Source organism: Salmo salar, chromosome 13 (genome assembly GCF_965601325.2).
Source record: "Salmo salar chromosome 13, fSalSal1, whole genome shotgun sequence".
In the NCBI taxonomy this organism is placed as follows: Eukaryota; Metazoa; Chordata; class Actinopteri; order Salmoniformes; family Salmonidae; genus Salmo; species Salmo salar.
Genome location: NC_138303.1, coordinates 24251334 through 24392500, shown reverse-complemented (window position 1 = coordinate 24392500; position 141167 = coordinate 24251334). Strand labels below are relative to the sequence as shown.

The 141167-nt window shown below is 45.1% G+C and overlaps 5 protein-coding genes and 1 pseudogene across 11 annotated transcripts in view; all 6 read left to right on the top strand.

The window, feature by feature from the left end:
- brpf1 (bromodomain and PHD finger containing, 1) overlaps positions 1-9856 on the top strand; it is a 15479-nt gene extending 5623 nt beyond the window's left edge. Inside the window, exons 5-16 of one of the 3 annotated variants that reach the window (XM_014134811.3) lie at positions 636-1153; positions 1247-1445; positions 1831-1962; positions 2102-2230; positions 2325-2706; positions 2854-3156; positions 3335-3604; positions 4032-4179; positions 4307-4440; positions 6013-6128; positions 6303-6457; positions 6964-9856. In XM_014134811.3, the coding sequence (XP_013990286.1) occupies positions 636-1153; positions 1247-1445; positions 1831-1962; positions 2102-2230; positions 2325-2706; positions 2854-3156; positions 3335-3604; positions 4032-4179; positions 4307-4440; positions 6013-6128; positions 6303-6457; positions 6964-7147 (2670 nt within the window). In that variant the 3' untranslated portion in view covers positions 7148-9856. Of the gene's footprint in view, positions 1-635; positions 1154-1246; positions 1488-1830; positions 1963-2101; positions 2231-2324; positions 2707-2853; positions 3157-3334; positions 3605-4031; positions 4180-4306; positions 4441-6012; positions 6129-6302; positions 6458-6963 lie in introns of all 3 variants that reach the window. The other 2 variants (XM_014134810.3, XM_014134808.3) reach the window with 2 other exon arrangements.
- A 14846-nt stretch (positions 9857-24702) lies between these two features.
- LOC106566619 (interleukin-17 receptor E) lies at positions 24703-40332 on the top strand. Of its 3 annotated transcripts, none has more exons than XM_014134812.3 (18): positions 24703-24932; positions 25795-25928; positions 26140-26155; positions 26322-26438; positions 26663-26760; positions 26873-26956; positions 27109-27223; positions 27323-27507; positions 29499-29567; positions 29736-29802; positions 34012-34208; positions 34288-34335; positions 36272-36317; positions 36477-36628; positions 36927-36995; positions 37102-37153; positions 37360-37467; positions 38318-40332. In XM_014134812.3, exons 2-18 carry the CDS (start codon positions 25812-25814, stop codon positions 39289-39291), a joined length of 2514 nt encoding a protein of 837 aa, XP_013990287.1. In that variant the 5' UTR covers positions 24703-24932; positions 25795-25811; the 3' UTR covers positions 39292-40332. The 3 variants fall into 3 exon arrangements, with proteins under 3 accessions (XP_013990287.1, XP_045549008.1, XP_013990288.1); XM_045693052.2 differs by lacking the exon at positions 24703-24932 and adding an exon at positions 25041-25655; XM_014134813.3 differs by lacking the exon at positions 24703-24932 and having other exon boundaries at positions 25047-25928; positions 27332-27507.
- A 1759-nt stretch (positions 40333-42091) lies between these two features.
- Positions 42092-65792, top strand: LOC106566621 (interleukin-17 receptor C). The gene is given in 18 exon segments (XM_045693049.2): positions 42092-42359; positions 42564-42970; positions 50066-50090; positions 50545-50673; positions 51112-51222; positions 51396-51502; positions 51650-51758; positions 53557-53598; positions 55168-55307; positions 55429-55485; positions 55625-55682; positions 55784-56022; positions 56112-56174; positions 56302-56353; positions 56796-56891; positions 60043-60081; positions 60354-61130; positions 61133-65792. Coding segments are annotated over 17 exon segments (2193 nt in total). The 5' UTR covers positions 42092-42359; positions 42564-42853; the 3' UTR covers positions 61165-65792.
- Positions 65793-66208: 416 nt separating this feature from the next.
- On the top strand, positions 66209-78899 carry creld1b (CRELD disulfide isomerase 1b). The gene is made up of 11 exons (XM_014134819.3): positions 66209-66413; positions 74084-74226; positions 74409-74491; positions 74959-75069; positions 75234-75325; positions 75411-75590; positions 75714-75809; positions 76302-76385; positions 76496-76591; positions 76771-76911; positions 76995-78899. The coding sequence occupies exons 2-11, from the start codon at positions 74110-74112 to the stop codon at positions 77213-77215; spliced, it is 1221 nt and encodes a 406-aa protein (XP_013990294.1). The 5' UTR covers positions 66209-66413; positions 74084-74109; the 3' UTR covers positions 77216-78899.
- A 20219-nt stretch (positions 78900-99118) lies between these two features.
- Positions 99119-133654, top strand: ift122 (intraflagellar transport 122 homolog (Chlamydomonas)). Of its 3 annotated transcripts, XM_014134821.3 has the most exons (30): positions 99119-99303; positions 99668-99734; positions 99841-99925; positions 100019-100097; positions 100260-100336; positions 100454-100520; positions 100607-100753; positions 101021-101290; positions 101547-101622; positions 102983-103174; positions 103665-103803; positions 104262-104464; positions 107207-107344; positions 107491-107655; positions 107847-108044; positions 108157-108297; positions 108518-108571; positions 110877-111038; positions 113816-113982; positions 114446-114617; positions 117322-117424; positions 123525-123665; positions 123778-123899; positions 125172-125272; positions 129120-129285; positions 129402-129513; positions 129592-129720; positions 132167-132243; positions 132352-132516; positions 133137-133654. In XM_014134821.3, exons 1-30 carry the CDS (start codon positions 99245-99247, stop codon positions 133221-133223), a joined length of 3861 nt encoding a protein of 1286 aa, XP_013990296.1. In that variant the 5' UTR covers positions 99119-99244; the 3' UTR covers positions 133224-133654. The 3 variants fall into 3 exon arrangements, with proteins under 3 accessions (XP_013990296.1, XP_013990298.1, XP_013990297.1); XM_014134823.3 differs by lacking the exon at positions 101021-101290 and having other exon boundaries at positions 99121-99303; positions 123778-123875; XM_014134822.3 differs by lacking the exon at positions 101021-101290 and having other exon boundaries at positions 99121-99303.
- A 1056-nt stretch (positions 133655-134710) lies between these two features.
- Positions 134711-140708, top strand: LOC106566680 (rhodopsin-like; annotated as a pseudogene).
- Positions 140709-141167: the final 459 nt, after the last annotated feature.

Below are 141167 nucleotides of genomic sequence, written 5' to 3'. Positions count from 1 at the left end.
GTGTGAGGGTAGGGGTGTGTGAGTGTGTGTGTGAGGGTAGGGGTGTGTGAGTGTGTGTGTGAGGGTAGGGGTGTGTGAGGGTAGGGGTGTGTGTGTGTGTGTGTGTAGGTGTGTGTGTGTGTGTGTGTGTGTGTGTGTGTGTGTGTGTGTGTGAGGGTAGGGGTGTGTGTGTGAGGTTAGGGGTGTGTGTGTGAGGGTAGGGGTGTGTGTGTGAGGGTAGGGGTGTGTGTGTGAGGGTAGGGGGGTGTGTGTGTGAGGGTAGGGGGGTGTGAGGGTAGGGGGGTGTGTGTGTGAGGGTAGGGGGGGTGTGTGTGTGAGGGTACGGGGTGTGTGTGTGAGGGTACGGGGTGTGTGTGTGAGGGTACGGGTGTGTGTGTGAGGGTAGGGGTGTGTGTGTGAGGGTAGGGGTGTGTGTGTGAGGGTAGGGGTGTGTGTGTGAGGGTAGGTGTGTGTGTGTGTGTGTGAGGGTAGGGGTGTGTGTGTGAGGGTAGGGGTGTGTGTGTGCATGCTGTGCTTGAATGTATTGACATAGTTTTGATGCTGTGCATGTCTCTAGTCTGTCCTGTTGTCAGTCCTGTTGCAATGAATGTGGCTGATCTCCTCACCCCTTTCTCCCTCTCCTTCTCTCTCCCCAGGTGTGTTTTGCCAACACAGTCTTCCTGGAGCCCATCGACAGCATCGAGCACATCCCCCCGGCGCGCTGGAAGCTCACCTGCTACATCTGCAAGCAGCGCGGCTCAGGGGCCTGCATTCAGTGCCACAAGGCCAACTGCTACACAGCCTTCCACGTGACCTGTGCCCAGCAGGCCGGCCTCTACATGAAGATGGAGCCCGTCAGGGAGACCAGCGCCAACGGCACCTCCTTCAGCGTCCGCAAGACCGCCTACTGCGACATCCACACCCCTCCCGGCTTAGCACGCCCCCTAGGAGGGGTGGGAGGGGCTAGCATGGGCTCCTCCCACAGTGAGGGCGAGCTGGAGGAGGACGATGAACCCAGTATAGGTCACGATGACGACACCAAGGGCTGGAGCTCAGAGCGGGCAAAGAGGGCCAAGGCCAAGTCCAGACTGAAGATGAAGAGAGCCAGGAAGATACTGGCTGAGAAGAGGAATGCAGCGCCCGTAGTGTCTGTGCCCTGTATACCCCCACACAGGTACTCACTTACTCACACATACTCACTGCAGACACAAAGGCATACCGATTCAGTCTCTTCAGTCCTACCATCTCCCTGTGTGTTCCTCCCCAGGCTCAGTAAGATCACCAGTAACCTGACAGTGCCCAGGAAGAGCCAGTTCATGCAGCGACTGCACAGTTACTGGACCCTGAAGAGGCAGAGCCGGAATGGTGTCCCTCTGCTGCGGCGGCTCCAGACCCACCTGCAGTCACAGCGCAACACGGAGCAGCTACAGCCACAGCCGCAGGCGCCACAGTCGCAGGTTCCCACGGTAACCACCACACAGTCTCTGTCTGGTGTTGTTATCACAGCGGTAGGGAGAATACTACTAGAAGCTCTGCATGTGTTTGGACTGAAGTGTGCCGGCTTTTCAGAGACAGAAGGAAAGAGTGTGCTCTGGTTGCATTGTCTCAGGCGATTGCCTTGTTTGATTCTGCTGTGATGTAGTGGCTGTGGTGCTGCTTCCTGATTTAACTATGTATGCAGGCTTACTGGTGTGTAACACTGCCAAACTAACCAGTTTGTGTGTGTTTATTGTGTGTGTGTGTGTGTGTGTGTGTGTGTGTGTGTGTGTGTGTGTGTGTGTGTGTGTGTGTGTGTGTGTGTGTGTGTGTGTGTGTGTGTGTGTGTGTGTGTGTGTGTGTGTGGGGCCCCAGAGGGACAGTGAGGAAAATAACTTGGCTCTGAAGGAGCAGCTGAAAGCATGGCAGAGACTGAGACATGACCTGGAGAGAGCCAGACTACTGGTGGAGCTCATTCGTAAGAGAGAGAAACTCAAGAGAGAGACGGTGAGACAGACGTGCACACTCCTCACATCCTTACTTCATGCACACGTTTGTATATTGGCACGTGAACACACACTTGACATCTGTCCGTTTGCACAGTGAGCAGGTGTGCGGACACACGTTGATCTGTCTGTGTGTTCAGATCAAGGTGCAGCAGATGGCGCTAGAGATGCAGCTGAGTCCCTTCCTGGTCCTGCTGAGGAACACCCTGGAACAGCTACAGGACAGAGACACCAGCAACTTCTTCACTGAGCCTGTCCCCCTGGCCGAGGTAACTCACACACACACACACTCTCACACCCCTTTGTGTTACCTCACACATACTGTGGCCGGTGGGGTTTAACCCCTAACCTCTCTCTCCTCAGGTGCCAGACTACCTGGACCACATCGAGAGGCCAATGGACTTCCAGACCATGTGGAACCTACTAGAGGCTCACCGCTACCTCAGCTTCGAAGCCTTTGAGGCAGACTTCGGCCTCATTGTCAACAATTGCCTCAAATACAACGCCAAGGACACAGTGTTCTACCGCGCTGCTCTGCGCCTCCGGGAGATGGGTGGGGCCGTGATCAGGACTGCCCGCAGACAGGCAGAGCGAATCGGCTTGGACTATGACACAGGTATGCACCTCCCTCGAGAGCCCAGCCCGGACAGCCAACGTGACAGAGAGAGAGACCGAGAGAGGGACAGGGACCAGGAACAAGAGAGGGACGGAGACGGAGATAGGCCGCTGTCTTCCAATGAGGATGGTGAGTGGCTTAGAGTCCTGTATTATCACCAGATGTTCTACTCCCGCCTTCTCCTTTTCTTAAAGTTGTACTCTTCCACATAAGTTATTATGTTGCTGTATAGCCGTGTGGGATTCTGTAGTTGTTAAATTTCTCTCTGTCCCTTAGACCTGCTCTTACCAGAGAACCGGCGGCGGCTGCCATTGGAGGAGCAGCTGTGTTTCCTTCAGGCGCGCTTTGATGAGGTCAGCTCAGGGAAGCACAGCATTGGTCGGTCGCGGCGTGCCAAAGCCCTGAGGAAAGAAATGACGGTCATCAAGAGGAAACTTGCCCACCAGAGAGAGGGAGGCTCGGGCATGGGGGGCAGGGACTCAGGGGGGGACAGGGGACCATCCCTCCCCCATCACCCCTCATCCACGGGACGCCACGACGAGGGGGAAGAGAGCAGCAGTCAGGAGATCAGTGGCAAGGGTGAGACTGAGGGGATATCTAAACTAAGCTCAGTGTACACGCTCCAGAATTTATTTACAAATTGATCTCACATAGGCTTAGCAATACTTATCATGTCTAACTCTCATTATGTTAGATTTATGAAATAACATTTTCAGTCTCTGTCTCCCTGCTTCTCCCTCCTCCTCTCTCTCTGCAGATTTAAGTGCATCGTCCTCGGCTCTAGCTCCAGAGGTGGGACGTCGTACCTCTGTCCTCTTCTCCAAGAAGAACCCCAAAATGGCCGGACCCCCCAAGAGGCCGGGCCGTCCCCCTAAGAACAGGGATGCGGGACACGGAGGGGCAGGGGTGAACCCCAGTCCAATAGGTCCCCCTCAGCTGGCCCTCTTGTCTCCCCCTCGGCAGAGGAAGCGACCCCACAGCAGCTCCAGCTCTGAGAGCGACAGTGATATCGACAACCTCCTCCCGAGTAAGACACACACACGCACAATCAAACCAATCACATACACAATCACACTAGGCCTGTACAACATTATTACATTGTCATTACTCTTATCTTTTAACGGTTACGACTCTTTAAGGTCAGTCTAGTAACTGTAATGACTCTCTAAGGTCAGTCTAGTAACTAACGGTTATGACTCTCTAAGGTCAGTCTAGTAACTAACGGTTATGACTCTCTAAGGTCAGTCTAGTAACTAACGGTTATGACTCTCTAAGGTCAGTCTAGTAACTAACGGTTATGACTCTCTAAGGTCAGTCTAGTAACTGTAACGGTTATGACTCTCTAAGGTCAGTCTAGTAACTAACGGTTATGACTCTCTAAGGTCAGTCTAGTAACTGTAACGACTCTCTAAGGTCAGTCTAGTAACTGTAACGGTTATGACGTTATCTGCTAGGCCTGCCCACTAACGGTTTTGGCGGGGCCAACCAGCCGGTGACGGAGAGTTTTCGGGTGTACAGGAACGAGAGGAGCCTTCCTCGATCCAGCTCTGACTCTGAATCCACCACCAGCAGCAGCAGTAGTGCTGCCTCTGACAGAACCAGGTAATCATAGACACACACTGTGGTATTTATACACAGCCACATAGTCAAACACAACTGCACTGTCTATGATGCACACATTTGGTTTAGGATGAATGAATGACTCTCTTTTTGTCTTTCTCTCTCTCAGTACCACTCCGTCTAAGCAGGGCCGGGGGAAGCAGTCGTTCTCTCGTTCAGCCTTCCAGGAGGACAGCAGTGAGGAGACATCAGGGACAGAGAACGACTCCTACTCTGTGGGAGGGTCACGCAGCGTCTCACACTGTGTGTACCACACATACACACACATACATGCATTGGCATGCATGCACTTATCTGTCTTCGTCAATCTCATCTATCGTGCCACCTCTACCTCTCATTTTCCCAAAGTGTGTGTGTTTAGGAGGTATACACAGTGCCTTCGGAAAGAATTCAGACCCCCTGACTTTTTCCACATTTTGTTAGGTTACAGCCTTATTCTAAAATTGTAAATAATTTTTTCCCTCATCAATTTACACACAATAACCCATAATGACGAAGCAAAAACAGGAATTGAAATATCACATTTGCATAAGTATTCAGACCCTTTACTCAGTACTTTATTGAAGCACCTTTGGCAGCGATTACAGCCTCGAGTATGATTCTGCAAGCTTGACACACCTGTATTTGAGGAGTTTCTCCCACTCTTCTCTGCAGATCCTTTCAAACTCTGTCAGGTTGGATGTGGAGTGTCGCTGCACAGCTATTTTCAGGTCTCTCCAGAGATGTTCGATCAGGTTCAAGTCCGGGCTCTGGCTGGCCCACTCACGGACATTCAGAGACTTGATCCGAAGCCACTCCTGCGTTGTCTTGGCTGTGTGCTTAGGTTCATTGTCCTGTTGGAAGGTGAACCTTCGCTCCAGTCTGAGGTCCTGAGCGCTTTGGGGCAGCATGATGCTGCCACCACCATGCTTCACCATAGGGATGGTGCCAGGTTTCCTCCAGACGTGACGCTTGGCATTCAGGCCAAAGAGTTCAATCTTGGTTTCATCAAACTAGAGAATCTTTTTATCATGGTCCGAGAGTCCTTTAGGTGCCTTTGGCAAACTCCAAGCGGGCTGTCATGTGACTTTTACTGAGGAGTGGCTACCGTCTGGCCACACTACCATAAAGGGAGGACTTGTGGAGTGCTGCAGAGATGGTTGTCCTTCTGGAAGTTTCTTCCATTTCCTCAGAGGAACTGAGCTCTGTCAGAGTGACCATCGGGTTCTTGGTCACCTCCCTGACTAAGGCCCTTCTCTCCCGATTGCTCAGTTTGGCCGGGTGGCCAGCTCTAGTAAGAGTCTTGGTGGTTCCAAACTTCTTCCATTTAAGAATGATGCAGGCCACTGTGTTCTTGGGAACCTTCAATGCTTCAGAAATGTTTTGGTACCCTTCCCCAGATATGTTCCTTCGACACAATCCTGTCTCGGAGCTCTACGTAAAATTCCTTCAACCTCTTGGCTTGGTTTTTGCTCTGCCGTGCACTGTGGGACCTTATATAGACAGGTGTGTGCCTTTCCAAATCATGTCAAATCAATTTAATTTACCACAGGTGGACTCCAATCAAGTTGTAGAAATCTCAACAATGATCAATGGAAACAGGATGCACCTGAGCTCAATTTCGAGTCTCATAGCAAAGGGTCTGAATACTTTTGTAAATAAGGTATTTCAGTTTATTATTTTTTAAATTAGCAAAAATGTCTAAACATGTTTTCGATTTGTCATAACGGGCTATTGTGTGTAGATTTTCAAATAAGGCTAATGTAACAAAATGTGGGAAAAGTCAAGGGATCTGCATAGTTTCCGTGATTCTGATGTATTGGGTGTTTCTCTCAGTAGGGTGGGGCCGGGGCCGATCAGGTTGTAGGACGCCATCAGATGACTACTCTTCCCTTGATGCTCTGGACCTTGTGTGGGCCAAGTGTAGAGGCTATCCTTCATACCCTGCTTTGGTAATCCAGCCATGGATGTACACACACAAACACACATATTAGGATAAACTATGGTTGAAATTTCCATTCGGCTACAAGTTGCTAGTATCTCATGCCAACCAATACCATGAAACTTAAAACTATTGTATTTACTTGTCCTGTACCCTCCCTCTAACCCTTCCCCTCCCCCTGTAGATCATAGATCCTAAAATGCCCAGTGAGGGGGTATTCCACAGAGGGGTTCCTATCCCCGTGCCCCCTCTGGAGGTCCTGAAGCTGGGGGAGCAGATGACCCAAGAGGCCCGGGAACACCTCTTCCTGGTACTCTTTTTCGACAACAAGAGAACCTGGTCAGTACACTGTCTGTCTCTCTCTCAGTCCTCTGTGTTTGTCTTTCTCTGCCCCTCGCTCTCTCTTCCCCCGCTCTCTTCTTTCTTTCCTCCCTCTCTCTCTCTTCTCTCTGTCTTTGTTCTCACTCATTTTCCCCCTTCTCTCTCCCATGTGAACCTCTGTCCCTCTCTGTAGCAGCAAACCTCATTCTGTAGTCAACAATGTGCAGCTCAGCAGCATTAAATCATTTCAAAAGGCTGTCTGCACGTAGTACAAGAGCAAAGGATGTTTTTTTTTACATAGAAATGCAAGAAAGCAAAAAAAAATATCCATCTCTCGCTAGCAGAAGTGGGTCAGGAGTGATTGAAGATGTCGCTTTGAGAGAGAACAAAGAGAGAAAATACACTTTGTTTTAGGTCACAACACACGACACAACACACAGCAGTTAGTGCTGCGGTGTGGGTGGATAATTATCTACCTGTGAGACAGTGTTTCTAACCCTGTGTGTGTGTGTGTGTGTCTGAAGGCAGTGGCTGCCGCGTTCTAAGCTGGTTCCTCTGGGGGTGGACCGGGAGCTGGACAAGGAGAAGATGCTGGAGGGAAGGAAGTCCAACATCCGCAAGTCAGTGCAGGTGGCCTACCACCGCGCCATGCAGCATCGTAACAAGGTCCAGGGAGACCCCAGCAGCGACACCAGCGACAGCGACTGAGCACTCGCACACATATGCACGGGCTGCACACTCACACAGATATGCCCAACACACAGACACACACGCACACGTCTTTGCTGGCCTCCCCAGGTATTGATAGGGTATTGGTTTCAGATCTGTGGGTTTTGATCTACCCTGTGGCCTTGGAGAGCCTAGCACTCAGCACAATATGCCAGTAATACCTATTGGAAAGCACATGCAACACTCTCTTTCCACACACACACACACACACACACACACACACACACACACACACACACACACACACACACACACACACACACACACGTTTTTGGCACACACAGTGGTATTTAATCTGAGATGTAAAATATGTATTTAAGAGAATTGAAACAAAAAGGGTATTAAGAAAAAAAAATATTCCCAGAATCATGATTGGGAATTGTCCTTGTATATGGTTGATATGAGTGTTTACCAGCGACTGAAGAACATGGGCTGCAGAAGGTCGCATCACACAGATATGCACACACACACACACATACATATATATGTATACATACACACACACACACAGTTGAAGTCGGAAGTTTACATACACTTAGGTTGGAGTCATTAAAACTTGTTATTCAACCACTACACACATTTCTTGTTAATTAACAAACTGTAGTTTTGGCAAGTCAGTTAGGACATCTACTTTGTGCATGACACAAGTAATTTTTCCAACAATTGTTTACAGACAGATTATTTCACTTATAATTCACTGTATCACAATTCCAGTGGGTCAGAAGTTTACATACACTAAGTTGACTGGGCCTTTTAAACAGCTTGGAAAATACCAGAAAATGATGTCATGGCTTTAGAAGCTTCTGATAGGCTAATTGACATCATTTGAGTCAATTGGAGGTGTACCTGTGGATGTATTCCAAGGCCTACCTTCAAACTCAGCACCTCTTTGCTTGATATCATGGGAAAATCAAAAGAAATCAGCCAAGACCTCAAAAGAATTGTAGACCTCCACAAGTCTGGTTCGTCCTTGGGAGCAATTTCCAAACGCCTGAAGGTACCACGTTCATCTGTACAAACAATAGTACGCAAGTATAAACACCATGGGACCCCGCAGCTGTCATACCGCTCAGGAAGGAGACGCATTCTGTCTCCTAGAGATGAACGTACTTTGGTGCTAAAAGTGCAAATCAATCCCAGAACAACAGCAAAGGACCTTGTGAAGATGCTGGAGTAAACAGGTACAAAAGTATCTATATCCACAGTAAAACGATTCCTATATCGACATAACCTGAAAGGCCGCTCAGCAAGGAAGAAGCCACTGCTCCAAAACCGCCATAAAAAAGCCAGACTACGGTTTGCAACTGCACATGGGGACAAAGATCGTACTTTTTGGAGAAATGTCCTCTGGTCTGATGAAACAAAAATAGAACTAACATAATGACCATCAATATGTTTGGAGGAAAAAGGGGGAGGCTTGCAAGCCGAAGAACACCATCCCAACCGTGAAGCACGGGGGGTGGCAGCATCCTGTTGTGGGGGTGCTTTGGTGCAGGAGGGAATGGTGCACTTCACAAAATAGATGGCATCGTGAGGTGGGAAAATCATGTGGAAATATTTAGGCAACATCTCAAGACATCAGTCAGGAAGTTACAGCTTGGTTGCAAATGGGTCTTCCAAATGGACAATGACCCCAAGCATACTTCCAAAGTTGTGGCAAAATGGCTTAAGGACAACAAAGTCAAGGTATTGGAGCGGCCATCACAAACCCTGACCTCAATCCTATAGAACATTTGTGGGCAGAACTGAAAAAGCGTGTGTTCTGAGCAAGGAGGCTTACAAACTTGTCTCAGTTACCCCAGCTCTTTCAGGAGGAATGGGCCAAAATTCACCCAACTTATTGTGGCAAGCTTGTGGAAGGCTACCTTAAATGTTTGACCCAAGTTAAGCAATTTTAAAGGCAATGCTACCAAATACTGAGTGTATGTGAACTTCTTACCCACTGAGAATGTGATGAAATAAATAAAAGCTGAAATAAATCATTCTCTCTACTATTATTCTGACATTTCACATTCTTAAAATAAAGTGGTGATCCTAACTGACCTAAGAAAGGGAATTTTTACTAGGATTAAATGTCAGGAATTGTGAAAAACTGAGTTTAAATGTATTTGGCAAAGGTGTATGTAAACTTCCGACTTCAACTGTACATTCAAACAGGGCAATGCATATGCACACACACACATCCACACACCCTATGGTGTGCACTTAAGGTTCCATAGTATCACTGGTCCAACACCCTCTCTACACAACTCCCTCTGCCCGCCCCCTCGGATCCCCGTGTTCAATCACGGCTTAGTGGAGCACGGGGTCAGCTGGCATGGCCAATCGACTGTAAGCAAAGCAACTTCCTCTGTTATTTATTCCGTACATTTACATTTTCCGTCTCTCAAGGACCTCCAGTCTTCTTCTCTCTACTAGTCTGACGGACTGTCTCCACAACATTGCATTGTGCAGTCGTTTCCTCTACTCTTCCGTATGTGTTTATTTTGTTTCTTTAGTTACGTCTCTTTTTGTTCTTGTCTGTTTGTACTATTCTGGCCGCTGGCGAATAATGAAGACTCATGTAAATGTGATGAGAAACACACGCCAGCCTCACTGTCTCTTCTAGTCTCGGGCCAATGGCTTTAGAACTTTTTATATATACAGATTACATAAAATAGAAGTTTAATAAAATAATTGAGTTTTGTACACCTTGGTCCTGATCAGCTCTCTTTTGCCTGTGTTTGTGCATCTGTGTTTTTCTGTGTATGTGTGTGTACAACATTGCTGCCTTTCCCTGTTAAATTCAAAGGTTCTCTCATTCAAAATATTTTTGCAGATATGATATCTAATCACACTGAATTACATGAGTACATACAGCAGGGCCTGGACTTTTTTACATTTACATTTAAGACATTTAGCAGACGCTCTTAATCCAGAGCGACTTTTGCGCAACCTTCATTACCCAGTTGTAAGAAGGAAGTTATGTGTAATACCCCTGTATGTTCTAAGGAAGCCCTGTTCTGCCTTTCAACCAGGATGAATCATGAGTAACTGTATTTTGTTACCACCGTAACTGGGAGAAAAGGCTCAATATCAGTATAACCTTATCTATATATTTCCCGTATATCTGACATTTTATCAGATATAAGGAGTAGACATGCTCCAGATACGCATGTTCCTAATTTCATATGGAGCTAGGATATTCTCCGTAATGGGACAGTTTTTACATGCATCCAATCCGGACCTCAGGAATCTTCTAGCTACCATATCAATCCAGGGATATACAGTTGAACTCGGAAGTTTGCATACACTTAGGTTGGAGTCATTAATACTTGTTATTCAACCACTCCACAAATTTCTTGTTAACAAACAATAGTTTTGGCAAGGTGGTTAGGACAACTACTTTGTGCATGACACGTCATTTTTCCAACAATTGTTTATAGACAGATTATTTCACAAATAATTCACTGTATCACAATTCCAGTTGGTCAGAAGTTTACATGCAGAAGTTGACTGTTCCTTTAAACAGATTGGAAAATTCCAGAAAATGATGTCATGGCTTCTGATAGGCTAATTGACATCATTTGAGTCAATTGGAGGTGTACCTATGGATGTATTTCGAGGCCTACCTTCAAACTCAGTGCCTCTTTGCTTGACATCATGGGAAAATCAAAAGAAATCAGCCAATATCTCAGAAAAACAATTGTAGACTTCCACAAGTCTGGTTCGTCCTTGGGAGCAATTTCCAAATACCTGAAGGTACCACATTCATCTGTACAAACAATAGTACGCAAGTATAAACACCATGGGACCACACAGCCGTCATACCGCTCAGGAAGGAGACGCGTTCTGTCTCCTAGAGATGAATGTACTTTGGTGTGAAAAGTGCAAACCAATCCCAGAACAACAGCAAAGGACCTTGTGAAAATGCTGGAGGAAACAAGTACAAAAGTATCTATATCCACAGTAAAACAAGTCCTATATTGACAAAACCTGAAAGGCCGCTCAGCAAGGAAGAAGCCGCTGCTCTAAATCCGTCACAACAAAAGCCAGACTACGGTTTGCAACTGCACATGGGGACAAAGATCGTAATTTTTGGAGAAATGTCCTCTGGTCTGATGAAACAAAAATAGAACTGTTTAGCCATAATGACCATTGTTATGGTTGGAGGAAAAAAGGGGAGGCTTGCAAGCCATAGAACACCATCCCAACCGTGAAGCACGGGGGGTGGCAGCATCCTGTTGTGGGGGTGCTTTGGTGCAGGAGGGACTGGTGCACTTCACAAAATAGATGGCTTCATGAGGTGGGAAAATCATGTGGATATATTGAAGCAACATCTCAAGACATCAGTCAGGAAGTTACAGCTTGGTCGCAAATGGGTCTTCCAAATGGACAATGATCCCAAGCATACTGCCAAAGTTGTGGCAAAATGGCTTAAGGACAACAAAGTCAAGGTATTGGAGTGGCCATCACAAAACCCTGACCTCAACCCTTTAGAACATTTGTGGGCAGAACTGAAAAGTATGTGCGAGCAAGGAGGCCTACAAACCTGACTCAGTTACACCAGCTCTGTCAGGAGGAATGGGCCAAAATTCACCCAACCTATTTTATTTATTTCACCTTTATTTAACCAGGTAGGCAAGTTGAGAACAAGTTCTCATTTACAATTGCGACCTGGCCAAGATAAAGCAAAGCAGTTCGACAACATACAAAAACACAGAGTTACACATGGAGTAAAACAAGATACAATCAATGATACAGTAGAAAAAATAAGACTATATACAATGTGAGCAAATGATGTGAGATAAGCGAGGTAAAGGCAAAAAAGGCCATGGTGGCAGAGTAAATACAGTATAGCAAGTAAAACACTGGAATGGTAGATTTGTTATTTGAAGAAAGTTCAAAGTTAAAATATAAATAATATGGTGCAAAGGAGCAAAATAAATAAAATAAATAAATACAGTAGGGGAAGAGGTAGTAGTTTGGGCTAAATTATAGATGGGCTATGTACAGGTGCAGTGATCTGGGAGCTGCTCTGACAGCTGGTGCTTAAAGCTAGTGAGGGAGATAAGTATTTCCAGTTTCAGAGATTTTTGTAGTTCGTTCCAGTCATTGGCAGCAGAGAACTGGAAGGAGAGACGACCAAAGGAGGAGTTGGCTTTAGGGGTGACCAGAGAGATATACCTGCTGGAGCGCGTGCTACAGGTGGGTGCTGCTATGGTGACCAGTGAGCGGAGATAAGGGGGGACTTTACCTAGCAGGGTCTTGTAGATGACCTGGAGCCAATGTGTTTGGCGACGATTATGAAGCGAAGGCCAGCCAACGAGAGCGTACAGGTCGCAGTGGTGGGTAGTATATGGGGCTTTGGTGACAAAACGGATGGCACTGTGATAGACTGCATCCAGCTTGTTGAGTAAGGTATTGGAGGCTATTTTGTAAATGACATCGCCGAAGTCGAGGATTGGTAGGATGATCGGTTTTACGAGGGTATGTTTGGCAGTATGAGTGAAGGATGCTTTGTTGCGAAATAGGAAGCCAATTCTAGATTTAACTTTGGATTGGAGATGATTGATGTGAGGAAGGAGAGTTTACAGTCTAACCAGACACCTAGGTATTTGTAGTTGTCCACAAATTCTAAGTCAGAACCGTCCAGAGAAGTGATGCTGGACAGACGGGCAGGTGCAGACAGCGATCGGTTGAAGAGCATGCATTTAGTTTTACTTGTATTTAGGAGCAGTTGGAGACCACGGAAGGAGAGTTGTATGGCATTGAAGCTCGTCTGGAGGGTTGTTAACATAGTGTCCAAAGAAGGGCCAGAAGTATACAGAATGGTGTCGTCTGCGTAGAGGTGGATCAGAGATTCACCAGCAGCAAGAGCGACATCATTGATGTATACAGAGAAAAGAGTTGGCCCAAGAATTGAACCCTGTGGTACCCCCATAGAGACTGCCAGAGATCCGGACAGCAGGCCCTCCGATTTGACACCCTGAACTCTATCAGAGAAGTAGTTGGTGAACCAGGCAACGCAATCGTTTGAGAAACCAAGGCTACTGAGTCTGCCGATGAGGATGTGGTGATTAACAGAGTCAAAAGCTTTGGCCAGGTCAATGAATACGGCAGCACAGTATTGTTTCTTATCGATGGCGGTTACGATGTCGTTTAGGACCTTGAGTGTGGCTGAGGTGCACCCATGACCAGCTCTGAAACCAGATTGCATAGCGGAGAGGGTGCGGTGGGATTCGAAATGGTCGGTAATCTGTTTGTTGACTTGGCTTTCGAAGACCTTAGAAAGGCAGGGTAGGATGGATATAGGTCTGTAGCAATTTGGGTCAAGAGTGTCACCTCCTTTGAAGAGGGGGATGACAGCAGCTGCTTTCCAATCTATGGGAAACTCAGACGACACGAAAGAGAGGTTGAACAGGCTAGTAATAGGGGTTGCAATAATTTTGGCAGATAATTTTAGAAAGAAAGGGTCCAGATTGTCAAGCCCAGCTGATTTGTAGGGGTCCATATTTTGCAGCTCTTTCAGAACATCAGCTGAATGGATTTGGGAGAAGGAGAAATGGGGGAGGCTTGGGCGAGTAGCTGTGGGGGGTGCAGTGCTGTTGAATGCAGTAGGGGTAGTTAGGTGGAAAGCATGGCCAGCCGTAGAAAAATGCTTATTGAAATTCTCAATTATAGTGGGCTTATTGGTGGTGACAGAGTTTCCTATCCTCTGTGCAGTGGGCAGTTGGGAGGAGGTGTTCTTATTCTCCATGGACTTTACAATGTCCCAGAACTTTTTAGAGTTTGAGTTGCAGGAAGCAAATTTCTGTTTGAAAAAGCTAGCCTTGGCGTTTCTATTGTGGGAAGCTTGTGGAAGGCTACCCTAAACGTTTGACCCAAGTTAAACAATTTAAAGGCAATGCTACCAAATACTAATTGAGTGTATGTAAACTTCTGACCCACTGGGAATGTGATGAAAGAAATAAATGCTGAAATAAATAATTCTCTCTACTATTGTTCTGACATTTCACATTCTTAAAATAAAGTGGGGATCCTAGCTGACCTAAAATAGAGAATTTTTACGAGGATTAAATGTCAGGAATTGTGAAAAACTGAGTTTGAATGTATTTGGCTGAAGTGTATGTAAACTTCCGACTTCAACTGTATCTGGGGTGAGATACGTTGAAGACACGCACGTGATGCACATGGCACCCGTTTACATATTTATGGAATATTCAAACTCTGGAAAGGTATGTGTCAACATGCTGACATATCTAAGCCTTTATACTTCGGCATGAACGAATCCACATATTTTCAGAAATGTATCATCTCTAGTCATTACCTGATAATTTATGTATCCGTATTTTCTTTTAATGCATAATTTCAATAGATATCCTTACATCATATGTAATATTCATCCTCGTATGTTAGATCCGACTCATGATCAATGTCCAGTGCACAAATTATTTTACCTATTAAGGCGCTGAAAATCATTGCGCTTCTTCACATGAAGGTGGCATATCTGAGCATACGTTTGCACGATATTTAGTAGTAGGCTAGAAGGCATGCAAGGGCCAACATCGTCATATTTAATCCAAGTTGCTATTTCCAAAGCACATCTCTGCTATTTGTTTAAAAAATGCAGCACAGCAAATCCAGAGCTCCTATCACAACATACGTTTTCTGTAAAGATGCAAATTTAGGCCAATCTTTGCTAAACGCTTTTTTGATTTATAATGAACAAAAATATAAATGCAACATGCAATATTTTCAATGATTTTACTGAGTTACAGTTCATATAAGGAAACAGTCAATTGAAATGAATTCATTAGGCCCTACCTAATCTAGGGATTTCACATGACTGGGCATAGGCCCACCCACCTGGGAGCCAGGTCCAGTTTTTCCCCACAAAAGGGCCTAATTACAGACAGAAATACTCTTTAGTTTCATCAGCCGTCCACATGGTTGCTGGTGGCTTATGGTAGAGAAATGAACATTCAATTCTCTGGCAACAGCTCTGGTGGACATTCCTGCAGTCAGCATTCCAATTGCACGCTCCCTCAATACTGGAGACTTCTTTGGCATTGTGTTGTGTGACAAAACTGCACATTTTAGAGTGGCCTTTTATTGTCCCCAGCACAAGGTGCGCCTGTGTAATGATCATGCTGTTTAATTAGCTTCTCGATATGCCACACCTGTCAGGTGGATGGATTATCTTGGCAAAGGAGAAATGCTCACTAACAATGATGTAAACAAATGTGTGCACAACATTTGAGAGAAATAAGCTTTTTGTGCGTAATGAACATTTCTGGGATCTTTTATTTCAGCTCATGAAACATGGGACCAATGCTACATGTTGCATTTAGTTCAGTATATTTAACAGAAAATAAAAATGGATGGATGAGATGGGTGCAGGTTGGGTCGTCATGTCAGTGGTGGTCCCTCACAGTCCAGACCCAATGTGGTAGTAGTGTCGGACTGTGATCCACTCCAAACTGTAAATGCATAAATCATTAATAATTTCACGCAATTATACCAGAAGGTAGCTACTCTACCGTCTTCAATCATGACGAGAAAACTATCTGGAACAAGCTAGCTAGCTAGCAAAGTTGCTAGCTAGCTAAGTTAGTTAGCTAGCTTATACTATCCAGTAATACAAAATACACCTAACCTTTTTAAAACGTTAGCTGTCCCCTTGAGGCTTGATAGGGGGTAAAAATGTTTTGCCTGAAAGGAAGGCAATTTTGTTGTTAGCTAGCTAGCTAGCTACTCAGTTTTGCGTTAACTTATTTTAGGTCTTTTCTGAACAGCTTCTCACTTCTTTGTTTCTCCAGTTGAAATGGACTCTTTTTGCCCAGTGCATGCCTAACATACAGTACACTCCCCTGACCTCTTTCATTGTGTGTCTCTCTCTCTCTGTCTGCCTGTCACTCACACACTGACGCACTGAGAGATGACAGGACGTCTAAACTAGGCCATTGGAGCTGGTACAACTAGTTAGCATTTCCTGTTAACACTAGGGATTCCTTCACTCTAGGCCCACTATATCATGTCAGATTTACAGTCTTTCAAAACACAGTCTTTCAGGGACATTCAGATTATCTTTTCGATAAGTAGGGATGGACTTGTAGCCACATGCAATGTATCACAGTAGAAATCACAAAGACGTGTCCCCCCATGCCCTGCATATTGTTTCTTATCAGCATGTGTGGGCATATGCGTGTCATATTTTCTTTACAGGTTAAAGATCCCCCAGCCACCCAGGTCACCCACTCAACTCAACTTCACAGGTTAAAGATCACCCAGATCATCCACTCAACTCAACTTCACAGGTTAAAGATCCCCCAGCCACCCAGATCACCCACTCAACTCAACTTCACAGGTTAAATATCCCCAGCCACCCAGATCACCCACTCAACTTAACTTCCCTTAGTATTTCCATTCAGGCTAAAGACTCAGAGATAACTAGACAGCCCACTTCTCTGAAGATCTCTGTTTTCTGCCCTAAACCCCCCACTCCTGTTTACAGTCATAGGGAGGATGAGTGGGGGCTGGAAGAACTGATAGATATCACCCAGTAGTTTGGTGAAAGGACAGATGACATGAGAGATAAGCTCAGGATGTCGACACTGTTGTTTTTCTTCATCTGACAGTTCATGAGTTCTTTGATCTCTCTATGCAAACATACACCCTGCTACCATTTCCACCACAGTTTTATGTGCGTGTGTGTGTGTGTGTGTGTGTGTGTGTGTGTGTGTGTGTGTGTGTGTGTGTGTGTGTGTGTGTGTGTGTGTGTGTGTGTGTGTGTGTGTGTGTGTGTGTGTGTGTGTGTGTGTGTGTGTGTGTGTTGTGGAAAACTTAGAGCGTAAGCCTGTGATGTTATGTTGTAATGTTCTCTCACAGCAGTAATAGCCTATTCTGAAGTGAAACTCAAAGAGTTGGGTGTCTGAAAGCCCTCAACAGTGTTTGTCTCCTAGCTGTTGGAACTAGGGTATGACGCTACAAGCTGGGCACACCTATATTTGGGGAGTTTTTCCCATTCTTCTTTTCCTCAAGGATCTCTCTGTACTTTGCTCCGTTCATCTTTCCTTCTATGCTGACTAGTCTCCCAGACCCTGCTGCTGAAAAACATCCCCACAGCATGATGCTTCCACCACCATGCTTCACCGTAGCGATGGTGCCAGGTTTCCTCCAGATGTGCCCCTTGATATTCAGGCCAAAGAGTTCAATCTTAGTTTCATTTTGATTACCTGCCCTTTATATGTCACTCCCTTTGGTTCCTTCCCCAGGTGTCATTGTTTCTGTTTCTGTGTCATGTCTGTGCATTGTTTGTGTTTTCTTGATTTATATTATGTTACCTTTACTTATTAAAACCCTCACTCCCTGAACTTGCTTTCCGACTCTCAGCGCACATCATTACAGTGCCTTTTACTGAGGAGTGGCTTCCATCTGGCCACTCTACCATAAAGACCTGATTGGTGGAGTGTGTGGCGGATGAATCAGAATTAGTTGGGTAACATAGATAATTAAGATGTTTTATTTGTATAATATGCTTATGTGAGATACTTGTCATTAGGATGGCGTGCCCTTTGGACTCTGGTGTTGACAGTTGTACTTTTCCCTTAGCTAGGGCTCAGTCACTTGGGGCCCAGAGAGGGGAGAAGTCAGAATGAAACATTGTCTTCATATGTGAATGTGTCTTTACCTATTCTTAAACCATGTGAAGGGATGACGTGATTAATGGGGAACCAAGTCACTCCCTCCTTTTCTATGTTGTGGGGAGGTGTATGGTAGTGTCTGGGACCATTGTATGTCCTCTCTCTAGATCTTGCACTTATCCTGGGATAGTGTATGACCTGGAGGCTCACTCCCCTCAGTGAGCTTGTCCAGGAGTGGAGTCAAGAGGGGGTTTACTTGAGATGGGAGTATCTAGAGTTGTCAATTGATTTATGCCATTGGATGAGCTAATGGTTCTGTTCTATACCGTACCAGGGAGAGACGGTTCCGGTTTGGGGTAGGAGGACCAGATACTGGTCTATACAATGAACACTGTTCATACAGCAGTTGCCGTCTGCTATGTTTTATAGATATCTTTCATACAGAATTTAACCTTTGTGAACTGTTCCTAAGATCTGTTGTTCGTCATGTACATTGAGAGGGGTGGGTCTGGGTATAAAATATCTTTGTACTTTTGTGTAATCACTTTTCAATGGTTCATTGAAGGTCAAGTGCTTTTGCAAAAGCATCTTAATTATTAAAGATGTTGTTTTAAGTATAACTGACTTGTGTGTGAAGTTTGTAACTCTCCTCATTTGGTAATGCAGAAATTAGCCACCACAAGTGCTGCAGAGATGGTTGTCCTTCTGGAGGTTTCTCCCATCTCCACAGAGGAACTCTGGAGCTCTTTCAGAGTGAACATCAGGGTCTTGGTCACCAGCCTGACCAAGGCCCTTCTCCCCCGATTGCTCAGTTTGGCTGGGTGGCCAGCTCTAGATCTGTGCTTCAACACAATCCTGTCTCTGAGGTCTACGGACAATTCCTTCGACCTTGTGGCTTGGTTTTTGCTCTGACATGCAGTGTCAATTGTGGAACCTTATATAGACAGGTGTGTACCTTTCCAAATAATTTCCAATCAATAAAATGTACCATAGGTGTACTTCAATGAAGTTGTACAAACATCTCAAGGATGATCAATGAAACAGGATGCAACTGAGCTCAATTTCGAGTCTCATAGGTAAGGGTCTGAATACTTTTGTAAATAAGGTATTTCTGTTTTTTATTTTTAATACATTTGCAAAAATTTCTAAACCTGTTTTTGCTTTGTCATTATGGGGTATTATGTGTAGATTGATGAGGAAAACAATTAACTTAATCAATTTTAGAATAAGACTGTAACGTAACAAAATGTGGAAAAAGGGAAGGGAACACTTTCTGAATGCACTGTATTGTGACAATCAGCACCACTATGAAACCTTTGTGTGACAATCATGATAAATATTTACTATAACTCAGAACACTAAATCAAAACAACAAAGGAAAACGAACGTCACGTTCTGCAGACTTTACTGAGCTGTACAAAAACAAGATCCCACAACTGAAGGAGGGAAAAAGGGCTGCCTAAGTATGATTCCCAATCAGAGACAACGATAGCCTCTGATTGGAAACCATACTCAGCCAAAACAAAGAAATACAATGACATAGAATGCCCACCCCATATCACACCCTGACCTAACAAAACAGAGAAAAACAGCTCTCTCAGGTCAGGGCGTGACACTTTGACCCAGTTAGAGACCCTGTTTGCCATCAACTACAGTTAACAATTAACACGTTATAGCGTGTGTTTAAGAGAGATAGAATTGAAAAAAATCGGACTATTTCTGTACAAAAACTAATAGACAGAAACCCACACATCATATATTGTTAGAAGACCTATAGATGGGTTGGTTAGCTGACCTCACGAAAACAATGTGTGCACTTCCAGGGGCAGAAGTCAGCATGTTGTTGTGATTCTGGATGGTGAGATTGCTAGCAAAAATGACAAGAAACTGCCATCTGGGGAATCGTAAGTGGCTCAATTCAGCTCGTTTCATATTGATACCATATCTTGTTTTGAGGTGTTTTAACTGGCTAAAATTAGCTAGCTAGCTAACCAATAACTGTAATGATGTATTTGAGAGACAACAAGTGTTCATTGTGCAAATGTATTTATGTTATCAATAAACATTGAAGATGAAATATAGCATACATATTGTCAACAATCTACGCCAACCCTGTCTGTGTTGGCCCATAGTTGTGCATGACTCAGTTTTGTTGCTAAACAACCAACAGTCTATATAACATTATAAACTGGGTGGTTCGAGCCCTGAATGCTGATTGGCTGACAGCCATGGTATATCAGACTGTATACCATGGGTATGACAAAATATATATTTTTACTTCTCTAATTACATTGGTAACCCGTTCATAATAGCAATAAGGGACTTCGGGTGTTTGTGGTATACGGCTAAGAGCTGTATCCAGGCACTCTGCATTGACACAAGATGACACCGACAGACATGGCAGCTCTGCTTCTAGCTCCTAAGCAACTTTGCAGTATTATATATATTTTTTGTTATTTCTTACATTATTAGCCCAGAACGTTTTTTTGTTATTACATACAGCCCGAAATAACTTTTGGATATTAGAGCGGCAGTAGCTCACCAGCATTACGACCAGTAATATGACTTTCCCGAATTGGATCCTTTGTTCGTACCCCCCAGGGCATTGAACTTATCCCAGATGCCGCCGGCGGAGAAGAGGTATTCGGAGTGGACTTCTAGTCTGACTCAGGAGGCAGGCACACCATCCACCGCTTCCGAGTATATTACTCGCTAATGTTCCGTCTTTGGACAATAAAGTAGACGACCTCAGGGCGAGGATCTCCTTCCAGAGAGACATCAGGGACAGTAACATACTCTGTTTCATGGAATCATGGCTCTCTTGGGATATACTGTCTTCGTCCATACAGCCAGCTGGGTTCTCAGTTCAACGCGTAGACAGGAATAAAGATCTCACCTCTCATGATTAACTACTCATGGTGCGATTGTGATAACTTACAGAAACTCAAGTCCTTTTGTTCACCCGACCTAGTATACGTCACAATCAAATGCCGACCGTATTACCTCCCAAGATAATTATCTTCGGTTATAGTCACAGCCGTGTATATTTCCCCTCAAGCCGATACCACGACAGCCCTCAAGGAACTACACTGGACTTTATGTAAACTGGAAACCACATATCCTGAGGCCGCATTTATTGTAGATGGTGATTTTAACAAAGGAAATTGGAGGAAAACGATATCGAAGTTCTGTCAACACATTGACTGTAGTACTCTCTTAGGAAAAAACACTAGATCACTGCTACTCACCTTTTCGAGATGCCTACAAGGCCCTCCCCCGCTCTCCCTTCGACAAATCAGATCACGACTCAATTCTGCTCCTTCCTTCCTATAGGCAGAAAACAGGAAGTACCCATGCTAAGGTCTATTCGATGCTGGTCTGACCAATCAGAATACATGCTTCAAGATTGTTTTGATCACGTGGACTGGGATATGTTCTGGGTGGCCTCTAAGAATAACATTGACGTTTTCACGGACACGGTGACTGAATTCATCAGGAAATGTATAGGGGATGTTGTTCCCACAGTGACTATTAAAACCTACCCAAACCAAAAACACTGCCCTATCCCATCTGGACAAGAGGAATACCTATGTCAGAATGTTGTTTATTAACTATAGCTCAGCCTTCAACACCATAGTACCCTCCAAGCTCGTCATTAAGCTTGGGGCCCTGGGTCTGAACCCCGCCCTGTGCAACTGGGTCCTGGACTTCCTGACGGGCCGCCCCCAGGTGGTGAAGGTAGGAAACAATAACTCCACTTCGCTGATCCTCAACACAGTGGCCCCACAAGGGTGCGTGCTCAGCCCCCTCCTGTACTCCCTGTTCACCCATGACTGCGTGGCCAGGCACGCCTCCAAATCAATCATCAAGTTTGCAGATGACACAACAGTAGTAGGCCTGATTACCAACAACGACGAGACAGCCTACACAGAGGAGGTGAGGGCCCTGGCGGAGTGGTGCTAAGAAAATAACCTCTCCCTCAATGTCAACAAAACAAAGGAGCTGATTTGGGACTAAAGGAAACAGCAGAGGGAGTAAGCACCTAGGTGGAAAGCTTCAAGTTCCTCGGCGTACACATCACTGACAATCTGAAATGGTTCACCCACACAGATAGTGTGGTGAAGAAGGCGCAACAGCACCTCTTCAACCTCAGGAGGCTGAAGAAATTTGGCTTGGCCCCTAAGACCCTTACAAACTTTTACAGATGCACAATTGAGAGCATCCTGTCGGGCTGTATGAACGCCTGGTACGGCAACTGCACTGCCTGCAACCGCAGGGCACTCCAGAGGGTGGTGCCGTCTGCCCAATGCATCACCGGGGGCACAGTGCCTGCCCTCCAGGACAGCTACAGCACCCGATGTCACAGGAAGGCCAAAAACATAATGAAGGACATAAACCACCCGAGCACGGCCTGTTCACCCCGCTATCATCCAGAAGACGAGGACAGTACAGGAGCATCAAAGCTGGGACCGAGAGACTGAAAAACAGCTTCTATCTCAAGGCCACTTTAATAATGGAACACTTGTCACTTTAATGTTTACATAATGCTTTACTCATCTCATATGTATATACTGTATTATATTCTATTCTATTCTACTGTATTTTAGTCAATGCCACTTCGACATTGCTTGTCCTAATATGTTTTATATATTTCTTAATTCCATTCTTTTACTTTTCGATTTGTGTATTGTTGTCAATTGTTAGATACTACTGCACTGTTGAACTAGGAACACAAACATTTCGCTACACCCGCAATAACATCTGCTAAATATGTGTATGTGACCAATAAAATTTGATTTGATATTGGCCATATACCACACCTCCTCGTGCCTTATTGCTTCATTGGAAAAACAACACATGAGCCATACCAGAGGCTGCTGCAGGCATGGGTTGAATATTAACCTGAAGTTTTTTCAAATCATTTTCTATAAACAGCATACTATCTGAAACTATTTTCAAATACTTCTTTCCAAACATTGTCAAATGCTATAACCAAACAGACCAGGTTCAAATGCATGAGAGTATTTAAATATTTGTATTTCCACATCAAATAAAATAAAAAAATATTCAAATATTTAGGGTGCGTTGGTAAATTCACTCTGGCCATCTACTCTGATTTCAGAGCACTCTAGTCTCAAATCAAATCAAATTCTATTTGTCATGTGCGCCGAATACAACAGGTCTAGACCTTACAGCAAAATGCTTACTTACAGGCTCTAACCAATAGTGCAAAAAAGGTATTAGGTGAACAATAGGTAAGTAAAGAAATAAAACAACAGTAAAAAGACAGGCTATATACAGTAGCGAGTCTTTTTCTTTTTTTCTTTTTCTACCTTTATTTAAGTAGGCAAGTCAGTTAAGAACAAATTCTTATTTTCAATGACGGCCTAGGAACAGTGGGTTAACTACCTTGTTCAGGAGCAGAACAACAGATTTTTACCTTGTCAGCTCGGGGATTCAATCTTGCGACCTTTCGGTTACTAGTCTAACGCTCTAACCACTAGGCTACCTACCGCCCACCTATAAAAGTAGCGAGGCTACATATAGACACCGGTTAGTCAGGCTGATTGAAGTAGTATGTACATGTAGATATGGTTAAAGTGACTATGCATATATGATAAACAGAGAGTAGCAGTAGCGTAAAAGAGGGGTTGGCGGGTGGTGGGTGGGACACAATGCAGATAGCCCGGTTAGCCAATGTGCGGGAGCACTGGTTGGTCGGCCCAATTGAGGTAGTATGTACATGAATGTATAGTTAAAGTGGCTATGCATATATGATAAACAGAGAGTAGCAGCAGTGTAAAAAGAGGGGTTCGGGGGGTTGAGGGGGGGGGGGCACACAATGCAAATAGTCCAGGTAGCCATTTGATTACCTGTTCAGGAGTCTTATGGCTTGGGGGTAAAAACTGTTGAGAAGCTGTTTTGTCCTAGACTTGGCCTTCCGATACTGCTTGCCATGCGGTAGTAGAGAGAACAGTCTATGTCTGGGATGGCTACGGTCTTTGACAATTTTTAGGGCCTTCCTCTGACACCGCTTGGTGTAGAGGTCCTGGATGGCAGGCAGCTTAGCCCCAGTGATGTACTGGGCCGTACGCACTACCCTCTGTAGTGCCTTGTGATCAGAGGCCAAGCGATTGCCGTACCAGGCAATGATGCAACCAGTCAGGATGCTCTCGATGTTGCAGCTGTAGAACCTTTTGAGAATCTCAGGACCCATGCCAAATTTTCCTGAGGGGGAATAGGCTTTGTTGTGCCCTCTTCACGACTGTCTTGGTGTGTTTGGACCATTCTAGTTTGTTGTTGATGTGGACAGCAAGGAACTTGAAGCTCTCAACCTGCTCCACTACAGCCCCATCGATGTGAATGGGGGTGTGCTCGGTCCTCCTTTTCCTGTAGTCCACAATCATCTCCTTAGTCTTGGTTACGTTGAGGGATAGGTTGTTATTCTGGCACCACCCGGCCAGGTCTCTGACCTCCCCATATAGGCTGTCTCGTTGTTGTCGGTGATCAGGCCTACCACTGTTGTGTCGTCTGCAAACTTAATGATGGTGTTGGAGTCGTGCCTGGCCATGCAGTCGTGGGTGAACAGGGAGTACAGGAGGGGACTGAGCACGCACCCCTGTGGAGCTCCAGTTTTGAGGATCAGCGTGGCAGATGTGTTGCTACCTACCCTCACCACCTGGGGGCAGCCCGTCAGGAAGTCCAGGATCCAGTTGCAGAGGGAGGTGTTTAGTCCCAGGATCCTTAGCTTAGTGATGAGCTTTGAGGGCACTATGGTGTTGAACTCTAAGCTGTAGTCAATGAGCTGTAGTCAATGAATAACATTCTCACATAAGTGTTCCTTTTTTCCAGGTGGGAAAGGACAATGTGGAGTGCAATAGAGATTGCATCATCTGTGAATCTGTTTGGGCGGTATACAAATTGGAGTGGGTCTAGGGTTTCTGGGATAATGGTGTTGATGTGATGTGTGCAAGAGCTCAGAATAACTGAATAATTTACAACCGTGCAACACTCGTTGGATATGACCTAGTGTCAGTAAATGTAGGCAAAAAAAAACGTTATTAAATTGTTGCCAGCAGCACACTTACAGTCACCAACGCTCTAGAGAACATGAAAACAGCTTAACCAGCTCTGATAGGGTGAGTAAAATGGTCAGAGTGAGGTGGGCTCTCGTTTGTTTCTGGAAGTAGCTAGCAAGCTAGCCAACTTTGGTCAGTTAGCTTGTGTGCTTGATGCCAGTTGTTAGGTAAAAACGCTCGGATCAACCATAATCCTCGGCCAGCGCGTCCAGTGCGCTGCGCGCTCTGAACGCTCCGAGAGCTGAAACGCTCTGAATTTACGAACGGACAATCTGACAACAGTCTGAATTTACTAACGCCTCTGGCACTCCTGAGTGAATTTACGAACACACCCTTACTTCCAAATGTCTTAGAAAGTTACTGAATTACACTAAATAGCATTTGAACCAAGGTCTGTTAAAGAAAAGATGCGGTATTTATGATTAACAGAGCAGTGACTGTGCAAGGGGGACTGCTATGTTTGCCAATACACGTTTCCTTCTCGATGTCGCGTTAAAAAATAAGTATTTCTTAGCATAGCCTGACTGATATTTCCTCGTTGTTCGTAAAAATAAATATCAAACGAGTACACACTGTCTGAGGCAGTTGGAAAGGTGGAGCTGTACTGAACTACCCACTCACTCACTCACTCAATACACAACTTAATACGCATGGAACAATTTTTAATGAGTCATTTTTTTTACCGTTCTTATTGGGAACAGACAAAACAACATAGCACTGGAACTTATCAGTAGGCTACGTTTCCGTTTTCTTGGATTTCATTTCGTTGATTTTAATATGCACGTAAGTTTAAACGTCTTGAGTGTGGTCTGTCGTTCTGCAGTTTTTTAGCGCATTTGCGTTTTTTTGTCCCTAGGGCCAAAGTTGTTCAAGCAACATTGGATACGCCGTGACTTTTTACAAGTGCCTCTGTTGTGAGTAGGCTAGTGGTCATCCGTCATGATGATGAGACGCGGGAATGGACATGCCCTTGCTGTGCTCCTGCTCCTGTTTTTCCTGCTGCGGCTCCTGTGCGCCTCTGAGGAGATAACACGCGCCAGACTAACTGTCACCGAGGTAAGGGACTAATTCATACCATCTTTGGGGTCCACCACCATGGACATAATGTAATTAATATGCAACATAGACATTATACTCAGACTGTATATAATAGAAATAATGTATTGGAAATTGATTAGCCTATGTGAACCTGTCCTGCATCAAGATTCACTTCACTAACCCAGTCTTTTTTTCTTCCTCCTTTTCTTTCTCTATTTCTCCACAATAGATTCAATACCAAAATGGTAAGTGTTACTTCAGGCCATGGTCCCTATGGGATAACTCATTTTGTACACAATATGGAGAGGAACCATTTATTTGGCATTTTCAGACTTCACTTGTATACTTATTTTACTGCGTATATTGTTTTGAGTGTCCGTATGTTCTGTGTTTCTGTATTTTTTTCTGTAGGTTCAAACTGGAACCTTCAGAGTCTTCCTCAGCTGAGTCTGTCCACTCTCGGGTTCTCTCCATCACAAGGCTCCTGTTTTGCCTGTGTCCATGTACGTGTCAGAATGAAAGCGGCAGGTAAGACTGTTTACCATCCACAACCAATCTCTGTCTCTCCGCACCATCCTCATCCCCTTTAGAACTTTCCTCCATCCATCCTCTTATCTAAAGTCTCAGTCTCCCTTTCTCTGGCCTTGTGTTTGTTTCAGTCTATATCTTTCTTCCTTAACCTGACTTCCTCTCTTTCTCTCGTTCTACCTTTACTGCCATAATTCTTTCATCTGTCCTCTGTGTTCCTCTAGACTTCACTGGGACACTGACCATTAAATACCTGGAGCTGTCAACTAGAACTCCCAGAACCATCTCGATAAAAAATGGAGTCAATAATGACACTTTACAGGTAAAATTTCTTGAAATGGAACCTCTCTCCCTTTCAGTATTCTTTAGGAAGAGTTAAAAAGGATAAGATAGATGGATAAAATAAAATTCACTTTATTCATTTTTATTTTAAGTGGAGTGACCCGTTTCGACCCATCATAGTAGGAAAGACCAACATTAAGCGCTTACATCCCCATGACATTGGCTACGTGATTGTGGTAAGATCTGATATTTTCATGCATGCACGCACAGACACACACACACACACACACACACACACACACACACACACACACACACACACACACGTAGAATGATGAAAGTGTGCTTCTGATCATGTTACTGCGTGTGTGTCTCTGCTGCCTTCCAGTGGGAGTTGGTGTATGACTGTTTCCCTGCTGACGCAGGGCGAGAGGTGTATGTGTCTTTGTCCTCTAAACCACAGAGACAGCACAAGTACATCGTACAGGCGGACATCTGTCCAGGTACTAATCTCACCTTTCACCTCCATCACTTATCCCCCTCCCTCACCTGTGATGTGATGAGAATGACATAATACTAATCATACTATGACTCTGTCTGAGGTGATGCAGATTCAGATCCAGTACCAGAGTTTGATCTGTCTGTGGATGAGCTGGCTCGATCCCTCAATGTTACAGTAGCAACTGGAGACCACATATACCAACCGGCTCTCTCATCTGATGTATACACCAGGTTGTGCTACAGACACACAGATGCAGAATGCTCCAACCTTTCTGCTCTTTTTACTGTAAGCTAATTTGCATGTGTGTATTGTGTGTGTGTGTGTGTGTGTGCTTGCACGTGTGTGTCTGTGTGTGTGGGTGCGTGCGTGCATGCGTGCGTGTATAGCGGTGTGTTAAAAAGGTGAATGTTGTTTATAACATACACTACCGGTCAAACGTTTTAGAACACCTACTCATTCATTGGATTTTCTTTATTTTTACTATTTTCTACATTGTAGAATAATAGTGAAGACATCAAAACTATGAAATAACACATATGGAATCATGTAGTAACCAAAAAAGTGTTCAACAAATCAAAATATATTTTATATTTGAGATTCTTCAAATAGCCACCCTTTGCCTTGATGACAGCTTTGCACACTCTTGGCATTCTCTCAACCAGCTTCATGAGGTAGTCACCTGGAATGCATTTAAATTAACAAGTGTGCCTTGTTAAAAGTTTATTTGTGGAATTTCTTTCCTTCTTGATAGGTTTGAGCCAATCAGTTGTGTTGTGACAAGGTAGGGGTGGTAAACAGAAGATATCCCTATTTGGTAAAAAAAAAATATATATATATATTTTAATTTAACCTTTATTTATCTAGGCAAGTCCGTTAAGAACAAATTCTTATTTACAAAGACGGCCTACACTGGCCAAACCCAGACGACACTGGGCCAATTGTGCGCCGCCCTATGGGACTCCCAATCACAGCCGATTGTGATACAGCCTGGATTTGAACCAGGGTGTCTGTAGTGATGCGTCTAGTACTGAGTTTCAGTGCCTTAGACCGCTGCGCCACTCGATATTATGGCAAGAACAACTTAAATAAGCAAAGAGAAATGACAGTCCATCATTACTTTAAGACATGAAGGTCAGTCAATACGGAACATTTCAAGAACTTTGAAAGTTTCTTCAAGTGCAGTCGTAAAAACCATCAAGCGCTATGATGAAACTGGCTCTCATGAAGACTGCCACAGGAATGGAAGACCCAGAGTTACCTCTGCTGCAGAGGATACGTTTATTAGAGTTACCAGCCTCAGAAATTTCAGCCCAAATAAATGCTTCATAGAGTTCAAGTAACAGACACATCAACATCAACTGTTCAAATGAGACTGTGTGAATCATGCCTTCATGGTCAAACTGATGCAAAGAAACCACTACTAAAGGAAACTAATAATAAGAAGAGACTTACTTGGGCCAAGAAACACGAGCAACGGCCATTATACTGGTGGAAATTTGTCCTTTGGTCTGGAGTCCAAATTTGAGATTTTTGTTTCCAATCGTGTCTTTCTGAGACGCGGTGTGGATGAACAGATTATCTCTGCATGTGTATTTCCCACCTTAAAGCATGGAAGAGGAGGTGTTATGGTGTGGGGGTGCTTTGCTGGTGACACTGTCTGTGATTTATTTCGAATTCAAGGCACACTTAACCAGCATGGCTACCACAGCATTCTGCAGCAATACGCCATCCCATCTCGTTTGGGCTTAGTGGAACTATCATTTGTTTTTCAACAGGACAGTGACCCAACACACCTCCAGGCTGTGTAAGGGCTATTATACCAAGAAGGAGAGTGATGGAGTGCTACATCAGATGACCTGGCTTCCACAATCCCCTGACCTCATCCAAATTAAGATGGTTTTGGGATGAGTCGGACCGCAGAGTGAAGGAAAATCAGCCAACAAGTGCTCAGCATATGTGGTAACTCCTTCAAGACCGTTGGAAAAGCATTCCAGGTGAAGCTGGTTGAGAGAATGCCAAGAGTGTGCAAAGCTGTCATCAAGGCAAAGGGTGGCTATTTGAATAATCTCAAATTTAAAATATATTTTGATTTGTTTTAACACTTTTTTGGTTATAACCATTCCATATGTGTTATTTCATAGTTTTGTTGTCTTCTTTATTATTCGGCAATGTAGAAAATAGTAAAAATAAAGAAAAACCTTTGAATGAGTAGGTGTATTTTTGACCAGTAGTGTAGGTTGATAATCTGTCAATGAATATTCTGTTGTTCTCTCCAGATTAACACCAATCAGAATCGGTCAGTGACTCTCAGTTTCCCCTACCTGCTACCCTGTGTCTGTGTACAGGTAAGAAGGTCTCACTCAGTGACATATCACAATGAGCAGAGATAACGATCAAATAATGTGCAATGGACAGTGACAGTACTGCATGGCTAAAACTACAGTATGTCTCATGTTAGTGTCCTTGCATGTCTCTCTGCCTGTCTGTCTGACTGTCTGTACATATGCCTGCAGGTATATTACACACACCTAGACGCAAGGCGAACCACAGTTTGCCCGTTTGTGAATGGCTCATTAGATGGTGAGTATCTAATCTAAAATGGCGCCGGAGAAGAAGGCAGACGTTTTACGTGCCCCCAACCGATTGTGTTTTTTTATTAGTTTATTTGCGTTGTTTGTAACTTCTTTTGTACATAATGTTGCCGCTACCGTCTCTTATGACCAAAATCATTTCTGGACATCAGGACTGCGATTACTCACCACGGACAGGCAGAATCCTTTTTTTCCCATTAACAAGTCTGACGAGCCTGATGCGAACGATATACTGCTTTCTCGGGAACAGGCCCAGATCCCCGTGATTTGCATGAAGAGGAGGCGGAGAAAAAGGGTCCGGAGGGCGGGCTGCCTTCTGAGAATTCGTTGGCGATCGAATAAACCCCCACTTCCTTCCATTCTGCTAGCAAACGTGCAATCTTTGGACAATAAAATAGATGACCCACGCAGAAGATTGAACTACCAACGGGACAATCAAAACTGTAATATCTTACGCTTCACGGAGTCGTGGCTGAACGACTACACTATCAACATATAGCTGTCTGGTTATATGCTACACCGTCGTCTGGTAAGACAAGGGGTGGCGGACTATGTATTTTTGTAACAGCTGGTGCACAATATCTAAGGAAGTCTCAAGCTATTGCTCGCCTGAGGTAGGGTATCTCATGATAAGCTGTACACCACACTATCTACCTAGAGAGTTTTCATCTGTATTTTTCGTAGGTGTTTACATACCACCACAGTCAGAGGCTGGCACTAAGACAGCATTGACTGAGCTGTATTCCGCCATAAGCAAACAAGAAAACGCTCACCCAGAGGCGTTGCTCCTAGTAGCCGGGGACTTTAATGCAGGGAAACTTAAATCCGTTTTACCAAATTTATATCAGCATGTTAAATGTGCAGCCAGAGGAAAAAAATAATAATAAAAAATAATAAAAAAATCTGGACCACCTTTACTCCACACACATACAAAGCTCTCCCTGCCCTCCATTTGGCAAATCTGACCATAATTCTATCCTCCTGATTCCTGCTTACAAGCAAAAATTAAAGCAGGAAGCACCAGTGACTAGGTCAATAAAAAAGTGGTCAGATGAAACAGATGCTAAGCTACAGGACTGTTTTGCTACCACAGACTGGAATATGTTCTTGGATTCCTCCGATGGTATTGAGTACACCACATCAGTGATTTGCTTCATCAATAAGTGCATCGATGACGTCATCCCCACAGTGACCGTACGCACATACCCCAACCATAAGCCATGGATTACAGGCAACATCCGCATTGAGCTAAAGCTGCCGCTTTCAAGGAGCGGGACTCTAACCCGGAAGCTTAAGAAATCCCGCTATGCCCTCTGACGAACCATCAAACAGGCAAAGCGTCAATACAGGACTAAGATCGAATCGTACTACACCGGCTCTGACGCTCGTCGGATGTGACAGGGCTTGCAAACTATTACAGACTACAAAGGGAAGCACAGCCGAGAGCTGCCCAGTGATACGAGCCTACCAGACGAGCTAAACTACTTCTATGCTCGCTTCTAGGCAAATAACACTGAAGCATGCATGAGAACCCCATCTGTTCCGGAAGACTGTGATCACGCTCTCCGCAGCCGATGTGAGTAAGACCTTTAAACAGGTCAACATTCACAAGGCCGCAGGGACAGACGGATTACCAGGACGTGTACTGCGAGCATGCACTGATCAACTGGCAAATGTCTTCTGTTATACACGCCTCTTGGAGGAGGGAACGCAACACCCTGCTACACTCACCTCTTTCACTCCATGGGGAGTTATGTGATTGTAGGTGCGGGTAAGGATGACAGAGGCAGAGAATATTACCGTTTACTGGGAATTTATTTCCTAAAACACGGTAATGTGGGGAAAAGGGTCTGGACAGAACCAAAGCAAAGAAAGTAAAGTTAAAGAGTCCCCTCTCCTACCTTCCCAGTACTTACCTAACCTTAACACCACCTGGCGCGCTAACCAAAATATAGGGGGTGGTCCGCCCAGGTCTTACCTAGTGTGCATAGACAGAGTACATACTACGGGTATATGTATGCCCGCAGGCCTCTTGCCTAAGCACTCTCAAGGAGCCTTCACCTTCCCCCCTGTGAACAAATGAAACAGAATAATTCAAACAATTTTAATAATCAAAACACAGTCCTTTTGACATAAACATTCCTCAGCAGAACCAGCTACAAAATACTTTACAAAAACTGTCTGAGCAACAACCAACACAGGACATCAAAGAAGCTCTCTCTCCTAACAAAAGAACACTGGCTTTTATCCAGCTGCAGAAGGAGTTTGTAACTGCCGACAGCTGTATCCCCTAATGAGAGGGCGGGATCAGAGTTCCAATCTGCCATGGGGCTGACCAATCAGCTGCTTGGGGGAATCCAGGAAGCCATTTCCTGAAATAAACACATACAAACCCACAACAACGCAGAAGCTGGGGAACGTAACATCTTCACTGACATTTTCAACCTCCCCCTGTCCGAGTCTGTAATACCAACATGTTTTAAGCAGACCACCATAGTGCCTGTGCCCAAGAACACTAAGGTAACCTGTCTAAATGACTACCGACCCATAGCACTCACGTCTGTAGCCATGAAGTGCTTTGAAAGGCTGGTCATGGCTCACATCAACACCATTATCTCAGAAACCCTAGACCCACTCCAATTTGCATACCGCCCCAACAGATCCACAGATGATGCAATTTCTATTGCACTCCACACTGCCCTTTCCCACCTGGACAAAAGGAACACCTATGTGAGAATGCTATTCATTGACTACAGCTCAGCGTTCAACACCATAGTGCCATCAAAGCTCATCAATAAGCTAAGGACCCTGGGACTAAACACCTCCCTCTGCAACTGGATCCTGGACTTCCTGACGGACCGCCCCCAGGTGGTAAAGGTAGATAATAACACATCCACCATGCTGATTCTCAACATAGGGGCCCCTCTGGGGTGTGTGCTCACTGCACGGCCAGGCACGACTCTAAAACCATCATTAAGTTTGGCAATGACACAACAGTGGTAGGCCTGATCACCGACAACGACGAGACAGCCTATAGGGAGGACGTCAGAGACCTGGCCGTGTGGTGCCAGGACAACAACCTCAACGTGATCAAGACAAAGGAGATGATTGTGGACTACAGGAAAAAGAGGACCGAGCACACCCCCATTCTCATCGACTGGGCTGCAGTGGAGCAGGTTGAGAGCTTCAAGTTCCTTGGTGTCCACATCACCAACAAACTAGCATGGTCCAAGCACACCAAGACAGTCGTTAAGAGGGCACAACAAAACTTATTCCCCCCCAGGAGACTGAAAAGATTTGGCATGGGTCCTCAGATCCTCAAAAGGTTATACAGTTGCACCATTGAGAGCATCCTGACTGGTTGCATCACTGCCTGGTATGGCAACTGCTTGGCCTCTGACTGCAAGGCACTACAGAGGTTATTGTGAATGGCCCAGTACATCACTGGGGCCAAGGTTCCTGCCATCCAGGACCTCTACACCAGGCGGTGTCGGAGGAATGCCCTAAAAATATTCAGACTCCAGCCACCCTTGTCATAGACTGTTCTCTCTGCTACCGCACGGCAAGCGGTACCGGAGTGCCACGTCTAGGTCCAAGAAGCTTCTAAACAGCTTCTACCCCCAAGCCATGAGACTATTTGCATTGCCCCCCCCCCCCCCCTCTTTTACACCACTGCTACTCGCTGTTGTTATCATCTGTGCATAGTCACTTTAATAACTCTGCCTTCATGTACATATTACCTGAACTAACCGGTGCCCCTGCACATTGACTCTGTACTGGTGCCCCCCTGTATATAGTCTCGCTATTGTTATTTTACTGCTGCTCTTTAATGACTTATTTCTTATTCTTATCTGTTTTTTTGAAACTGCATTGTTGGTTAGGGGCTCGTAAGTAAGCATTTCACTGTAACCTGTTGAAATCGGCGCATGTGACTAAAACAATTTTATTTTATTTTATTTGAGTACACCTCTGATTATTCATGTATTGTTTGTCTCTTAGACCTGCTTGAGATGCCGTAGCTGATGATTAGCTTCAGTTTCTGTGTGTGTTGTTACCTGTACATTTTCCAGTGAATCAGACCTGGGGATAGCAGGGGCTTTCTGCTGGAGCAATTATTAATATGAGTCACAGACAAACCAGCAGACCATGCAGTCCTCACACTATCAGTCACAGTGCACTGTCTGTGTTTGACCACCAGGGGGTAGAGACGTGTGGGGCTCCAGTAATGTGACTCTGAATGGTGAGTTGGGTTCAAGCATAGCCTGGAGTGCCTTGTGTCCTGCGGCTTACCTGAAGCCCTCTGCCTCCCTCTGCTGGCGACACCAGAGAAACACACCACAATGCACTCCCATCCTCAACTCCACACTGGAGGACATGGAGAACAAGGGAGATCTGGTGAGTGTTGATGATGACGGTGATGATGAAGAAGAAGATGATGATGATCCTGCTGATCTCTTCCCTCTATCCTTGACAGAATTATTATGTTTCTGCTGTGGATAAACACCCTCAGATGTGTGTGCAGGTAAGAATGTATAAGCCAATAAAATCAAGTCAATGTTATTTGTCACATGCGCTGAATGTAACATGTGTAGACTTTACCGTGAAATGCTTAACCAACAGTGCAGTTGAAGAAAGAGTTAAGAATATATTTACCAAATTAACTAAAGTAATTAAGTAGTGACTATGCATAGATGATAAACAGCGAGTAGCAGCAGTGTAAAAAACACATGGGGGGGGGGGGTTAAATGTAAATAATCGGTGGCTATTTGATTAATTGTTCAGCAGTCTTATGGCTTGGGGGTAGAAGCTGTTAAAGTGCCTTTTGGTCCTAGACTTGGCGCTGTGGTACTGCTTGCCATGCAGAAGCAGAGAGAACAGCCTATGATTATTAAAGTGACTATGCACAGATGATAACAACAGAGAGTAGCAGTAGTGTAAAAGAGGGGGGGCAATGTAAATAGTCTTATGGCTTGGGGGTAGAAGCTGTTTAGAAGCCTCTTGGACCTAGACTTGGCATTCTGGTACCGCTTGCCGTCCGGTAGCAGAGAGAACAGTCTATGACTAGGGTGGCTGGAGTCTTTGGCAATTCTTAGGGCCTTCCTCTGACACCGCCTGGTATAGTCCTGGATGGCAGGAAGCTTGGCCCCAGTGATGTACTGGACCGTACTCACTACCCTCTGTAGCGCCTTACGGTCAGATGCCGATCAGTTACCATACCAGGCAGTGATGCAACCGGTCAGGATGCTCTCGATGGTACAGCTGTAGAACTTTTGGAGGATCTGGGGACCCATGACAAATCTTTTCAGTCTCCTGAGGGGGAAAAGTGTAAGGGGTGCGTAACTGGTGGCAGGGAAGTCAGATGCAGGAGAGCAGAACTGGGTAATAACCGAAGCAGTTTAATTGCAAAACCAACGGCATAAAAAATAACAAACATGGGTACAAAACCCGTCGCGCACCAGTAAACATGTGCACAAGCACTTACAACAAACAATTCCACACAAAAACATGGGGGGAACAGAGGGTTAAATACACAACACTTAATGGGGGAAATGAAAACCAGGTGTGTAGGAAAACAAGTGGGAAACAAATGGAAAATGAAAACAAATGGAAAACAAACAAAACAAATGGAAAATGAAAAGTGGATCGACGATGGCTAGAAGACAGGCGACGCCGACCGCCGAACGCCGCCCGAACAAGGAGAGGAACCGACTTCGGTGGAAGTCGTGACAAAAAGGTGTTGTCGTATCCTCTTCACGTCTGTCTTGGTGTGCTTGGATCATGATAGTTTGTTGGTGATGTGGACACCAAGGAACTTGAAACTCTCGACCCGCTCCACTACAGCCCCGTCGATGTTAATGGGGGCCTTGTCGGCCCGCCTTTTCCTGTAGTCCATGATCAGCTCCTTTGTCTTGCTCACATTGAGCAATATACACTATGTCCTACTCTTTCCATGACATAGACTGACCAGGTGAATCCAGGTGAAAGCTATCATCCCTTATTGATGTCACCTTTTAAATCCACTTCAATCAGTGTAGATGAAAGGGAGGTGACAGGTTAAAGAAGGATATTTAAGCTTTGAGACAATTGGATTGTGTATGTGTGCCATTCAGAGGGGGAATGAGCAAGACAAAAGATTCAAGTGTCTTTGAACGCAACTGTGGGAAGTACTGGAGTCAACATGGGCCAGCATTTCTACGGAATGCTTTTGACACCTTCTCGAGTCCATGCCCCAACGAATTGAGGATGTTCTGAGGGTAAAAGGGGTGCAACTCATCATTAGGAAGGTGTTCCTAATGTTTTGTGCACTCAGTGTATGTCTAATATCAATAGTTAACAGTATGATACATGATACATGTGGATTTCAGTTACTGATGTCTCTCTCCCTCACTCCCTTTCCCTCTCTTTCTTTCTCTTTCTCTCTCTCTCTCTCTCTCTCTCCCTCTCCCTCTTCTCTGTAGTTTTCCTTCAGAGGCAGCCATGATGTCCACTGTCCATTCCAGCCAGGTGAGAGACCACAAGACCACAGTGATAGAAGTACTGCACTTGATATTGTTAATATCATAAACATCATCTCTCTCTCTTTCAACTCCTCTCTTTCTCCCTCTCTCTGCTCTCTCTCTCTCTCTCTCTCTCTCTCTCTCTATCCCTCCCTCCTTTCCTCAGGTATGTCTAAGTGGGAGGCAAATGTTGGTCCTGGTTCACAAAGTCTCCGTGTCTATCTCACCTCCACTATCCCAGCATCCTTTGCTGCACAACTCTGTGTCTGGCAGGAGAAAGGATGTGTGTCCAGAGGAGCTATCTACTTAGTAAACATGGTAAGATAAGAAACTATCACCATATTATAGAGACATAATAGCCTCTATAATATGTTGTCTTGCGTGCTCCGACCTAACTGTGCTATTTTGTGATTCTTTGGGCGTTTATCTTTACTTTTTCGTGTTTTCTTTATTATATATTTTGTATTTTATTAGTTATACTAGTTTTGATTGCTGCACTGTTGGATAGAGCATGCAAGTTAAGCATTTCACTGTACTTGAATATGTCACAATAAAACTTGACCTTAATAGACACTGCTGGTCCATGTTGTTAAGAGTGCAGCTTTCTGTTCTACAGGGTGGGGGCACCAGAGAGACACAGCTGAACCTGCCCTTATCATCCCTGACTGAGGGTCTATGTGTGCAGGTACGAACGACCTAACTATCAATGGCTTTTGTATTACGTGAAAGCATCTCTTATCTTACTTTTACTTTTTCTTTATTTCCATTTCACGCTCTCTATATCTCTGAAGGTCTGGCGGTCAGATCCTGCGCAGTATGGGAGGCGACTACTGTGTCCTGACTGTGAGTTCAGCCTCAGCCACGCACACACACGCACGCATGCGCACACGCACGTGCGCGCGCACACACACACACACACACACACACACACACACACACACACACACACACACACACACACACACCACACACACACACACACACACACACACACACACACACACGTGCCTTCCAGCACTTATACATGGTATCCTCATATGCCTCCTCAGATTCTAACAGGAGACGGGGTCTCTATGCTGTTGCAGTCTTGACACTTCTGGTTACTGTGGCAATGCTGGGAAGCCTCATCCGCTATGTGACCAAGAAGGGAGTCACAGGTCAGTTTTTCTTGTACTGTACGTAGGTAGACCTTTGTAGCCCCTTCTTGTGTCCTCAGTCATATTACATTGCATTAATATTGAGTGCTATCCTTAACCTATCTGCTCTATCTGTGTGTCTATCTGCTCTGTCTGTGTCTGTCTGTCTTACCTTATCCTTCAAACCTAACAAACTTAATTTAATCCATTGATTTAATTCCAAAGGCATAATGCCCATCATCAGCTAAATAATTGAGAAATCAGTGAATAAATACAAATCATTTCCAATATATTTTTTTGTCTGTCTGTCTGTCTGTCTGTCCGTCCGTCCGTCCGTCTGTTTGTCTGTATTTTTTTCTCTCTCAACCACCATACTCATCTCTCTCTCTCTCTCTCTCTCTCTCTCTCTCTCTCTCTCTCTCTCTCTCTCTCTCTCTCTGTCTCTCTCTCTCTCTCTCTCTTTCTCCCTCCCTCTCTCTCTTTCTCCCTCCCCCTTTCTCCCCCCTCTCTCTCTCTCTCTCTCTCTCTCTCTCTCTCTCTCTCTCTCTCTCTTTCTCTCTCTCTCCCTCTCTGTCTTTGTCTCTCTCGCTCCCTCCCGCTCTCTTCCTCGCTCTCTCTCTCTCTCTCTCTCTTTCTCTCTCGCTGTCTCTCTCTGTCTCGCTCCCGCCCTCCCCCTCTCCCTCTCTCCCCCTCTCCCCCTCTCCCCCTCTGCCTGTCTGTCTGTCTGTCTGTCTGTCTGTCTGTCTGTCTGTCTGTCTGTCTGTCTGTCTGTCTGTCTCTCTCTCTCTCTCGCTCTCTTCCCTTGACCATCTCCTTCTTTGTATATGTCTTTGTGTGTGTGTCTCTGCCTCCCCCCTCTCTCTCCCTGTAGGTTGGCTATTCATCCAGAGGCCTGTGTTGTTGGTGTGTTCCTCAGAGCAGTCAGCCCATGTGTCTGCCGTGTGCGCTTTGGCCTCCTTCCTACAGGGGGAGTTGTGTGCTGATGTGCGCATGGCTTTGTGGACCCAGAGCTCCATTGGGGCTTGTCCTGGGGCTGTGGAGAGGTCTTGGGCTGGGGTAGCTGAGCTTGGCCCTGTGCCCTGGCTGTATGGACAGTGGGAGGCAGTCAGAGAGGCAGGAGGCCAGGTGCTGATCGTATGGAGTGCAGTGGCTAAAGAATCCTACAGGAGCTGGAGAGAAGAGAGGGAGGGAGGGGATAGGAGGGAGGGGAAAAAGACAAGAGGGAGTAAAGGAGAGGAGATGCAACAAGGGGAAAGGGGAGGAGAAAAAATGGAAGAACTTGAGAAAACAAGAGTGGAACAGGAGCAAGCAGGAATGAAGAAAGGAGAGGAATGGAAAGAGAGTAGGAGCAGAGAGGAGAGAGAGCCCTCCTCAGTGACAGGGCCAGTGTTCAGGGCTGCCCTGTCCTGTCTGCAGGGGGCACGACAGGGGGCAAGCAGGGTGAACGGCTTCACCATTGTCTACTTCCAGGGCCTCTGTCACAGTCGAGACATCCCCAAGGACCTCAGAGGAGTCCCACGCTACTGCCTGCCTCGGGACTTCGGAGGCCTGATACGTGAGCTGGATGGGACCGCTAGCGGGAGGAACCGTGTGATTGGCAGCTGGGACTGTTGTCCCAGACTCCTTTCCAAAACACTGTCACTTTGGTTGGCACGACGACTAACTCACAGGCTCAGAGTGTGGTTGTCACAGGAAGAGGAGGGGCTAAAACTGAAATCATCACAGGAAGTGATATCAGAGAGGACACTGAACAGGCATGTGTTGTCGCTGTCAACTAATGAGGAGAGGACAGAGCCAAGCACTTTGCAGCAGAAGGAGTTGCTCAGCGGGTCACCATGGCAATGAAGCAGGGCATCTCAGGTTTCACCTTTATACAGGGGTCAGACCTTTGTCTTGACTGTAACATGAGGCAGAGCACATCGGTGGTGCAGTGACCCAAACAGTGGAGCAGAGACACTGAGCATTTCACAGGGCTTATTACCGAAGTCAATAGGGGGTATTGATAAAACTACTAAGAGAACTTACCACTTGATTTGCCTAATGGTGAAGAGTAAGTAAATATTCTCCTCTAGGCTACATCCCCCATATTTCCACAGTTTATGCTTTTTATGCTGAGTGTACAGTTTGAACCTGAACGTAAAGCCACACATCAGCCTTCTCTAAGTGGGTATGCCTGAAAGTCAGGTTGTAACTTCAACTTAGTGTATAGAACTGGATACCCTCACCACAGGTGCTCCAGTTGAGAGAAAGGATATACGTCATCATTCACAATGTCAACAGTAGATGATCAAATAATGTGATATATTTGCTCTGAGGGCACATACTGTACATCCAAACTGTTGTTTTACCCGAGCCTCCACTTTCCACGTCAGATCCTTTCGAGAACATTTCAAAATGTATTTGTACTGAAGTACACAGCATCAACGTGCCCCATCTTGAACCAGCACCTGTCCATCTCTCAAACTGGTTGGCTGTAGAACTGCTTGGTTATATACAGTGCCATAGAGGATTATGGATGCTATATTATCTATGTATGGGTATAGAGAACATTCCTACACTGTGATGACCTGAACTGGAGCGGGATAGGCCAGCTCTATAGCAACCGGTCTACTCCAATGAGCTCCTATGGACTGTGTACTGTAACCTACTGTATATAAGAAATAGACACCTTAGTGACTCATTCTTTTGTCCAAAGATATTATGGTTTTAATTTAACATTTGAATAATTTATGATTTTGTTCTCAGAATATTTCACTTCGCAGTATATAGTTATTATCAACATAGCATTCAACAAAGATAAAGTGACTTCTGTATTAATGATGTATTTTCTCATTGCACCTCTTATTAATTCAGATAGCCTTTTGTTCAATTAAAATGAAGATTTAACATTGATTTACTTATTGGACACATATAGTACAGAGCCTGTTATTGTATCAAAGCCGGACATTTATAATTTGAATATAAGAAATTAGCAGATGCTTTTATCCAAAGCGGCTTACATGCGGGCATACATTTTATGTACAGGTGGTCCCAGGAATCAAACCCCCTATCCTGGCGTTGCAAGCACCATGCTTTACCAACTGAGCTACAGTTATTTAATATTATACTACTGTTAGTAAGCCCCTTCAGATTGACAGTGAACCAATATTATTCAAATATCACCAACGACTCACATTCCATTCTCCCACAAAGTCAGTGAACCCACTGGCATCAACAGTAGACTGTATGCAAAGCATCTGGAGCCTCATGCCATAACACAGATGTTTTCCAGCCAAGCTTTTGAGTAGTAGGTTGTGTTTGTAAATAAACAGTTATTAACAGAGGCAGAGCAGTTTTCATTCAAGTTTAAAGGGACAATATGTCATTACTACATACATTTTTGGACTTATACATTAATGATATATACCCATTTATTCTTGAAGAATATAACCTAATAAGGCCTCATGAGCTTAGTTCAAGATGAGCACTTTACCCGCTGCACCTTGGTCCAATCCTTACGACGCCCATGACAGTTATTGTTTGAACTGCAGATTGCCCCCTTTAAAATGAACTGTATTCAGAACAAATGTTTATGTGTTTACCCTATCTATCATTCTACCATTGTGTGTGGGCTTATAAGTGCCTGTTGCATACATTTTGAAATGCTCTTTTGTAAAATAAAATAAGTGTGTATTATTTTGTAAATATCCTTCACTTTGATATTAGCTGTTGGCCTCATAAAAAGAACTGCTGCATTTATGCTTTCTATAGACGTTCTTGTTCTATGTATTATCTATGGTAAGTTTGTCTTAGAGTCCATCATGCTTATCTTTTTGACAGCAGCTAAGCAAACATTCATCAACATTATTCCATCAGGCATCCGTGTGGAAAAGCTGCCTATTTAAAGCTTGTCAACATTGCAGGTGCGTGATGATAGGTTCTGTCAATTAAACTGAACTCAGAACAACCTGTAATTTCTGCCCCACTCAACCGAGTGATGTTATCAGTAAAACAAATGAGCTGACAGCTGGTTGATGTTGCGAAACAACAAGCCAGACTTACAGGACTGATCCGGTGAAAAATATGGAGAAACTACTGTATGAATGGCATAGAGTACATACTGTACCTGGCATAGCCCATCTCTAACCTACATCTAACCATCTCATTCATACCCCGGCTTAGTCAACAAGCTAACTAACAAACTAAGTTTGTTTCAACATTTTCCAGATGTGTGAAACAAAGTAATGCAAAATAAAAATAAAATGTGTGTGTGTGTGTGTGTGTGTGTGTGTGTGTGTGTGTGTGTGTGTGTGTGTGTGTGTGTGTGTGTGTGTGTGTGTGTGTGTGCCTGTGCCTGTGCCAATTAATTCCTGGAATCAGACCATAAAGCATGAAACAGCTGAAACCTGACAGCCTGCCCTGAGAGTGGCTGTGGAACAAACACTGCCTACTTTAGGTATTTACCTCAGTTCACCTCTCATGCCAATCTCAGGTCACTGGTTAATGGTTAAGCTCTTATGGAGAAAGAAAAGCTAACAATGTTTCATTTCAGGCTGATAAGACTCAACCTTAGGGGTTTAGCCTACTGTAACTGAACTTCTGTACATTCTGTGCCTGCCTGTTAGTGGACTATGGAAAGCAACAGAGTCCGTATAAGCATAATTTTCAGAAACACTGGACTCATGGTTTACTAAAAAAGCTAAATAGCAAGAAATCTAACTGCCAACTCCATGCAGTGCATTTGAGCCACCTTTTCAGGTAAACACACCTCCCCTCTGTCCTCCCCCTGACTGTCACACACTCACTCTACATTCAGAGAATGCCATTTGAGATATTTTCAGGAGATTGGGTGTAGTGTCACAGAGAACCCGCATCGCTAGCTAGAGAACTGTCGATCAACCTGATACAGGAGGTGCATGTCCACACAAACAACTGTAAGTGAAATTGAAGTTAGCTTTTGAAATTGAAATATTAATTAGTTGCTCTGCATCAATATATGAATTACATACAGTTACACATACTGTGCTTGAGAAATGTATCTTATTCAATACAGAAATGTAGCCTGCTTAAAGTTTTAGTAGCCTACTTCAGCTTGCAATTAATTAACTACCCCCCCCCCCCCCCCTTCTCTCTCTCAGCCAGGTTGGATCCTGTTAACCCTACCTGTCTCCAGCAGCGCAGGATCTTCGGCAGGTCCCGTTTCAGTGCCCAGGAAGAACTCACTGAGAAACACTGTGACTTTGGGGGACTGCCAGTACATGTTGGGTTGTGACAATTATAATTATCTTGCCTCTAGGTAATGGTGTTGGAATCAGTCTGATCTGCGCAACTACCTTCACTTTTCCAGACAGACTTTTCGGACAGGGCGCTGGCACAGGAAGGCCTGAACCTTGGACGCATAAGCGCTGTACGGGGTGTTGTAGTGCCAATGGCTCGCCTGTTCCCTTGCACTCACTTTGTCCTACTGTTACTGCTGCAGCTAAGGTCCCCATCTGCAGGTGCACTAGAGATGATAGATGGCGCACATCGACTCACCTGCGACCAGGTAAAAGGAGCAAATTAACATTAGACCTGTCAGGTTTTCTTGAATTGTTTATAGATTTTTTGTATTATTTCAATTATAAAGCTAATAGTGCAAGTACTGTATTTAGACTACATACTGATAAGGTATAGCTATTGCATGGAAGTATGATTGGTAAGTATCCTTGGGACGTCCTTACTCCATTGAAGTTGACATTTAAAATGGTTAAGGTAAGGGTTAGGTAAGGGTTATGGTTAAGGTCAAGGTAAGGGTAGGGGTTAAGGTTAGGGTTAGGTTTTAGAGTAAGGACGTCCCAAGGATCCCGGATAGCACTGACCAATATGGTGAGTCGGGACGCTATCAAAAACTTTAACATTTGTAACAAGCATGGTAACAAGCATTTGTTGTTGCACCTCTGTAATTACAGGCTGCAATTACCACCAGTTACATGTTGTTAATACAGTGTAACTAGGAGTTATTACAATTAACTACAATACTTGTTATAGTATAACAATAAGGACCCCTTAAAATGAAGCGTTACTGTATGGCTGTATAGTTTTAGCATTATGACAATCTACTCAGATTGTTCTCTGATGATACTGGATGGGGTCATGGAATGTTTTGGCCTGTAGTTTCCATTAAGTCATATGTTACAACAATGTTTGAATATAACTGCTTATGAGAATCCCACCTGTACCACCCTATTAATTTTGTATACTCAGGTCAGCCGATGATCAGCCATATATGTGTGTGCTTGGATGTGCATGTGCACACTTGTGTTGCTTTCTTTACCACATGCAAATTAATGTGGGCTGTGTATGTGTTTATATGAGTGGGTGGGGGGTGAGCTGTCATATGTGGAGGACACATGTAAAAACCAACCACACAGACAATCTTTAGTTCACTTGCACGCACCATGCACAGCCATTTGCCGTATCTAGCAGGAGGCTGTCAGAAAGAAATCACAACTAGAATACCTGCAACTCTCTCTGAGGAAACTACATTTTTTTTATCTAGTCTGGGATACAGTGCATTGGGAAAGTATTCAGACCCCTTGACTTTTTCAACACTTTGCTACATTACAGCCTTATTCTAAAATTGTCTTTTTCCCTCTTCAATCTACACACAATACCCCATAATGACAAGCAAAAACAGGTTTTTATAAATATTTACAAGCTTGGCACACCTGTATTTGGGGAGGTTCTCCCACATTCCTCTCTGCAGATCCTCTCAAGCTCTGCCAGGTTGGAAGGGGAGTGTCGCTGCACAGCTATTTTCAGGTCTCTCCAGAGATGTTTGATCGGGTTCAAGTCTGAGCTCTGGCTGGGCAACTCAAGGACATTCAGAGACTTGTCCCGAAGCCACTCCTGCGTTGTCTTGGCTGTGTGCTTAGGGTCGTTGTCCTGTTGGAAGGTGAACCTTCGCCCCAGTCTAAGGTCCTGAGACCTCTGGAGCAGTTTTTCATCAAGAGCAGTTTTTCATCAAGGATCTCTCTGTACTTTGCTCCATTCATCTTTCCCTCGATCCTGACTAGTCTCCCAGTCCCTGCTGCTGAACAACACCCCCACAGCATGATGCTGCCACCACCATGGTTCACTGTAGGGATGGTGCCAGGTTTCTTCCAGACGTGAGGTTTGGCATTCAGGTCAAAGACTTCAATCTTGTTCAAGAGACCAGATAATCTTGTTTCTCATGGTCTGAGAGTCCTTTAGGTGCCTTTAGGCAAACTCCAAGTGGACTATCATGTGCCTTTTATGAAGGAGTGGCTTCCATCTGGCCACTCTACCATAAAGGCCTGATTGGTGGAGTGCTGCAGAGATGGTTGTCCTTCTGGAAGATTCTCTCATCTCCACAGAGGAACTCTGGAGCTCTGTCAAAGGTACCATCAAGTTTTTGGTCACCTCCCTGACCAAGGCATTTCTCCCCCGATTGCTCAGTTTGGCCAGGTGGCTAGCTCTAGGAAGAATCTTGGGGGTTCCAAACTTATTCCATTTAAGAATGATGGAGGCCACTGAGTTCTTGGGGACCTTGAATGCTGCAGACATTTTTTGGTACCCTTCCCCAGATCTGTGCCTCATCACAATCCTGTCTCGGAACTCTATGGACAATTCCTTTGACCTCTTGGCTTGGTTTCTGCTCTGACATGCACTGTCAACTGCGGAATCTTATATAGACAGGTGTGTGCCTTTCCAAATCATATCCAATTCTTGAATTTACCACAGGTGGACTCCAATCAAGTTGTAGAAACATCTCCAGGATGATCAATGGAAACAGGATGCACCTGAGCTCAATTTCGAGTCTCATAGCAAAGGGTCTGAATGCTTATGTACAGTTGAAGTTGGAAGTTTACATACACTTAGGTTGGAGTCATTAAAACTTGTTATTCAACCACTACACACATTTCTTGTTAACAAACTACAGTTTTGGCAAGTCGGTCAGGACATCTACTTTGTGCATGACGCAAGTAATTTTTCCAACAATTATTTACAGACAGATTATTTCACTTATAATTCACTTTATCACAATTCCAGTGCGTCAGAAGTTTCCATACACTAAGTTGACTGTGCCTTTAAACAGATTGGAAAATTCCAGAAAATGATGTCATGGCTTTAGAAGCTTCTGATAGGCTAATTGACATCATTTGAGTCAATTGGAGGTGTACCTGTGGATGTATTTCAAGGCCTACCTTCAAACGCAGTGCCTCTTTGCTTGACATCATGGGAAAATCTAAAGAAATCAGCCAAGACCTCAGAACAAAAATTGTAGACCTCCACAAGTCTGGTTCATCCTTGGGAGCAATTTCCAAATGCCTGAAGGTACCACGTTCATCTGTACAAACAATAGTATGCAAGTATAAACACCATGGGACCACGCAGCCGTCATCCAGCTCAGGAAGGAGACACGTTCTGTCTCCTAGAGATGAACGTACTTTGGTGCGAAAAGTGCTAATCAATCCCAGAACAACAGCAAAGGACCTTGTGAAGATGCTGGAGGAAACAGGTACAAAAGTCTCTATATCTGTAAGGGCTGTCTTCATGAATGGACCAAAACGCAGCAGAGTTAATGTTCGTCATATTTAATAAAGCAAAAGAGAACACTATACAAAACAAACTGAGAAAACCGACAGCCAACAGTCCTGTCAGGTGCAAACACACTAAACAAGAAACAATTACCCACAACCCCAAGGAAAAACACCTGCCTTCAATTGGGAGTCCAACCCCAATTAACTAACACATACCACAAACCTCTGCCACGTCCTGACCAAAACTAATACAATTACGCCCTCTGCTGGTCAGGACGCGACAGTACTCCCCCTCAAGGTGCAGACCCCGGAATGCACCTTAAAAAAAGAAAACACAAAAATCCCCAATACCCCAACAAAAGCAATAAACAATACCCCCTAAACAATAAGGGAGGGAAGGGAGGGTGGCTGCTGTCAACGACGGCACTGTGCTACACCCTCCCTCCCTCCCCAACCCACCTATCCTGGAGGTGGCTCAGGTGCGGGACGTGAACCTCGCTCCACCTTCGGTGTCGCCCACTTCGGTGGCGCCGATAACTGCGCCGGACAGACGGGCCACTTGGGCTGACCCTGGCAGACGGACCACTCTGGCTGGGCCGGAGGACAGGCGGACCACTCGGGCTGGTCCGGAGGACAGGCGGGCCACTCGGGCTGGGCCGGAGGACAGGCGGGCCACTCGGGCTGGGCCGGAGGACAGGCGGGCCACTCGCGCTGGGCCGGAGGACAGGCGGGCCACTCGGGCTGGGCCGAAGGACAGGCGGGCCACTCGGGCTGGGCGGGGCGGCGGGCCACCGGCGGGCCGGAGGCAGGCGGGCCACTCGGGCTGGGTCGGAGGACAGGCGGGCCACTCTGGCTGGGCCGGAGGACAGGCGGACCACTCGGGCTGGGCGGGGCGGCGGGCCACCGGGCGGGCCGGAGGCAGGCGGGCCACTCGGGCGGGCCGGAGGCGGCGGGCCCTCGGGCGGGCCGTAGGACAGGCGGGCCACTCGGGCTGGGCCGGAGGACAGGCGGGCCTCTCGGGCTGGGCCGGAGGACAGGCGGGCCACTCGGGCTGGGCCGGAGGACAGGTGGGCCACTCGGGCTGATCCTGACTGACGGGCCACTCTGGCAGCTCCGAACAGTCAGGGCACTCTGGCAGCCCGAACAAGCAGACCACTCTGGCAGATCCTGACTGACGGGCCACTCTGGCAGCTCTGAACAGGCAGGGCACTCTGGCAGCCCCGAACAGGCAGGCCACTCTGGCAGATCCGGACTGTCGGGCCACTCTGGCAGCTCCGAACAGGCAGGGCACTCTGGCAGCCCCGAACAGGCAGGCCACTCTGGCAGATCCGGACTGTCGGGCCACTCTGGCAGCTCCGAACAGGCAGGGCACTCTGGCAGCCCCGAACAGGCGGGCCACTCTGGCAGCTCCGGGCAGACGGGCCACTCTGGCATCTCCGGGCAGTCAGGCCACTCTGACTGATCCGGGCAGTCAGGCCTCTCTGGCATCTCTGAACAGGCAGGGCACTCTGGCAGCCCCGAACAGGCGGGCCACTCTGGCAGCTCCGGGCAGACGGGCCACTCTGGCAGCTCCGGGCAGACGGGCCACTCTGGCAGCTCCGGGCAGTCGGGCCACTCTGGCAGCTCCGGGCAGTCGGGCCACTCTGGCAGCTCCAGGCATTCGGGCCACTCTGGCAGCTCCGGGCAGTCGGGCCACTCTGGCTGATCCGGGCAGTCGGGCCACTCTGGCTGATCTGGGCAGTCGGGCCACTCTGGCAGCTCCGGGCAGACGGGCCACTCTGGCAGCTCCGGGCAGACGGGCCACTCTGGCAGCTCCGGGCAGACGGGCCACTCTGGCAGCTCCTGACTAGCGGGCGGCTCTGGCGACTCCTGACAGGCGGGCAGCTCTGGCGACTCCTGACTGGCGGGCAGCTCTGGCGACTCCTGACTGGCGGGCAGCTCTGGCGACTCCTGACTGGCGGGAAGCTCTGGCGACTCCTGACTGGCGGGCAGCTCTGGCGACTCTTGACTGGCGGACAGCTCTGGCGCCTCTTGACTGGCGGACAGCTCTGGCGACTCTTGACTGGCAGGAAGCTCTGGCAGCTCCTGACTGGCGAGGCTGGGCTGGCACACTAGACGCCTGATGCGTGGGGCTGGTACTGGACGTGCCAGCCTGGAGACACGCACCTCAGGGCTAGTGCGGGGAGCTGGCCTGGGGCTCCATCCTTGCCCCGCAAAACTGCCCTTGTGCTCCCCCCCAAAAAATTATTGGGGCTGCCTCTCGAGTTTACTTAACTCTTCCATAGCCCTGGAAACGCTCATCCTTATCTCCGCCCACATCCATCCTTCTTCCTCGTTCCTCCGCTGCTTGGTCCTGGTTTGGTGGGTAATTCTGTAAGGGCTGTCTTCAGGAATGGACCAAAACGCAGCAGAGTTAGTGTTCGTCATATTTAATAAAGCAAAAGAGAACACTACACAAAACAAACTGAGAAAACCAACAGCCAACAGTCCTGTCAGGTGCAAACACACTAAACAAGAAACAATTACCCACAACCCCAAGGAAAAACACACACTACTATATAGGACTCCCAATCAAAGGCAACTCAACACACCTGCCTTCAATTGGGAGTCCAACCCCAATTAACTAACACATACCACAAAACTTCTGCCACGTGACATGACAATATCAACAGTAAAACAAGTCCTATATCGACATAATCTGAAAGGCCACTCAGCAAGGAAGAAGCCACTGCTCCAAAACCGCCAAAAAAAAGCCAGACTACAATTGCAACTGCACATGGGGACAAAGATCGTACTTTTTGTGGAAATGTCCTCTGGTCTGATAAAACAAAAATAGAACTGTTTGTCCATAATGACCATCGTTATGTTTGGAGGAAAAAGGAGAGGCTTACAAGCCGAAGAACACCATCCCAACCGTGAAGCACGGGGGTGGCAGCATCATGTTGTGGGGGTGTTTTGCTGCAGGAGGGACTGTTGCACTTCACAAAATATATGGCATCATGAGGAGTAAAATGATGTGGAAGTTAAAGCTTGGTCGCAAATCGGTCTTCCAAATGGACAATGACCCCAAGCATACTTCCAAAGTTGTGGTAAAATGGCTTAAGGACAACAAAGTAAAGGTATTGGAGTGGCCATCACAAAGCCCTGACCTCAATCCTATAAAAAACCTGTGGGTAGAACTGGAAAGCGTGTTCGAGCAAGAAGGCCTACAAACCTGACTCAGTTACACCAGCTCTGTCTGGAGGAATGGGCCAAAATTCACCCAACTTATTGTGGGAAGCTTGTGGAAGGCTTCCCAAAACATTTGACCCAAGTTAAACAATTTAAAGGCAATGCTACCAAATAGTGTATGTAAACTTCTGACCCACTGGGAATGTGATGAAAGAAATAAAAGCTGAAATAAATCATTCTCTCTACTATTATTCTGACATTTCACATTCTTTAAGTAAAGTGGTGATCCTAGCTGACCTAAGACAGGGAATTTTTACTAGGATAAAATGTCTTGAATTGTGAAAAACTGAGTTTAAATGTATTTGGCTAAGGTGTATATAAACTTCAGACTTCAACTGTAAACAAGGTATTTCTGTTTTCACTTTGTCATTGTGGGGTATTGTGTGTAGATGGATGAGGATTTACATTTTTTTCTAATCCATTTTAGAACAAGGGTTAACATAACAAAATGTGGAAAACGGGAATGGGTCAGCGCTGGTTAAACACTTGATCAGTTTGAGTGAGCAGATTTATGTTTTGATTGACAGATGTGATGTACCTCAGTCTGTACTGTAGCACACACAGACACATCAAAGTTTTAATGCTCATTATGTATTCATGACCAGGCCAGAGCGTGACACCCAATCCTAGGGCTTGAGTGTTCCATCTCCACTGCTGTTGACCATTTCCAAGAATACGGTTCTGGGAGCAAGGTCATGAGAATTGACCTCTAGTGTAGTTGTATTACAATTAGAGCAGTTAAACGGAAGAGCATGTGTCACGTATATTAAGTGGAAGTATTACTATGTATTTAAATAATAATTACACAATCAGATGTCTGGTCTGGTATGTTGTAGGAAATCACTCTCTCTGTGCTTTTTCCTTAGGGCCTGACTGACTGCAGTGTAAAAGGTGAGACCATACAAAGCACCATATATAGTCCATTATAAGCCAAAATATATTAGAACACTTATCATGACATTGTGATAGGTTAATCCTTCCCGCTTCCTTTGTCTCTCTCTCTCTGTTTCTCTCTCTCTCTCTCTCTCTCTCGCTCTTTCAATTCAATTCAATTCAATTCAAGGGTCTTTATTGGTATGGGAAACATGTTAACATTGCCAAAGCAAGTGAAGTAGATAATATATAAAAGTGAAATAAACAATAAAAATTAACAGTAAACATTACACTCACAGAAGTTCCAAAAGAATGAAGACATTACAAATATCATATTGTGTATATATTCAGTGTTGTAACGATGTGCTCTCTCTCTCTCTCTCTCTCTCTCTCTCTCTCTCTCTCTCTCTCTCTCTCTCGCTCTCTCTCTCTCTCTCTCTCTCTTGATTTCTCTGCCCCTTCTGCATCTTAGATGTTGCCCTTCCTGGCATGAAGGGTCCTGTGAAAGTTAGCCGGCTGGAGCTCAGCGTGTTTCTGTGTTGCATCAACGGCCAATACTGCAAACCCTGCCTGCGAGTCACAGTCTTCTTCACAATCAAAGGTAGCCCTACGGCTTCAACCATTCAGCTGCAGCAGACACTATCATCATAGGCAACTGTGATGTCTGGATGCTATTCCACAGTCTTTGGTCCATAGTCTACCATATCACTATCCCGAACTACACAACTAACCTTGACTCCAACAGGAAGTCACTGTGCCTGGGACAGGAGCATGCCATACCTACAGCAGGATTGTATTGATAGGTTGTATTGATAGGTTGTATTGATGTATTGATAGGTTGTATTGATAGGTTGTATTGATGTATTGATAGGTTGTATTGATAGGTTGTATTGATGTATTGATAGGTTCTATTGATAGGTTGTATTGATAGGTTGTGGGGCTTTTGCAGGTTATTCTTAACTCTTGCTGTTCACATTTGTTGATGCTGTTTCTGCTGTTCTCAGCACATTACATGTTGTTGCTGTTTCTGCTGTTCCAGATAAGAATGAGGACCAGGAAGTGTCTGGTGACTACGGTGACGAAGATGACAGCTCTAACCAGAAGGAATTAAGAGAAGAGAGTCTCCTAGGGATGCCACGCAGCACAACAGGTCATCAAAAATAGTGTGTCAAAAGAGAGAAAACACACCCACACACACTCCTTGGGCGTACAAGTCGGCCAAGTAAAATAAATGAAAGTCACTCAATCTAAACTTGTGGTTGACTGTTCATGTGTCTTTTGCACTTTCCCATGGTAAATAACTTGCTTTGTTGTCTCTCCTAGCAGCTTCTGTAACCGTGTGTTACAGCTACCCAAACATTTTGAATCGCTGCAAAGAAGTGACATTTACATTGATCCATTCAGCTCTGGGGGACCAGCACCCCCCTGAGGTACACATTCCCTTTATCGCCTCTCATTAAACTGTTGTCTATTAAAAATGTTAGGGTTATTTTGGGTAACTTTGGCCACTGCTAGGGTTGTTTAGTTGACAGAACATATAGCCTAGCATGTAATAGGTTCATGTTTGACTTCCGTAGCTGAGGCTGTCCTTATTGTTGGAGCCAGAGCCAGTACAATATGGAAGTCCAGTCAATGTCCACGCATTAAATACCTCAGTTACCACCACTATCCCCTCCTTAGAAGATGGTAAGTGGCATTCTTTATACCACAATACCATAGCTGTACTATAAAGATGTTATTGATATGCATACACTACCGGTCAAAACTTATAGAACACCTACTCATTCAAGGGTTTTTCTTAATTTTTTACTATTTTCTACATTGTAGAATAATAGTGAAGACATCAAAACTATGAAATAACACATATGGGATCATGTAGTAACCAAAAAAGTGTTTAGCAAATCAAAATATATTTCATATTTGAGATTCTTCCAATAGCCACCCTTTGCCTTAATGACAACTTTGCACACTCTTGGTAGTCTCTCAACCAGCTTCACCTGGAATGCTTTCCCAACAGTCTTGAAGGAGTTCCCACATATGCTGAGCACTTGTTGGGTGCTTTTCCTTCACTCTGCGGTCCGAGTCATCCCAAACCATCTCAATTGGGTTGAGGTTGGGGGATTGTGGAGGCCAGGTCATCTGATGCAGCACTCCATCACTCTTCTTCTTGGTAAAATAGTCCTTACACAGCCTGGAGGTGTGTTTTGGGTCATTGTCCTGTTGAAAAACAAATGATAGTCCCACTAAGCCCAAACCAGATGGGATGGCGCATCGCTGCAGAATGCTGTGGTGCTGTGGTGCCTTAAATTCTAAATAAATCACAGACAGTGTCACCAGCAAAGCAATCCCCACCATCACACCTCTTCCTCCATGCTTCACGGTGGGAACCACACATGCGGAGATCATCCGTTCACACACACCGCGTCTCACAAAGACACGGCGATCGGAACCATCTCCAATTTGGACTCATCAGACCAAAGGACAGATTTCCACTGGTCTAATGTCTATTGCTCGTGTTTCTTGGCCAAAGCAAGTCTATTCTTCTTATTGGTGTCCTTTAGTAGTGGTTTCTTTGCAGCAATTCGACCATGAAGGCCTGATTCACGCAGTCTCCTCTGAACAGTTGATGTTGAGATGTGTCTAATACTTGAACTCTGTGAAGCATTTATTTGGACTGCAATCTGAGCTGCAGTTAATTCCTCATTTCTGAGGCTGGTAACTCTAATGAACTTATCCTCCACAGCAGAGGTAACTCTGGGTCTTCCATTCTTGTGGCAGTGCTCATGAGAGCCAGTTTCATCATAGCGCTTGATGGTTTTGCGACTGCCCTTGAACAAACTTGAAATGTTCCATATTGACTGACCTTCATGTCTTAAAGTAAGGATGGACTGTCATTTCTCTTTGCTTATTTGACCTGCTCTTGCCATAATATGGACTTGGTCTTTTAGCAAATACATCTATCTTCTGTATAACACCCCTAGCTTGTCACAACACAACTGATTGGTTAAAACGCATTAAGAAGGAAAGAAATTCCTCAAGTTAACTTTTAAGAAGGCACACCTGTTAATTTAAATGCATTCTAGGTGACTACCTCATGAAGCTGTTTGAGAGAATGCCAAGAGTGTGCAAAGCTGTCATCAAAGCAAAGGGTGGCTATTTGAAGAATCTCAAATTTAAAATATACTTTGATTTGCTTAACACTTTTTTGGTTACTACATGATTCCATATGTGTTTTTTCATAGTTTGATGTCTTCACTATTATTCTACAATGTAGAAAATAGTACAAATAAAGAAAAACCTTTAATGATTAGGTGTTCCAAAACTTTTGACTCGTAGTGTACATTCCTCAGATCATGTATTTTGACTACCCTCTCTCTCTCTCTCTCTCTCTCTCTCTCTCTCTCTCTCTCTCTCTCTCTCTCTCTCTCTCTCTCTTTCTCTCTCTCTCTTTCTCTCTCTCTCTCTCCCCGTTGCTATCTCTTAGTTTGTTCCCCAGACCTAGATAGTGTTGTGAAAGAATGTGATGGTGAGTCACTGTAATTTGAAATGCAACCCTGCATCCCCATAGTATTATACTGTACCTGCTTTAGTTTAAACCTTTACATCTCTTATTGATTGACATTTGATATACAGCACCAGTCAAAAGTTTGGACACACCTACTCATTCAAGGGTTTTTCTTTATATTTACTATTTTCTACATTGTAGAATAATAGTGAAGACATCAAAACTATGAAATAACACATATGGAACCATGTAGTAACCAAAAAAAGCGTTAAACAAATCAAAATACATTTGAGATTCTTCAAAGTAGCAACCCTTTGCCTTGATGACAGCTTTGCACACTCTTGGTAGTCTCTCAACCAGCTTCACCTGGAATGCTTTTCCATCATTCTCGAAGGAGTTCCTACATACGCTGAGCACTTGTTGGCTGCTTTTCCTTCACTCTGTGGTTCAACTCATCCCAAACTATCTCAATTGGTTTGAGGTTGGGTGATTGTGGAGGCCAGGTCATGTGACGCAGCACTCCATCACTCTCCTTCTTGGTCAAATAGCCCTTACACAGCCTGGAGGTGTGTTTGGTCATTGTCCTGTTGAAAACAAATGATAGTCCCATTAAGCCCAAACCAGATGGGATGGCGTATTGCTGCAGAATGCTGTGGTAGCCATGCTGGTTAAGTGTACCTTGAATTCTAAATAAATCACAGACAGTGTCACCAGCAAAGCACCCCCACCATCACACCTCCTCCTCCATGCTTCACGGTGGAAACCACACATGCGGAGATCATCCGTTCACCTACTCTGCGTCTCACAAAGACACGGCGGTTGGAACCGAACATCTCCAATTTGGACTCATCAGACCAAAGGACAGATTTCCATAGGTTAAATGTCCATTGCTCGTGTTTCTTGGCCCAAGCAAGTCTCTTCTTCTTATTGGTGTCCTTTAGTAGTTGTTTCTTTGCAGGAATTCGACCACGAAGGCCTGATTCACGCAGTCTCCTCTGAATAGTTGATGTTGAAATGTGTCTGTTACTTGAACCCTGTGAAGTATTTATTTGGGCTGCTATTTCTGAGGCTGGTAACTCTAATGAACTTATCCTCTGCAGCAGAGGTAACTCTGGGTCTTCCTTTCCTGTTTCGGTCTGATGATGGACTGTCGTTTCACTTTGCTTATTTGAGCTGTTCTTGCCATAATATGGACTTGGTCTTTTACCAAATAGGGCTATCTTCTGTATACCACCCCTACCTTTTCATAACACAACTGATTGGCTCAAATCCATTAAGAAGGAAAGAAATTTCACAAATTAACTTTTATCAAGACACACTTGTTAATGTAAATGCATTCCAGTTGACTACCTCATGAAGCTGGTTGAGAGAATACCAAGCTTGTGTCATCAAGGCAAAGGGTGGCTACTTTGAAGAATCTCAGATATAAAATATATTTTGATTTGTTTTACACTTTTTGGTTACTACATGATTCCATATGCGTTATTTCATAGTTTTGATTATTCTACAATGTAGAAAATAGTAAAAATAAAGAAAAACATTTGAATGAATAGGTGTGTCCAAACTTTTGACTGGTTCTATATGTCTCAGTGCCCAAGCTCAGAGCTGTGATTGATAAGAAGAGAGGTGTGGCTGTGCTCCAACTGGACAGTTCTAACAAGACACCGACCAGTGACATGGGCATGTGCCAGATGTTCGGGACTGGAGAGCCTTGCAGATACAAGAATTGGGTCAGTATGTCTAAAGAATGGTCTCATCATTAGCTTGTAATGCACACATTTTTTACAAGGTCAAGCTGTGACCTCCTTACTCACTGTCACCTCTTTCTCACGCCCTTTCTTCTTCTTTCAGAGCCAGAGAGAGATGAGCATTCCTTTGAGGTCTATAGCGCCCTGTCTGTGCTTTCAGGTAAACATTGCTTGATTTTTCTGCAGCTCAGCATGCCGAATCTGAGGAACAACTTGTTTCCAATGCTGAATTGAAGATTCATGGTCATTGTCATGCAGGAGTCACTTGTGCACATTCCTTGTATGTTGCTTTACAACAGGTTTGGTGGAAGGGACAGAATCTACGCAGAGAGATCTGCCCTTTCATGAACAACAAAGGTAAGGGGTTCAATCAGATTCCTTCCCTACCGCAGAACTCTTGACTCTGGACTGGAAACGTTTGTTATTGTAACACCCAAATGTCTCCATTCTTCTCTCAGAGCTTTTCAGAAGAATGTGGGACAACAACGTGTCCGTGTCAGTGGAGGAGGCTCAGATGAACGTGGGGAACGGCACAGTGCTGAGTTGGAACGTGACTGCCCCCTGTCGCCTGGAGGGGGAACTGTGGCTGTGTAGAAAGGGCTCAGCGGGGGGGCATTGCGAGGAGTTGAAGGGCTCCAGGCAGAGGATGCACAAGCACACACATGCCGGGTGGACGCGCACTCTCCACGGACACTGGGTAAGGCCTACCGTGTGAGGTTGACTTACCCTTCACCTTTGACCTTACTGAGGACCTTACTGAACATGACTGTTGAGTTTCTGTTTCAGTTGTTTTTTCAGAAAAGAGGAGTGTTCATCAATGTGAACCCTCATCCTGCTCTGTGTGTCCAGGTAAACACTTCTCCACTGACCTGTGGACAGAGTGCACTGTTTGAATGAAATTGTGAGCCTGTACTTAATCTGAAATGCAGTACTGTAAGTGTTTATGCCTGACACCGCACTGCTTCTTGTTGTCTAGATGAAAGTACAGGGGATGGATACAAAGCTGGATCCCTTGTGTCCATTTGCAAGTACGCATTTCACCCAATATGGTCAATATGTTACATTTTACCTATAGTTCTAAACTGGTTGTATGCTGTATTTGGCTGTCCTAAGGATTGGTTAAATGGTCATCAATTCATTAATGTAACTGACCCACACTCTTAGAAAAAAGGTGCTATCTACAAACTAAAAGGGTTCATTTGCTGTCCACATATGAGAACCCTTTGCAGAACCCATGGTTCTCCTATGGAGAAAGGCAAAGAACCCTTTTGGAACCCTTTTTACTAAGAGTGAAATTTACTGGATTATTAACAGGTTAGCTCTTTGGTTAATCTGTGTCTCTATAACGCGCAGCATAGAGATTAGTGCTAAATTAGCTAAAGAGGATATTTGGCAGAAATAATGGATACAATGATGGATTATGAGGCATTGATCCACAGCTGTATATAATCAGACTGACTTCCCCTATAGCACCACGGAACCGATGGCTCCTGACTCTCCTGATAGGGCTGCTACTAATCTGTTTGGCAATACTTGGGGCCTACGTCATACATGGTGCCCTCAAAGGTTAGTGATGAAGCTATATACACTGCTCAAAATAATAAAGGGAACACTTAAACAACACAATGTAACTCCAAGTCAATCACACTTCTGTGAAATCAAACTGTCCACTTAGGAAGCAACACTGATTGACAATACATTTCACATGCTGTTGTGCAAATGGAATAGACAACAGGTGGAAATTATAGGCAATTAGCAAGACACCCCCAATAAAGGAGTGGTTCTGCAGGTGGGGACCATAGACCACTTCTCAGTTCCTATGCTTCCTGGCTGATGTTTTGGTCACTTTTGAATGCTGGCGGTGCTTTCACTCTAGTGATAGCATGAGACGGAGTCTACAACCCACACAAGTGGCTCAGGTAGTGCAGCTCATCCAGGATGGCACATCAATGCGAGCTGTGGCAAGAAGGTTTGCTGTGTCTGTCAGCGTAGTGTCCAGAGCATGGAGGCGCTACCAGGAGACAGGCCAGTACATCAGGAGACGTGGAGGAGGCCGTAGGAGGGCAACAACCCAGCAGCAGGACCGCTACCTCCGCCTTTGTGCAAGGAGGAGCAGGAGAAGCACTGCCAGAGCCCTGCAAAATGACCTCCAGCAGGCCACAAATGTGCATGTGTCTGCTCAAATGGTCAAAAACAGACTCCATGAGGGTGGTATGAGGGCCTGACGTCCACAGGTGGGGGTTGTGCTTACAGCCCAACACCGTGCAGGACGTTTGGCATTTGCCAGAGAACACCAAGATTGGCAAATTCACCACTGGCGCCCTGTGCTCTTCACAGATGAAAGCAGGTTCACACTGAGCAAGTGACAGACGTGACAGGGTCTGGAGACGCCGTGGAGAACGTTCTGCTGCCTGCAACATCCTCCAGCATGACCGGTTTGGCGGTAGGTCAGTCATGGGTTTGGGGTGGCATTTCTTTGGGGGGCCGCACAGCCCTCCATGTGCTCGCCAGAGGTAGCCTGACTGCCATTAGGTACCGAGATGAGATCCTCAGACCCCTTGTGAGACCATATGCTGGTGCGGTTGGCCCTGGGTTCCTCCTAATGCAAGACAATGCTAGACCTCATGTGGCTGGAGTGTGTCAGCAGTTCCTGCAAGAGGAAGGCATTGATGCTATGGACTGGCCCGCCCATTCCCCAGACCTGAATCCAATTGAGCACATCTGGGACATCATGTCTCGCTCCATCCACCAACGCCACGTTGCACCACAGACTGTCCAGGAGTTGGCGGATGGTTTAGTCCAGGTCTGGGAGGAGATCCCCCAGGAGACCATCCGCCACCTCATCAGGAGCATGCCCAGGCGTTGTAGGGAGGTCATACAGGCACGTGGAGGCCACACACACTACTGAGCCTCATTTTGACTTGTTTTAAGGACATTACATCAAAGTTGGATGAGCCTGTAGTGTGGTTTTCCACTTTAATTTTGAGTGTGACTCCAAATCCAGACCTCCATGGGTTGATAAATTGGATTTCCATTGATTATTTTTGTGTGATTTTGTTGTCAGCACATTCAACTATGTAAAGAAAAAAGTATTTAATAAAGTTATTTCTTTCATTCAGATCTAGGATGTGTTGTTTAAGTAGTCCCATGATTTTTTTGAGCAGTATATTATCAATATTATCAGCTATCTCTGAAGCTATCTAATCACCAAATGTATTAACTATATATGAATATAATAATATCAAATCAAATCAAATGTATTTATATAGCCCTTCTTACATCAGCTGTTATATCAAAGTGATGTACAGAAACCCAGCCTAAAACCCCAAACAGCAAGCAATGCAGGTGTAGAAGCACAGTGGCTAGGAAAAACTCCCTAGAAAGGCCAAAACCTAGGAAGAAACCTAGAGAGGAACCAGGGTATGAGGAGTGGCCAGTCCTCTTCTGGCTGTGCCGGATGGAGATTATAACAGAACATGGCCAAGATGTTCAAATATTCATAAATGACCAGCATGGTCAAATAATAGTAATCACAGTGAACAGGTCAGGGTTCCATAGCCGCAGGCAGAACAGTTGAAACTGGAGCAGCAGCACGGCCAGGTGGACTAGGGACAACAAGGAGTCATCATGCCAGGTAGTCCTGAGGCATGGGTCCTAGGGCTCAGGTCCTCCGAGAGAGAGAAAGAAAGAAAGAGAAAAAGAGAGAATTAGAGAGAGCATACTTAAATTCACACAGGACACCGGATAAGACAGGAGAAATACTCCAAATATAACTGACTGATCCTAACCCCCCGACACATAAACTACTGCAGCATAAATACTGGAGGCTGAGACAGGAGGGGTCAGGAGACACTGGGGCCCCATCCGATGATACACCCGGACAGGGCCAAACAGGCAGGATATAACCCCACCCACTTTGACAAAGTACGGCCCCCACACCACTAGAGGGATATCTTCAACCACCAACTTACCATCCTGAGACAAGGCCGAGTATAGCCCACAAAGATCTCCGCCACGGCACAACCCAAGGTGGGGCGCCAACCCAGACAGGAAGACCACGTCAGTGACTCAACCCACTCAAGTGACGCACCCCTCCTAGGGACGGCATGGAAGAGCACCAGTAAGCCAGTGACTCAGCCCCTGTAATAGGGTTAGAGGCAGAGAATCCCACTGGAGCGAGGGGAGCCGGCCAGGCAGAGACAGCAAGGGCGGTTCGTTGCTCCAGTGCCTTTCCGTTCACCTTCACACTCCTGGGCCAGACTACACTCAATCATAGGACCTACTGAAGAGATGAGTCTTCAATAAAGACTTAAAGGTTGAGACCGAGTCTGCGTCTCTCACATGGGTAGAGAGACCATTCCATAAAAATGGAGCTCTATAGGAGAAAGCCCTGCCTCCAGCTGTTTGCTTAGAAATTCTAGGGACAATTAAGAGGCCTGCGTCTTGAGACCGTAGCGTACGTGTAGGTATGTACGGCAGGACCAAATCGGAAAAGATAGGTAGGAGCAATCCCATGTAATGCTTTGTAGGTTAACAGTAAAACCTTGAGATCAGCCCTAGCCTTAACAGGAAGCCAGTGTAGGGAGGCTAGCACTGGAGTAATATGATCAAATAATACTAGCCTGGGTGCCAGCCTGACATTTTCGAGAGTGTGAAGCAAATTTATCAGATTGGCACTGAGGCTAGGACACTATAGCACGTTTTATCTCCCCCACAGGATACGTGTGGAGATGGTTGAAAGATGAGGACATAAAAGGTAAGATAAGCCTTTAAAACATTCCCTCACAATTCACTGTCTCCAATTATATCAATTATATTCTTTCTTCATGCTTCAGAAGAATAACCACCCTCTCTTTATCCCTTTTTTCTCTCTCCCTTGATCTCATTCCCTCTGCCGCTTTTCTCTTTCTGTCCTTCCCCCTCCCCCTCTCTTTTCTCTACCTTCTCTCTTTCTCTCTTGTCTCTTTCTCTCTCTCTCTCTCTCTCTCTCTCTCTCTCTCTCTCTCTCTCTCTCTCTCTCTCTTGCAGGTGCAGTAGGAGGTGGCCACATTGTGTTGCTGTACCCTCCTGACAATGATCAGGCTGTGCTGGGGTTGGTGTGTCGTCTGGGCTTGTCCCTCTCCTCTCTGGGCTTCAGTGTATCTCTAGACCTGTGGAGCCAGGCTGAGCTCAGTGTCCTGGGACCAGTGCCATGGCTCCACTCCCGGCTTGACCGCCTGCAGAGACAGGGGGGGAAAGTGGTGCTGGTGCTGACCCAGGCAGCCTGGGAGAGGGCTGAGGAGTGGGGCAGCCGGGGAAGCCGGGGCAGCCGGGGCTGGGAGAGGGATACTCTCTGGGGGAGGGGGTGTGACGAGGATGGGGAGTCAGCGGTGGGGTGTCGTTCTCCGTATTCGGATGTCTTCAGTGCCTCGCTCAGCTGCATTCTAGCGGACTACTTGCAGGGCCGCGCCGGCGAACGCTTCACCCTCGTGCAGTTTGAGTCTCTGCCTCCCGGCAGCTGCCGCCCCCTGCCTGAGCTCTTCAGGGGGCTGCCGCTCTTCAGCCTCCCCTCCCAGAGCCTGGGCTTCCTGACTGAACTGGCTTTGGGACGAGGTAGGGGGGCAGCATCAGGGCGACGAAGGCGGGCAGGGGGGCTCAGGGCAGCCTCACGGGCACTGGCTGGGGGGCTGAGAGGGTTTGTGGGGGGTTCGGCAATGTTACTGCTGGCCGGGCTGCCCCAGGACTGTGTTGGTGCAGGGGTTGAGGACCCCTGGGAGTCTGTGCCGCTGCAGCCGTGTCTCACCACCCCACTGTCCAGCCCTGACACCTGCCCAAGACCAGCGGGATGGACTGGGTCTAAGAGGGCAGGAGAGGCTGGGGAGGAACCAGGGGCCTGTTCCGCAGGATGCTAACTGTGGCACTGACATACTATAATCCGATACTGGACATTAGGGCTTCAGGAGATGGTGGTTTGAAACTGTATCTCATGCACTTTTGGAGCTACTGTCCAAAGTAGAGCATGACTTGTTAATATTGTAAATGATGCACTTTTGTGGTCCTGAAAAACTACTGTCAACTCCATTTTAGAGATTGCTCAGTTTGGCTGGGCGGCCAGCTCTAGAGAGGTTCTTGATGGTTCCAAAGTTCTTCCATTTATGGTTCCAAAGTTCTGTCCTATGTACAGTGCCTTCAGAAAGTATTCAGTCCCCTTGAATTTTTCCACCTTTTGTAACATTACAACTTAAATCTAAAATGAATGAAATAAAAACAATTCCTCATAATGACGAAGCTATAACAGGCTTTTAGAAATGTTTGCAAATAAAAATAAAAAACATACAAAAGTATTCAGACCCTTTGCTATGAGACTCGAAATTGAGCTCAGGTGCATCCTGTTTCCATTGATCATCCTTGAGATGTTTCTACAACTTGATTGGAGTCAACCTATGGTAAATTCAATTGATTGGAAATTATTTGGAAATGACACACCTGTCTATATAAGGTCCCACAGTTGACAATGCATGTCAAAGCAAAAACCAAGCCATGAGGTCGAAGGAATTGTCCGTAGAGACCCAAGAGAGCATTCTGTCGTGGCATAGATCTGGGGAAGAGTACCAAAAAAATTCTGCAGCATTGAAGGTCCCCAAAAACACAATGGCCTCATTCTTAAATGGAAGAACTTTGAAATCACCAAGAATCTCTCTAGAGCTGGCCACCCAGCCAAACTTAGCAATCGGGGAAGAAGGGCCTTGGTCAGGGAGGTGACCAAGAACCTAATGGTCCCTCTGACATAGATCTAGAGTTCCTCTGTGGCGATGGGAGAACCTTCCAGAAGGACAACCATCTCTGCAGCACTCCACCAATCAGGCCTTTATGGTAGAGTGGCCAGATGGAAGCCCTTCCTCAGTAAATGGCACATGACAGCCCGCTTGGAGTTTGCCAAAAGGCACCTAAAGACTCTCAGACCATGAGAAACAAGATTCACTGGTGTCGGGTCTTTGGGGGTACCATTAAACTGAAGACATATTTATCAATTAGCTCCCTGTAATTATTATCACGCGATTAAATTGATTAATCGTTTAATTGTAATTAACTAGGAGATCGGGGCACCAAGGAGAATATTCAGATTACAAAGCTATAATTTTCCTAATATAACTTTCCTGTACTATAATATTATATTCTATTATAGTATAGGCCGATGGTTTCTGGTTTAAATGGTGTATTTTACCTCGAGTCCAGTCTCATTCCAAACGTCGTAAATTGTTGTATCTGCACGAACCCAGTCTTTACTAAAATCATCCATACATCAATTGTCTTAAAATCATTTATTTACTACACTAAGTAATTAACAGAAAACTTACAAACAGTCATTATCGTCACAAAGGATTGGTAGAGGAATGTGCCCTTGTGGGCTAAACAGGCAGGTTGGCCTGTTGAACAATGGGTCATAAACGTTCAGCTGAGAAGTTACACAGAGTTCATTAATATTAACAATTGACAATTGAAGGCTCACTCATTCGGGAACAATTGCAATCAATATATATTTACGCTCAGTGTGTCGTCGTTCTTTGTTGGAGAGTTCGGTTCTGTTGGAGAGTCTCTCTCTCGGTTCGAATGGATCTTTCAAAGCGACATTCATTAATGTCGTCATAGAATGGTTGTTTCGTTGGTCTTCGCGTTCGATGATATAATTTACTTAGCTGCAGACTAATAATTAATATCAAAGACTTGTTCTTATTCTGTCGGTATCAATAGTCTAAAAGTTAACCACGTGGTATGGTTCACTTTCAGTAGAGGAATTGGAAGGTAAAACCTATTAGCCATGAGTGGAGGCCTGGTCTGGGGAAATGTAAATCAAGGGGTGTTTTATAGTGCCCATCGAACAGGCTTGTCCTTGAGTTGCCCAGCCAGAGCCCGGACTTGAACCCGATCGAACATCTCTGGAGAGACCTGAAAATAGCTGTGCAGGGACGCTCCCTGTCCAACCAGAGCTTGAGAGGATCTGCAGAGAGGAATGGGAGAACCTCCCCAAATACAGGTGTGCCAAGCTTGTAGCTTCCTACCCAAGAATGTCTAAAAACGTTTTTTTGCTTTGTCATTATGGGGTATTGTGTGTAGAATAATGTGTGTAGATTGATGAGGGAAAAAACTATTTCATCAATTTTAGAATAAGGCTGTAACCTAACAAAATGTGGAAAAAGTCAAGGGGTCTGAATACTTTCCAAAGGCACTGAACATAGTCATTGAACACTGGTCATTTTATAATGTTTACTTCCTGTTTTACCCATTTCATATGTATATACTGTATTCTAATCAAGGCTCACCCTATATAACTACTGCTGTACACACCTTTCAAATCAAATGTATTTATATAGCCCTTCTTACATCAGCTGATATCTCAAAGTGCTGTACAGAAACCCAGCCTAAAACCCCAAACAGCAAGCAATGCAGGTGTAGAAGCACGGTGACTAGGAAAAATTCCCTAGAAAGGCCAAAACCTAGGAAGAAACCTAGAGAGGAACCAGGCTATGAGGGGTGGCCAGTCCTCTTTTGGCTGTGCCGGGTCCTATTCATTCCTATTCATATACTGTCTATACTGTCCATACCCTCCATTATATATATATACACAGTATCAGTCAAAAGTTTGGACACACCTACTCATTCAAGGGTTTTTCTTCATTTTTTACTATTTCTATATTGTATAATAATATTGAAGACATAACAACTATGAAATAAAACATATGGAATCATGTAGTAACTAAAAAAGTATATATATGTTTATTTTAGATTTTAGATTCTTCAAAGAAGCCACCCTTTGCCTTGATGACAGCTTTGCACACTCTTGGCATTCTCTCAAACAGCTTCATGAGGTAGTGACCTAGAATGCATTTCAGATAAAGCTGTTTGAGAGAATGCTATGAGTGTGCAAAGCTGTCATCAAGGCAAAGGGTGGCTTCTTTGAAGAATCTAAAATCTAAAATAAACATATACTTTTTTAGTCCAAACTGATTGGCTGAGAGGGAAATAAATTCCACAAATTAACTGACAAGGTAGTGGTGGTATACAGAAGAAAGCCCTATTTGGTAAAATACCAAGTCCATATTATGGCAAGAACAGCTCAAATAAGAAAAGAGAAAGGACAGTCCATCATAACTTTAAGACATGAAGGTTAGTCAATCCGGAAAATTTCAAGAACTTTGTTTCTTCAAGCGCAGTCACAAAAACCATCAAGCGCTATGATGAAACTGGCTCTCCACAGGAAAGAAAGACCCAGAGTTACCTCTGCTGCAGAGGATAAGTTCATTAGAGCTACCAGCCTCAGAAATGGGGAATTAACTGCACCTCAGATTGCAGTCTAAACAAATGCTTCACAGGGTTCAAGTAACAGACACATCTCAACATCAACTGTTCAGAGGCGACTGGGTGAATCTGGCCTTCATGGTCAAATTGCTTCAAAGAAACCACTACTAAAGGACACCAATAATAAGAAGAGATGTGCTTGGGCCAAGAAACACAAGCAATGGACATTAGACCGGTGGAAATCTGTCCTTTGGTCTGATGAGTCCAAATTTGAGATGTTTGGTTCCAACCGCCGTGTCTTTGTGAGACGCAGAGTAGGTGAACAGATGATCTCAGCATGTGTGGTTCCCACCGTGAAGCATGGAGGAGGAGGTGTGATGGTGTGGGATTGCTTTGCTAGTGACACTGTCTGTGATTTATTTAGAATTCAAGGTGCACTTAACCAGCTTGGCTACCACAGCATTCTGCAGCAATACGCCATCCCATCTGGTTTGGGCTTAATGGGACTATAATTTGTTTTTCAACAGGACAATGACCCAAAACACACCTCCAGAATGTGTAATGGCTATTTGACCAAGAAGGAGAGTGATGGAGTGCTGCATCAGATGACCTGGCCTCCACAATCACCTGACCTCAACCCAATTCAGATGGTTGGGATGAGTTGGACTGCAGAGTGAAGGAAAAGCAGCCAACAAGTGCTCAGCATATGTGAGAACTCCTTCAAGACTGTTGGAAAAGCATTCCTCATGAAACTGGTTGAGAGACTACCAAGAGTGTGCAAAGTTGTCATCAAGGCAAAGGGTGGCTACTTTGAAGAATCTAAAATGTAAAATGTATTTTGATTTGTTTAACACTTTTTTGTTTGCTATATGATTCCATATGTGTTATTTCATAGTTTTGATGTCTTCACTATTATTCTACAATGTAGAAAATAGTAAATATAAAGAAAAACCCTTGAATGAGTAGGTGTGTCCAAACTTTTGACCGGTACTGTGTATATATATATATATATTTTACATAATTTCTGAATTCCTTAGTTTTTTTTGTGGGCGGGGGGTGTATTGTTTTGTGTTGTTAGGTATACTGCACTGTTGAAGGTTGAAACATAAGCATTTTGCTGCACTTGTGATAACATCTGCAAAATATGTGTACTTTATGTGACCAATAAAATGTGATTTATTTTTGTGTTCATCCCTGAACTGTAAATGGGTGATTTATTGTACTCAACCATTATCTTCGTTTCAAAATGTTATTTGGTTAATTTGTAAAGTATTTATTTTTACAGAGTGGTTTGTTGGTTAATTGTATAACATTTTATGCATTTGTGCGTTCTGTTATGGTGCAGTTCTATGTCGTGACTGGGTTATCCATCATCAGTAATAGGTATAAAGTTGTTTGATTCTATTTTCTGTTTAATTTTTTTACTGTGCGTTTAATTACTATTTCAATATTATTACTTTTTAATGTTGAATTTGCAGTTATTCTAGTCTTGAATGATTCCTGTCTGACAAAGTCTATCAGAGACAATGACCCATTCCACTTCTTTAAAACAAGACACGCCCTGTTTCGTACTCGGCGGGTAATGATTGGTTGAAGACTGAAGTCCCAGTGGGATTGGGCAGTATCCTGCAAGCTGCGCCTCAACTAAACAGTCTGGGAAGAAGAATCAACAAGAACCACTGCATCAGCACCGGTTAATGAATGGCACGGATGAACAACTAAACCGGTGAAACACCGTGAAATTGTATTAACGTGCTGAGGACGCTCCAGTCAGTTGTCTACAAGCTGCCGAGAGTTTGTAGCAAGCTGAAGGTAGGATGCAGCGCAGCATCATTTATTGGAAGCTAGCTAGCGATAGCTGGGTAACGCTAATTTAGCTAACATTAGCTATCCATCTAGATAGATTGCTAGTTTGCCATAGTAGTGCGTTCGCTGGGTAGCGAACTAGAAATCACAGTCAATTTACTGCCATGCAATGTAGCAATAGACAAGAAGAAATAGCCAGCAGAGGTGCTTTTGATGACGTTTAAGATGGATAATCATGTCATTACTTGTACTGACCTGATGGAGGGGGTTACCTGTTTTGCCAACGGGACCTTACAGTAACTAGCTAACGTTAGCTCACCACACTAGCCAGTCTAACTGATTATGAAGATGCTATTCAGAATGATGATGATGATGATGATCCTCATTGGACCACAGCTTAAATAGTTCAGTTAAGGTAACAATGTAGTGAGCTCCATACCTAGCTAGCTAAGAATTGAACTAGCTATGTTTTTTGCCAGGCAGCAGAGGGAATGGAGCATAATCATCACTAAGCTTACCCTTAACAGGATCCAACTAGGTTTGGATTTGGCAATGAACATTGACTATGTGAGAGATACAGGAATTCAGTGGCTCTGCGTTGTTTACTGAAACACTGATAAAACTCATCCTCTTATCTTTTCACACACATTTAATCCTGCTGCCCATCACGATAATCAAATCACATGTATTGATCACATACACGTGTTTAGCAGATGTTATTGTGGGTGTAGTGAAATGCTTGTGCTTCTAGCTCCAACAGTGCAGTAATATCTAACAAGTAATATCTAAGTAAGGAATGGATTAAGAATATATATACAAATGTCAGAGCGGCATTGGACTAAGTTACAGTGGCATAGTATAGAGTACGGTATATACATATGAGATGGGTGATGCAATATTTACAAACAATTAAAGCGATTAAGATACTGTAGAATAGTATAGAGTACAGTTTACACATATGCGATGAGTAATGCAAGATACAGAGACAATAAAGTGGCTAGTGTTTCATTTCCTTAGTGGCCAGTGATTCCTAATCTATGTCTATAGGCAGCAGCCTCCGATGTGCTGTAAATGGCTGTTTAACAGTCAGTGATGTAGTATAGAATAGAATATACACTATATACATATGAAATGGGTGATGCGATATTTAAACACAATTTAAAAGTGACTAAGATACCGTAGAATAGTGTGAAGTGCAGTTTATACAGTTGAAGTCGGAAGTTTACATACACCTTAGCCAAATACATTTAAACTCAGTTTTTCACAATTCCTGACATTTAATCCTAGTAAAAGTTCCATGTCTTAGGTCAGAAAAGGATCACCACTTTATTTTAAGAATGTTGAAATGTCAGAATAATAGTAGAGAGATTGATTTATTTCAGCTTTTATTTCTTTAATCACATTCCCAGTGGGTCAGAAGTTTACATACACTCAATTAGTATTTGGTAGCATTGCCTTTTAAATTGTTTAAATTGGGTCAAACGTTTCGGGTAGCCTTCCACAAGCTTCCCACAATAAGTTGGGTGAATTTTGGCCCATTCCTCCTGACAGAGCTGGTTGATCTTTGGGAGCAATTTCCAAACGCCTGAAGGTACCACGTTCATCTGTACAAACAATAGTACGCGCACGCTTTTTCAGTTCTGCCCACAAATGTTCTATAAGATTGAGGTCAGGGCTTTGTGATGGCCACTCCAATACCTTGACTTTGTTGTCCTTAAGCCATTTTGCCACAACTTTGGAAGTATGCTTGGGGTCATTGTCCATTTGGAAGACCTATTTGCGACCAAGCTTTAACTTCCTGACTGATGTCTTGAGATGTTGCTTCAATATATCCACATAATTTTACTCCTCATAAAGCCATCTATTTTGTGAAGTGCACCAGTCCCGCCTGCACCAAAACACCCCCACAACATGATGCTGCCACCCCCGTGCTTCACAGTTGGGATGGTGTTCTTCAGCTTGCAAGCCTCCCCCTTCTTCCTCCAAACATAACGATGGTCATTATAACCAAACAGTTCTATTTTTGATTCATCAGACCAGAGGACATTTCTCCAAAAGGTACGATCTTTGGCCCCATGTGCATTTTACATTTACATTTACATTTTAGTCATTTAGCAGACGCTCTTATCCAGAGCGACTTACAAATTGGTGCATTCACCAATAATATCCAGTGGAACAACCACTTTACAATAGTGCATCTAAATCTTTTAAGGGGGGGGGTTAGAAGGATTGCCTTATCCTATCCCAGGTATTCCTTGAAGAGGTGGGGTTTCAGGTGTCTCCGGAAGGTGGTGATTGACTCCGCTGTCCTGGCGTCGTGAGGGAGCTTGTTCCACCATTGGGGTGCCAGAGCAGCGAACAGTTTTGACTGGGCTGAGCGGGAACTGTGCTTCCTCAGAGGTAGGGAGGCGAGCAGGCCAGAGGTGGATGAACGGAGTGCCCTTGTTTGGGTGTAGGGCCTGATCAGAGCCTGAAGGTACGGAGGTGCCGTTCCCCTCACAGCTCCGTAGGCAAGCACCATGGTCTTGTAGCGGATGCGAGCTTCGACTGGAAGCCAGTGGAGAGAGCGGAGGAGCGGGGTGACGTGAGAGAACTTGGGAAGGTTGAACACCAGACGGTCTGCGGCGTTCTGGATGAGTTGTAGGGGTTTAATGGCACAGGCAGGGAGCCCAGCCAACAGCGAGTTGCAGTAATCCAGACGGGAGATGACAAGTGCCTGGATTAGGACCTGCGCCGCTTCCTGTGTGAGGCAGGGTCGTACTCTGCGAATGTTGTAGAGCATGAACCTACAGGATCGGGTCACCGCCTTGATGTTGGTGGAGAACGACAGGGTGTTGTCCAGGGTCACGCCAAGGCTCTTAGCACTCTGGGAGGAGGACACAAGGGAGTTGTCAACCGTGATGGCGAGATCATGGAACGGGCAGTCCTTCACCGGGAGGAAGAGCAGCTCCGTCTTGCCGAGGTTCAGCTTGAGGTGGTGATCCGTCATCCACACTGATATGTCTGCCAGACATGCAGAGATGCGATTCGCCACCTGGTTGTCAGAAGGGAGAAAGGAGAAGATTAATTGTGTGTCATCTGCATAGCAATGATATGAGAGACCATGTGAGGATATGACAGAGCCAAGTGACTTGGTGTATAGCGAGAATAGGAGTGGGCCAAGAACAGAGCCCTGGGGGACACCAGTGGTGAGAGCACGTGGTGCGGAGACAGATTCTCGCCACGCCACCTGGTAGGAGCGACCTGTCAGGTAGGACGCAATCCAAGCGTGCGCGGTGCCAGAGATGCCCAGCTCGGAGAGGGTGGAGAGGAGGATCTGATGGTTCACGGTATCAAAGGCAGCAGATAGGTCTAGAAGGATGAGAGCAGAGGAGAGAGAGTTAGCTTTAGCAGTGCGGAGAGCCTCCGTGACACAGAGAAGAGCAGTCTCAGTTGAATGCCCAGTCTTGAAACCTGACTGATTAGGATCAAGAAGGTCATTCTGAGAGAGATAGCAAGAGAGCTGGCCAAGCACGGCGCGTTCAAGAGTTTTGGAGAGAAAGGAAAGAAGGGATACTGGCCTGTAGTTGTTGACATCGGAGGGATCGAGTGTAGGTTTTTTCAGAAGGGGTGCAACTCTCGCTCTCTTGAAGACGGAAGGGACGTAGCCAGCGGTCAAGGATGCGTTGATGAGCGAGGTGAGGTAGGGGAGAAGGTCTCCGGAAATGGTCTGGAGAAGAGAGGAGGGGATAGGGTCAAGTGGGCAGGTTGTTGGGCGGCCGGCCGTCACAAGACGCGAGATTTCATCTGGAGAGAGAGGGGAGAAAGAGGTCAAAGCACAGGGTAGGGCAGTGTGAGCAGGACCAGCAGTGTCGTTTGACTTAGCAAACGAGGATCGGATGTCGTCAACCTTCTTTTCAAAATGGTTGACGAAGTCATCCGCAGAGAGAGAGGAGGGGGGGGGGGGGAGGGGGAGGAGGATTCAGGAGGGAGGAGAAGGTAGCAAAGAGCTTCCTAGGGTTAGAGGCAGATGCTTGGAGTTTAGAGTGGTAGAAAGTGGCTTTAGCAGCAGAGACAGAAGAGGAAAATGTAGAGAGGAGGGAGTGAAAGGATGCCAGGTCCGCAGGGAGGCGAGTTTTCCTCCATTTCCGCTCGGCTGCCCGGAGCCCTGTTCTGTGAGCTCGCAGTGAGTCGTCGAGCCACGGAGCAGGAGGGGAGGACCGAGCCGGCCTGGAGGATAGGGGACAGAGGAAATCAAAGGATGCAGAGAGGGAGGAGAGGAGGGTTGAGGAGGCAGAATCAGGAGATAGGTTGGAGAAGGTTTGAGCAGAGGGAAGAGATGATAGGATGGAAGAGGAGAGAGTAGCGGGAGAGAGAGAGCGAAGGTTGGGACGGCGCAATACCATCCGAGTAGGGGGAGAGTGAGAAGTGTTGGATGAGAGCGAGAGGGAAAAGGATACAAGGTAGTGGTCGGAGACTTGGAGGGGAGTTGCAATGAGATTAGTGGAAGAACAGCATCTAGTAAAGATGAGGTCAAGCCTATTGCCTGCCTTGTGAGTAGGGGGGGAAGGTGAGAGGGTGAGGTCGAAAGAGGAGAGGAGTGGAAAGAAGGAGGCAGAGAGGAATGAGTCGAAGGTAGACGTGGGGAGGTTAAAGTCACCCTGAACTGTGAGAGGTGAGCCATCCTCAGGAAAGGAACTTATCAAGGCGTCAAGCTCATTGATGAACTCTCCAAGGGAACCTGGAGGGCGATAAATGATAAGGATGTTAAGCTTGAAAGGGCTGGTAACTGTGACAGCATGGAATTCAAATGAGGAGATAGACAGATGGGTCAGGGGAGAAAGAGAGAATGTCCACTTGGGAGAGATGAGGATTCCAGTGCCACCACCCCGCTGGCTCGATGCTCTAGGGGTATGCGAGAACACGTAGTCAGACGAGGAGAGAGCAGTAGGAGTAGCAGTGTTATCTGTGGTAATCCATGTTTCCGTCAGCGCCAGGAAGTCTAGGGACTGGAGGGTAGCATAGGCTGAGATGAACTCAGCCTTGTTGGCCGCAGACCGGCAGTTCCAGAGGCTGCCGGAGACCTGGAACTCCACGTGGGTCGTGCGCTGGGACCACCAGGTTAGAGTGGCAGCGGCCACGCGGTGTGGAGCGTTTGTATGGCCTGTGCAGAGGAGAGAGAACAGGGATAGGCAGATACATAGTAGACAAGCTACAGAAGAGGCTACGCTAATGCAAATGAGATTGGAGTGACAAGTGGACTACACGTCTCGAATGTTCAGGAAGTTAAGCTTACGTTGCAAAAATGTTATTGACTAAAATGATACAGTACTGCTGGCTGGTGGAGTAGGCTAGCTAGCAGTGGCTGCGTTGTTGACTTTGAACGTGTAGCTGGCTAGGTAACCTCGGTAGTTAGGTAACCTGTGCAGTTGCAAACCGTAGTCTAGCTTTTTTATGGCGGTTTTGGAGCAATGGCTTCTTCCTTGCTGAGCGGCCTTTCAGGTTATGTCGATATAGGACTCGTTTTACTGTGGATATAGATACTTTTGTACCTGTTTCCTCCAGCATCTTCACAAGGTCCTTTGCTGTTGTTCTGGGATTGATTTGCACCTTTCGCACCAAAGTACGTTCATCTCTAGGAGACAGAACGCGTCTCCTTCCTGAGCGGTATGACAGCTGCGTTATCCCATGGTGTTTATACGTGTGTACTATTGTTTGTACAGATGAACATGGTACCTTCATGCGTTTGGAAATTGCTCCCAAGGACGAACCAGACTTGTGGAGGTCTACAATTGTTTTTCTGATGTCTTGGCTGATTTCTTTTGATTTTCTCATGATGTCAAGCAAAGAGGCACTGAGTTTGAAGGTAGGCCTTGAAATACATCCACAGGTACACCTCCAATTGACTCAAATTATGTCAATTAGCCTATCAGAAGCTTCTGAAAGAAGCTTCCACTGGGTCGGCAGGTAGCCTAGTGGTTAGAGCCTTGTAACTGAAAGGTTGCAAGATAGAATCCCCGAGCTGAGAAGGTAACAATATGTCGTTCTGCCCCTGACTGTTCCTAGGCCATCATTGAAAATAAGAATTTGTTCTTCACTGACTTGCCTAGTTAAATAAAAATAAAATAAAGCCTTGACATCATTTCCTGGAATTTTCCAAGCAGTTTAAAGGCACAGTCAACTTAGTGTATGTAAACTTCTGACCCACTGGAATTGTGATACAGTGAATTATAAGTGAAATAATCTGTCTGTAAATAATTGTTGGAAAAATTACTTGTGTCATGCACAACGTAGATGTCCTAACCGACTTGCCAAAACTATAGTTTGTTAACAAGAAATTTGTGGAGTGGTTGAAAAACTAGTTTTAATGACTCCAACCTAAGTGTATGTAAACTTCCGACTTCAACTGTACATATGAGATGAGTAATGCTAAGATACGGAACATTATTAAAGTGACTAGTGATTCATTTCTAAATGTGGCCAGTGATTCCTAATCTATGTCTATAGGCAGCCGCCTCTGATGTGCTAGTGATGGCTGTTTAGCAGTCTGATGGCTTTGAGATAGAAGCTGAAAAACAGCTTTTATCTCTCGGTCCCAGCTTTGATGCACCTGTACTGACCTAGCCTTCTTGATGATAGCGGGGTGAACTGGCAGTGGCTCGGGTGGTTGATGATCTTTTTGGCCTTCCTATGGCATCAGGTGCTGTAGGTGTCCAGGAGGGCGGGAAGTTTGCCCCCGGTAATGTGTTGGGCGGACCGCACCACCCTCTGGAGGGCTTTGCAGTTGTGGGCGTTGCTGTTGCTGTACCAGGTGGTGAAACAGCCCGACAGGATGTTCCCAATTGTGCATCTGTAAAAGGTTGTGAGGGTTTTAGATGTTAAGCCAAATGTCTTTAGCCTCCTGAGGTTGAAGAGGCAATGTTGTGCCGCCTTCACCACACTATTTGTGTGTGTGGACCGTTTCAGTTTGTCAGTGATGTGTACGCTGAGGAACTTGAAGCTTTCCACCTTCTCCACTGTGGTCCCATCGATGTGGATAGGGGGGTGCACCTTCTGATGTTTCCTGAAGTCCAAGATCATCTCCTTAGTTTTGTAGACGTTGAGTGAGAGGTTGTTTTCCTGACACTACACTCTCAGAGCCCTCACCTCCTCCCTGTAGGCTGTCTCGTCGTTGTTGGTAATCAAACCTACCATTGTAGTGTCATCTGCAAACTTGATGATTGATTTGGAGGCGTGCGTGGCCACGCAGCCATGGGTGAACAGGGAGTACAGGATGGGGCTGAGCACGCACCCTTGTGGGTGCATATGAGGCTCTCCCCCACCCTCTATTCGGCAAATCGGACCACGATTCCATCTTGCTCCTCCCCTCCATTAGGCAGAAACTCAAACAGGAAGCACCCGTGGTGAGGAATATTCAATGCTGGTCTGACCAATCGGAATCCACGCTTCAAGATTGTTTTGATCACGCGGACTGGGATATGTTCAGAGTAGCTTCAGAAAATAATATTGACACATATACCGATACTGTGAATGAGTTTATCAGGAAGTGATGAATACACAGCAGTTCTCAGTATTATAAATGACTAAGTTGATTGAAAGATACCGTGACCATAACCACTGTGATGATGAACAAATATCTGACTGTGTATCAGTAGTTAGGATCCTGTTCTGTCTGAATCCCCTGTCTCTGTTCTCAGTGGCTGAGTGGTAGGTAGTCCAAGCCATGTGGTGGTCGTGGCCCCTGCTCCCTGCCCTGGTGCTCTTCTCTGTGCTGTCTGTGGTACGAGTACAGACTGCACCATGTCAGACCTGCCGCAAACTAACTGACAGCTTCATCAAGGTAGGAGTCTCCATCTCTCTCATTCCCTCAGTCTGTTGATTAGTTTGTCGGTCATATTGTCATTTTTGTATCTATTGGTATCTCTTTTGCTTATGTTTCGGTCAGTAGCTGCCATTTTACTCTCCTTGCTGTTCTGTTTCTGTCTTCACCTGGTGGTCTTTTATTAAAACACATTTTTTCAGGGCCTGGAGAAAACATCCAATAAAAACTTTGGGGGTGGGAACACTGCTTGGGAGGAGGAGAAGCTGGCTAAATATGCTCGCAGGTACTTTTGGCCCCACTAGGCCTGTCACTAGAATCTCCACAAATATGCAGTCATAGGACCTGCAGTCTAACATCTGTGTTTACGTAGAGTGAAGTCCACAAGGCCTGCTAATCCCTGACAAGCCTTAGCATGTTGTTGAATGGCCAATGCACCTTTATTGTGTTGCTATGAAGGCTTGTTACCTGATGCCTCTGACCTGAATTGGACTCCTCATGACTGAGCCAAGGCAATGCTGAACCAGTACAGTACTGACAAGACTAGGGCTCTACACCCCATATGTCCTTACACAATATGACAGCCTCTTAAAACTAGGCCACACTGTGTGTGTGTATGTGAGTGTGAGAGTGAGCGAGCGTGTGTCGGAGATCCTCCTAGAGTGCATAATGGAGAATAGGAGGGTGTATTTGTTTTCTCTGTGTTCTAGTGAAGTGTTCCACATTACTCACATCTCTCCTCTTGGTTCTCAGTGAGACCAGGCTGCTGGAGATAGTGGAGGCAGCATGTGAGAAATCTGACTTTGACTGTAACAAGCTGCTGGAGCAGTTAGAGGACCAAGTGGAGACATGGTGGTTCCACCGGTATGTCTCTGATCATGTAAATGTGGTATATTATGTATAATCAGTTTTGTTTTACTGTTCTATTTACACACCTGTGTATTATATTGTTATGTGTGTCTGTGTGTGTGTGTGTGTGTGTCCTTTCCCTCTCATCACTGACCTTGTGATTGTCTCTGTGTGTGTAGGCAGCAGGAGGCTCCAGATCTGTTTGAGTGGCTGTGTATAGAGGAGCTCCGACTCTGCTGTCCCCCAGGACGCTTTGGCCCAGACTGCAAAGGTATTGAACACGACACCACGATAGTTCCCTCTATAGTTCTCTCTCTGTTGTCACATTATTAACCCTGTGTGTTGTTGTGCTGCAGAGTGTCTGTCCGGTCCTGGAGGTGTGTGTGGTGGTCTGGGTCGCTGTGAAGGAGAGGGCACGCGTCTGGGAGATGGAGAGTGTGTGTGTGATCCGGGGTACTTTGGTCAGCTGTGTCAGAGCTGTGCAGACGGCTACTACAGAGAGAAGAGCTCCAATCACAGCACACCAGCCTGTGCAGGTACCCAATCAGAAACAGTTTTGCCTGTCTGATCATGAACCAGACAGCCTGGCTTATACTCAACCAATCTCATGTAGAAGTCTCACAGACCAATCACTTCTCCTCTGTGTGTGATGTCTGTAGCATGCTACCACTCCTGTAAAAAATGCTCAGGGCCAGAGGACTACAAATGTGTGGACTGCAAACCTGGGTGGATCCTGCATGACAACAAGTGTGTTGGTGAGTATTTGGCTTTTGTGTGTGTATTTGAGAGAGCATGTGTCTTCTGTTAGCTTTCTTACTTGTATCTGTGTTTGTAAAGGGGAAATTCAGTTTCAGTTACGAGTAATTATTAACACAATGCTTTGTGACACTCATTTATGTACAGGTTGATGGTCACTAGACTTGATACTAAATGTTATGGATTGTTCTCATATCTGGAGGCACAAGGACCGAGGACACTGATGGTGTTGTATTCTGTGACACTGTGATTCAAGCCTGTTAGTGGGTGTTTTCAGAACATTGGTGCTGTGAGAATAAATGAGAATATAAGGGTCTGCTTAGAGAAGACAAGTTAGACATTGTCTCTTTCTGTGCTGGAGGTGTCTCCCTGTTGCAACTTGTATTAAACCAGATTGATTTTGATTGACTTCGTCTGTGACTGCCCTTCTTTTATTCACCTTGAAAATCCCGACTACAGTGTTTAACTCCTGTTGTGCATGTTGTTTCCAGACACCGATGAGTGCGGCACAGAGCTGGCTCGATGTCTCTCCAACACATATTGCCACAACACAGATGGATCGTACGAGTGCAGAGGTACTGTAGGCTCTCCCTCTACTATCTGCTAGTAACAGAGTAATGATGGTTTGTGTTGTTGGTAAACCTGTGTTCTGACCCAGACCTCTGTTCTCTCTCCTCTGTGCCAGGCTGTGACCAGGCATGTGTGGGCTGTATGGGCAGTGGTCCTGCCCGCTGTAAGAAATGTGCTAGGGGATACAAGCTCAGAGGAGCCAAATGTCTTGGTGAGGGAACCCGGCTGTGTTTTAATTTGTCTGTGTGGTTCTCTTTTACTAGTCTATAGATGGTTTGGCCAATCAGATGAACCTTTTGTTAAAGCAGTCTGACTACTTACTTGTAGTGTACATCTGTATCCGCCTTGGTATGGGTGTCACTCTGTCCATGTTCTCTCTCTCCCTCCTAGATGTGGATGAGTGTAGTGAGAGGGCGATAGCTTGTCCAGGGCTGAATGAGGCGTGTTTCAATGAGGAGGGTTCCTTCCGCTGTGAATGTGCTGACGGCTTCATCCGAAGGGACAGCATCTGTGTGGAGAACCAGCCTTACAGTAGGACGCGCGAGCACCCTTGATAGTTCTCTCTACTTGGCACACTCCTATATACACAGCATCTCTCTCTCTCTCCCCATCAGGTGGTCCAGAGAAGGGTCTGTTTGATGACATGACTGATGACGAGGTACTTGTCCTGCAGCAGATGTTCTTTGGCGTGGTCATCTGTGCCCTAGCAACGCTTGCCGCCAAGGGTGACATGGTCTTCACCGCCATTTTCATCGGGGGAGTGGCCGCCATGGCCGGATACTGGCTATCAGAGAAGGGTGATCGCATGCTGGACGGCTTCCTGAAGGGACGCTAGCCTATCAGGAACCAGGGATACGGGAGAGAGGAAGGAACTCATTGAATGCAAGCCGATGCGGGCGACAAAGACTGGGGGTGGGACGGCTACAGGAATGCTAGCCATTCAGGGATGTACTATACTACTTTGGGGTGGTAGGGGTTAGGGTGGGAGAAGAGGGGTCCTAAAGGATGCCTTGAAAAGGCTGGGGATTATTGTGGGTCTTCTGGAATATGAACTTTCCAGATGTTAGAGGGAGGTGAATAAGAGAACATGGAGCTCAGAGGAAGGTCAAATCAGAGCGCTCAATGGAGGGAGTGAATATAGAAGAAGACCAGGTACAACTTGATCCAAAAACACTGAGAAGACACTAAGGAGACTGGAGTGTCTGTCTGCACTGATATGGGAGACAAAACCCAACCCTCTTGCCTCGACTCTGGGGTAGGAAAGGGACGGAGTGGGGGTAGGATAAGACCACTACTGATTGTTACCAAGTTATTATGCATTTGTATCTTCCACTGGGCAACATTTTGCTCCAAAATTATATGTGGTTCAAAACCAGGTCGCAGGTTCGAATTCTCAAGCTGACTAGGTGAAAAATCTGTCAATGTGCCCCTGAGCAAGGCTCTTAACCCTAATTTGCTCCTGTAAATTGCTCTGGATAGGAGTGTTTGCTAAATGACTAAAATGTTAATGTCTGTCCATTTCCACTCATCACAAATCAAACTTCTTAGGCACCCCTTACCTCATCAGCATCTCCTGTTCATCATTTCACCTTTTACTGAGGAACAGAGGCTGTTCCCGTGGTGATGGGAGATGGAGGGTGGGATGGGATTGTCATTGGGGCTTTGCACTGAAGGCTGCTGCTATGGTGGACCTGTTAAGGAAAGGACTGCTGTATCCTGTTGCGCCAGTTGAATTCCATCCAGTGTTAAAACACTGTTTATTTATAATCCTGTTCATATTATGACTGTATTTATCTGTGTTTTTGCACAGACAGATTCTTGCTGTATGAATGCACGAGAAAAGGATCTGAGAAAGGCTATACTGTACTGTATGTATTATCCTGTGATTGGCATGGAAGACTGAACTTTATAGAGCTGCTTGTTTCCCTCTTTAAACTGTACAACCAGGATACAAGAATAATCACTACTGCTTCACCACCCCCTAAACCTACTGCCTGAGCAATCTGCGTGTGTATGTGAGAGTAAAATACTCTAGTCCTATTGAGGATGCCTCCCATTTCATTGTTTTGCAATAGGTCTTTTCTAAATGTATTTTTTGGTTGTTTTTAGCAAAAACCTTTTATGATTTTTATTGTGTGTGTGTGTGTGTGTGTGTGTGTGTGTGTGTGAGTGAGTGTGATACATTGAGTTTGATCAGCACCAGGTAATATGGGGTACTGTACAATGAAATGCACAAGTGTATTTTATCAGAGGTGTCAACATTTACAGTTGAAGCAACTAAATGATATCTGACCAATCATATCCCTCCACATTATTCCCCCTCATCCTCAGTAGCTACCAGATCTAGCACAATTGTTATTCAAATGATCCATCTTTTTTCATTTTCAACCTTCAATAATATCCATTTTAACTGTTAATAATCATGTCCTTTGGTTACAGAATGTGTGTGTGTGTGTTAGGCCTACATTTCAACTGCATTTCTTTGCATTAGGATCATTATTAAAAAGGAAGAATTTTGAGTTTGCTGTTCTATTTTTAGCTTTCCAATAACCTCTCTTACCATTTTATTTTGACATGCTGTTGAAAGAAATGTCATTTGAACTCATGCTGCTCATTGCTGAAGACCTTAATAAAATCCTGCCGTTGCATGGAGACGATAGAGCCGAGCCAGGAAACAGATACTGGAGAAACCCTAGAATGCTAGCTATGTAAGACTCTGAGCAGAGGTGTGTGTGTGTGCTTCTATTTCAGTGTGCCGCTCCAGTTAATTGTGGTTTTTGCACAGCAGTTCTCGCTCCATCAGGATCTCCAGAGAGCGTGTCAATGTCCTGTCGCTCTAGCTATGCTCCATCAGCTGCACACACACACATGAAAGAGGAGTATGTGTGTATATATATATATATATACAAAATCTCACATTAGGAATAAGTGTGTGTGTGTGTGTGTATTACCCTCTTATTCTCATCTCTGTACTAACTCCTCTCTTCTGTGTTGTATCCTTTGCTCTCTCTGACTAGACAGAGCCAAGCGATCCACTTCCCATAAAAACTCTGCCTTACTGGCCAGCTGCAGCATCAGCCCCCGCCCTCTTCTCCATTTGTCTCTTCAGCTGCTCACATACCACCTTCCTGGAAAATAGAGAGACGGAGAGATATATAAACAATATGACAGAAGCTCAGCTAGGTATAGGAGGGAAGTAATAATTCAGACGAGGATGCTTTTACCTGGACACTCTCAGTGCAGGTTCTGTAGAATGGCTTCTGCCACACCCGGTGATATCTAACGAAGCCCCAGTGAAACATTTATTAATCAAATTGTACAGGTGTAGACTTTACAGTAAAATGCTTACTTACAAGCCTTTAACGTACAATGCTTTAAGAAGTTTTTAAGAAAAAAAGTTAAGTAAAAAAAATGGAAAAGAAAAGTAACAAATAATTAAACAGGAGCAGTAAAATAACAATAGTGAGGCTATATACAGGTGGTACCGGTACAGAGTCAATGTGCGGGGGCACCGGTTAGTTGAGGTAATATGTACATGTAGGTAGAGTTAAAGTTACTATGTATAGATAATAAACAGAGTAGCAGCAGCATAAAAGAGGGGTCTGGGTAGTGCTTTGATTAGCTGTTCAGGAGTCTTATGGCTTGGGGGTAGAAGCTGTTAAGAAGCAGTTTGGACCTAGACTTGGCTCTCCGGTACTGCTTGCCGTGCGGTAGCAGAGAGAACAGTTTATGACTAAGGTGGCTAGAGTCCTTGACAATTTTTAGGGCCTTCCTCTGACACCGCCTGGTATTGAGGTCCTGGATGGCAGGAAGCTTGGCCCCAGTGATGTACTGGGCCGTACGCACTACCCTCTGTAGTGCCTTGTGGTCGAAGGCCGAGCAGTTGCTATACCAGGCAGTGATGCAACCAGTCATGATGCTCTCGATGGTGCAGCTGTAGAACCTTTTTAGGATCTGAGGACCCATGCCAAATCTTTTCAGTCTCCTGAGGTGGAATAGGCTTTGTCATGCCCTCTTCACGACTGCCTTAGTGTGTTTGGACCATGATAGTTTGTTGGTGATGTGGACACCAAGGAACTTGAAGCTCTCAACCTGCTCCACTGCAGCCTCATCGATGAGAATGGGGGCGTGCTCGGTCCTCCTTTTCCTGTAGTCCACAATCATCTCCTTTGTCTTGATCACGTTGAGGAAGAGGTTGTTGTCCTGGCACCACACAGCCAGGTCTCTGACCTCCTCCATATAGGCTGTCTCATCGTTGTTGGTGATCAGGCCTACCACTGTTGTGTCATCGGCAAGCTTAATGATGGTGTTGGAGTGGTGCTTGGCCGTGCAGTCATGAGTGAACAAGGAGTACAGGAAGGGACTGAGCACGCATCCCTGAGGGGCCCCCATGTTGAGGATCAGTGTGGTGGATGTGTTGTTACCTACCCTTACCACCTGGGGGCGGCCCGTCCGGAAGTCCAGGATCCAGTTGCAGAGGGAGGTGTTTAGTCCCAGGGTCCTTAGCTTAGTGATGAGCTTTGAGGGCACTATGGTTTTGAACTCTGAGCTGTAGTCAATGAATAGCATTCTCACATAGGTGTTCCTTTTCCCAGGTTGGAAAGGGCAGTGTTGAGTGCAATAGAGATTGCATCATCTGTGGATCTGTTGGGGCGGTATGGAAATTGGAGTGGGTCTAGGGTTTCTGGGATAATGGTGTTGTGAGCCATGACCAGCCTTTCAAAGCGCTTCATGGCTACAGACGTGAGTGCTACGAGTCGGTAGTCATTTAGGCAGTTTACCTTAGTGTTCTTCGGCACAGGGACTATGGTGGTCTGCTTGAAACATGTTGGTATTACAGACTCAGTCAGGGACAGGTTGAAAATGTCAGTGAAGACACTTGCCAGTTGGTCAGCGCATGCTCGGAGTACACGTCCTCGTAATCTGTGAATGTTGACCTGTGTAAAGGTCTTACATCGGCTACGGAGAGCGTGATTACATAGTCTTCCGAAACAGCTGATGCTCTCATGCATGCTTCAGTGTTACTTGTCTCGAAGCGAGCATAGAAGTAATTTAGCTCGTCTGGTAGGCTCGTGTCACTGGGCAGCTCGCGGCTGTGCTTCCCTTTGTAGTCTGTAATATTTTACAGGCCCTGCCACATCCGACAAGTATTGGAGCCGGTGTAGTACGGCAGAAATGTGCCATTTTCATATCAGTAACGGGCTTATGTTTTACTACTAGGCAAACTCTCCTGTAGTGCTCCTTTCTGTGCATGACTAGTGCCCTCTGGTGGTTGTGGTGATGCACATCAGGTGTCTCCAGGTTGACTGTCTGCCTACGGACCAGAGGGGTTACAGTCTGGGGACAAACTGCCGGCCAGATAGGAAGCTTTCACACAAAAGCAGGCTAAAATAATTTCAATACTTACATTTTCTGTATCTTAGAGTCAATTCACCCCTGGCTGACTATCAGTGCTGCAGAGGCAGGTCAGATGATGGGCAGTGTCAGGGGAGTGACCATACGGTAGAGACTTTGTAGGACAGGTGTGCATCGAGGAATAGACACAGGTGTGGAATTCTGGCGAACAGCAGCTGTGGTGATGTTTAGTAACATAATTCAAACATGCACAGTACAAACACTAAATGTTCAAACAGTCAAACATGCACAGTACAAACACTAAACGTTCAAACAGTCAAACATGCACTGTACAAACACTGAACGTTCAAATAGTCAAACATGCACAGTTCAAACTGATAGTAAACCATTCATTCGAAACATCAAAATGTCATTCCATAGACAGAGTTGTGCCTTGGGTTTCCCCAGCAGTGTAGTCCTTGTGCGTTAAACACTTCTAAAGCGAAATTGGAGTGGGTCTAGGGTTTCTGGGATAATGGTGTTGTGAGCCATAACAGAAGTACATTTTCATAACAGTAAAGTTGAATAAACATGCAAACTAATTCCTTTTCAAATATTTACTTTCAAGACTATGATAACTTGGATTTAAATAGGAATAGTATAAACAAATGCACTCACCTGCGTCTGGCAACGGTTGCCTTGGGAATCAGGTTAGTCGTGTACAGACCTGAGAGAAAGCTGGATCCGAACGTAGTTCAATGCACCGGTGTCCTATTGAACAAAGTTTATTAGCATGTGAACTAGGGCTGGCCGAGCTACAGTCAGAGGATGGCTGTACAGAGCTAGATAGATGGAGAGTATTCAGTACACCCAATAAAGGAACACATTCATCTCCACGAGAAAAAGGGGACACGGTTTATCAAAAGGGGCCAGGCTTTTTTCACTATACTCGACTTGAGTGGGTTGAGTCAGTGACGTTATCTTCCGGTTCGAACCCCTTGTGGCATGTCTTGTGGGGTAAGTGTGTGTATCAGTGCTGTGTGTAAGTTGACTATGCAAAGAATTTGGAATTTCCAACACATTGTTTATTATAAAAACAAGAAGTGACGCAGTCAGTCTTTCCTCAACTCTTAGTCAAGAGAGACTGGCATGCATAGTTTAATATTAGGAGTCTGATTACAATGAAGAACAAGACATGCATCTCTGTTCTGGACCAGCTGCAACTTAACTAGGTCTTTCTTTGCAGCACTTGACCATATGACTGGACAATAACCAAGATAAGATAAAACAAGAGCCTGCAGGACAAGCTTTGTAGAGTGTGGTGTCTCTTTATTACAGGCAGACCTCTCCCCATCTTTACAACCATTGAATCTATATGTTTTGACCATAACCGTTTATAATCTAAGGTAATAGCAAGTGATTTAGTCTCCTCAACTTGTTCAACAGCCACACCATTCATTACCAGATTTAGCTGAGGTCTAGAACTTGATTTGTACCAAATACAATTATCTTAGTTTTACAGATGTTCAGAACCAGTTCATCATTGGCCACCCATTCCAAAACAGACTGCAACGCTTTGTTAATGGTTTCAGTGACTTCATTAGCTGTGGTTGCTGATGCATATATGGCTGAATCATCAGCAGTCAAATGTTTGGACACACCTACTCATTCAAGTTTTTATTTATTTTTACTATTTTCTACATTGTAGAATAATAATGAAGACATCAAAACTATGAAATAACACATATGGAATCATGTAGTAACCAAAAAAGTGTTAAACAAATCCAAATATATTTTATTTTTTAGATTCTTCAAAGTAGCCACCCTTTGCTTTGGTGACAGCGTTGCACACTTTTGGCATTCTCTCAACCAGCTTCATGAGGAATGCTTTTCCAACAGTCTTGAAGGACTTCCCACATATGCTGAGCACTTGTTTGCTGCTTTTCCTTCGCTCTGCGGTCCAACTCATCCCAAACCATCTCAATTGGGTTGAGGTTTGGTGATTGTGGAGGCCAGGTCATCTGATGCAGCACTCCATCACTCTTGTTGGTCAAATAGCCCTTACACAGCCTGGAGGTGTGTTGGGTCATTGTCCTGTTGAAAAACAAATGATAGTCCCACTAAGCGCAAACCAGATGGGATGGCGTGTCACTGCAGAATGCTGTGTTAGTCAGGCTGGTTACATGTGCATTGGATTCTAAATAAATCACAGACAGTGTCACCAGCAAAGCACCCCCACACCATCACACCTCCCTCTCCATCGTTCATGGTGGGAACCACACATGCATAGATCATCCGTTCACCTACTCTGCGTCTCACAAAGACACAGTGGTTGGAACCAAAAATCTCCAATTTGGTTCAAATTTGGACCATCAGACCAAAGGACAGATTTCCATCGGTCTAATGTACATTGCTTGTGTTTCTTGGAACCAAGCAAGTCTCTTCTTCTTATTGGTGTCTTTTAGTAGTGATTTCAGCAATTTGACCATGGCCTCTGTGAAGCATTTATTTGGGCTGCAATTTCTGAGGCTGGTAACTCCTCTGCAGCAGAGGTAACTCTAGGCCTTCCTTCTAGTGGTTAGAGCATTGGGTCAATAAGCAAAATGTTGCTGGATTGAATCCCCGAGCTGACAAGGCAAAAATCTGTCATTCTGCCCCTGAGCAAGGCAGTTAACCGACTGTTCCCCGGGCACCAAAGACGTGGATGTCGAATAAGGCAGCCTCCCACACCTCTCTGATTCAGAGGGTTAAATGCGGAAGACACATTTCAATTGAAGGCATTCAGTTGTACAACTGACTAGGTATCCCCCTTTCCCTTTCCTGTGGCTGTTTCATCATAGCGCTTGATGGTTTTTGCGACTGCACTTTTTTTGCGACTGCAAATTTCAGTATTGAGTGATCTTTATGTCTTAAAATAATGATGGACTGTCATTTCTCTTTGCTAATTTGAGCTGTTCTTGCCATAATATAGACTTGGTCTTTTACCACCCCTACCTTTTTACGACACAACTGATTGGCTAAAATGCATTAAGAAGGAAATTCCACAAATGAACTTTTAACAAGGCACACATGTTAATTGAAAAGCATTCCAGGTGACTACCTCATGAAGCTGGTTGAGAGAATGCCAAGAGTGTGCAAAGCTGTCATCAAGGCAAAGGGTGGCTACTTTGAAGAATCTGAAATATAAATATTTGTTTAAAACTTTTTTGGTTACAACATGATTCTATATGTGTTATTTCATAGTTTTGATGTCGTGCGGTGTTCGGCGGTCGACGTCACCGGTCTTCTAGCCATCACCGATCCATTTTTCATTTTCCATTTGTTTTGTCTTGTTTTCCCACACACCTGGTTTTCATTCCCTCATTACGTGTTGTATATTTAACCCTCTGTTCCCCCCATGTCTTTGTGTGGTATTGTTTGTTGTAAGTGCTTGTGCACATTGTTGTCTGGTGCGCGATGGGTTTTGTACCCATTCTTTATTATTCTGGATGCCGGTGGTTATATATATATATATATATATATATATATATATATATATATATATATATATATATATATATATATATATATATATATGTTTATATTAAACTATTAAACTGCTCCGGTTATTACCCAGTTCTGCTCTCCTGCGTCTGACTTCGCTGCCACCAGTTACGCACCCCTTACAGAATACCACACCCGAATATGGAGTTAGCAGAAGCAGGTGCCCCTGGTATGGGGGTCGAGGAGCGTGTCCAGGAACACACAGCGATACGCCACCATCTCGGCGCTGCCATGGACCGCGTCGTCCAAGCTATGGACCACTGGGAGAGACGGAGAGTTCCTCCAGCACCTCCACCAGCACAACAGGGGCCTCCACTACTCGCTCCCCCTGCACCCGGTTCCAGTGGGATTCGCCTCGCTCTTCCCGGGGAGTACGATGGGATGGCTGCCCGCTGCCAGGGTTTCCTGCTGCAGTTGGAGTTATACCAACCGTCCACCCGGCTCCTTCGGGCCGTGAAAGGGTGTCCGTCCTCATCTCATGCCTCTCGGAGAAAGCCCTGGAGTGGGCCAACGCCGTGTGGGTGGAAGGAGATGCGGTGCTCGACCACTTTGAGGAGTTCACCCGTCGTTTCTGGGCAGTCATCGACCACCCGCCCTAGGTCTTTTCCACCTGTGGCAGGGGACGAGGAGTGCACAGGAGTTCGCTTTGGACTTTCGGACCCTGGCCGCTGGAGCGGGATGAAACGACAGGGCCCTGATTGACCACTATCGCTGCAGTTTGCGCGAGGTTGTCCGTCGAGAGTTGGCCTGCAGGGACACCACCCTCACATTCGACCAGCTGGTGGACCTGTCCATTTGGCTGGATAACCTGCTGGCTACCCGCGGACGTCCAGATCGGGGTCTGTTGGTTCCATCCCCCAGCCCCACGGCTCCGATGCCCATGGAGCTGGGAGGTGCTGCGCTCAGGTAGACCGGAGGAGGTTCCGTCTCGTGCACCATCTGTGGCCGCAGAGGTCACACTGCCGGTCGGTGTCGGGTTGGTTCCTCTGGGGGTCAATGCAGCAGGCAGGGCACTCTGGCGTCACCCCAGGTGAGAAGGCACCATTCTCACCCAGAGCCCTCTGTTGCACACGTTTTTGTTCGTTACTTTTCCTGAGTTTTCCCTGCATTCCCAGCATAAGGCGCTCGTCGATTCAGGCGCGGCTGGGAATTTTATTGACAGATCATTTGCCCATAGTTTAGGGATTCCTATCGTTCCTGTGGCTATGCCCTTCCCAGTTCACGCCTTAGATAGTCGACCATTAGTAGTCGACCTGCATTTTCCCGTGGTGCTAGGCCTACCCTGGTTAGCTTGTCATGACCCCAATGTTTCATGGCAACGGAGGGCCCTCATGGGGTGGTCACGAGAGTGCTCAGGGAGGTGTTTAAGGGTTTCCGTAGGTGCTACTACGGTGGAAAGTCCAGACCAGGTCTCCATCGTGCGCATTCCCCCCGAATATGCCGATTTGGCTCTCGCCTTCTCCAAAAAGAAGGCGACTCAATTACCACCCCATCGACAGGGGGATTGTGCGATAAATCTCCTGGTAGACGCCGCTCTTCCCAGGAGTCACGTGTATCCCCTGTCACAGGCGGAGACGGTGGCTATGGAAACATATGTCTCCGAATCCCTGCGTCAGGTGTACATTCGGTCCTCCACTTCACCTGCCTCCTCGAGTTTCTTTTTTGTGAAGAAGAAGGAGGGAGGTCTGGGCCCGTGTATTGACTATCGAGGCCTTAATCAGATAACTGTGAGGTACAGTTACCCGCTACCTCTTATCGCCACGGCGATTGAGTCAATGCACGGTGCGCGCTTCTTCACCAAACTTGATCTCAGGAGTGCTTACAACCTGGTGCGTATCCGAGAGGGAGACGAGTGGAAGATGGGGTTCAGTACGACCTCAGGGCATTATGAGTACCTCGTCATGCCGTACGGGTTGATGAATGCTCCATCAGTCTTCCAAGCCTTTGTAGACGAGATTTTCAAGGACCTGCACAGGCAGGGTGTAGTGGTGTATATTGATGACATTCTGATATACTTCGCTACACGCGCCGAGCATGTGTCCCTGGTATGCAAGGTGCTTGGTCGATTGTTGGAGCATGACCTGTACGCCAAGGCTGAGAAATGCCTGTTCTTCCAACAGTCTGTCTCCTTCCTAGGGTACCGCATTTCCACCTCAGGGGTGGAGGTGGAGACATTTACATTTACATTTACGTCATTTAGCAGACGCTCTTATCCAGAGCGACTTACAAATTGGTGCATTCACCTTATGATATCCAGTGGAACAACCACTTTACAATAGTACATCTATATCTTTTTTGGGGGGAGGGGGGGTTAGAAGGATTACTTTATCCTATCCCAGGTATTCCTTAAAGAGGTGGGGTTTCAGGTGTCTCCGGAAGGTGGTGATTGATTCCGCTGTCCTGGCATCGTGAGGAAGCTTGTTGCACCATTGGGGTGCCAGAGCAGCGAACAGTTTTGACTGGGCTGAGCGGGAACTGTGCTTCCGCAGAGGTAGGGGGGCCAGCAGGCCAGAGGTGGATGAACGCAGTGCCCTTGTTTGGGTGTAGGGCCTGATCAGAGCCTGAAGGTACGGAGGTGCCGTTCCCCTCACAGCTCCGTAGGCAAGCACCATGGTCTTGTAGCAGATGCGAGCTTCAACTGGAAGCCAGTGGAGTGTGCGGAGGAGCGGGGTGACGTGAGAGAACTTGGGAAGGTTGAACACCAGATGGGCTGCGGCGTTCTGGATGAGTTGTAGGGGTTTAATGGCACAGGCAGGGAGCCCCGCCAACAGGGAGTTGCAGTAATCCAGACGGGAGATGACAAGTGCCTGGATTAGGACCTGCGCCGCTTCCTGTGTAAGGCAGGGTCGTACTCTGCAAATGTTGTATAGCAAAAACCTACAGGATCGGGTCACCGCCTTGATGTTAGCGGAGAACGACAGGGTGTTGTCCAGGGTCACGCCGAGGCTCTTAGCACTCTGGGAGGAGGACACAATGGAGTTGTCCACCGTGATGGCGAGATCATGGAAAGGGCAGTCCTTCCCCGGGAGGAAGAGCAGCTCCGTCTTGCCGAGGTTCAGCTTGAGGTGGTGATCCGTCATCCACACTGATATGTCTGCCAGACATGCAGAGATGCGATTCGCCACCTGGTTATCAGAAGGGGGAAAGGAGAAGATTAATTGTGTGTCGTCTGCGTAGCAATGATAGGAGAGACCATGTGAGGATATGACAGAGCCAAGTGACTTGGTGTATAGCGAGAATAGGAGAGGGCCTAGAACTGAGCCCTGGGGGACACCAGTGGTGAGAGCACGTGGTGCGGAGACGGATTCTCGCCACGCCACCTGGTAGGAGCGACCTGTCAGGTAGGACGCAATCCAAGAGTGAGCCGCGCCGGAAATACCCAACTCGGAGAGGGTGGAGAGGAGGATCTGATGGTTCACAGTATCAAAGGCAGCAGATAGGTCTAGAAGGATGAGAGCAGAGGAGAGAGAGTTAGCTTTAGCAGTGCTGAGAGCCTCTGTGACACAGAGAAGAGCAGTCTCAGTTGAATGACCAGCCTTGAAACCTGACTGATTTGGATCGAGAAGGTCATTCTGAGAGAGATAGCAGGAGAGCTGGCCAAGGACGGCACGTTCAAGAGTTTTGGAGAGAAAAGAAAGAAGGGATACTGGTCTGTAGTTGTTGACATCGGACGGATCGAGTGGTTGTTTTTTGAGAAGGGGTGCAACTCTCGCTCTCTTGAAGACAGAAGGGACGTAGCCAGCGGTCAAGGATGAGTTGATGAGCGAGGTGAGGTAAGGGAGAAGGTCTCCGGAAATGGTCTGGAGAAGAGAGGAGGGGATAGGGTCAAGCGGGCAGGTTGTTGGGTGGCCGGTCGTCACAAGACGCAAGATTTCATCTGGAGAGAGAGGGGAGAAAGAGTTCAAAGCATAGGGTAGGGCAATGTGAGCAGGACCAGCGGTGTCGTTTGACTTAACAAACGAGGATCGGATGTCGTCGACCTTCTTTTCAAAATGGTTGACGAAGTCATCCGCAGAGAGGGAGGACGGGGGGAGGGGGAGGAGGATTCAGGAGGGAGGAGAAGGTGGCAAAGAGCTTCCTATTGTTAGAGGCAGATGCTTGGAAGTTAGAGTGGTAGAAAGTGGCTTTAGCAGCAGAAACAGAGGAGGAAAATGTAGAGAGGAGGGAGTGAAAAGATGCCAGGTCCGCAGGGAGGCTTGTTTTCCACCATTTCCGCTCGGCTGCCCGGAGCCCTGTTCTGTGAGCTCGCAATGAGTCGTCAAGCCACGGGGCAGGAGGGGAGGACCGAGCCGGTCGGGTGGATAGGGGACATAGAGAGTCAAAGGATGCAGAAAGGGAGGAGAGGAGGGTTGAGGAGGCAGAATCAGGAGATTGGTTGGAGAAGGATTGAGCAGAGGGAAGAGATGATAGGATGGAAGAGGAGAGAGTAGCAGGAGAGAGAGAGCGAAGGTTGCGACGGCGCAATACCATCTGAGTAGGGGCAGAGTGAGTAGTGTTGGAGGAGAGCGAGAGGGAAAAGGATACAAGGTAGTGATCGGAGACTTGGAGGGGAGTTGCAGTGAGATTAGTAGAAGAACAGCATCTAGTGAAGATGAGGTCAAGTGTATTGCCTGCCTTGTGAGTAGGGGGGACGGTGGGAGGGTGAGGTCAAAAGAGGAGAGGAGTGGAAAGAAGGAGGCAGAGAGAAATGAGTCAAAAGTAGACGTAGGGAGGTTAAAGTCATCCAGAAATGTGAGGGGTGAGCCATCCTCAGGAAAGGAACTCAAAGTGTCAAGCTCATTGATGAACTCTCCAAGAGAACCTGGAGGGCGATAAATGGTAAGGATGTTAAGCTTGAATGGGCTAGTGATTGTGACAGCATGGAATTCAAAGGAGGAGATAGACAGATGGGTCAGGGGAGAAAGAGAGAATGTCCACTTGGGAGAGATGAGGATTCCAGTGCCACCACCCCGCTGACCAGATGCTCTCGGGGTGTGCGAGAACACGTGGTCAGACGAGGAGAGAGCAGTAGGAGTAGCAGTGTTTTCTGTGGTAATCCATGTTTCCGTCAGCGCCAAGAAGTCGAGGGACTAGAGGGTAGCATAGGCTGAGATGAACTCTGCCTTGTTGGCCGCAGACCGGCAGTTCCAGAGGCTGCCGGAGGCCTGGAACTCCACGTGGGTTGTGCGCGCTGGGACCACCAGGTTAGAGTGGCAGCGGCCACGCGATGTGAAGCGTTTGTATGGCCTGTGCAGAGAAGAGAGAACAGGGATAGACCGACACATAGTTGATAGGCTACAGGAGAGGCTACGCTAATGCAAAGGAGATTGGCATGAAAAATTAACTAAACAACTGGGGAAGCGAGAGAGCAGGGCCTCCCTCTAACAATTCACTGAAACACTAAAACGCTAAAATATAACTTTTCTAGCTACCACTAGAAATTAAAATTGATGTAAACTACAGTGGTTCAATGTTTCCAGGAATAGGCTCAAACTTAGTTTATTCCGCTAGATAACTTGGTACAGTATTCTTCCGTGAAAACCCACCTAGTGCACCGTGTCCTATGACGCCGTAGCTAACTAGCTAACTAGCATGCTAGCATCCTATAAACACACGGTTAGCACCAATACTTGGTAACAACAAGCTACCAATGGATCATTCGTGTCCGTGTCTAGTTCATAACGCAGAAGTAATTAAACGTTGGCTAGCTAACACAAAGTCAGTCCTGCTAGCTACACAAGTGGCCTACACAGCTCGAATGTTCAGAAAGTTAAGCTTACATTGCAAAAATCTTATTGACTAAAAATGATACAGCTAGCTGGTAGGGTTAGCTAGCTAGCAGTGGGCGCATTGTAGACTATGTTAGAAAATGTAGCTGGCTAGCTAACATCGATAGTTACTCTGTACTACGCCTTTATCTTGATACAAAGACAACTATGTAGCTAGCTAACATTACACTAGTCAAATCGTTCCGTTGTAATGTATATAGTTTCTACAGTACTGCTAATTGGTAAAGTTGGCTAGCTAGCAGTGGCTGTGGTGTTATGGTGTTGACGCCGTTTCGAAAACGGCGCAAACGAACGAATACAGCTGGCTAGCTAACCTTGTTAGTTCCTCAGAGCTACACCTTTATCCTTGATACAAAGACAGCAGATACAACTATGTAGCTAGCTAACAATACACTAATCAAATCGTTCCAATGTAATGTAATGTAATGAAATGTAATATTACCCGCGGAGCGAGGTGCAGCACGACCACTCACTCCAGCATCCGGAAGCGTAGTTATATACAGGTTTTCACCAAGTCAGTGGCTAATGGTTACATTTTAATGGTTACATTTTAGCAGACGCTCTTATCCAGAGCGCCCACGTGAGCAAAGACTTGGTCGGCGTCATGGAATGCCCCCTTCTTCCACAGAGTATAAAACCCACTTCCTACAAAATTTACATTAAGTCAGAGAACGCCGGAACAGAGTCCCCACGTTGGAATGGCTACATGTCTATAGGCCATTAGACCAGACAGTATGCAATGGTGGCTGCACGGCTGACAAATGGTTTAAAACTACAAGACCAGAAAAGCATGGAGCGGTAGCTACATGTGAAATGTTTAAGAACTACAACTCTATAGGCTGAAGAGACCATACAGCGTGTAACGTTGGCTACACGGCTAGAAACGGTTCAACTCTAAAACATTGCCACAGAAGGAGCAAATCTTAGACGAGGCCTTTTCAGTCTGCAGCTGGAAATGTACGTAGCCTAGGACGAAGAATACAGGCAACCGCCGAAACAGAGACTTTTCTGTCGTCTCTCTCCAGCAGATGGACCGGCGACCACAGAGAAAGACAACAAGACATACGCTCGTAAATATGTAAATTGCAATTTATTTTCAAATTAGCGGTTGTTCATATTCAAAATATTAGCAATTTCTATGAGTGTAGTTATCAGCTATGAGTTTCCTGCAATTGAGCGGTCCCCACCCCCTTTCCTTTGTCTAGCAAGCCATCATATCGGTTTCGACCACTAGGGACTTTTTCATTGTATCATGTAGCACCCAATTGTGTGTGTGATTATGCAATTCTGTGATTTATTTAGTTAGTAAATAAATAATTGAACCAATTTGTATATCGCTGATTCATGATTTAGGCTATGGTTCGTGCAGATATCCAAGGGTTTGCGACGTTCAAGAATATGACTGATGAGGTCATAATAATACATTAATATAAAACTGTACTCAATAAGATATGAAAATATCTGAAGAGTTATATTCGGGAATTGAAACTCTATAAACAACATATTCCCGTGGTGCCCTGACTTCCTAGTTAAATAAAGGTTAAATAAAAATTTGAGGGGGAGTGGTGTCATCTATTTTCTGAGTGTTTATAACAAGCTTCTCAGGCTCCATCTCAGTGTGCTTCATTCTATATCTAGAGGACTCCTGATATCTCCAGGAGTGATAAGTATACTTTTTTTGTCTATCTGTTGTGGTCTAGTACTGTCTTTTTGCTAGCTAGGGCCATCTACTTTAAGTACTGCCTGTTTTCCCAGTAGCCTACTTGGTGTGTGAACTGCTGACTGCTCATAACTTGCAGATAGTTGTTGACACATTAACCAGGATCAAGGGGCAGGGCAAATTGTGACTTGTTTTGGTAATCAGTGGCTGTATTGGGGGGGGGGAGTGATTTCACCTCCCCTAGGCAATCAGCAAATAGTACAGGGAGGTGTGCTCTCCACCTCTGCTAGGCAGTTAGCAATTATTGTTTGTTATTCAGTGGTTTTTCAGTGGTTTCTCAGCGGCAGCTGTATGCAGCGGTCATGTCAGTGGCGCCGAAAAAAAGACAGTTCTGCGGAGTTGTTCGAGGAAAGAAAGAGAGGGAGGCTCCACACCACTCACTTGACTATGTTACCTAGTTATTTGCAGATGATCAAAATTTGCTCTTTTGTAGCTTTGTCAACTATGTGTGGGTTTTCTATACCTGTTCGCACTTCTCCCTGTAGGCTTTACAGACATTCCCCACCCCTTGGCTGCAACCCTTCTAATTTAGTGTACCCTGCCCGCACAAACCATGTGGAATTCCAGGTCCCTGGCAGCGCTTGGAACTGCCAATCTTCGGTCAAGAACGCTGAGTTCATCTCAGACAGGGCTACTCATTTCTCCTACGTGGAGATTTTCTATTTTCTCCTACCTGTCCATTTCCTCATTTGAATTCCATGTTGTCACTATCACTGGTCCACTCAAGTTGAACATTATTGTAATCTATCGCACACCAGGTGCCCTTGGAGAGTTCCTCAATGAGCTTTACACCTTGATAAACTCATTTCCTGACAATGGCTCACCGCTCTTCGTACTTGACTTCAACCTCCCAACATCTGCCTTCGATTCATTTCTTTCCAACTCTCTCTTTCCCCTCCTTTCCCCTCCTTTCCTCTTTTGACCTCACTCTTTCCCAATCTCCTCCAACTCACAAGGCAGGCAATACTCTTGACCTCATCTTTACTAGAGGCTGCTCACCTACTAATCTCACTGTAACCCCACCCCAGGTCTCTGTTCACAACTTTGTTTCCTTTCTGTCTCCCTTTCCTCCAACCCTAACCACTCATCCCCTACACAGATGGTCATGCACCGTCGCAATCTTCGCTCTCTTGCTCAACCACTACTCTCCTCTTCTATCATACCATCTCTCCCTTCTGCTAAATCCTTCTCCCTTCTGTCTCCTGATTCTGCCTCTTCGACCCTACTCTCCTCCCTTTCCGCATCCTATGACTCGCACTGTCCCCTTTCCTACCAGCCGGCTCGGCCCTCCCCTCCTGCTCCATGGCTGAGTAACTCATTGCGAGCTTACAGAACAGGGCTGAGCGAAAATGGAGAACTAAACTTCCGGAGGACCTATCATCCATTCACTCCCTCCTCTCTACCTTCTCTTCCTCTGTAGCCACTGCTAAAGCCACTTTCTACCACTCTTAATTTCAAGCTTCTGCCTTAAACCCTAGGAAACTCTTTCCCACCTTCTCCTACCTCCGTAATCCTCCACCCACTCCCTCCTCCCTCACTGCAGACGACTTTGTCAACCACCATTGACGACATCCGCTACTCATTAACTCAGCCTATTGAGTCCACTGGTCTCACTCACACAGTACTACCCTACGCCTTGACTTCTTTCTCCTCTCTCCAGATGACATCTTGGGACTAGTGAAGTCTGGCCACCTGACAACTTGCCCGCTCCACCCCGTCCCCTCCTCTCTTCTCCAGACCATCTCTGGAGACCTTCTCCCATTCCTCACTTCCCTGTCGTGTCTTTGGCATCATTAAACTGAAGATTAATCTTTATCAAAAATTCTCTGTAAATATTATTACTTTATTAAACTACTTCATGTAACTGTAATTAACTAGGAAGTTGGGGCACCAAGGAAAATATTCAGATTACAAAGTTATAATTTTCCTAATATAACTTTCAGATATTTTAATATCTGATCACTTAGTCTTCTGATTAATGAATTATTCTTTACCTCACGTTAGTCTCATTCCAAACGTCGTAAATTGTTGGTTATCTGCACGAACCCAGTCTTCACTATGAGTCATCCATACATCAATTGTCTTAAAATCATTTATTTACTAAGTACACACAGAAATGCATAACAAACAGTAGATATGGTTACAAAGAAATTATAGGGGAATGTGCCCTAGTGGGCTAAACCGGCAGGGCGGCTTGTTAGACTGATAAGGGCACAAAAGATAAGACACTACAAAGTTGATAATTATAACAGTTGTAATGCTAATCCTTTGCACATGAACGCTCACTCATTCGGGAATAATTGCAATCAATATATATATTTAAGCTCAGTGTGTCGTCGGGATCTCTGTTGAAAAGTTTGTTTCTGCTGGAGAGTTTGTCCGCCCTCTCTCTCTCTCTCTCTCTCTCTCTCTCTCTCTCTCTCTCTCTCTCTCTCTCTGTTGTGGTTAGAATGGATAGTTCAGAGTGACATTCATTCATGTCGTTATAGAATAGATGTTTCAGCGGTTATCGGTCTTCGTGTTCAATGATACTGAATTCCTAGCTGCAGACTAGTAATTAACATCAAAGACTTGTTCTTATTCTTTCGGTATCGATAGTCTAAGAGTTTAACCACGTGGGATGGTTAAAAGATTCAGCAATCTACTCAAGCCTTATTTCCCTCTGTGATAGAGGTACTGGTCTCGTCTCAACCCTTAGCCCTCTCGTAATTGAGGTAAGCTTGGTCTGAAGTGGGAAAACCCAGGTGGGGGTTTTATTCGGAACATAGAAAAGGGCTGTCCCATGACGCCAGGTCCTGTCTGTGCCCCTGGGGGCGTGCCAATGACTTAGTGAAACTTTAAACAGAAATATAATTCTCTTACATTAACATCATTACATAGCATCACATCATTTCACAAATAGTTTCATCTTTACTCATCATTTTATACAACAATTAGATGTAAGCCTCATAACTGAGGCTATTGTATAAACAGCGTTATGGTAATGTGGCCGTATTGTCTCTCATGAGTTTCACAAAATTGTACCGAACGGACCAGTTCGTAGCTGGATTCTTCACCAATCTTTTATACATTCTCCAGAACATAAATATTGTTCGGACCTCCAGTTCTGTGAGGTGGAAGAAATTCCTTTGTTCTCTCTATGAAAACTCACTCTCTCTCTATACTCTGGCCATGAGGAGGGGACCTCCTCTAGGAATTTACGACCTCTCTGACCACAGCAGCCTGGGTGTAGGAGACAGAGGTAGGGGGATGGTGCAGAGGTAGGTGGATGGTACAGAGGGAGGGGGAATAGTGCTCGCTGTACCCAAAGAGGGCAACGCCATGACATCCCTCATCAACTCATCCCTGACCACTGGCTGTCCCCCCTCTGACTTCAAAATGGCTCGAGTTGCTTTATAAATTCATTTGATTGATTTATCAGTTGCATTTCCAGAGGCACAACATCAAAGTCCAATTCAATAGAAATTTGTCGCTAGGCTTTTAAAACATGATTAAACAGTTTATTTAATACAATGATGTTGAGTGACAGTTGCTTTTTTACTGATAAGACAATGGAATGTTACTACCGAGTCTTGAGAGTAGATGGGATCAGTAGTAGCCTAATCTCTGGATTATTTCCAAGAGAGATACCGGTATGTCCGCCAGGGTATAAGCCTAATGAAATAATAACTAGAACATTCTTCCATTAATAAAACAGGTAGGGATAAAATGTGTCATTGCAGTTCCTCATAGTTCAGATTCCCAACCTCCCATGGTTCTCCCACAACCAGGCATGGTACTTGTTCAGTTTATGGTCCTGAGGTTTCACCTATGTAAACACACACACGCACATATACACACAAAGTTAACCTTATCTAAATCCATCACTTACATCCAATATTCTTTTGTTAGCATAAAATATTAGCATTTCATCCTGAAATGAAAAATGGAAAACCTGGTCTTGTTGAGGAAGATGGTGGCCACCAGGAGCTTCCAGGGGTCATGGAACAGGGTCTCCTGCACCAGCTGGAAGGGGGAGTGAAGAGGGGTCCACTTCCTCCTGGGGCTCTCAGACCTGTGAGAGGGACAGACGGCAGATATAAGAAAAAGGGGTTTTGATAACAAATAAACACTGTTTTTTATTAAACTGACATTTCTCTCCAAGAATGGCAAGTTCTGTTAAGCTCAACCTTTTATTAAATTATGACCATCTCTCAGTTACTTCCCGCTGAAAGAAGGACTGGTCTGCTGTTTCTCTCCTAATAGTTCTGTGTAGAACAGGAACAACAGGCACCTAAGGCATCACTACACACATTGAACATGTTATTGGTCAATACACTGAAACCCGGTCCAAGAAGATGTAAAACATTTTCTCTATCTAGGCATCATAGTAAATGCACATTATGCATCATAACTCCTAGCACAATGCACATACATACTGCTCTGGGGATATTTTAGTGGTGTACAGCGTCATCCAGTGGTCTGGGGAGATGATAGCAGGGCTTCATCATTCACCTCTGCCTGTATATCCCCCACACACTTTCCCTCCCCCACTCTCTCACTCTCAGAAGCAGACTGCACCCTAAGGACTGGGCCATGTAAAGGTGACACAGGAAGCTGCTCTCCTTGACCAATGAGAGCGTCCTGTAGCTCAGTGGGCGGGGCCAGCCTGACCAGCTTCTCTCTCAGCAGCCCTGGCCTCCTCTGGGGACTCTTCTCAAGTACGATATCATCAACTGTCTCCGCCGACACAGCCTGCAGACGCCTCTCAGTCTCATTGTCATCGCCATCATCATCACCCCTTCTCACAGAGGTTTGTATGTTTCTCTCGTTAATGTCCTCATTGGTGTCTGATGGGTGGCCAGTTTCTGTGTCTCTCCCAGCTGCCTGTCTGCGAGTCACCTGGCCAAGGGAGGTCTGTCGGGGGTATACTGAGTTGACATAGTGCCTTTTCCTCTAACTCTTGAGTTCTCTGCTTGTAGGATTTTGCAAAAGAGGCTCTTTTTGTGGTATTTGGAGGAAGGCGTAATATTCGACCCTCCTCTTCCATATTCTCCTCTGTGTCCTGCCTGTCTGTGTCCTGCCTGTATGTGTTCTCCCTGTCATCAGTGACCTCTTAGGTGTGACGTGTGTGTTCCTGATGACCATTCCTCTGTCTCTCCTGGCTGGGCAGTGGGGTCACAGCTGCACTGCCACTCCTGGCTGTGGGGACGTCAAAGTTGTCTATCTGTAGATCCCCTCCGCCATCTTTAAGGAGGAAGGCTTGAAGAGACACTCTGGATGGAACCTCTGTCCCTGGGGACTGCAGAGGTAGACAGATCAGTTACCTCATGTGGAATCATTGATCCGACTTCATGATCTCACTCTGCAATGCACTTAGCCCCTAGCCCTGACAGTAATATACAGACATACTTCAGTGATGTTTACATGCAACAAGACTTGATAATGAGAGCATATGATGAAGAAATACATCTGAATAACCTTGTTATATAGATGTCCATTTTGCCTGCAGTCTTCCCACTTTCCCTCTGCCTCACCACTATCTCCCAGCCCAGTGGCTTACTAGAAGGCCGGCAGTCATGCCAGAACGAAGAGGAGAAGGTGAAAATGCCATGCCTCATCCTCCTGTCTAGTCAGCTGACACCTGGCTGCACTTGGATCAGTCTCACAGGCCATCTCTGTATTGGACCCAGCTTGTTTCCTAACCGTCATATCTGAACCAGGAACAGCCATAGTGTCTGTGTCTCCATCAGGATTAGTGTGTGTCAGTGATGGTGTTCTTTGTGTTGAGGTCAGTGTTTTGTAACCTGGTTGTGACCGTTTTGTTGGTGTCAGTAGGTGAAGCACAACTTTTATCAAAAGTGGACTGTCTCTGTCACAGCCTGTGATGGAGCTGACTGTCCCCTGTTGAGTTTCATGTAGCTCAGATCCTCATGCTCCAGTCCTCTCTCATCTTCAGTCATGATGTTGCTTTCTTAATCTATCTGGGGTTGAAGCTCTATTCCTAGCTGCCACAAACACAAATATGAATTAGAACAGTCAATCCACTGTCCATCATGTCATATGGATTGGGCAAATAGGTGACTATTAACTAACTAACTAGCTAACTAAACTAACTAGCTAACAAAGCTAGCTAAGTAATGCATTTGCAGAGGCTTGATCTGACAGCTATGTTTTGTTTACATGCCTCATCTCCACGTGCTGTTCTGGAAAAATGTTGCATATTACTTAATGATCGAGTTTAATAAAGTTGTCGGGTGCCAGGCATTTCGGAGACATGACATCAACATATTTGGATAAATTGTATCTGCCGTTGTGTTGTGTGAAGTTCTGTGAACTAGTTTGTGAGCGATTCTGCTCGACTCATGCGCAGAACACAGGAAAGAGGACAGGAAAGAGAGAAGGGAGTCTGCGCACAAGCAAGCAGGTCCTGCCATGTAAACGGTCCTCGGCTCCACGAAAAGACAGCAACCTGTTGAACAACCTAACGTGTATCTGTTTAATTTGTTAAGCAGGCAAAATGAGGGCAGTTCCAACGTGGATTGACAAAGTACATGATCGCGACAAAGTTGAACAATGGTAAGATATCCAGCCTTTGCATTTACAGTTTTATCAACAGGCCTGATGTTGCACAGTTGGGAGTGTTGATAGCAACGGCGGTTACTATGTAAACTCCCGCAGTGGCTGGCTAGCTAGTTAGTTAGCCAACTGTAGCAAGCTAGCTTTGTTACCTAACATTTTCACTATCCATTTCATGCAATCTTAAAATAAATGATCTGTCTACTAACGAGTGATAACGTTGCTAGTTAGCTAGGTAATCTGTTTGCGTAGCTAAGCACAGCTAGAACATTAATGCTAGCTAGCAGAGCAGCTACCTATGGCTTAACAGCATCATTGAAACAGATTTTCAGCATATTGTGATTGCAGTACATTCTCCCCCTAGTATCTACGACCTTGCCTTCAAACCAGATGGCAGCCAGCTTATTGTGGCAGCTGGGAATCGTGTTTTGGTGAGTTTGGGGATGATGATGATGATGATGCCATTGCTTTTCAAATCATAGCTAAGTTGAGGAGAGTGGAATTGGATACAATAAGTATTGCATCTTGTCTTTCCAGGTGTATGACACATCAGATGGAACTCTCATTCAGCCTCTGAAAGGACACAAGGACACAGTGTACTGTGTCGCCTACGCCAAAGATGGTACTTAGTACAGTATACTCTTAACACACCAATCTGGACGTTCCCAATTAACAAACACGAGTCTGTTGGGTCTCACGTTGTGTTTCTCTGTAGGGAAACGGTTTGCCTCAGGTTCTGCTGACAAAAGCATCATCATCTGGACATCTAAACTGGAGGGTATTTTGAAATATACGTGAGTGATCATGATTATTACCATAGAATTAGGAATTAGAATAATTTTATAGGATCTCTATGATTATTACACACATTGCAACATTATCAGTAGCATTATGTTCTGTTGAGGTCACTCCTGGCTCACTCTCTATGCATATTTTGTTTGTCTGTTGCTCCTCAGACATAATGACTCCATCCAGTGTGTTGCCTACAACCCAGTCAGCCACCAGCTGGCCTCCTGCTCCTCTGGGGACTTTGGTGAGTGGTACACTGGGGTTGTCCTGTACTCCACACCTCTACAGGGATGGGCTTAAAGGGGTGTTGAACACATCCAGTCATGAGAGCAGCATCTGCATAATTTGTTTCTCTCTCTAGGTCTGTGGTCCCCAGAACAGAAATCTGTATCCAAGCACAAAGTCAACAGCAAGATAACATGTTGTGGGTGAGTATTGAGAAATTGCTGCTATCTCCTTTTTGTTTGGATAGCCTCTCTTATGGTCAGTATTGCCATAATCCTTTTGACCGCAGATGGACCAACGACGGTCAGTACCTGGCCCTGGGTATGATGAACGGGGTGGTGAGCATCAGGAATAAGAACGGAGAGGAAAAGGTGAAAATAGAGCGACCAGGAGGATCCTCCTCTCCTATCTGGTCCATCGCATGGAACCCCTCCAAGTGAGTCACTCTCCTCTCATGTGGGTTTTTTTGCTGTGTAAAACATTTTAAAACCTGTGTGTGCTATGTCTTGGAGAGTAAAGGTTTACTGCTTTTGTAATCAACAATAATATTTTTTTCTTCTGAGGGATATTTCTCTGTATTGAGTCTTTTTAAGCTGCCAGTTCACAATGTGAAACAAGCATGGTAGTGAAAATCAGAGAATGATAGTGTATGGCCTGTAGACAGCCAGCAAGTGTCAGTGTTTGACCAGGCAGGCTCTGACAGGGACTGGTGGAAGTGGATGCCCTTCTGTGAGGGAGAAGATGACGAGGCAGTGGATGTGGACAGTAGCATGCCAGAGCCCCTGTGCCTGCTCATTGACACCGCCTACAGCCAGAGCTGCAGTAGCAGGGTAGAGGTCCTGGGGTTAGGCAGGCAGCTGGAGCGAGAGAGGCAGGCAGGAAGAGGAGCAGAGACGGACAGGTCTGGAGGAGAGGAGGGGGAGCCCATGCTGCAGGGAGCGTTCTCTGATCCAGACCACTTCAGCCAGCTCAGGTAGGGAAGGCAGAGAGGGAGGACAGGGAAATTGAGAAAGGTAACATCAAAACTCAGGGAAATACTTTGGTAAGGTCTAGATTTATATATTTGGAGGCAACACAATGATATAGGACACTTACTTTTACCATACCAGTGAGATGTAGGGTTTAATATACCCTTTGGGTGAATAAGATTTGAAATCTTTCTAAATCCAGTTTAATTGTCAGAATGTTAAACTGGAAAATATAAACTCATGTTGAAGTGTCTCTCTTAGGGATGAGCACAATGACATCCTGGCTGTGGCAGACTGGGGGCAGAAGCTGTCCTTCTATCAGCTCAGTGGAAAACAGGTGTGTGTCTGCAAAAAGCATGTCCGTGAACCATCTCCCCAACATTTACTTCAGGCGTTTGGAATTTAATAAATGTTTTTGCCTTCTTCCCGGCCCATCTGGATAGTGGGAACATGTTGAATAAACATTTTGGGTTTGTTTCCACAGCAAATGAATAAATAGCCTACATGTCTAACATAAAATAACACATAAAATATACAAAAAATGCAATGGTGAAAGATATTGAAAAGAGCAACTTTGCTTAATAGAAACTACTGTGTAGCACATCGGTGTGTAGGACACGTAGTTGTTACATACAGATCAAGTAAGTAGCGCTTCATGAGTCTTGACTTGTATGAGCCGAAACAGCTCATGGAAGCAGGAGCATGAGCCAAGTACACCCCCTGGACAGGACGCTAGTATATCGCAACCGCCAATCTATCTCATGCTCAGTGCCAAGCAAAGATGGAAAGATGGATTAGATCCCATTTTTACAGTCTTTGAAATGACTCGGCCCGGGGATCGAACTCTCAACCTTCCAATCTCAAGACGGACACTTTAACCACTGAATTGGTTACAGATCAAGAGGCCTAGGTTATGACCACGGGTTTAGGTTGTGCTCCCAGGTGGCCACCGGTAATTGTGAAACCCCAATGGCCTCAGTACTATCACTCATCCACGATAACACATAAACCACTTAAGGAGGCCACTGTCTGAGACCTTTAAGCCCTGTATTTCCTGTTGCAATTAGTCTGTCAGGGACTATTGAAACCGTAACACTGCACTGGAAATGATCCTGTTCGGCGATTAATAATGATTCCGTCACTACTCCTCCCCCATATCCCCCTGGGTAATATTGTAATTGCAGACAAATATGCACTGTTTCATTACCCTGCCATGGAACCTTAGTCTCATGTGTTGTCACTGGGCTGTTTGTCAGTGTAAGTGAACATGCTGTTTTGATTACCGTGCTATGAGTAGTCTGTAATGAAAAAAGGGAGGTTGTCCAAATGGGTTTTATTTCAGGGTAAAAGAATGGACTGTCAGGCGGTTCTTTTTCAGGGTGAGGAGAAACAGATGCACAGAGTCGGGGAACTGATATGACGTTGCGCAAATGGACTTCAAGTGCCAGAACAATAGAGCCTATTTAGAAGCAAGAAAGTGTGTATGTGTTTTTCCATCTCTTTGGTCAGGCGCTTAAGGGGATGGGCTAAGGACTGTAGGCTTTCCCGATATAGTGCACTACCCTGTGGCTCTGGTAAAATATAGTCCATTCCCCAAGTCAGGGGAAATCCTTGGCCTAGACAATCATAGCCCAGTTAAAGGTCAATAAATATGAAGTAGACTTTGTTATTTCAATATCTGTTCCTCTCTCTCTCAGATTGGGAAGGACAGAACTCTGACCTATGACCCCTGCTGTGTCAGCTACTTCTCCAAGGGGGAGTACATTGTGATGGGTGGCTCGGATAAGCAGGCCTCCCTCTACACCAAAGATGGGGTGCGGCTCGGCACCATCGGGGAGCAGAGCTCCTGGGTGTGGACCTGTAGAGTCAAACCTGACTCCAACTATGTGGTGTGTCTCTTTTAGTCACGTGTGTGTACGTTTGAGTAAATGTGTACGTGCGTGTGTCTGAAGTGAACTGTATTGGAACGCTGTAATTTAAAATAGTGCTGACATGATGCTGAGACGTTGTGAAGAACGCAGAGCTGAAATGCTAAAATGCTACTGACAACGCCGCAGATGTCATCTGTCAGATCAAGTGTTGATGCAGCCTCATATCACTTTGGGATACATTTAGAGATGAGTTATTTTTAACTTGTGGAAAAAGCATCTGTGATCACCCATAGAGAACATGGAAGTAATATCACTATATCTTTCTTTTGGATTATATTAATACTAACAACTCATATGGGAGGGCATAAGGTGCTACCTTGCTGACATCTCCACATTGTCTCAGACAGGGCTCTAACAAAAAGAAGGAACACCCTGTCTCTGTCTTTTCATGGAAGTGTTAATGGGAACCACTGCTACATTGAACTCTCATTTCCTCTCCTCTGTTTAGGTTTTGGGCTGCCAGGATGGGACCATAGCCTTCTTCCAGCTCATCTTCAGCACGGTGCACGGCCTGTACAAGGACCGCTATGCCTACAGAGACAGCATGACCGATGTCATCGTCCAGCACCTCATCACTGAACAGAAAGGTGGATTCATTTAGACTAGGGCTCCCCAACCCTGTTCCTGTAGGTTATCGCTTCAACCCCAGTTGTAACTAACCTGATTGTGCATATCAACCAGCTAATTATTACAATCAGGTTGCGCTAGATTAGGGTTGTAGTGACAACCTAAAGGACAGTAGCGCTCCAGGAACAGTGTCGGAGAGCTCTGATTTAGACAGTACACAGTGTTGTACTTTTCTTATTAGAATTCAGATAAAGCCTGTTTGTTTTATTCAAATGCGAATCTATAGCACCTTGCGTGACCTTTTACCTCTTCAGTGTTAGCATATCTGATGGAACTGGATGGGTGTAAGCAATACGGTGGTCCATTGGAAGGCTATGTAGTCACACCATCTGGTTTATTCAGGAAGGAGCAAAGGGGACTGGGATTATATGCCCTGTTCTAACTATGCCTCCTACTTTTGTGCTTTCTTCATGCCCAGTGAGGATCAAGTGCAGAGAGCTTGTGAAGAAGATAGCTATCTACAGGAACCGCCTGGCCATCCAGCTGCCTGAGAAGATCCTCATCTACGAGCTGTACTCTGACGACTCCTCGGACATGCACTACCGCATCAAGGAGAAGATCTGCAGAAAGTTTGAGTGCAACCTGCTCGTGGTCTGCTCCCAGCACATCATCCTGTGTCAGGTGAGACTTATACCCAATCCCAAAATCATACCCTATCACCTACTTCCCCCAGACACACGTCTACACTATAGTGGTAGTTGTGTCATATTATTTGCTCACATTAATGTCTGTATTTAGACTAAATACTTTGATTAATAACTGTTGCTTTTGGCTTGAGACTTTTCTCAAACACTCCGTAACAAGCATCTCCCTAAAGTGCCATACCAACACAAACTATTTGGCCTGACTCAATAAAACTGACCTACAGAGACATCGTCTCATGTAAATTATACTAATGCATCGGCGACAGATTGCGAAAGACCCTGCCGAGAGACATTAGCATGCTGTTATCATAATTGAAACCCAGTGAATTAGCGGTTTGCGCTGCGGCGCTACTCCAAAACACCCTAGAGAGAGAGGCCAGAGATGGATGGTTAGAGCCAGTGGTCGTCCAGATGTTTCTTCCTATCCTTCTTATAGGCTCCAGCTGTATCTGTGCTCCTTTAGGGCAGGGGTGGCAACAGGCAGCCCGTGGGCAAAAACCAGCCTGCAAGTGTTTTTCTTTTTATTGGGACCCCCAAAGTTTTTGGTAAAAAAATAAATATCAAATAGTTTTTTTTCTTTTTGGAGGGGGATTTTCTTTTTGTTGTTAAAAAAGACGGTACAATTACCATGGAAATCTGTTCCCAAGTATTTCCACGAATAAAAAAAAGACATTATGTGATCATGTCTCAATGTAATCCAATACATCCTCTGTATGGGCTTAGTTGTGGTCAGTTTGCAGTGTACAAATTATTATAATTATTTCCCGGCCCCCGACCATCCGCTCTGATAAAAATCGGCCCGCGGCTCAAAATAGTTGCCTACGCCAGCTTTAGGGTTTAGGCTTCCTATTTCGCAACCAAGCCTCCCTCACTCATGCTGCCAAACATACCCTCGTAAAACTGACTATCCTATCGATCCTTGACTTTGGCGATGTCATTTACAAAATAGCCTCCAACACTCTACTCAGCAAATTCGATGCAGTCTATCACAGTGCCATCCGTTTTGTCACCAAAGCCCCATATACTATCCACCACTGCGACCTGTATGCTCTCGTTGGCTGGCCCTCATTTCATATTTGTCGCCAAACCCATTGGCTCCAGGTCATCTATAAGTCTTTGCTAGGTAAAGCTCCGCCTTATCTCAGCTCACTGGTCACCATAGCAGCACCCACCTGTAGCACGCGCTCCAGCAGGTATATTTCACTGGTCATCCCCAAAGCCAATTCCTCCTTTGGCCGCCTTTCCTTCTAGTTCTCTGCTGCCAATGACTGGAACGAACTGCAAAAATCACTGAAGCTGGAGACTCATATGTCCCTCACTAACTTTAAGCATCAGCTGTCAGAGCAGCTTACAGATCATTGCACCTGTACATAGCCCATCTGTAAATAGCCCACCCAACTACCTCATCCCCATATTGTTATTTATTTTTTGCTATTTTGCATCCCAGTATCTCTACTTGCACATTCATCCTCTGCACATCTATAAGTCCAGTGTTTAACTGCTAAATTGTAATTATTTCGCCACTATGGCCTATTTATTGCCTTACCTCCCTAATCTTACTTCATTTGCACACACTGTACATAGACTTTTATCTATTGTGTTATAGATTGTACGTTTGTTTATTCCATGTGTAACTCTGTGTTGTTTATGTCACACTGCTTTGTTTTATCTTGGCCAGTTGCAGTTGTAAATGAGAACTTGTTCTCAACTAGCCTACCTGGTTAAATAAAGGTGAAATAAATAAAAAATAGGGGCTCTGTCACTTAGTCTCTTTTCCTCAGCAATAAGACAGCCTAAATGAGACTGGGGGGAGTGAGAGGTTACCACCACAGCACTGTGGAACCTGGCTGGATGTCTCTGGTGCTTTCCTCTCTGGTTTGTGTCTCTGTGGTTTGACAGAGAGGAGGAGCGGAGGGGGAGCAGTCTGGAGTTAACTCTGTATTATTTTCCCCTAAATGGGTGTGTGTGTGTGACAGAAGTGCTTTAGATCTGTCTCTAATAGCCCTGCTCCAGCTTCACCAACTGAGGCTGATGGTTTCTCTGTTAACACTGTCTAACCTCTGACCGGGCTGTGGTTGTTCTGTGTCAAATCAATTCAGACTTTATCTTCACAGAGCACTGAATGAGAATAAAAAATATGGATAGTAAGAATTGAAGGATCTATTAAGAGCAAGTGTAAACTATTAAAAGTAGGCAAAATGGTAGTGATGAATGAATTACTGTAGTGGCCAGACTATGCATAAAATATACTAAATAGATATGCCTGTGTTTGATGTTCCGGTGTTTCAACATGGTGGTATTCTTACTTTGTCTGGCTACCCAAACACCTTGCTCCGGCCTAAAGATACGCCACACCCACGGACGTTAGATTCATCTCCCCAATGAGTCTGGATCTGAGTACCTCCCCAATGATTTCTAGAACGCAAACACATTCTAGAAGTTCTGATTAGTCCCAGAAACCGATGGGTTGTGCCAGATCCAGAACACATATGTGTAAAGCAGGGTTTTGAAAATTCATAAATGGCTTTGATACTCTGATTGGTTAGAAATGTTTCAATCGCTGATGACTTTGTTTTGTACAACACCCCTCATATTGACATCACCACAGATTACTTCAATGATGGCAGAATGAAGTATCTCACAATCTCAGAATGAAGTACAGTATGTAGCGAGTCGTCAGGCAAATTGTCACGGTCTCCTCTCTGACCCTCCCCTTCAGGAGAAGAGGCTGCAGTGTCTGTCCTTCACCAGTATCAAGGAGAAGGAGTGGCTTATGGAGTCTCTGATTCGCTACATCAAAGTGATTGGGGGCCCACCGGGCAGAGAGGGCCTACTGGTGGGGCTAAAGAATGGAGCTGTGAGTATGACAGACAGACAGACAGTACACACAAACACTTAGCTAACTTACTTGTATTTATCCAGGTTAGTCTTATTGAGATGCTATTTCCTGTGCCTCAATTCAATCAAATTCTGTGGCTCAACTGGTATTAATTTTCTCTTCAGATCCTAAAGATCTTTGTTGACAACCCATTTGCCATCACTCTGCTGAAGCAGTCTACGTCAGTGCGTTGTCTGGACATGAGTACATCCCGCAGCAAGCTGGCCGTGGTGGACGAACACAACACCTGCCTGGTTTACGACATCCACACCAAGGAGCTGCTCTTCCAGGTCAGAGGTTAGGGGTCAAGAGTTGTTAAGGCCAAGGTCGAGGTGGTTTCATTTTCAAATTAGGGTTCACAGGTTGTGTTTGTGGGGGTAAAGTATAACACCCATCTCCATTGTTGACTCACTCCTTCTTTCCTTCGCCTCCGTTTCCCCTGACTTCCCTCTCTCTGTGATCGTCCTTCCCTACTTCCCAGGAGCCCAATGCTAACAGCGTAGCCTGGAACACCCAGTGTGAGGACATGCTGTGTTTCTCAGGCAGCGGCTACCTCAACATCAAGGCCAGTAACTTCCCAGTGCATCAGCAGAAGCTGCAGGGCTTCGTGGTGGGCTACAACGGCTCCAAGATCTTCTGCCTGCATGTGTACTCCATGTCCGCCGTGGAGGTGCCTCAGGTGGGCTGGAAGAATAATACTTGAAGAACTGAGCTTTATTATCTTCTGTTTAGTTGTGTTTCTAATTATATGTTGAATTGACTGGTTTCCCCTTCCTTTCCCTTCTCCCTAGTCGGCTCCCATGTACCAGTATCTGGAGAGGAGGATGTTCAAGGAGGCCTATCAGATCGCCTGCCTGGGTGTGACTGACAGTGACTGGAGGGATCTGGCCACGGAAGCACTGGAGGGGCTCGACTTTGACACCGCTAAGAAGGTCAGACACACACACACACACACTTTTTCAACCAGGAACCACTGCAATGCTAGTGTCCATCACTAGATGGTGCAGCCTGAAGCTATTGGTATGTTGAACCTATCTCATCCTCGTTTGACTAGTGTGATAGAATAGCTGAAGGATGTGGTGTGAGTGGAATCTCTGGATACTGTAAGAGTTCCACACATTCTGTTTACTCGTGTGTCTCTCCCTTTCTCAGGCATTCATCAGAGTACGAGACCTGCGCTACCTGGAGCTCATCAACAGCATTGAGGTACAATATGGCACAGACACACTCCCCTCACATGAATAATGGATTAGTCTGAATTGTATAAATCCAAGATCAGAGTTTGTGGCTGTAGAAAACAGAACAGACCACATAGCGTTAATCAGGATGGATTTACTGGCTGACCAGAGCTGCCCATGACATCATCAAAGCAGTAGCGGTGCATGGGTAAAAAACTAAGCCAGAAACAAATGCCATATTACAACATATCTGTTGTGATTATTGCGTTGTTTGCTCTATAACCTGTTAGTTCATATGCCTTGCGACCGTGATATATAGGCCTAAGGCCAAGACCAGTGGCAAAATAAATACAACCACACCTTTATTTCATCACAAAACCAGAGAGCAACCTCTGTCAGGTGAAGTCCACAAAGCATATTGCATGTAACAAATAGTTACATGACCTACAGCATGGTCAAGAAAGTACGTTTCCGACATTTTTGGACTACTAAACAACCATTGATTTAGAACTATGGAGATTTACTACAAGTCAACTTCAACATCATCTAATCACCTATGCTTAGTCTAATACAGTGACAATTAAAAGATACCAAAAACGATTTATGATGTGGCTGTCCATGGTTCTGATTTGTGTGTGTGCGTTTGTGTAAGTTCAAAAAACATGTTGACTCACCCTACTTGTAGAGAAACGCCAATGGATGCCATCCTCCTGTTTCATGTTGACGAAACGGTCTATGTACTGTCATACAGTACACACTTTTATATCATTTTTATTTACCTGGCTAAAATGCTTGCTGGCTAGCCTAACTTCCTTTCATGGACAACGTTAGCTAGTTAACATTAGCGTTCTACATCTAGTTTTCATATTGAACATCCATCCTCTCAGGCCAGTGGCACCATGCATTTTATGGTTGGATCAGAATCACCATTATAATCATTGGCCAGGATGGGGAATTAAGTAAAACCACATGTCCAAATCTCTGTCTCCATCCATGACTAATTTAGGAAAGGGCCAATTTTAGCTAGCTAGTCACCGGAGGACAACAACATAACGAGATTCAACAATTCAAGTTGTTTCTATCGATGATGTATTTCTCTGTAATAGGAGTGAAGCCAAATCCAAACTGGCTTCTTTTTTCTTTGGTGTGCCAGGACCATTCACAGTTGAGCTCACTCAGTGATTGGCTGTTATTTGATACTTTTTTATCAAGGGAGGCCAAATGGTCGCTGGCTTCCCTTGCATTCAATGCTACGGGCTGCAACAATGTTATACTCATAATGACCAGAAAGCTGGCCTACATATACAGAGACAGAGGAGCGCTGTTTCGCTCGCTCGGATGCTTTCTCTGGAGAGATACAGTATATTCAGCCTCTTGCGAATTGAAGGAAAATTATGAAAACACAGAGAGACGAAAAATAAATGATTTAATGATTTTTTTCTTGGTACATTTTTTGGGGAAGCCTGGCTTCCCTTGGCACCCATGAATACACGCCACTGCATCAAAGGTAGACAGAGGAAGGGAATTGTTGGGATTGCATGTGTTGCCCTGATTAATGGCCCAGTGGAGTCTAAAACAGAATTTCCTGTGTTTTATATATTTCCACACTGAGGTTGGAATAATACTGTGAAATTGTGAAAAATATGATAATGCCCTTTTAGTGTAAGATCTGTTTGAAAAGACCACCTGTAATTTCAGCCTGTTTTGGTGGGATGGAGTTTTGGCCTGCCTGGTGGCATCACCAAGCGGTAAATTAGTTAATAGACCAATAAAAACGAGAGTTCCACACCTCTCGGCCAATAACAGCTGTTTTTCAGTTTTCCCCTCCCCACTCAGACCACTCCCAGACAGTCCTAGTAAAATTCTTGCTTGAGAAATTGCTCTTTGCTAAGAAGCTATTTTGATTGAAAACAATCACAGTAAGGTTCTTAATTGTCACCTAGCAATGAGTTATTATTGAGTTAAAAAAGGCTGCATTGGACATTTAATTAGTAAACAGTAAAAAGACAGGCTATATACAGTAGCGAGGCTATAAAGTAGCGAGGCTACATACAGACACCGGTTAGTCAGGCTGATTGAGGTAGTATGTACATGTAGGTATGGTTAAAGTGACTATGCATATATGATAAACAGAGAGTAGCAGTAGCGTAAAAGAGGGGTTGGCGGGTGGTGGGTGGGACACAATGCAGATAGCCCGGTAAGGTGTTCTTAATGTTTTGTAAACTCGGTGTACGTGAGACTATGGACTGATAGTGGAGTATCAGACTAGGGTGAAACTGACTCCCCTTTGTTAGCTCATGTCTTTCTCTGTGTCCATGCTGATGGATTTGCAGGAGAGGAAGAAGAGAGGTGAGAGCGACACTGAGCTGTTCCTTGCGGATGTCTATGCCTACCAGGGGAAATTCCACGAGGCTGCCAGGCTCTATAAGAGGACTGGCTTGGAGTCCAGAGCTCTCAGCATGTACACGGATCTGCGCATGTTTGAGTACGCTAAGGTGAGTACGAGTACTCACACACTCGCATAACCTCAAGTATGCCTGAAGGCTGAAGGTGACTGTTAGACATTAGACATTCACAGACTTTCGATGAATGTTTGAATGTACCTATACTGTACACCCACACACTAATGCACGTTGCACACAGGCTCTACATACAATATGTTCAAACATGTGAGACCTGTGCACACATGCGGACAAACACACACGTTCAAACTACGCAAACACACACACGTTCAAACTACACGCGTGCGTGCGCACACACACACACACACACACACACGTTCAAACTACGGGAGCATGTAGAGGAGATCCCAGCATGTGTTTTCACTCACCGTGTACTTATGCCAAATAGAGGACCTGTACATTGGCAGACCTCCTCCACATCTTTCACCTTCCCATACATCACTATATGTCTCGCTATATATCATCCCATCAATACACACTCGCACAGCATTTACATTTTTGAAATAAATAAATACATATTTTTAAGGAAAACATTTTTTCCCATGGGGCATAGAGAAAAATGTGCAGTTTTATTGCTAATATCATAATATTTTATCATGAGGCTCAGAAAAAAATATTACTGTTTTAGAAGTAATTTCCTGCTATTCTATACATTTTTCCTTAAGCTGAGAGTTTTGTTTTTTTGCAGTTTTAAAGCTAATGTCCTGTAATTCTATAATGATGTGTTCTTATGCTATCTGGGGGACACAACCTCTGCCCCCCCCAAAAAAAAAAAAAAAAATCATCTAAGCTTGGTGGCATCCCGCCTTGCGGGGCTGGGGGTGTTGTTAATGTAATTAACTAGAAAGTTGGGGCACCACAAAATAATGTTTAGAGCTGTTATTTTCCGAATAAACTCTTAAAGACCTGGTAATCTTTTACGTCAGTAGTAGTCAATATTTAATCCTCACCTTATTTAGTCTCATCTGAAAGTTGTAAATTCTTGGTTATCTTCACGAACCCTGGCTAACAAGTTGAATCAGCAATACAAAATTTGGTTTAATTATTTATTTACTAAATACCTAAATAATCACACAGAATTACATATACACAGAATGTATCATACATTGATTACAAATTATGTCATAAAGTAAAACGTCCCTAGTGGACGGAACAGATACGACGGCTGGTTACACAAAGAGAGGGGGTTGGGTTTGAGTGAAAGAGCGGGAAGACTGAGTAGCAAAAAAGGTTTTGTGTCTCTTTCGGGCTGTAGGCAGCTATGCTATCGTAAATACAGTATCTTATGCATTCTAAATAACTGCCCATTTGAAAAAGGAGAATGCAATAAATATTTACTCTGAGCTGCGCTTCGGTAGATTGTTCGTAGATGGAAGGCCGGGTGGTCCAGCATGGATCTCTGGTCCTCTGAAGAATGTCTAGTGGTGAACTGGAGCGTGGTAGAATGGATACTCTGTCCGTCCTCTCCTAGCCCACGTTTAGCGGGCGGAGGGGGTAGCACTTCTTTAGTGAATAAGAGTTCAAAGTTCATACCAAGTTGCCATACTTTAAGCTCATGCTATATTCTGGCTGGTATAGTTGAAATTCATTCTTCCGGCGTGTAGGTCGTCACCTTCACATTGAAATTCTATGCTAATTTCGTTAGGTTCTTGCTGAGGTTGGCTTAGTTCTGTAGGTGGTCTTTGTCCTTTCAACGTGGGGACTGCCAGTCCGCACGTTCTTGGAACAGGAAGTTACATTTTCGTAAACGGGTTTATATAGTGGTGAAAGAAGGGCGTGTTTCATAGTTTACAACCCATGTCTGTTCACCTGGGCGGGGCCTCTGAGTGAGCAGAGTGGTGTTCTTCTGACAAACCGTTCTCTCATTAAGAAGCTAAAATTACATTTAATCTTTTCACAAATAGTTTCATATTTAAACATTTAAATTGCACAACAATTCCATGTGATTCTGATCACTAGAATGTGTCGACTTTCCAAGATACAGTTTGTCATCCTGTCATTAGTAGTGTCTCAGACAACAACTGATCTGAGATCATATTCATTAAGTACCAACGCATATTTTCAGCTGGTTGGATTACCGAAATATGGTTCCGTTTCCCATCTTTTGATGTCACCAGACTCTCCATGTTAACAAAGGGTTTTTCAATAGTCACATCGGTAGAGTAGAGAGATGAAAAAGCGAGAAAGGTATTTATGGGGGTCATAAATCTCCCCCCTCAGGCCAACTTCATGACAGTGTGCATGCTATTCCAATGACACACACACACACACACACACACACACACACACACACACACACACACACACACACACACACACACACACACACACACACACACACACACACAGGCTGTAGCGTTACACGTTTCCAAGTGTCAGTTGTTGAATGGGAATTATTTGATGAAGGGGTCAGTTCAAGTTGAGACAATCTCGTGTGTGTGTGTGTGTGTGTGTGTGTGTGTGTGTGTGTGTGTGTGTGTGTGTGTGTGTGTGTGTGTGTTCACAGTACTGAAGCAGATGACACAGGCCTAATTCCTTTCCCCTCCTGTGTGTGTGTGTGTGTGTCTTGACTGCTGTGCAGATGTGTGTGTTTTTTGGGGCTGCTGTATATTTGTGTGGCCATCTGGTCCTCGAGGCCATTTGTTTTAGCTCTGGAGGACACCGGAGGGGGAATCCTGGTCCTGTTTATGTGACTCCATGTTCCCCCTCTCCAGGCCCTGACCCAGATGGGCCTGTCTCTCTCTCACTCCTTCTCTTTCTCTTTGTCCCTCTATCTCACCCACCCTCCCTCTCTTCCTGTCCCTCTGTAGGAGTTTGTGGGCGCGGCAGACCCTAAAAACACTCGCATGCTGATGTCCAAACAGGCCGACTGGGCTAAGAACAGCAAGGAGCCGCGGGCCGCTGCTCAGATGTACCTGACTGCAGGAGAACACCTTAAGGCCATCGACATCATAGGAGAACACGGCTGGGTCGACATGTGGGTAACACACACACACACACACATACATACATACATACATACATACATACATACATACATACATACATACATACATACATACATACATACATACATACATACATACATACATCTCTTCGTCCCTCCTGTGAGTCATGGTGTCATGTGAAAGTGGGTGTGTGTGATTGGGAAACAGGCAGATACATAAGGCTGGTCCTGTGGTCCTATCAGAGCTCCCATGGGCTCCCTCTCTGACCCAGTGTCTGCTGCTTGTCAATCACACCCCCACTCTGGCCCAGACCACCTAGGCTAAGGCTGGCCCAGCATAACAAACACAGGGAAAGACTGGTTGGCCCCGTTAAGCTTTATCAGGCTTGACAGCTTCCCCTACTACACACATTAACACACACACACACACACACACACACACACACACCCTCCCACTCCATCTGATCTCATCTCTCCTCAACTCCCCTATCAGGCTGATTGACATAGCCCGTAAGCTGGATAAGGCGGAGCGCGAACCACTGGCTAAGTGTGCGGCCTACTTCCAGAAGCTGAAGCACCATGGTTACGCCTCTGAGACCTACTCCAAGATGGGAGACCTGCAGGCCCTGGTGCATCTGCACGTGGAGGCACGACACTGGGACGAGGTCAGTCAGAACCATTCACATTTCACTTATGGTCCTTACACCTGTTGGGCACAGCTACAGTATTGTATCTTACTTGGCTCATCAGAAAGTATACCACATACACCAAATTAGTGGATTCGGCTATTTCAGCCACACCCGTTACTGACAGGTGTATAAAATATAGCACACAGCCATGCAATCTCCATAGACGAACATTGGCAGTAGAATGGCCCGTACTGAAGAGCTCAGTGACATTCAATGTGGCACTGTCATAGGATGCCAGCCAGTTCATCAAATTTAACATTTCTGCCCTGCTAGAGCTGCCCTGGTCAACTGTAAGTGCTGTTATTGTGAAGTGGAAACGTCTAGGAGCAACAATGGCCACAAAACCTCACAGAACGGGACCGCTGAAGTGCGTAGCGTGGAAAAATCCTTGGTTGCAACACTCACTACCGAGTTCCAAACTGCCTCCGGAAGCAACTATTCGTCGGGAGCTTCATGAAATGGGTTTCCTTGGCCGAGCAGCCACACATAAGCCTAAGATCACCATGCGCAATCCCAAGCGTCGGCTGGAGTGGCGTAAAGCTGGTTGCCTTTGGACTCTGGAGCAGTGGAAACGCGTTCTCTGGAGTGATGAATCACACTTCACCATGGCAGTCCGACGGACTAATCTGGGTTTGAAGGATGATAGGAGAACGCTACCTGCTCGACTGCATAGTGCCAACTGTAAAGTTTGGTGGAGGATGAATTATGGTCTGGGGCTGTTTCTCATGGTTTGGGCCCCTTAGTTCCAGTGAAGGGAAATCTTAACACTACAGCATACAATGACATTCTAGATAATTCTGTGCTTCCAACTTTGTGGCAATAGTTTGGGGAAGGCCCTTTCCTGTTTCACCATGACAATGCCCCCATGCACAATGCGAGGTCCATACAGAATTTCTTTGTCAAATTCAGTGTGGAAGACCTTGACTGGCCTGCACAGAGCCCTGACCTGAACCCCTTCGAACACCTTTGGGATGAATTGGAACACCGACTGCAAGGCCTAATCACCCAACATCATTGCCTGACCTCACTAATGCTCTTGTCGCTGAATGGAAGATTTAGGAATTGCGATACTTTTAGCCATTTAGTGTAGGTCTAACCCAGAACACAGAAAATGACACTGCATATTTACTGGAACAATACAAAATAGGTTGCAGGGAGGTTCTGGGAATGTTTTACTATGGTTCCCTGAATGCTTTCCTGGCAGGTTTTATTATTGTTCTGAAAACTGAAATTATAGGTTATTTGAAGGTAATTAAATAATGTTCTGAGAACGTTCCAATAACACTTTTAATAACACAGCTATCTTTGGGTTAACTGTTTTGAACTCCAAGAACAGATAGGACACATGGAAATTCATTTGGTTAGGCATTAGTCATGTAAACACATTTACATTTTTATTTATTTTGCCAAGGTTTCCATGAGATTCGATCCTGTGATCTTCTGTTCGCTGTCCATGGAATTAGTCCACTGCGCCACCAGGATGGAGCTACTGTAGCATAACAATGTTTTTTAACTCATACAAAGCTGTTCATTTTTGTCTATTCAAAATAGTCCCCATTTCAATTGAAACAAGCACTCATTAAGTTTAGGTGTGGCCAACACACCTGAACACACTTAACAAGATAGAGGATAGAGTTTTGGTGACGCTGAAAATGAAATGTATATAACTAACATTCTTAGAACGTTCTTTGAACGTTAATAATGTTTACTTGTGTTTTGTTTATGGGTCATTTTCTAAATGTTCTGAGAACATGACATTAAATAGACCCATGAGGAAACCTGCAGAAAATGTTATGCTGAAGTACTGAAATTCCCACAGAAGAACGTTGTTCTTGGAACAATTTGAGAACATTACTTTAAATAGAACAATGAGGAAACCTGTAGGAGACATTATGCTGAAGTACTGAAATTCCCACCTAAGAAACATATGGTTCTCAGAACGTTATGTGCTAGCTGTTTATCCTGCACCATTACCAGAATGTTGTGGGAAGGTTGTGTGCAAAATAACCGTAGGACAACCACGCTCTAACCAAGCTCTAAGAAACATATGGTTCTCAGAATGTTATGTGCTAGCTGGGGAGATATGTAGAAAATACTAAATGTTCTAAGTGTTTTATCGAGTTATGGGTGGAACTGAGCGCAAACGTGTGATTTCCACTGTGAAACAGAGAGAATGCCAAAAAACTAGAACATTAAATCACATTCATATTGTATGAATCTTGCACAGCGTCTGAGGAGCTTTCTCACCCGTTCATTTGATCCTGAGAGAGAGAAAGGACGAGAAAAAGAGAAGGTGGAAGGCTTAACGAAAGTCATGCTATTGGACAACTAGGTTAATCAATCAAGATGACAGGCAGGTATGCCTCTGTAGGCCACTGTCATACTATTCTACTACAACATGTCACTCAAACAACCATAACTGCACACTAATTGAAAATGACATGAAATCAGTCTAATATGCTAACCTTAACATATCACATTATTAATGAGCTGTATTAATGTTTTGGTGTGTCTGTTTTAAAGCCTGTGTTAATAATCACTGACAATTTCTAGGCAAATTATCCTGGGCATATTGACTCAAAAACACATGCTACAGTAAACCTAATACATTTCCTAAGTGATTTAATCTGGTTATATGTAAGGCATCTGATTGAGCCCTTCTTCCCCTCTCTCCCCCCAGGCCTTCTCTCTGGTGGAGAAACATGCCCAGTTTAAAGATGACGTCTATGTGCCCTATGCTCAGTGGCTGGCTGAGAACGACCGCTTTGAGGAGGCACAGAAAGGTGAGGATGAAGAGGGAGAATGCTCATCCCAATATGTTATAGGAGCTCGATGTTTGATCTTCCCACATTTTGTGGTAACTTTGCCAAGAAAATGTCGGCTGAAACATCTTATCACTAGTTTCTAGAAAAATCCAATTTTGTGCACCTAACATTGAGCAGACATATCTCAGATCATTCTGGAATCAGAACTATATCAATGTATCATAGAAAACCACAGAGGGCTGTAAGGGCATTGTCAGTTCATATAACATAGGGTACATATGGAAACCATATCAAGTTTGCCCCGCGTTATATCCCAGCGTTTTTCACTACTCCCTCTGCAGTGCTGCTCTCTCTATTCACTGTAAAACATGATCCTCAGTTAGAGACAGAGCAAGTCCTGACTGCTTACAGTGTTACACGCCATGCATATTTCCAATCAGCACTATAACAAGCAACTCTTAATGATGATTACCCATGTGAGCAGAAGAACTGTAATCACCGCATGGATTTACACTGAGTGTACATAATATTAAGAACACCTGCTCTTTCCATGACAGACTGACCAGGTGAATCCAGGTGACAGCTAGGATCCCTTATTGATGTCACCTGTTACATCCACTTCAATCAGTGTAGATGAAGGGGAGGAGACATGATAAATATCACTTTTTAACCCTGGAGACAATTGAGACAGGGATTGTGTATGTGTGCCATTCAGAGGGTGAATGGGCAAGACAAAAAACGGGGTATGGTAGAAGGTGCCATGCGCACCGGTTTGAGCGTGTCAAGAACTGCAACGCTGCTGGGTTTTTCATGCTCAACAGTTTCCCGTGTGTTTCAAGAATGGTCCACCACCCAAAGGACATCCAGCCAACTTGACACAACTGTGGGAAGCATTGGAGTCAACATGGGCCAGCATCCCTGTGGAATGTTTTCGACACCTTGTAGAGTCCATGCCCCAACGAGACTTTCCTGAGGGCAAAAGGTGGTGCAACTCAATATTAGGAAGGCGTTCCTAATCTTTTGTACACTCGGTGTATAATTATGATCCCTGCATGCCTATTAATGTACAGTACCAGGGATTTTTCAGGGGGGTGGGGGGGAGCGACACATTCAGGGAGAATAGAAATTCCAAAAACAATGAATTTAGCAATATATATTTTGTTATTATGTTTGAGCAAAAGAACACAGCATTAGCCATGACAAAATGCATAGAATTACAGGAAATTAGCTTTAAAACTGCCAAAATTTCGCTCGTCTCCATGGAGATTTCTCTCAAAATCAGCCGCGCCGACGAGCCAATCACGCCCCCTGCCACGCCCACCGCCTAAGCTCCTTTTTGATCCATAAAAAAGCCTGAGTGCTGTATCCAATCCAACCTGCATAATATCCTTCTCTGTGTCTTGCTGTGTGTGGAGTATAGAGTTGAACAGGCCTGGTTGTGTTTCAGCCTGGCAGTAATCTGCCGTTGTGCTGACTGTATTGTGTTTTAGTGGGGCAGTAATGCTGTATTGTGCTACCACCACAGTGATTGTAATTGACTTTAGGCCCCTGTAGCATTGTACCCTGGTGGTTCCTCACCTGGCAGGGCTGACTGGTCACTGACTGTAACTCCTCACCAACCCAACATTGTTGTATCTGAGCTACATCACTGAGTTATGTGGGCCCAGACCACAGCCCATGTTAATCATCTTTAGCATAGTGTGTGTTTGGGGGAGTGTATGTGGTTAGTGCGTGTGTGTGTGTGTGTCTAGCTGTATGTATGTGTGTGTCCTTACACTAACCAGCAGCACTTGACTGTGTTTTATCTGCCCGGCTGCAACACTAATATTTCTTGACTCCCTGTACAAGCAGGACAGACAGGGCTGCCTCCCTGGAGATACCTTTAATTAGCGAGAGATCGCAACATGAAGAATAGGACACATGGGCAATTCAATTAAAGGGATTTTTGGGGATTTTGGCACTGAGGCCCTTTTATCTACTTCCCCAGAATCAGATGAACTTGTGGATACCATTTTATGTCTCTTGTGTCCAGTATGAAGGAAGTTAGAGGTGGGTTTCGCGAGCCAATGCTAACTAACATTAACACAATGACTGTAAGTCTATAGGTATCTGCTAGCACATAAAATGGTATCCACGAGTTCATCTGACTCTGGGGAAGTAGATAAAGGGCCTCTTTGTCAAAATCCCGAAGTATCCCTTTAAAATGTATGCCAAACAAAAAACCTTGATTTCAAAGTTTAACAAACCATATAACTCTATTCACAAAGACTACTTTTTTAACAATTCACACCGAACATTTTATAATAATGCAAAGTTTGGTAACATAATTTCTGTAAAGTCTCCCTTAGCTTTTTATGTGACCTCATTTTCCACAAAAAGATATGCTCCGAATTAATATTCAAAGATAAAGAATGGGGTGTCAGCTATGATATGACACCTTGAGTTGAATAAAAATATATTTTGGTTATTGTAAGTGAAGTGGATTTACACCAGATTTTTTTACACCTGATTTTTGGTTATTGTAAGTGAAGTGAAATCAGGTGTAAACCTGATTTATAACAGAATTATGGTTACAAAATGTCATAATTTGACCCTGATCTGTACTTCACAGAAATACATAATTATGGATATGAATGTCATTATCTTCATGGTGATGTATCCTAAATAGGTACACAAAGGTAGAAATATTCAATATCCTCCTTTGCATATTTGGGTATTATCCTCCACACTTGCTATTATTCTAATGAGCTCCGCCACCAAACAAGACCACATTTTGTTGGGTTGGACCGGATCAAATCTGAGCCATCCATAGACGTCTACAGTATGTTTAACAAGTTTGGACATCAAAGTACAGTAACAGTAGAGTACAGTATAGTCAAGTAGAGTATAGTTCAGTAAAGTAGCGTATAGGTCAGTACAGTACATTAGTGTACTCAAGTGTGCTCTACTATGTACTGTACTGAACTCTACTGTACTTTACTGTGCCTTACTGTAATGTGTTGTCCAAAACTGTGAAACATAGATGTCTATGATTGGTTCAAATTTGGTCCGGTCATCAGATATCTGGACGTTGAAATCAAGGTTGGTCCGGATCGGACCGAAAAACTACATCTGTAGACGTTGAAATCAAGGCCACGGTGGACAGACCAAATTTCAACTACTTTTCAGCATCCATTGACATCCGGTGTCGGCCGGTGCTCAGTGGGTCAGGATGCTGATTACAGTAAATAGAAAGAGAGGGGACTCATGGGTAGGTTTACGTGCGCACCATATTCCAGATAATAGCTCATATTCCGGTTTAGGTCTAATTTAGGATCACTTTACATGCACCTTTGAAATCCCGCTCATGAGTATCCATCCCTGCATGCATAAATAAACATAATATTGATAATTGTCTGTCATTACTTGATACTTTAGAATATTAAATAAAGCCATGCTCACCAGAATGATGTCATAAATCGATAGAATGAATATAGCATCCGTGATCTAGTTGACATCGGTAAAGTTTACTTGTTCATTTCTGCTTCTCTCGCGTAGCAAAGACACTTAGGGAATGGGGAGATTTTCCTTGCAGGATTTCCAATTGACCTCAGTTTGTTGATCGGTATTAAGGAAATGAAAAGCTGTGAAAACGATCCAACATGTTTTTGAGTTTGTCTTCTATGCATATTTTATGTGGTTGAAAGTGAAATGCTGTCAGCTATGTCGCTGAAAAAAGTTGCACGGTTAGTCTACACAGCACAGTCCCTAATTGCGCATTTACATTTTCTCAAGATGAAAGAAAGAAACCATATTTCTCCACTCCTGTTCCCGAGAAAAAATTACATTTGGTCTATAATTTTACAGCAAGAAACACTTAATTCTGTATGACTTAATATTATAAAAGCCTACATGTGAGGCCTACAGTCAGTGTCCCGACTTGACTTCAGTTACTATTCCAGCTATTACTGTTCCCATCTGAACTTCAAAGGTGATACTATGCAAAACTGAGCCTGCGCAGACCTTTAAAAACAAACATAAACGGGATAAGATGTTTACATGCCACAGTATCCCGTCTTCGATCAGCATATCCCAGGCATCTTATCCGGGTTTCAGACCCGGTATAGGAGCTTATTGGGGTTATTGTAAACGGGATATTATGTTTATAGCGTCAACTCAAAAACACAATACTTGAGTATCCTGGATAATAACGGGATTTTGGTGTGCGTGTAAACGTGGTCAGTAAGAGCCAGGAGAGGTGACATTTAAATGAGGGAGACAGAGAGCGGGAGAGGTTGTCCAGACTTTTTGCTTTGACCACCAGACGACAGAAAGAGAAAGAAAACAGTTATGAGCTGAACATAACAGTATGCCAGTGGAAAGGAGGACAGTAGCAGGAGACCCTATGAGCTGAACATAACAGTATGCCAGTGGAAAGGAGGACAGTAGCAGGTGACCCTATGAGCTGAACATAACAGTATGTCAGTGGAAAGGAGGACAGTAGCAGGAGACCCTATGAGCTGAACATAACAGTATGTCAGTGGAAGGGAGGACAGTAGCAGGTGACCCTATGAGCTGAACATAACAGTATGCCAGTGGAAAGGAGGACAGTAGCATGTGACCCTATGAGCTGAACATAACAGTATGCCAGTGGAAAGGAGGACAGTAGCAGGTGACCCTATGAGCTGAACATAACAGTATGCCAGTGGAAAGGAGGACAGTAGCAGGTGACCCTATGAGCTGAACATAACAGTATGCCAGTGGAAAGGAGGACAGTAGCAGGTGACCCTATGAGCTGAACATAACAGTATGCCAGTGGAAAGGAGGACAGTAGCGGGTGACCCTATGAGCTGAACATAACAGTATGTCAGTGGAAAGGAGGACAGTAGCAGGTGACGCTATGAGCTGAACATAACAGTATGTCAGTGGAAAGGAGGACAGTAGCAGGAGACCCTATGAGCTGAACATAACAGTATGCCAGTGGAAAGGAGGACAGTAGCGGGAGACCCTATGAGCTGAACATAACAGTATGCCAGTGGAAAGGAGGACAGTAGCAGGAGACCCTATGAGCTGAACATAACAGTATGCCAGTGGAAAGGAGGACAGTAGCAGGAGACCCTATGAGCTGAACATAACAGTATGCCAGTGGAAAGGAGGACAGTAGCGGGAGACCCTATGAGCTGAACATAACAGTATGCCAGTGGAAAGGAGGACAGTAGCAGGTGACCCAACTGTGGTTTGTGACTACTATGATTTCCTGTTGTAGCCAACTCAATTGCAGAAATTCCGTTACCAAATTTGTTTTAAATTCTGTTACCGATTTGGTAACAGAATTTCAAGTTTTAATCACTTAATAATTCATAAACAAAATTGATATCAGTAACAACACTAGAAGTAATTGGTAGGTGTACCTTTACTTGTTCCTTCTGTGAACTTTCATTATGTTTAAGATAGAACATATTGAATGTGGGGTAACGGGACAAGGCACTGTTTCTTAAACTTACAGGTGGCAAAAAAAAGTGTTTATTAGTTAGCACTTCAAAATGATTGTGTTTTGATGTATTTCTAATACCTGTTAAGACTTTTTCAGGTAGGTGTTGTCTAAGACCCCTTTTCTATCTGTTTGACAAGAAATCAAAGCATTTGCTTATAACACATTTTTAGGTTGGAAAATGGTTAAAACATTTGTATATGCCTTCATTTTTCAAAAATATAGACTTGTAACCTTCATTTGACATCCTTTTTGGCATGCTCCTATGAACGTCACATGTTGGTACTCATGGGTCCTTTTGCATGGAAATGACCATATGTTTATTGGAGTTGCATGCTGTTTGAAATTTGGGAGTGGGTTTGTTTTAGATGTCTGTTTGTGGTTACTAGTGAAAAATGAGGAAAACATTGTCTCGTATACGTTAAGTACAAATTGTCCCTGGTGTGTAAGTGTGTGCCTGTGTGATATTGTTAAACTCTGGCAGCCTGAGAATGAAAGGGGTGTAATGGGAAAGGGGTCAGCTCCTATAAGGCTGAAACTCTATTGTCGATGCAATAGAAGCAGTGTTAAGCGTCGCTCTAGCTCGCAATGTTCCCTCTTCATCGCTGCAATTAAGTCTCTTCCCTCCCTTCTCTCCTCCCCCCGCAGCGTTCCACAAGGCGGGCCGACAGAGCGAGGCTGTGAAGGTGTTGGAACAGCTTACCCACAATGCCGTGGTGGAGAGCAGGTTCAATGACGCAGCATATTATTACTGGATGCTCTCTATGCAGTGTCTGGACATCGCTAGGGGTAAGTAGGTCTACGGACACCCATATGCGTCTTACTACTGTCACCACTGAATTCCTACTGTAACTGCTTCATTTTTATTTGGTGTGTGTGTGTGTGTGTGTGTGTGTCACAGAAAACGAGGAGAGGAAGGAGGAGATGCTGAAGAAGTTCAAGCGTTTCCAGCACCTGGCTGAGCTCTACCATGTTTACCACTCAATACAGCGTTACACAGTAAGATGCTCACCACAGATGAAGGTAGGGACAGAGTAGAGCCAAGTAAGTATAGTTAAGACTAAGTTAAGGTTGAGTTCAGAAAAGTAAAGAAGTTAAGAATAGGCGGGGTTGAGAGAGTTGAGAAAGGTAGACTGCAAAAAAATCCCTTCAGTCCCTTAGTTGAAATAGGAAATGCTTCTGGAATCCGTTCCAATTCAGCCAGACACTGCTACAAAGCATAACTACGTTAGATATACAGAGAGCATTTCTGAAGATTCTGTCAACAACATCCCCATAGCTACAATCCTACTCATGTTAATCACCACGGTCAACTCTCTGAACCCACTATGACCTCTGTTTCTATAGTAACCAGTTAATTGGTTGATCATTAATCAGGATAACCACGTCGACCAGCAGCCCCCCCCCACCCCCTCGCCAGTGCTTGGTTCTAAACAAGCTATGCCTGGTTATAAGCACTCTGTCTCTTTAGGCTGGTTTGCTGTGGCTGCAGTACACCCGGCATTGGTCAGTGTGTCTTTGTGCGCTCTCTCTCTCTCTCTCTCTCTCTCTGTTTGTTTTTACAGTACTAGTCACACCCCTGAAGTGAGGAATCCCTGTGATTGAGTCCAGAGCAGGAACCTTCTATACCTCACTTTAACTCTCCCAGCCACCTGGCTGTGCTGAGCCATCAAACACCGTGGGAGCTAGCTGGCACTGTACGCTAATGAACATTCCCTGCCTCTGAACCTAGCCCCTGTGAGAGCAGTGCTCTGTGGCACAGCTCAGGCTATTCTTCATCTTCAGACTAGTGTTTAAGGCAGGAGAGAGAAGAAGAGAGAGAAAAAGAGAGGAGAAGAAGAGGGGGAGGGACAGACACAGGATCATTGTGCCTCTGAGACTCTTACAAAGGTGCCCAAAGCTGTGCGTATTTGATTGATGTTGTTATGTTCTCTCTCCCTCTCTCTCTCTCTCTCTCTCTGCCTCCCCCCTGCTACATCTACCTACCTCTAATTCCCTGTCTCTTTCTCTGCATCCCCTCTCCCTTCCTGCTACATCTACCTGCCTCTCTTTCCCTCTCCCTCTCTCTCCCTCTTTCTCTGCCTTCCCTCCCCCTTCCTGCTACATCTACCTGCCTCTATTTCTCTCTCCCGTGCATCCCCTCTTTCTCTGCCTCCCATCTTTCTCTGTCTCCCTTCTTCCTGCTACCTTTCCCTCCCCTCTCTCTCTTTCCCTTCTCTCTCCCTCTTTCTCTGCCTCCCCTCTTCCCCCTTCCTGCTACCTTTCCCTCCTCTCTCTCTTTTCTCCTTTCTCCAGGATGAACCCTTTAGTTCCCATATGCCTGAGACGCTCTTTAACATCTCCAGGTACCTCCTACACAACCTCACCAAGGACGTGCCACTGGGCATCTCCAAAGTGTATCCTTCCAATGTTAAAAGTAATCCTACAAGTCGGAAACAGTATGCTCAAATCCATGTGTCCAATGTCACCTTAAATGTTCATAGAGTTCACAGGCTGATTACCTGGTGAGGTAGAGAGAACATTAAGGAAAAAGAGAGAGAGAAAGTTGGTGCCAGGGAACAAACAGGGTAGAGGAAACAGACCAGCACGACCACGTGAAGGGAGATGGGCAGGAAGAGAAGACGCCAGAAAGAGGCACATCTTCATTTACCAAAACAAACCCACTGATTACCACACACACACACACACACACACACACACACACACACACACACACACACACACACACACACACACACACACATAGATATATACACATACACACACACACACACATATATTGAGTGAGAGAAAGGAGTAGGAGCATGGGGAAGGAAATACCAGGCTTCCAGAAGGAAATAGGGCTCTGCAGCTGGAGTCCTCTCCGGCCACACGGTGCTGCTCGGAAAATTTTGAACCAGGATTTATGGTCTTAGCAGGCTCTGGTCGGAATAATGTGGCACAATGTCACGGAAAGCACCACATACAACACAGAACAGTAGATGAGTTTTTAACAATCCTGATACTGGGACTGGAGGAGCGGAGAGCTGTTGGAGCTAGTGGAGGAATCCCAGTTACAGGGCTTCTGCAGCTGCAAGTCATTGACCTGGTGTTGCCTTTCTCCAAGGGCTCCTCAGTGCACAACAATCTCAATCCATACAAATACAAACAGGCAGCAATTTCCTCTGCTCAAACACACACATGCAAGGATGATTACACAAACACTTACACACAAGTATACATTCCTCTAATCACACCACTTTTAAAGGAAACGCCAAGGTAGTTATTTTAGAGAGGATCAGTGCAGCCATCACAGAGCCAAACAGAGAGAATGGGACTTGTGGTTGCTGGCAGTGGCTATGTTTAGCATACATACACAGCTCTGATGAGTGTGTGTAGTGCCAATTGTGTGCCCAGTCCCCGATCTTGAGTTCTTGTTTTGGAGTTGGAAGACGTTTCCATTAGGCACTAAGTTCAGTTTGGCATTTCCCTACCTAATACACTATACAGTTGAAGTCGGAAGTTTACATACACCTCAGCCAAATACATTTAAACTCAGTTTTTCACAATTCCTGATATTTAATCCTAGTAAAAATTCCCTGTCTTAGGTCAGTCAAGATCACCACTTTATTTTAAGAATGTGAAATGTCAGAATAATAGTAGAAAGAATGATTTATTTCAGCTTTTCTTTCTTTCATCCCATTCCCAGTGGGTCAGAAGTTTACATACACTCAATTAGTATTTGGTAGCATTGCCTTTAAATTGATTAACTCAACAAGCTTCCTACAATAAGTTGGGTGAATTTTGGCCCATTCCTCCTGGCAGAGCTGGTGTAGCTGAGTCAGGTTTGTAGGCCTCCTTGCTCGCACACGCTTTTTCAGTTCTGCCCACACATTTTCTATAGGATTGAGGTCGGGGCTTTGTGATGGCCACTCCAATACCTTGACTTTGTTGTCCTTAAGCCATTTTGCCACAACTTTGGAGTATGCTTGGGGTCATTGTCCATTTGGAAGACCCATTTGTGACCAAGCTTTAACTTCCTGACTGATGTCTTGAGATGTTGCTTCAATATATCCACACAAGTTTACTCCTCATGATGCCATCTATTTTGTGGAGTGCGCCAGTCCCTCCTGCAGCAAAGCACCCCCATAACATGATGCTGCCACCCCCGTGCTTCATGGTTGGGATGGTGTTCTTCGGCTTGCAAGCCTCCCCCTTTTTCTTCCAAACATAACGATGGTCATTATGGCCAAACAGTTCTATTTTTGTTTCATCAGACCAGAGGACATTTCGCCAAAAAGTACGATCTTTGTCCCCATGTGCAGTTGCAAACCGTAGTCTGGCTTTTTTATGGCGGTTTTGGAGCAGTGGCTTCTTCCTTGCAGAGCAGCCTTTCAGGTTATGTCGATATAGGACTCGTTTTACTGTGGATATAGATACTTTTGTACCTGTTTCCTCCAGCATCTTCACAAGGTCCTTTGCTGTTGTTCTGGGATTGATTTGCGGAATGCGTCTCCTTCCTGAGCGGTATGACGGCTGCGTGGTCCCCTGGTGTTTATACTTGCGTACTATTATTTGTACAGATGAATGTGGTACCTTCAGGCGTTTGGAAATTGCTCCCAAGGATGAACCAGACTTGTGGAGGTCTATAATTTGGCTGATTTCTTTATATTTTCCCATGATGTCAAGCAAAGAGGCACTGAGTTTGAAGGTAGGCCTTGTCATACATCCACAGGTACACCTCCAATTGACTCAAATTATGTCAATTAGCTTATCAGAAGCTTCTAAAGCCATGACATCATTTTCTGGAATTTTCCAAGCTGTTTAAAGGCACAGTCAACTTAGTGTATGTAAACTTCTGACCCACTGGAATTGTGATACAGTGAATTATAAGTGAAATAATCTCTCTGTAAATAATTGTTGGAAAAATTACTTGAGTCATAACAAAGTAGATGTCCTAACTGACTTGCAAAACTATAGTTTGTTAACAAGAAATTTGTGGAGTGGTTGAAAAAGGAGTTTTAATGACTCCAACCTAAGTGTATGTTAACTTCCGACTTCAACTGTATATACAAAATAATGTGGATACCCCTTCAATGTAGTGGATTCGGTTATTTCAGCCTCACCCATTACTGACAGGTGTATAAAATCAAGCACACACCCATGCAATCTCCATAGACGAGCATTGGCAGTCGAATGGCCTTACTGAAGAGCTCAGTGACTTTCAACGTGGAACCGGTATAGGTTGCCACCTTAAAAATCGTTCAACAACGGCTAGGCCACAAAACCTCACAGAACGGGACCGCTGAAGTGCGTAGCGCGTAAAAATAGTCTGTCCTCGGTTGCAACACTCACTACTGAGTTCCAAACTGCCTCCTTGAAGCAACGTCAGCACAAGAACTGTTCGTCGGGAGCTTCATGAAAGGGTTTTCCTTGGCCGAGCTGCTGCACACAAGCCTAAGATCACCATGTGCAATGCCAAGCGTCGGCTGGAGTGGTGTAAAGCTCGCCGCCATTGGACTCTGGAGCAGTGGAAACGCGTTCTTTGGAGTGATGAATCACGCTTCACCATCTGGCAGTCCGACTTACAAATATGGGTTTGCCGGATGCCAGGAGAACTCTACCTGCCAGAAGGCACAGTGCCAACTGTAAAGTTTGGTGGAGGAGGAATAATGGTCTGGGGCTGTTTTTCATGGTTTGGGATAGGCCCCTTAGTTCCAGTGAAGGGAAACATTAACGCTACAGCATAGAATGACATTCTAGATGATTCTGAGCTTCCAACTTTGTTGAAATAGTTTGGGGAAGGTCCTGTTTCAGCATGACAATGCCCCCATGCACAGAGCGAGGTCCATACAGAAAAGGTTTGTCAAGATTGGTGTGGAAGAACCCTGACCTCAACCCCATCAAACACCTTTGGGATGAATTGGAACGCTGACTGCGAGCCAGGCATAATCACCCAACATCATTGCCCAACGTCACTAATGCTCTTGTGGATGAATGGAAGCAAGTCCCCGCAGCAATGTTCCAACATCTAGTGGAAAGCCTTCCCAAAAGAGTGGAGGCTGTTATAGCCGCAAACAGGGGACCAACTCCATATTAATGCCCATCATTTTGAAATGAGCTGTTCGACGAGCAGGTGTCCACGTACTTTTGATCATGTAGTGTAATTAGGGTACAATTTGAAGAGAGTAAACTGACCCCAGATCTGTTGCTAAGGGCAATGTCTACTGGTAGCACCTTGTTGCCCTTGACGATGGGTCTCAGTAACACTCTTTATGCGTTGGCCAAGCAGAGCAGAACCCTGGGAGCGTTTAAGCTAGCCAGACATGCCTATGAGAAGCTCCAGGATCTCCACGTTCCCTCTCGCTTCCAGGAGTCAATGGACCTGGGCAGCCTTACCGTCCGCTCCAAACCATACCACGACAATGAGGTGTGTGTTTGCATGTGTACATGCGTGTCTGTGTATATGTGTGTATATTTACTTTTTTTAAAGTTCTATCTTATACTTTGTGTATTTTCACAAATGTGTGTATGTGTGTAACCCAGGACCTGATCCCCATGTGTTACCGCTGCTCCACCAACAACCCCCTGCTGAACAGCCAGGGCAGTGTGTGTATCAACTGCAAACAGCCCTTCATCTATTCAGCATCTTCATACGGTAGGTTGACACCAGTCTCTTAGTAAATGGATGTTTGGTTTCGAGGTGTGTTATTGATAATGTATCTCTGTACTGTAGAGGTCCTTCCTCTGGTGCAGTTCTACCTGGACAAGGGTATCGGTGATGAGGAGGCTGTGTCTCTTATTGACCTGGAGGTCCCTTGCATTGACAGGAAGGCTGCTCGCTGGCAGGAGATGAGCAGTGGGGGTATCCTTTACCTGATGCAGCGTACACAACTAACATCTACGCATTTCTCATTACCAGTTTTACCTAATGCGAATAGTCTGTATGTTAAGGTTGTGTGCTCATACATGTTTCCATACAGACACACATTACATACAGTATGTGTCCTTAGCAGAACCTTGATTCTGATTCTGCCCAGCACTTTGATTCTGATTCGGCCCAGCACTTTGATTCTGATTCGGCCCAGCACCTTGATTCTGATTCTGCCCAGCACCTTGATTCTGCCCAGCACCTTGATTCTGCCCAGCACCTTGATTCTGATTCTGCCCAGCACCTTGATTCTGCCCAGCACCTTGATTCTGCCCAGCACCTTGATTCTGCCCAGCATCTTAAGCTGTCAAGCTAAAGTAATCTTAGAGTTAGAGGGGCTCTTCTCTCTTGTCAGAATGACACTAACACCTCAGAGACCTCTCTGTCTGGGAGTAACCTGCATTAGCTGACACAGTGTTGGGGAGTAGTGAACTATATCTTATTCAAGTAGTAATTCAACTACATGTTGCAGTAGCTTGGTGGTAGTTGTTCTAAATTCAAATCTTGGTAGTGTTTTCAGTAGTTAATTACATACTATAGCCATGTAGTGGTGTCGCTAACTAATGGAACTATTCACTACTTTTTTTGCGAAAAGAAAATATGGGTGAAGTAGGCAGCAATTTCTTTTCTGTTTTGGCATCAGACCGGCCTAATTCTCACTTGAAATATAGTTTTTGTGTTTAATAGGCTAAATGACACATTATGTTAACATCTGTTTAGATATAATAATTTATCACAAAGTAGTTTGGATATATATCGTTTTTTCAAAGTAACTTGCTCTCTTTGACATGAATTAGAGCATCTTTGTTTTTCCCGATGTTGGTTGCATAAAGTGACTGCATGAGTCTGGTATACAGTGCATTCGGAAAGTATTCAAACCCCTTCCCATTTTCCACATTTTGTTACGTTACAGCCTTATTCTAAAATGGATTACATATATTTGTTTTCATCAATATACACACAATACCCCATAATGACAAAGTGAAAACTGACATTTTTGGATTTTTTTACATTTTATTTACATAAGTATTCAGACCCATTGCTATGAGACTCGAAATTAAGCTCAGGTGCATCCTGTTCCATTGATCATCCTTGAGCTGTTTCTACAACTTGGAGTCCACCTGTGGTAAATTCAATAGATTGGATATGATTCGGAAAGGCACACACCTGTCTATATAATGTCCCACAGTTGACAGTGCATGTCAGAGCAAAAACCAAGCCATGAAGTCGAAGGAATTGTCCGTAGAGCTCTGAGACAGGATTGTGTCGAGGCACAGATCTGGGGAAGGGTACCAAAACATTTCTGCAGCACTCCACCAATCAGGCTTTTATGGTAGAGTGGCCAGACGAAAGCCACTCCTCAGTAAAAGGCACATAACAGCCCTCCTGGAGTTTGCCAAAAGGCACCTAAAGACTCTCAGACCATGAGAAACAAGATTCTCTGGTCTGATGAAACCAAGATTGAACTCTTTGGCCTGAATGCCAAGCGTCACGTCTGCAGGAAACCTAGCACCATCCCTACGGTGAAGCATGGTGGTGGCATTATCATGCTGTGGGGATGTTTTTCAGTGGCAGGGACTGGGAGACTAGTCAGGATCGAGGGAAAGATGAACAGAGCAAAGTACTTAGAGATCTTTGATGAAAACCTGCTCCAGAGCGCTCAGGACCTTAGACTGGGGAGAAGGTTCATATTCCAACAAGACAACGACCCTAAGCACACAGCCAAGACAACGCAGGAGTGGCTTCGGGACAAGCCTCTGAATGTCCTTGAGTGGCCCAGCCAGAGCCCGGACTTGAACCTGATCGAACATCTGTGAAGAGACCTGAAAATAGCTGTGCAGCGACGCTCACCATCCAACCTGACAGAGCTTGAGAGGATCTGCAGAGAAGAATGGGAGAAACTCCTCAAATACAGGTGTGTCAAGCTTGTAGCGTCAAACCCAAAAAGACTTGAGGCTGTAATCACCTCCAAAGGTGCTTCAACAAAGTACTGAGTAAAGGGTCTGAAAACATATGTAAATGTGATATTTCATTTTTGGGTTTTTAATACATTTGCAAAAATGTCAAAAAAAATAATATTTTTTTCTTTGTCACTATAGGGTATTTGTGTGTGTGTGTGTGTGTGTGTGTGTGTGTGTGTGTGTGTGTGTGTGTGTGTGTGTGTGTGTGTGTGAGATTGATGAGGAAAAAAACCAACAATTTAATACATTTTAGAATAAGGCTATAACGTAACAAAATGTGTAAAAGTCAAGGGGTCTGAATACTTTCCTAATGAGCTGTACGTCGTGAGTGTGTGTGTGTGAGAGCAGAGAACGATGAGCAGAAGTGATAGGGTATGAAAGGGAGAATGTGAGAGGAGCAGCTTCCTTAACTGTATCAGAGTCCCAGTCTCTGAAGCTGGATGATGGCACAGAAGACATAGAGGAGGACCCCTTCATGGCCAAACTCAGCTTTGAGGTGAGGATAGGAAGGAGGGAGGTGAAACTAAAGGGAGAGTATAAATGAAAGGGGTCAGTATGTGTATATTCTAATATGTGAACCTGTGTGTGTGTATCTCCTTAACAGCAGGGGGGCTCTGACTTTGTCCCGGTGGTGGTGAGTCGCTCCGTGCTGAGGTCTATGAGCAGGAGGGATGTCCTAATCAAGCGCTGGCCCAAACCCCTGCAGTGGGAGTACTACCGCTCCTTACTGCCTGACGTCAGCATCACCATGTGCCCCTCCTGCTTCCAGGTACTGAATAGATGGAATATATATATATATACACACACACACATACACACATACACACACACACACACACACACACACACACACACACACACACACACACACACACACACACACACACACACACACACACACACACACACACACACACACACACACACACACACACACACAGCATTGAGCTTCATGCCTCCCTCACCACTATCACACACACACACTCACCACTATCACACACACACACACTCACCCCTATCACACACACACACTCACCCCTATCTCACACACACACACTTACTCACCCCTATCATACACTCACTCACCCCCAGGTGCTGTACTTGGGTGAAAAATTATTCTAATCATTAAAACATTACACACTACCGTCCCACACACACACCTTGGCTCTCCATGGCCCTCTGGCAGAATCTCTCTTCTAGCCTTAATCTTTCACTTATTTTTACTTTCTGCAGTGTTTCCTTTACCAGAAGTTAGATTTGGATAAAATGTTGCTATTGGCAGTGCTAGATGTTGTGTTACTGGTCTCTGCTACCTTCCTTAGAGAATCCCTGCTCTGCTCTGTGTTCTCTGACCCATGCTTCCTGTCTTCTCTGGTGTGTTTCCTCTAGATGTTCCACAGTGAAGACTATGAGCTGCTTGTGCTTCAGCACAACTGCTGTCCCTACTGCCGTCGGCCCATCGATGAACCCAACTGACCTCCCCAAACTGTTCTAGAGTCAATTCATCCATCTCACAATTCATTCATATCTTCAGTTTCACTCTTGCTCTTCTGAGCAATGTTCCGTCCATATGCTGGCAGCCCCAAACCCTCATGGATGTTATTTCAGGAATGGGATTATGAAGATCATTATAGTCTGCAACAAAAGCACATCTTCAGCTGATCAATCCTATAGAATGAACAGGATGAGATCACACAGATTTACGAATGAACTCTTCTGTCTAATTAAAAAAAAAATTAAAACACTTATTTTAATTCACTGGTATTTATTGTTGCTGTTATGTGATGTGCACTTTGACTCTCTAGCATTCCACATTATTTAGGTAAATAGTCATGGTGTGATTTTTTTTTTTTTAAGAGTTGAATGTATTGTATTTTTATATTAAAGTCAAAAAAAATTTAATGAAAGGTTTCAATATTCTCAACTTGTTTTGTGCATGAGTGTGTGATTCAGGGTTAGAAATGTGCATAAGTGTGTGATTCAGGGTTAGAAATGTGCATGAGTGTGTGATTCAGGGTTAGAAATGTGTTTGAGTGTGTTTGCATCGGTGTGTGTTGATATTCTTCTCAGCGATCCACAGGCAGTCTGACAGCTTCACAGCTCTAACACCAGGTGTCTTACTGTCCCACACCTTACCACAGGATTACTGTGTGTGAGCTTACGCGCCATGCTACCAAAATTAATATGCCTGACAAAATCTTTCTGATGAGAGAGAGAGAGTGTGTGTGTGTGAGAGAGGATATGTGTGCAACAGAAACCGTTTTCTGCTCCTTTCCTAAGTGAGGTCCATATTATTCAGTGATTAAGGATTAGGTTACCACTGCTGCAAATGAGTTGGAACACTCCGGAAATTACATTTACACTCCCTCTTCTATAAAGCCTGCTAAATGATTCTCTGACAAAGTTGACACGTCAGGCTGTATAAGCAGACTGGTACAGTAGCCTTTAGGCGTCTAGGATAATGCAAATCTGACACCCTATTCTCCAGTGCATTACTTTTGGCATATGTGCTTTTCAGAAGAAGTCTGAGTTGCATTGGTCTTTGACTTAGCCTCCAGCAAACTTGATGACGTGTTCTTGTGAGGATGACATCGTCAGAGTATAACACTGCCTTTGAGTATACACACACTATACTCACGCTAGATGTTTTTCTCATGGATTAGTGTGTGTGACCTAAATCTGTCCATGCTGAGGTCCATGCATGTGCCTAATCCTAAGAGAGGGGCTCTTAAAAGGGCCTGCGCCCGCCTCGGGGGAGCTGCGCACACCACTTCTCATTGTCTGGATCTATCTATCCCCTCCATCCTACCTGGCCTCCAGCGAGAAAGAGCTCCTCTCAAGTCTGAGAAGGGACAGTGCTTTCTCTTTCCTCTCTCAAAATACTAGCGAGTACAGAGAAAGACACACTCCAGTAGAGAAACATACACACTTACATAGACACACACACCCCAACAGCTGCCGCCATGAACGGCACAGAGGGCCCAAACTTCTACGTGCCCTTATCTAACAAACCTGGGGTGGTGCAGAGCCCCTTTGAGTACCTTCAGTATTACCTAGCTGCACCCTGGAAGTACTCTCTCCTCACTTCCTACATGATCTTTCTTGTCACAGCCTTCCCTATCAACTTCTTACGCTCTACGTCACGCTGTAGCGCAAGACGCTACGGACCCCCCTACGGACATCCTGTTGAACTTGGCTGTCGCTGACCTCTCCATGGTGGTGGGGGGCTTCACTGTGACCCTCGCCACGGCCCTACAGGGCTACTTCTTCCTGGGCGTTACCAGATGCAACATTGAAGGATTCTTCACCACTATGGGAGGTAAGACATGGTGATGGTGGAGCCCTAGGCTGTAGTTGGGAGGTAAGACATGGTGGACCTTTGGGTGAGGTGTAGGTAGTAGTTGGGAGGTAAGACATGGTGGACCTTTGGGTGAGGTGTAGGTAGTAGTTGGGAGGTAAGACATGGTGGACCTTTGGGTGAGGTGTAGGTAGTAGTTGGGAGGTAAGACATGGTGGACCTTTGGGTGAGGTGTAGGTAGTAGTTGGGAGGTAAGACATGGTGGACCTTTGGGTGAGGTGTAGGTAGTAGTTGGGAGGTAAAACATGGTGGACCTTTGGGTGAGGTGTAGGTAGTAGTTGGGAGGTAAGACATGGTGGACCTTTGGGTGAGGTGTAGGTAGTAGTTGGGAGGTAAGACATGGTGGACCTTTGGGTGAGGTGTAGGTAGTAGTTGGGAGGTAAGACATGGTGGACCTTTGGGTGAGGTGTAGGTAGTAGTTGGGAGGTAAGATATGGGGGACCTTTGGGTGAGGTGTAGGTAGTAGTTGGGTAGGTAAGACATGGTGGACCTTTGGGTGAGGTGTAGGTAGTAGTTGGGAGGTAAGACATGGTGGACCTTTGGGTGAGGTGTAGGTAGTAGTTGGGAGGTAAGACATGGTGGACCTTTGGGTGAGGTGTAGGTAGTAGTTGGGAGGTAAAACATGGTGGACCTTTGGGTGAGGTGTAGGTAGTAGTTGGGAGGTAAGATATGGGGGACCTTTGGGTGAGGTGTAGGTAGTAGTTGGGAGGTAAGACATGGTGGACCTTTGGGTGAGGTGTAGGTAGTAGTTGGGAGGTAAGACATGGTGGACCTTTGGGTGAGGTGTAGGTAGTAGTTGGGAGGTAAGATATGGGGGACCTTTGGGTGAGGTGTAGGTAGTAGTTGGGTAGGTAAGACATGGTGGACCTTTGGGTGAGGTGTAGGTAGTAGTTGGGAGGTAAGATATGGGGGACCTTTGGGTGAGGTGTAGGTAGTAGTTGGGTAGGTAAGACATGGTGGACCTTTGGGTGAGGTGTAGGTAGTAGTTGGGAGGTAAGACATGGTGGACCTTTGGGTGAGGTGTAGGTAGTAGTTGGGAGGTAAAACATGGTGGACCTTTGGGTGAGGTGTAGGTAGTAGTTGGGTAGGTAAGACATGGTGGACCTTTGGGTGAGGTGTAGGTAGTAGTTGGGAGGTAAAACATGGTGGACCTTTGGGTGAGGTGTAGGTAGTAGTTGGGAGGTGTCGTGTCTTTGGGGTACCATTAAACTGAAGACATGTTTATCAATTAACTCCCTGTAATTATTATCACGCGATTAAACTGATTAATCGTTTAACTATAATTAACTAGGAGATCGGGGCACCAAGGAAAATATTCAGATTACAAAGTTATAATTTTCCTAATATAACTTTCCTATAGTATAACATTGTATATTATATTATAGTATAGGCCGATTATCTTCTGGTTTAAATGGTGTATTTTACCTCGCATCCAGTCTCATTCCAAACGTCGTAAATTGTTATATCTGCACGAACCCAGCCTTTACTAAGAGTCATCCATACATTAATTGTCTTAAAATCATTTATTTACTAAACTAAGTAATTCACAGAAAGCATACAAACAGTAATTATCATCACAAAGAATTGGTAGAGTAATGTGCCCTAGTGGGCTAAACAGGCATGGCTGGTGTCTTGTTCAACAATGGGTCATAAATGGTCAGCTGAGGAGACACACAGAGTTCATTAATATTAACCTGTTGGGGGTAGGGGGCAGTATTGACACGGCCGGATAAAAAACGTACCCGATTTAATCTGGTTACTACTCCTGCCCAGTAACTAGAATATGCATATAATTATTGGCTTTGGATAGAAAACACCCTAAAGTTTCTAAAACTGTTTGAATGGTGTCTGTGAGTATAACAGAACTCATATGGCAGGCAAAAACCTGAGAAGATTCTGAACAGGAAGTGCCCTCTCTGACAAGATCTTGTTCTTCTTGTCTCTGTTTATTGAAGACTGAGGATCTTAGCTGTAACGTGACACTTCCTACGCCTCCCATAGGCTCTCAGAGCCCGGGAAAAAGCTGAATGATATCGAGGCAGCCCCAGGCTGAAACACATTTACGCTTTTGGCAAGTGGCCGATCAGAGGACAATGGGCTTAGGCGCGTGCACGAGTTGACCCCGTGCTTTATTTTCTTTCCTCTTTTTACCTAAACGCAGATTCCCGGTTGGAATATTATCGCTTTTTTACGAGAAAAATGGCATAAAAATTGATTTTAAACAGCGGTTGACATGCTTCGAAGTACGGTAATGGAATATTTAGAATTTTTTTGTCACGAAATGCGCCATGCTCATCACCCTTATTTACCCTTTCGGATAGTGTCTTGAATGCACGAACAAAACGCCGCTGTTTGGATATAACAATGGATTATTTGGGACCAAACCAACATTTGTTATTGAAGTAGAAGTCCTGGGAGTGCATTCTGACGAAGAACACCAAAGGTATTAACATTTTTCTTATAGTAAATCTGACTTTGGTGAGTGCTAAACTTGCTGGGTGTCTAAATAGATAGCCCTGTGATGCCGGGCTATCTACTGAGAATATTGCAAAATGTGCTTTCACCAAAAAGCTATTTTAAAATCGGACATATCGAGTGCATAGAGGAGTTCTGTATCTATAATTCTTAAAATAATTGTGATGCTTTTTGTGAACGTTTATCGTGAGTAATTTAGTACATTTTTTGTAAATTCACCGGAAGTTCGCTAGTTCTGAACGTCACATGCTAATGTAAAAAGCTGTTTTTTGATATAAATATGAACTTGATTGAACAAAACATGCATGTATTGTATAACATAATGTCCTAGGTGTGTCATCTGATGAAGATCATCAAAGGTTAGTGCTGCATTTAGCTGTCTTCTGGGTTTTTGTGACATTATATGCTAGCTTGAAAAATGGGTGTCTGATTATTTCTGGCTGGGTACTCTGCTGACATAATCTAATGTTTTGCTTTCGTTGTAAAGCCTTTTTGAAATCGGACAGTGTGGTTAGATTAACGAGAGTCTTGTCTTTAAAATGCTGTAAAATAGTCATATGTTTGAGCAATTGAAGTAATAGCATTTCTAAGGTATTTGAATAACGTGCCACAGGATTCCACTGGCTGTTACGTAGGTGGGACGATTTCGTCCCGCCGGCCCTAGAGAAGTTAGCAATTGATATGCTAATCCTTTGTACATGAACGCTCACTCATTCGGGAACAACTGCAATCAATATATATTTACGCACAGTGTGTCGTCGGGATCCTTGTTGAAGAGTCGTTCTATTGGAGAGTTCTCTCTCTCTCTCTCTCTCGGTTAGAATGGATCTTTCAAAGCGACATTCATTAATGTCGTTATAGAATGGATGTTTCGTTGGTCTTCGCGTTCAATGATATAATTTCTAGCTGAAGACTATTAATTAATATCAAAGACTTGTTGTTCTTATTCTGTCGGTATCAATAGTCTAAACTATACCACGTGGTATAGTTCACTTTCAGTCGTGGAATTGGATGGTCAAACCTATTGGCCAACTCGCAATGGAGTGGAGGCCTGGTCTCCAGAAAGTAAATCAGGGTGGGGTTTTATAGTGAACATAGAACAGGCTTGTCAAATGACACCTGGTCCTGTCTGTGTCCCTGGGGGCGTGCCGATGACTGATTTTAATCTTTGACCATAAATACATTCGATCACATTAACATCAGTACACAGCATCTCAATGTATCACAAATAGCTTTATCCTTATTAATACATTCTATACAACCATTTGGATGCAAGTCCTGATGTTGAGGCTATTATATAAACAGTTTTATGGTAATATGGCTATGTTGTCTCTTCTGAGTATCACAGAATTGTACCAAGCGGACCAGTTCGTAGCTGGATTCTTCACCAATCTTCCATACCTTCTCCAGAACATACATGTCATTCGGTTCCCCAATTCTGTGAGTTGGAAGAATTTCCTGTGTCTCTCTATGAACCATGTGGCAAGAGATTCTCCTCTAGAATTTTACCACCCCTTCACACAGGGCCTGGGTGGGGGGAGGTAGGTTGGGGGATGGTGCAAGGGGGAGGGGGTCAACTGTCCTCCCTGTACTCAAAGAGGCCAACGTCATGACAGAGGTAAACCATGGTGGACCTTTGGGTGAGGTGTAGGTAGTAGTTGGGTAGGTAAGACATGGTGGACCTTTGGGTGAGGTGTAGGTAGTAGTTGGGAGGTAAGACATGGTGGACCTTTGGGTGAGGTGTAGGTAGTAGTTGGGAGGTAAGATATGGGGGACCTTTGGGTGAGGTGTAGGTAGTAGTTGCCACGAGCCACAGGGTAAGATATTTTGGTTTCCATAATGGTTAGGATTAGGCTAGGGGAATCTGATCCTAGAACTGTGGTTGAGTAACTTTTCCCTAAAGGGGTGCCTGGCTGGTTTTCGCCAGGTGCAACCTCAATGCACCTTGAGCTCAATGACTTTAAAATCCGGTGCCGAATATTTTTTTCCCCGAATATCAAGACCACCCATGTATTTAGAATAATTTGAATAGCACCCGCACCCCCAGCATACCTTTCTTGTGAAGACTTAAATAAAGCCCAGGACCTTATGAGATATGCATTTTTACACCTGTTTTCTGTGACTGAGGTGACAGCAGATGTATAGACCTTACAGAATAACTGAAGCTTTGTGTTGAAGTGCAGCTGTTATCACATCAACTGTTCCAATAGCTGCAGGTGCAAGTTGCTGGTTGAGATCATATAAATGCATGAAAAAGTAGATTTGCCAATATCACTTACTGTACCCTATGTACTTTAGATATAGAGTAGCATCTGTTCTGTTTTAAGTCTTCTGCCTGTGTCCAATATATTCAGAATAGTTTGTCTAAATATTTTCTGCACATGAGTATGTATGCTGAGTATGTGTTTCTGACTTGCTGTGTGTCGCAGAGGAAATCTCCCTTTGGTCTCTGGTGTTATTGGCCATTGAGCGTTATATCGTGGTTTGTAAACCAATGACCAACTACCGCTTCAATGAGTGGCCCGCCATTGTGGGTGTGGCCTTCACCTGGATCATGGCTCTCCCCTGCGCTGTGCCTCCATTGTGTTGCCGGTCCAGGTAGATCACCCGCTAAATACCCCCCAAATAGCATCTCCTACTAGTCTTACCTTAAACGTCACCTTAATAAGAAATGGGAATGGGCCGATGGCTGGTAGATCTCAGGGGCAATACTTCTTTATAATACATATAACATAAAACATTTTTTAAATGAGGTGTGCGGGTGCACGTGTGTATAGGTCCATCCCAGAGGGTATGCAGTGTTCCTGTGGAATTAACTACTACAGCATACATCTTGTTCGCCCTCCACTTCTACATCCCTCTGGTCATCATCAGCTTCTGCTACGGCCTTCTGCTCTGTAGCGTCCGCATGGGACAACGACAAACCACACACACTGTCACTGAAGACCAGTAAACACACAGGACTACTATATCTCCACATACGTGTGTGTGTGTGTGTGTGTGTGTGTGTGTGTGTGTGTGTGTGTGTGTGTGTGTGTGTGTGTGTGTGTGTGTGTGTGTGTGTGTGTGTGTGTGTGTGTGTGTGTGTGTGTGTGTGTGTCCGTCCGTCCGTCCGTCCGTCCGTCCGTCCGTCCGTTCGTTCAGGCGGCAGCCCTGCAGCAGGAGTCAGAGACCACTCAGAGGGCAGAGAAGGAAGTGACCCGTATGGTGATTGCCATGGGCATCACATTTCTGATATGCTGGGTGCCCTATGCCACCATGGCTTGGTACATCTTTGCCAACCAGGGCACCATCATGATGAGGCCGAGCTGGTTAGCTCTTAACCCTTGGCTCGGACCAGGTCCTGAGTGTAAACAGATGGACCCGCAAAGAAACTCTGCAGGGAGAAGCCACCTCCTGAGTGCGAGAGTGTGTGTGTGTGTGTGTGTGTGTGTGTGTGTGTGTGTGTGTGTAAAAAGCTCTGGAGACATGACTAGTGTTAATACTGTAAAGGTAAGGATGGTACATGTGACGTGGAAATAAAGTTGTTAAATATCCTACAATAAAAATGTGAACTTTCTTTTTCATACCTGTTTCATTCATAGGGG

Coding starts and splice junctions, on each gene's coding strand:
- creld1b (XM_014134819.3), top strand. CDS start 74,110: ATGTGGTGGTCGTGGCCCCTGCTCCCTGCCCTGGTGCTCTTCTCTGTG. Junction 75,326..75,410: donor CTTTGGCCCAGACTGCAAAG/GTATTGAACACG, acceptor GTTGTGCTGCAG/AGTGTCTGTCCGGTCCTGGA. Junction 75,591..75,713: donor CAGCACACCAGCCTGTGCAG/GTACCCAATCAG, acceptor TGATGTCTGTAG/CATGCTACCACTCCTGTAAA.
- LOC106566619 (XM_014134812.3), top strand. CDS start 25,812: ATGATGATGAGACGCGGGAATGGACATGCCCTTGCTGTGCTCCTGCTC. Junction 26,957..27,108: donor ACATTGGCTACGTGATTGTG/GTAAGATCTGAT, acceptor GCTGCCTTCCAG/TGGGAGTTGGTGTATGACTG. Junction 34,209..34,287: donor TGGAGAACAAGGGAGATCTG/GTGAGTGTTGAT, acceptor TATCCTTGACAG/AATTATTATGTTTCTGCTGT.
- ift122 (XM_014134821.3), top strand. CDS start 99,245: ATGAGGGCAGTTCCAACGTGGATTGACAAAGTACATGATCGCGACAAA. Junction 103,175..103,664: donor AACCTGACTCCAACTATGTG/GTGTGTCTCTTT, acceptor TCCTCTGTTTAG/GTTTTGGGCTGCCAGGATGG. Junction 129,721..132,166: donor GCAGGAGATGAGCAGTGGGG/GTATCCTTTACC, acceptor TAACTGTATCAG/AGTCCCAGTCTCTGAAGCTG.